Consider the following 144,179-nt stretch of genomic DNA (forward strand, 5'->3'; position numbering starts at 1 on the left):
AAGATAAAGTTAATTATGCTACATTCATGCTTGAGGAAGATGTTGCACGATGGTGGCAATCAGCCCAGCGAGCTTTGTAGAGGACACCCAGGCAAGTGGAGCAAGATCCAAGGCCAAGGCAAGCTTAACTTGTGACTTGGGCAAGATTCAAGGAAGCATTTGACGCAAAATATTTTCCTCGAAGCTGGAGAGAAGAAAAGACTTGGGAGTTTATGAAGTTGAAACAGACTGACGAGATGTCGGTAACTCAATATGACGTCAAGTTTACTCAACTGATAAGGTACGTGCCTATGTATGAAGCCGATGAGTGGCAGAAGGTACATAAGTTTGTGAGTGGATTGAAAGTGGGACTGCAACAAGCTCTTAGCTCGTGGACTTTGGACACCTATAACGAGGCGCTTGGTAGAGCCTTGTCCATTGAGACTAATTTGCTACGTGTGGGTTTTATTCGATCGAACGAAAAGAAGAAAGATCCAAAAGGTGGGGAACATAAATCAGATGGAAGGAACTCTAAAAACAATGAGCCATGTCCCCGATGCAACAAGATACATTCAGGAAAACAATGTTTCCAAGGACATGTCCAATGTTTTACATGCGGTGAAGAAGGACACAAGGAAAAAGCCTGCCCTAAGAATAAAGAGGCACCACCGACTGGGAACCGAATGAGGATCACATGTTTTTCGGGTCAACAACCCAGTCATTATTCAAGCGAATGTCCAAAGAGGAAAAAGGTGGAGCAATTGGGAAATGAAAATGAGGCTCAAAAACCTCGCCCTGGACGAGTTTTTTGGCTGTCAAAGGATGACGAAGATATCAATTCGACAAAAGAGAAAGGTACGCCGAGTTAATTCAATGTTATCAATTTCTGTGCAAACATGGCCAGTGAATTAGTTCAATGTTATCAATTTCTGTGCAATCATGGCATATGCATTAGTATAGGAATGGGTTGGGAGAATTATTAGTCAAATAAAATGGGTTTTGAGGATACGATTATAAGAGATATTAAGCTCTATAAATTATTTTGGGAGTCATGCAACCATCTATTTAGAGCTACAACGGGATATTCTGAAAAACAAGAGACGTGTCTGGTAAGCTCGGACCATATACGGATGTAAGTTAAGAGTGATTGTCAAAATTAGGAATAATATACTTAGGACATTTCAATTGGGAGTCATTAGCGATGGTGGTGATATAATCATCATGAACCAAAATTTCGAGGATAAAATTTATTGAGGGGGGGAGAATGTAATACTCGGGAAATGTATGAGGATATAAATGGTATTTAATGAAGGGTATAGTTGGAATTTGCGGAAAAAAAAATGAGACTCTAGGGTACACTATCGCAGTTTTAGGCGACCAAATTAGACTAAAAGAGTACCCCGGACCCTAGATAGCCAAGGAAAATGGTATAGTATCGACAAGTGATTTAAGTTATGATTTTTAGTGGTGAAAGAAATTGGATTGAGAATAATTTTTGGTACAACTGTGGATTTGGCTGAAAAATCAAATCGTCATAGGGAACTTTTGGAAAGTCAACGAAACCTTGAGGGGGCTCTGGTTTTGAGGAAGAATCAACTCTAAAGAGATTTCGGGATAAAACAAGGGTCCCATGAGGGCCTGGGAGCGAAATCGTCCTTATCGAGTAATCTTGGAATTATTAAATGTGGATTTCTGGTATTTGAATCTGAATGAAATTTGCGTCTAAGAGTGTAATTATAATTGTGAAATGCTCAGAGTAGGATTTGGAATTAATTGAGAGATTTATATATAAATAATTTTAATATATAATATAATAAATTATATCTATATATATATATGTGGGGGGGGGGGGGGAGCAGTGAAGCAATCCGTGGGGTGCACATTGGAAGCTTCCAAGGAAGCAAAGTTTAAATTGAATTTAATGAAGCTGCGTGATGCCCAATTGAAGTGGAAGGCAAGCATTAAGAAAATAATATAATATAGATAAGAATGGTGACTAAGTTACAGACATTTCTTTAATATATTAAGAGATAAACTTTATGATATATATATATATATATTATGTTCAGGTGCGTGATGGCCAATCTTTGGCCAAGTATGATTAAATAATATATGCGTGGAGCCCAAGTACTATGTGTATATATAAGGAGGGCAATTGGAAGAAGAGGGAAAGGCAGAGGCAGGGAGAGTTTGGCCGAGTGAGCAAAATCAAGAGAGAGCAGAGGGAAGAAAATGAGAGAAAAGGAAAAGGAAAAGGAAAAGGAAGGAAAGAAAAAAGAGAAAAATAGTAGAAAGTTTTTAGAAAATTTTTGAAATTTATTTGAAGTTCGAGAAACGTGTTTGGGCTCGGAATTTAGTATTTAAAAGCTTGGCACCAGAGTTGAGGTTGAACGAATTTTGAGGCATTCTGAATTATATTCAAGGTGAGTAGTTTACCCTAAAACTTGGTATTTGTGTTACCTAAATGTGTTGTGGATTTCATGCAAAATGGTTTTGTGCATTGAAATGGTAACTGGTGACGGTTGGTTTTTATGAGGGAGGTTCGTCCCTAAACGTTTTGAACTTATGCATTGCATTTTATAAATGTTGTTTATATGATGCATTGAATTGTGAAATATGACAATGTCAGCCTAAGATGTTGTTTGGATAGTGTAGCCAGAATTCTCCAAAGGCGTGACGGAATAATAAGGGTATTTGATGCTGGTGTGCATGTCAAGATAGCCGCCTTGGTTTCCGTGCTGGGTCGTTTGACCAGGGAAGTTGCACTATGATGACTAGGTGGTCCATACAGTGTTGTTCATGTGGAATGTCAGCCTAGGATGTTGTCTGGACAGTGTAGCCGTAATTCTCCAAGGGTGTGACCGAATAATAGGGGTATCTGATACTGGTGTGCATGTCAGGATAGCTGTCTTGATTTTCGTGTCAGGCCGTTTGGCCAGGGAAGTTGCACTAGGATGACTAGGTGGTCCATGTGAAATTTTGGAGTTGGGATTGTATGGTGGTTCTTGGATGCTTAAGGTGGGAACATAATCTGGTGAGATGCGTTAGCAGCCTCATTTAAGCTAGAATCGCGTCGTGTCGTCGAGTCGGTATGATGGCATAGTTTTTAGAGAGATTGCTCTTTTCCCGTGGTAGGGTTAAGCACATGGGGATTCTCTTGGGCTAGGGCTTACCGGGTGTATTGGTTTATTTCATGTCTTACATTCATTCATGAAAAAATATGATTTTGAACTCTCACTTAAATGATTCAACATCTAATTTGGACTATGTCCCTGGAATATTCAAACGTTCTAGGTGAAGGCAGCGGTGTGAAAGGAAAAGGGATTGCCGAGGAATGACGGCGATTAGTGGATAGTTTACTTTATGTCATTTTCAGTTATGTTGTTTATTTTGAAAACATCATGTAAACGTTGGCTCAGCTTTATATTATAAATAAAGTGGTTTCAGTTATGACCTGTTAAGGTTTCGATCTAGCTTCCGCATTTGTGTTGGTGAACCTGTCTTAGTTATTGATGGTTCATAGTTGATATACTGAGAAGGTGTAACGGGATCTTCGGGGAACGGTTTATGTTAAGTTTTTGTTGTTTGTTGGAAAAAAAAATATATCCCCGGAATCTTACGTTACCTAACGCTCCTGGGAATTGGGGTGTTACAGAGGAGGCCCTCTCGAATTGGCCTTGTTCTTTATTTTTTTTTTTTCTGTTCTTCTTCTTTTTTATTAGTTTACTAGAACTGAAGACTGTAAATCAGCTGGTTATCTTATCTACTGATTTGGAGAGTGAAGCTGCAGAATTGAGTGGGAACTCTATCATTTTGGTATTAAAGCAATCGATCCATGGGGATGACGATCTTTGAAAAAGTGGGTGAGCTGGAGGGGCGTATGGCGGGATTACAGGAGGGTCTAGAATCGGTGAAGGCGGAAGTCATGAGGGTCCAAAATATCGAAAAAAACACGGTAGGGATGATGGACTGATTCAACCTATTAATAAAGCGATGGGATGAGCATGAGAGATAGAGGAAGGGGAAGCGAGATGGGGAAGGAGTATTATTGGAGTTGGGCTATTTAATGGCTGAAGAAGTGGAGGGTAAAATCCCTAACAGCTTGTAGGGGGTACTATCTGACTTCAAGGTAGTCTTTAAAGAGCCGTGTGGGTTGCCTCCTCAACGAAGGCGAGATCATACCATCACACTGCAGGCCGGGGTTTCTCCTATAAATGTGAGGCCTTACTGATACCCCCATCTCTTGAAGATTGAGATTGAAAAGCTTGTTAGGGTGATGTTGGCAGCAAGTATCATCAAGCCAAGTATTAGCCCCTTTATTGAAGAACTCTTAGATGAGTTGAATGGAGCTGCAGTCTTTTCTAAGTTGGATATAAAATCGTGTTACCATCAAATATGTATTGCACCTAATGACATTCCAAAAACTGCTTTTCAAACTCATGAGGGCCATTATGAGTTTATGGTGATGCCGTTCGGATTAACTAATGCACCCGCTACATTTCAGTTTTTGATGAATGAGATTTTTAGGGAACAATTGAGACAGTTTGTTCTTGTATTTTTTAACAACATTTTAGTGTACAGCAGAACGATGCAAGACCATCGGGATCATTTGCGTTGCGTATTGGGAATATTAGCTTAAAACAGGTTGTATGCCAATGCAAAAAAATGTCGGTTTGGACAATTGGAGATTCACTACTCAGGCCATATTATTTCGCAGCAAGGTGTGGCTGTGAACAGATAAAAAATTCTTGCAGTTATAGAGTGGCCTAGCCCTCGTTCGCTGTGAGAACTCCGTGGTTTTTTGGGGCTCACGGGGTATTATCGCCAGTTTGTACGAAATTATGGGAAATTAGCTTGGCTGTTAACGGAACGACTTCGAAAAGATAACTTCTATTGGGATGAGAGTTCGGAGCAAGCTTTTCAATCCCTAATGGCAGCCACGACAGCTTTACCAGTGCTCGCTCTACCAGATTTTTTGAAGGAGTTTATAGTGGAAATGGATGCCTCAGGGCATGGACTCGGGGCTGTATTAATGTAGGAACATAGGTCGCTTGCTTTTTACAGTCATGCTTTAAACCCCAACAGTCGGAATAAGTCAGTTTATGAGAGGGAGTTGATGGCTATTGTATTTGTGGTACAAAAATGGCGACATTATTTATTAGGGAGGAAATTCATCACCCGAACAAATCAAAAGAGTCTAAGGTTCCTGATGGAGCAACGGTTGATGAACCCGGAATGTCAAAAATGGGTTATCAAATTAATGGGCTACAACTTTAAGATACAATACTGGCCCGGTTTGGAGAACCGTGTTGCTGATGCGCTCTCCCGATTTTCCTTTCCGATCACATTCATGGCTCTTACTACTCCTCAAGTGCTGCAGTTAGATTAGCTCAAGGAAGAAGTGGCTGAAAACAACCACTTCCAGCAGATCATCAAGGAACTGCAAGCTGTACCTTCAAGTAGGCCAGGCTATTCCTTGGTGGATGGGCAGTTATTATTCAAGGGCAGGTTGCTGCTCCCCCTTGGCTCAACCTTGATTCCATTATTGATGAAGGAGAGTCACGATGGACAGATTGGAGGCCACTCGGGTTACTTGAGAACTTACAAAAGGCTGGTTGCTAATGTGTATTGGGTAGGAATGAAAAAGGATATCCATCGGTATGTCCGCCAATGTCCCATATGCTAGCAACACAAGTATATGGCTTTGTCATCGGGGGGCCTACTTCAACCGCTCCCTATTCCACATCAAATTTGGGAGGATGTCTTTTTCGGTGACTATTTCGGCCATTGGAGGGTGCCATCGAGGTCTTCTTGAGGAGACCTTCAAGACCCTGCCATCAGATCGATCATCAGAGATCATCGCCGGCGACCCTTGCCGAAGAAGACAGCTTGGGCGTGTGCACGCCCGAACTCCAGCCGCACCCACGTGCCAACGCGTGAGGCCCAGGTTTTTCCCGAAATAAATTTTATAATTTTTATAAAATTATTTTAGGTAGGTTTATGCAAAAATATTTGGAAAAATTTGGTGTTTGGTATTTATTATGATTTTTCGAGAGGGAGAAATGTTTAAAAATGAAGAAAAATAGAAAAAATTGAGAAAAAAATAGAAATATTGATTTTTAAAGTCTTAAATGGTAAATAGGAGACGATTGGGCTGTTAAAAAAAACAATTGCACGATTTTCGAGGTGTGACGTTTTTCGAGGCGAAATTGATCTTTTTTGAATTGAGGTGAGTGGTTTGATTATAGTCTTACTTTGTTTTGAATATATCTTGGTGTGTGTATAGTGGGTTCTGGTGAGCGGTTTTACCCTCCCAAACTTAGGATATTCGTGGTTGAACCAATAAATAATTTTAAAAAAATTATTTAGCGACGACATTTCTCGTCGCTAAATAATTAAAAAAATAAAAAAATAAAATAAAATTTATTTAACCTGTCGCTAAATAATTTAAAAAATAAAAAAATAATAAAATTATTTAGCAACGAGATTACCCATCGCTAAAAATTTTAAAAAATAAAAATAAAATAAAGTTTATTTAGTGATAATTTAAAAAATTAAAAAATAAAATAAAATTTATTTAGCGATGGGCAAACCCGTCATAAATAATTTAAAAAAAATTATTTAGCGATGGGTTCACCCGTCACTAAATAATTTAAAAAATAAAAATAAAATAAAATTTATTTAATGATAATAAAAAAATTAAAAAATAAAATAAAATTATTTAGCAACAGGATTCCCCATCGCTAAAAATTTTAAAAAATAAAAATAAAATAAATTTTATTTAGAAATAATTTAAAAAATTAAAAAATAAAATAAAATTTAGTCAGCGACGGGCAAACCCATCATTAAATAATTTAAAAAAAATTATTTAGCGACAACATTTTTCGTCGCTAAATAATTAAAAAAATAAAAAATAAAATAAAATTTATTTAATGATAATTTAAAAAATTAAAAAATAAAATAAAATTATTTAGCGACGGGATTACTTGTCACTAAATAATTTTTAAAAAAAATTATTTAGCGACGGCATTCCCCGTCGCTAAATAATTAAAAAATAAAAACTAAAATAAAATTTATTTAGCAATGAGTAACTCGTCACTCAATAATTTAAAAAATAAAATAAAATAAATTATTAACGGGATTACCCGTCGCTAAATAATAAACAAAATAAAAATAAAATAAAATTTATTTAGTGATAATAAAAAATTTTAAAAATAAAATAAAATTTATTTAGCGACAAACAAACCCGTCACTAAATAATTAAAAAAACTAAAAATAAAATAAAATATATTTAACGACGGATAAAGCTGTCACTTAATAATTTAAAAAATTAATAAATAAAATAAAATTATTTAGCGACAGGATTACCTGTCACTAAATAATTTTAAAAAAAAAATTATTTAGCGACGGCATTTCCCGTCGCTAAATAATTAAAAAATAAAAACTAAAATAAAATTTATTTAGCAATGAGTAACCCGTCACTCAATAATTTAAAAAATAAAATAAAATTAATTATTGACGGGATTACCCGTCGCTAAATAATAAACAAAATAAAAATAAAATGAAATTTATTGAGTGATAATAAAAAATTTTAAAAATAAAATAAAATTTATTTAGCGACAAATAAACCCGTCACTAAATAATTAAAAAAACTAAAAATAAAATAAAATATATTTAGCGACGGATAAAGCTGTCACTTAATAATTTAAAAAATAAAAATAAAATAAAATTATTTAGCCACAGATTACTTATCACTAAATATTTAAAAAAATAAATAATAAAATAAAATTATTTATCAACGAGAAATCCCATCGCTAAATAATTAAAAAAATAAAATGAAATTATTTACCGACGGGTAATTCCATTGCTAAATAATTAAAAAAATAAAAAATAAAATAAAATTTATTTAGCGACGAGTAAACCTATTGCTAAATTATTTAAAAAAATAAAATTAAAATTAAATTTATTTAGCGACGGGTTAAGCCATCGCTAAATAATTTAAAAAATAAAATTAAAATAATATTTATTTAGTGATGGATTTTTCATCACTAAATAATTAAAAAATAAAAATAAATTTAAATTTATTTAGCGACTTGATATTCTGTCGTTAAATAATTAAAAAAAATTAAATTATTTAAGAAATTTTAAAATTTAAATTATTTAAACAAATATATGTATAATTTCTATAATACATAAAAACATCTCGAGAGTATCGTTTGAATCATCACTCTTTTCTTAAGAATAGACTTAAAGATCAAAACAAATTAATAACAATATTTAACCGAAGAATTGTAGGTGCCCCAAACCAGGGTCCCACAAGAAGATGACATGATTGCCAAAATCCATTAAAATATTACACATCCTCCGTGACAACGGAAGCCACATTCATACATTCTTACTCATAGACAAACACAATAGTGTTCACATGCTCACATAAACAAAAGTAACTCAATATTACACACCACATTAGGGTCCATAACCCACCATATCTCCTAAGGGGTATAACTTAAAACATAAATAAGCATAACTTAATATTACACAATTCAAAACATATGACTTTAGAATAAGGGTATGAGATATTTCTCCCTAAGGCACATATATGTTTAATTTTTAGAATAAAGATAAAATTTTTTACTCTAATATATATATGTAGGCACGCTAGAGGTGTGAGTTGTGTGGCCAATGCTATATATAAGTGAAAAAATAAAATATTTTAAATGAAGGTTCATTGAGTAGTTGTAATTGAATATTTTTATTAGTAAAGTTTAAAAAATGATATGATTTAATATAATGGTAAAGTTAAGTTAATTCTAGGTTGGAGGCCATTAGAATTTTATTTTTTTAAATAAAATATTTATAGAAGGTATTTTAAAAGTTCACTTTATTCACAAGCCTTTATAGTACTAAAATACCCTATAGTAACTAGAGGGAGGGGGTGGCTCCAACTATGCACATGCAAAAATATAAAAAAATTTAAATGAAAGCTCAATGAATAACATTTAACAATTGATTTTTCATTTCAATGCAATAAAAGATTTTTTTTTTTTAAAGAAATTCTTTTTAATTTTTTCATTACAAAAATTACCCAATATGATAATTCTTTTATTTTAACAGAAATTTTGGATTGGAAGAAAAGATAAAGAAAGATATGATGTTGCTTTAAAATAATTATTTTTTAAATAAAAATAAATCAGGAATTTAGATAAATCTTTTCAAAAAGATATCCATATATTAATTTTACTTTCAGAATAAGTCATATCTGAGATAAATATATACACATATATATATATATAATATTATATAAATTTTGGAAATAAAAGTTAAGGAAAGACTACCTGCCAGAAATCAGAAATCTTTGCAAATGGAAGAACTTGAGTACATAGATAAAAATTACATTACAAAATCATTATAAAATTATTACATTATAAAAACATTATTTGAGAGTTCTTCTAATAAAAAGGTAAAACCAAACTAAAATTAATATAAAAATTATTATAAAAATCATAAAATCATTTCAAAGGTCTTACAAAATAAGATCCACAATTGCGCTTGGCATCGTCATTCCCTATTAATTTTACTCTAGCCACCATCTCTTAATCACCTTTCCATCTTTGGCTCTAATCTCTTTCTCTCTGATTATTTTTATTTTTACTTTTTAACCTCTCATTTCTTTATTCCTTGTAGTGAAGCTTGCATTATGGTTGCCTTCTCCATAAACCCCTTCCCTTTTTGCACTCTTTTCCTTTTGTTATGGACCGTCATCATCACATATTCTCGATGACTCTTCAACCCTTTTTGATCCTTTGAATTTCCATCTCTTTCTTTGTATCTATTTCTTTTCCTTTTTTCTTTTTTGTGTTATCGAGGAACCATTACTTTACATGAACATGAGACTTTGTTATTAAGTCTATCTCTCCCTTTCTTTGTCTTGCCGCTACTTAGCCAAGGAGAGAAGGAGAGAACAAAAGAGGTTTGGGAAAGTGCATAATTTTTAAGAAATTTTGTGGAGACCTCATAAAATTTGAGAAATTTCATTAAAACCCTAACAAGAATATCAACTAAATAGATTACCTTTACCAATGATCCAAAGTCTAAGATAAGGGTTTGTTAAGATTTGAATTCAAATTATAATTATGTAATCATCTATTGTAGATAGAATTTGTATATTGTTATTCCAACTCCTTTAGCCTTAATGTTTGTACAATTACTCTATAAATAAGCATATATTGTAGCCATGGAATACATAAAAGTAAACACAGTTATTTTCTTCAATCTTTGACTCAACTAACAAATTGATGCTATTGTGAATAGCCCTTGGGTATCACTACCCAAAGGCATCTTCTATTTTCCCTTAGTTTTGACAGGTCAAATGATAGAATTGAGCATTTTTGTGCTACCTTACTAAACTGTTTAGCATAACTGCAATCTTATACATTGCAAAATATAGAGAGAAAGAAAAAATAAAATAATATTATCCATATAACAGTATTGTCATAAGGTTGAAAGGTTATGAATTTAAGTTATGAAAATAACCTCTTTAACAAAATATGAGCTAGTCCATATATAAAGACAATCTTGTTTTTAACCCTTATAAAACAAGGAGTCTCATGCACTAAAAAAAAGACAACCAAAATTCACTTACTTAAGTATCACAAATGCCATTTGTAGAAGAATCCATACAATTAAAGTTTGACTACGAAATAAACACCATCCTTTGAACGACTATATAAGACATCCACTAATTAGTCTAAATTTACATCATGAGGATGTGGAAGAAACTTTTAATGGAAGATGGTCTCGGATCTCATTCTTATTTTCGGTGGAAATTGAGGAATCAATCCATGGTCCATCCATCAATATGTTCCTCCTAATTTCAATATCTTCAGAGAATGTCGAGGTGTAGCTTTGGCTTTCATGTGAAGGCATCTTGAAGGCTTTAAACCTCAAGTCATCATTCATAGAACTACGCTTGATCAGTGGTGCTTGTATGGGACTCTTTCCTTCAAGCATAGACACTACAGAAGACATGGATGGCCTGAGAGTGGGAGATGGATTGGTACACAAAAGAGCCACGTTCAACATGTCCATTGCCTCCTTTTCCGAGTACTTTGAACCAAGACTCGGATCTACTAGTTCTAAAAGGTTTCCTTGCTCTTGTAGGACATAAGCCTTCAAATCCAAAGAGAAAACAAATGACTTCACTTAGTTACTTCATGTAAAACCAAGCAATTCAAAGCATCAGAACAGAAAAAGCATATAGATGAGGTAAGGTAACAAATTCTTGCTTCTTTCCTCCACAACACCACCCCCCCGCCGCGTGACTAGTATATTCCTTTTCCACATTAGCAGTAAATAACATGCAAGGATCTTAATGGGTGAAATCCTTTCACATTTTTATTCTTCACCAAAAGTAGCTCAATTGTTTATGAGAAACCAAATCAGGTCAACATGTTATCGTTGCAATGAGTTCTTTTGCTAAATTCAAAAAATTTTATTATAGGGTCAATTTCAGTAAACATTTAAAAAAGTGACAAAAATGTATAATTTCCTTGATCAATTTTTTCTTTTTTTCCAGCTTAAAAGTCATAAGAGAGGGGAATAAATGTAAGCATTGTGTGGCTAAAGAACAAGATTGTTGAGCGAGGGTAACTTAAATAAGCATAAATTACCCAATCGAGAAGGTAAACAAACTCCTCCCTTGGCCTGTAATTTGTGTTGCTTTTCCCACTGACAATCTCTATAGCAACAACACCAAAGCTATAAACATCTGCTTTATCTGTCAAGTAGCCCCTCATCGCATACTCAGGAGCCATATATCCTCTGAGAGAAAGGAAAAGAAAACCCAAACATCAAAAATTACTGACTACCATTAAGATTGGAACTTCCAAAAGAAATCAATAAGGGAAATAATATTCATACAGGACTTCTGTACAGAAAATTCCACCTGGCCAGCGATAGTTCTTTAATTGTAATTCACTTTACGAGGTGTTTTCCTTCCAACATGTGGGTATAGATGAACGATAATCAAGTAGAAAAATTCTGAAAAGAGGCTCTCTAATTCCAAAGCAACAAACTAAGGCTCTTTCTCTATATAGAAATATAGAAGACAACCAAACGGAATGATTTCTATTTTCCTTTAACCTACAACAGTGAACTATCATTGCACGTGAAGAAGTCATATGTCATGTAGATATTCAAGCTAGTAAACCACAGTGATTCAATATTTCCAAAATATAGAACCACCAGAGTTGCATTGATCACAGAGAATTTTTATCATAGCATTGCTGGAAATCATGTAACCTGAAAACATGCAACTTAAAACAAGGTTCAGCATAAACGAGCTTCCTGAACCCACTTTTAACAAGTTCCAGACCCTCAAAATTTAGAAAATAGTAAAGGCACAAACAAATATGTATGTGCAGCGTCAATGCTTTTGACATGAAAAAAGCACAACCATTCTCACAGGAAAAGCAAGAAACAAGCCATAACAGCCATTTCTTTGCATTAGCTTGTAAATTCAGAGTAGCAAAAAATCCGCAGTCTGCAATTTTGATGTGGTTTCAACAATTTTCCTTCTTGTGTAAACACATTTTTCAGGGCTTAAAGCAGGTTAAATACTATTGTCGTACCTCTAGATCTTCCATAAAACAAGGATGATAGAGCAGATGGTCAGTAGGCTGTTTATTAGAGGGAATACAGTAAAATAAAATGACTTTAAAGTAAGACATCATATTGAACTGAAATGGTGATTTCAAAGGAAAAAAAAAAATCTCAACGGCAGATTCATTGTGTTGGGATCAGATACGCAAAAAATTCTAGAATGAGATTTTCGAAAGGGAAATTCTATTCACAGCGAGGGTTTTACTCTTCGCAGCTATATTTTAATATACCTAAAATACCCTATTTTGAAAACTCATTTTTACCCTTACATTCACTTTCTTCCTCAATCAATTACCCGCCACCCATTCCTTTCAAAACCGTCTATCTCTTCCAAAATGAAGATAATATAACAAAAAACTATCACATCCAATGTATATAATACAACAAAAAAAATATCAATACAACAAAAAATACACATATATATATATATACATTAACACAACAAACATATATATATATACGCATACAGAAGGAAGCACACAAACATATATATAGATATATATATATAGGAAGCTCGGCGGCCGCCGAGCTTCATCAATCACTCCCCCGAACCTTGGAGTTCGGGGAGCTTCAAGCTCCCCGAACTCTAGGGTTCGGGAAAGCTCGGCGGCCAGCTTCCTTCCTCTCTCTCTATATATATATCTATATGTATGCATGCGTATATATATATATATATATATTTGTGTATATGTGTGTGTTTATATATATATATATATATGGGATTCTGGGCGTGATTGATGAAGCTCCGCAGCCATGGTCGCCGAGCTTCCTTCCTATATATATATCTCTATATGTATGTGTAAGTATATATAAATATATGTTTGTGTGTCTGTGTGCGCGTATATATATATATATGTATGTGCGTCTTTGTATATATATATAGTGTGCGATTATTTATTTTCATCTATTTTTTGTGTATTGTGAAACTTGTATTTGTGATTCAAAATTGTTGAGATTTGAAGATATTAAAGAGATGAATGTTTGTGAATGACTACCTGGCATTGGGGAATGCTAGCCTTCCCCGAATGCTGGAGTTCGGGGAAGTTAGGATTCCTCGAATCCCAGAGTTCGGGGAATTCCAAATTCCCCGAACCCTGGAGTTTGGGAGACATGGTGTTTCCCGAACTTTGGAGTTCGGCAACATGATATTAAATAAAATTTAGGAAGAAATATGTATTTATTTTTAAAAAAATTAAATTATTCAAATCCAATACTTATATAAAAAAAATAAGTATACAAAAATATCTTAATATAAAATATATTATATTAAAAAAATATGTTAATATAATTTTATAAAATATAAAATATAAAAAAATAAAAGATGTGTTCCACGAACCCACATATTCGGGAAATCATAGTTAGATAAAAAAAAATTAAGCAAAAAATTATATATTTGTTTTTTAAAAAAAATAAATTATTCGAATCCAATACTTAAATAAAAAATTAAGTATAAAAAAATATGTTAATATAATGTTAATATAAAATATGTTATATAAAAAATATGTTAATACAATTATATAAAATATAAAATATAAAAAAATAAAAGATATCTTCCCCGAACCCTGGAGTTTGGGGAACTAACTGATTTTCCGAACTCTGGAGTTCGGAAAATCCGTTATTAGATTAAAAAAATTAAATAAAAAATATATATTTGGAGTTCGAAAAATCTGTTATTAGATTAAAAAAATTAAGTAAAAAATATATATTTGTTTGTATTAAAAATTAAATTATTCTACTACAATACTTAAATAAAAAATTAAGTGTAAAAAAATATATAATATAATATATTATATATTTTAGGAGCCTCTGAACTCTAGAATTCGGAGGCTCCCAGTGCCTCCAAACTCTAGAGTTCGGAGGTAGTAATTTTAATAATAATAATATTATTAGTATTATTATTATCATAATATATATATGTATTATATACATATTATAGCATTATATTAACTTAACTGCAAATTAAAATAGTGGAGGGTCCATGCAAATTGAAATCTGTAATATATTTTATTATATAATATATAAAATAGAAATTAAAATATATAATATATTGTATTATATAATATATGAAATAAAAATTGAGAGCCTCCGAACTCCAGATTTCGGAGGCTCCCAGCACCTCCGAACTCCAGAGTTCGGAGGTAGCCAACGTCTCCGAACTCCAGGGTTCAGAGGCATACGCTACCTCCGAACTCTAGAGTTCGGAGGCACGGGCCATTTCTGAAACCCAGGTTTCAGAAGTGGCTCAACCCTCCGAAATTCAGGTTTCGGAGGCATTGGACGCCTCCGAACCCTAGAGTTCGGAGACATAGGCCGTCTCCGAACTCCAGGGTTCGGAGGCATGGGCTGTCTCTGAACTCTAAGGTTCGGAGGCGGCCAGCGCTTCCGAAACCTGGAGTTCAGAGGCGCGGGCTGTTTTTGAAACCTGGGTTTCGGAAGCGGCCCAAGCCTCTGAAATCCAGGTTTCGGAGGCGCAGGTCGCCTCCAAACCCAATTCGAAGGCCATGCTGCCTCCGATTTGATGGCGGTGACCAATCCGGAACCCAGGCGGCCACCACCTTTGCCTATCGAACCTTTCTCCTTCTAGTCTCCAAGTTCAAACATGTAAAAATTACCAGTGTTATCAGCAAGCGCAGAGTAGAGAGACGCGGCTATAGAGAAGGGGACGGCTGCGAGTGGGTGTAGAGAAGGGAACGACACAATGTATGAGATATATGAGGGTAATTTTGGAATATAGGTGGCTGCAACAAGTAATAATAGTAGGTGTGAAGAGTATTTGTTAAATTTATTTTAATTATGGCTGCGAAGAGTAAAAAGCTGGCTGCGAATAGAATTTCCCTTTTCGAAAACATCTTGAGAGGGTTTCCAGTTTTGTCCCTACAAAAACTGTATTGTGAGAAGGTTTATAGTTTTTCCATTCAAAAGCTGCATCTTTGATTGATTGCGTAGATTTGTCCTATTTCTTGGGATCAAGGATGTACGTCCGTTGAGACTAAATCATATTTAATTTTCTCTATCTGCTTTATCTAGATTTATTCATGTGATTGTGTGATCCGATCCTAACAAATGGTATTAGGCCTAGATTTATTATAGACCGTGATAGAAATTGTCACATATATATATATATATAGAGAGAGAGAGAGAGAGAGATGTTTGGAGGCGTAGAATTTGTGTAGCTGTTAGCCAACAACCTATATTGTTGGAAAAGATAAAGAAGAAAGCCTAAGTTGTGGCCGAGAGGATAAGAAAGAGAGAAATTGAAGATAGAAAGGTCCAGCTATTAAAGATAAGTATAAATCAAATGAGAAAATTAGCACTTATTGATTAGTGGTTAATTTTGTAAAAATTATATTATAATTACACCTTTCTTTTGATCTTAAAAATGACTTAAATTAAATATTAATATATATTTTATGATTATATGCAAGTTTAAATTGAAAAATGAATGAAATGAAGTTTTAAAATAAAATTTAAAAATAATAATAATAATAATATATCTATATAATAAGGGAGGATGGTTTTTGAAATTGAGAGACAAATGTGTGGGGGATATTTTTGGATGGTTGAGATCAATGAATAGTTGAGACCAACGGTTGAGATCAATTCTTTTTCCCCCCAAAAGCATCCCATCTTCCCTCACCTCATGCACACACTCTGCCCAACCCGCTAACACACGCACACACGCCCAACCCACTAATGTAAGGGCCCACTCTCGAATATTCCCGCTAGCATAAGATATTCGAAAGGAAGTCATCACAGAGATGATATAGAACAAACCATAATAAAACAAACAACTCAATTCACTACTAGCAGCGGAAACTAAATTAAGATTCACTTACACTTCCAATATCTCAAGAGTTCGGGCTCAATGGTCATACAAAATAGATAAGAGACTCCAATATTAACTAACAAAATAAGAGTCATTTCATCTCAAGTCTCACCAAAATGCTAAACAAGATCTTCAAGTTAGGACGCGTCTCCGTACACCACTATCCCTGGGCCTTAGCCCCACTGAACTCGCCCCCGAAAACGGCTTTCCCTTTACCTGGAATGGCAAGGAAGATCAAGTGAGCCACAAGGCTCAGCAAGTTCGAGAAGCAATGAATAGGGAGCAAGAATCGAGAATATGGTGACACCAAAAAGAGTAATCAAGAATTCGACAGTTTCATACGAGATTCGTAATTTATGACTTTATCAGTTTCAATTTAAATGTGTCCTGTCACCATATATTATTATGCAAGTGTACATATAACATTAAATATCAAAATCAAATCCCGTAGGCTCGCGAGCCATTAAACAACATATGCTAAAATGCATCACGAGAATAAAAATTCACATTCAATATGGAGCCAACCTGCCGGGCTATGGCCACCTCGTCCCGCGCTAGGTGCTCTAGGGTACCCTTTCCCTCCGCGCAAAATATTAAGTGCGCAAGGATAAATAATAATGTAACACATAATATGATCATATTGAATGTGTGTGAAACGTGCCACGCATTCACTTCCACATATATATATGTACATATAAACATCATGAATTTCATCTCGCAAGCTGTTGACATACCTATATATATATATATATATATATCTTATGTCCATCTCACAATACTAGATAGTTTTTCTACTCATCAAATATGCACACGAAATATAATAATTTACTCAAGAATTAGATTAGTCAATTTACTAATGAATTCTTTACAATTTATTTGAATGCATACAAGCATTTATATATGTATATTTCTTTACATATAGTTTGAATTATTCATTTAAGACATCAAAATCAGATAGAATGTATTCTAATGTATATGTATATAATTAAATATAATTAAGGAAAAATCAGAAAAACAAACTTCTGTATAAAAAAAATTTCCCTTTTTCAAAGATGATTATGAGAGGGAATTATTGTATATATATATATATATATATTTTATTTGAGTGGAACTTCAAATTACAGTGGTGCGTGGGTGCTCAACATGTGTTTATATATATATATATAATTTACTTGGGTGCTTTTAACTTACAGTGAGTGTTAAACATATATACACATGGGCTTTGAATATATATATAATTAAATGGGCTTGCAATAGTTTAAATGGGAGTGGGCTTTGGATATATATATATATATAATTAAATGGGCTTGCACTATTTTATATGGGCATGGGCTTTTAATATATATATATATATATATATAATTAAATGGGCTTGCGATAGTTTATATGGGCATGCGTCTGTATATGTATATATATATATATTTATGGTGGTGCCAGAAAGCATATATATACATGCGTGAGGGACTCAATTCTGGTAGGGGATATATATATATATATGTGTGTATATATAAGTAGGCCATTAAAACATCCAAGTATACATTGGTAATCCAATTTAATAGGAGGTTACACCTACATATGTGTGTGTACATACATATATATATAAGTATAAGTGGGTGGTTGACTAGAACAGGGCATTCCAAATAACTTGGCGTACATATATATATATATATATATCTGTGTAAGTGGGTGATTCACTGCTATGTGCATATTCATATATATATGGGTTATTTGCATAGAATGAGAGTCACACAGATAGAGTAAATTTATATATATGCAAAGCTTGAACACAACATGTATATATATATATATATATACAAAGGCCATTTGATCACACAGAGAGAGAAAATCTGATCAAACAGGGGAGGCTTCCTCAAAAATGACAGCAATTAAGAGCCTCCCAGCAATGGCCTCTCTGGTAACAAATACCATATAAATATATATATGTATATGCGTGTGAGTATATAAATGGGTTTGCTCGACTAGAACCAGGGCATGGCTGTGAGTGTGTATTTATATATATATAAGTGGTGATTCACATGAGGCATATATCTATACAGCTATCTACTGAAACAAGGGTAGCCATTCTCAGAAAATAAGAAGTAAATGATGCTATAGCAAGAGGAAGAAGGAGAAGAAGTCACTCAAGAGGCAGGGGTATGGATATATACATATGTGTGTGTATACATTTACAAAGGCAATGAACAATCACCCCAAAAGAGCTGAAATACACTGAAATTAAAGAACGTGAATGAGGAGACAGAAGAAACTTGCCTGAGGTTGGATGAGTCTTCTCCTTACTGGGCTTCAATGGCAGATACCACAAGAAGGAGAAGATGAAGTATAAGAACACGGGAGATGAGGAATGAAAGTGATGGCAAATGGGACAGGAGACAAAATCAAGCACCAAATCATCAAAATAGTACAAAATCAGTGCGCAAAAGAGTAGAGGATCAAAAGGGAGAGGGAGAAAGAGTTGCAGGCGCCTGCTTCTTCAAGTAGACAGCCTGTTACTTTCCATTTTTGTTTTGCTTTGTTTTTTTTTTTTTTTACATAATAAGGTTTAAATCCTATTACCTTTGGGCCTAAGCCCAAACCAGAATTCATCTAGCCCACCTGATAGGCCCAAGGACGCATTAACTAATTTAATTGTGGCCTATTACATTATTTTTAAATTTCTTAAAAATTTAGACCCATAAACTTATTTTCCGATCACATAAACCATAAAAAAAAAAAAATTATATAATCTAAAACTATTTCTATGCCCTCAAAGAAATTTATCATTAAATATTAAAACACTTAGACCCACATTTAAAATGCCATTAAACTAATGTTAAATGTTAAAACATCTAGACCCAATTCAGGGTCGTTACAACTAACACACCCATTCACTGCCTCTCTTTCTCCCTCTCTCTTTCTCTCTCTCATAGTCACCCACCCACGCCATTGTCACCACCCACCGGCAGCTGCTCAATCGTTGTTGCCCCCCACCACTCAGCCCCATCGCCGTCACCCCCCATCGGCCATACTGCCTCTCCCAATTTGAGATCTGGGTTTGCTGTGAAAACAACCGCTAAAAGCAATCGACAGAGGCTTGCAGCGATGGACAACGAAAACGTTTAGTCAGCGACGAAGACGATTTCTCAATCATCGGCCCCCTTACTCTGCTTCCTCTCTGTTTTTCGTTAACTGCAGCTGCCGGTGGCGCTCGATGCTGACCGACGGGTGAGTTGCAGGAGGGCTTGACAGAGAAAAAGAACGGACCTGGAGCGATGGCCGTCGAAAGCAACCGGGCCACAGTGTCGTTGCCCCCTCGCCAACATCGCTCACACCACCTTCGCCCCCCCACCCGGCCACCACTCCTACAGTAAGTTGCCTTTTCTTTTCTTACAGTGTATTTCTTTCAGATGGAGTTGGAGATTCTGAAATCCGCTTTCGTGTCATCTTCAAGTCGATTTTATCATTTATATATATGTGTATATATATATATGTGTGTGTGTGTGTGTGCGGGGCTGTGTGGCTTGACTTTATTGAGATTATTTGGATTCAGATTTGGGTTGACGGAGTTACAGTGAGGGATGTGAAATCAAGGTGGGGACGACAATGGTGCTGACCTGTGTGTGTATGTATATCTCACTATGTGTGTGTATGCCTGAAGCTCATTGTGTGTGTGTATTACTCACTATATATATTTCATTGCGTGATGCTTCGTGTGTGTGTGTATTGCTCACTGTGTGTGTATTACTCACTATGCGCATGCAATATATGATTCAATTTGATTATGTATGAATTATTTCAGGGATTGGTTAAATTAATATATTAAGATTTATAATATATATTGGTATATATTGATAGTTCAAATAATATATATTTCTGTAGTCCCTGATTCAATTTTATTCACAATACATTATAAATTAAAATTAATTAGTATACATTTCTGTAATCCTGAAAATTGTTAATTAAATGTATCACGTAAATTCTTATTCAAATTTGAGAGATCATATTTTTAAAAATTAGAATGAGTATGACATTGATATACATGATGCTCTTAATTCTAAATTTTTTTATATTTAATTTATAATTTTAATGTTGAATTTTATTTTTTATCTTTATTTCATGTAATATAGCTTTAGTTTTAATTAAATTTATATTCTGATACTCTTAATTCTAAATAACTAAAAATAATCTCTTTATAAAATAAAAATAAATAAATACAAAAATAACCCTCATAATTTATGTAGGACAATTTCTTTATTTTTTGATTTTAAATTTAAAATTATGTTTAAAATAAACCTCATAATTTATGTAGGACGATTTCTTTATTTTTTGATTTTAAATTTAAAATTATGTTTAAATTATTATTATTATTATTATACCTTAAAAACATCAAGCCCAAAGCCCACTTAATCTAACATCAATAGTGAATCAAATTGAAAATTTTCAATCTAAATTATAATTTCACATTAATTGTAAATACATGGCATCAGAAAATAATAAATGTTATTTTATTTTTAATTAAACTATTCTTAAAAATATTTAAAAATATCATGTGTTAATTTTTCACATTATGTCATCTTACTTAAATTGTTCTTATCCATGTGTTGTAGTCAATGGTAGTGGCGACAATTGTGAGAGTGAGGGTGATTTGTTGTGGACCTCTCTAAAAAATTGGTTTGAGAGGGAAGTGATTGTTTCTTTGGAAAAATTTTAAAAAAAAGCGAGGGTGATTTGTTAACCTCACACTAAAAAAAAAAAATGTACCATTCAAATGTATGTGTTGTGTGATTCTAAAAAGAAATGAATCGTTTTAACATTTATGTGTAATATTATTATGTTTTTCTTTTTTGCACCTTTTTAAGGGAGTATAATATTCTATGTTGTATTTTAAAAAAATTTGGTGAATGTATATGTGTGTGTATTACTTTACTTGCCTCTATATTTGGACTTTGCAAGTGATAATTATTCATACTAAGTTTTGATTTTAGTTTTAATTTCATTTCTATAAAATTGTGTTCCGATTTTAATTTTATCATTTATTCTAAACATACATCTATTGTAAAGATTGGGTTGGCCTTTTATCATTTTGATTTATATTTTTTTTTTCTCCTCTTGATTGTAACCCATTAAATATTTTCTATCAATGGTAGTTATTTATTTAAATAAAATATTAAATTTTATTATTTGATTTGGTAGTAATTGATTTGGAAATAACATTTCATTACCAATGAAATCCATGTTAACTCTTATTATATAACCAAACATTTTTAGGTTGAAATATAACAGTTATTTACAATATCACTATTTTTGGTTAAGTAAATTTTTTTTTTTCTTCATGTAAATTTAAGTACCTCTCTTAAATTTTTTTTTCTTCTAATAAAATATTTTTTTTTCTCATACTTTATAGGTGGATGGAGACTTATACTAATATCAATTTTGATTACTAATTTTTTTATTTATGTGTATAAAGTTTTATTTATCACTCTAAAATATTTATATGTATAGGTTCAATTTCTTTAAGAAATAAATGTTAATGTTGTTATTTGCGATGAGCGTGATCTTAATAGTATTTGCATTCGTGAGGTAAGCCTGAAAGTCATTTGAACATTGTATATACACTAGCGTATACCCGTGCCTAAAGACACGGTGTAAGTAATATTAACAGTGTGTGTGAGAATATGTATATGTCTGCATGTGTATGTGTGTGTGTTTGCCACCATGAAGGGGGGAAACGGCCATCAACGATGCAGAGGGGAGGCCATCAACGACAGTGGGCAGGGAAAGGGGGGTGGCGGACGCCATGGCCGCTGGGGAGGGGAAGAGAGGGGGTGCCGACTCACAAGGCTCAAGGAACTTGGGATTCGGGGAACCTCGGTTCCTTGAACCCCAAAAGTCAGGGAACCTAGGTTCCCCGAACCCAACGTCCGCCATGGGTGGTCGCCAACGCCCCGTCGGGCGCTGATGGCCGCGTCCAACCCCCCTTCGGCCATCAACCTTCGCGACTGTCATGGACGGCCGCCAACACCCCCCCGGTTGCTGATGGCCACCACCAACCCCCCTTCGCCGGCCGTTAATGGTCGCCTCCCCACCATTAATATTATTTACACCGTGGCACCATGCCTTTTATTTAAATACACGTGCCTCTATTCTAAAGATACATCTATTCCGCGCTTTTACACATTGTATTTTAATTTTAACATTATTTACATCACGTCTTTAGCCATATTTATATTCATTTTTTGATAATTTCGTGTTTCAGAACTATATACATTGTCTTCAAATACGTGATGTAAGTGAGTTTAGGCTTTCAGTTTAGTACATGTTCAAGTTCAGTGCTTGATTATTTTGCGTTCAAATTTAATGTTCAATTTTTTTTTTAGTTGCACCGTGCCTTCAGGCACAGGTTATCCCTAGTATATAAATATAATACATATACATCATTATATGCGTGCGTGTAATATATATATATAATATAATCTAATATACATATATGTGCCATGTGTAATACATATATATATAATATATAATTTATTAATAACATTAAATTATTCTTTTTTGTAGGCATGAAGAATGAAGAATTAAAGCCCATGAAGAATTAAAGCTTATGAAGAATTAAATTCCATGAAGAATTAAGGCCCAACTTGAGCAACCCATGGAAGATATCATTTGTAGAAGGTCGAAGCATTATTTTTAATCCTAATGAAGATTAAAAACTCAATTGTAGAAATTTATTTTTTTTATTTTTAAATATTTATTTTGTGAGTGCTTTATTAGGTGTGTTTTTTTAGCTAAAATCTATTTAACTATTAGGTGTGTATTATAGCTAAAATCCATTTAACTTTATGAGTGCTTTATTATGTATATATTTTAGCTGAAATCCATTTAATATTAGGTATGTATTATACCTAAAATTCATTTAATTTTAAGTGTGTGAGTGCCCATTAGATATAATTATGTCTAGTTGAATAATTGAAATTGTGTAGTTTGTATTGCATCTTGTGGTCTATAAATAGCTCACTTGATTGCATTTGTAAGTGTGATTATTATTCTTGAATCAAAGTTTAGTTGTTTCCTTATAATTCTCTCTTTGAGAATTGTTCTTGTTCTTTCTCATTTTCTTTATTATTTTCTCTTGTGATCTTACTTTATTTCTTTCTTTTTTTAAATTCTTATGTCATTTATTGTTACTTTATCATCCACCGCCTAAATGGCCGGTTAATTTATGCCTTTAAATTTCTGCAATTTTAATTCTTGTCTTTTAACTATCCACCGCCTAAATGGCCGGTTAGTTTCTGCTATTTTAATTCTTGCCATTTAAATTCTATTATTTAAATTATGTCATTTAAATTCCTATCAATCAACTTTTAAATGGAGATGAGTAGCTAAATCTAATCTTGGGTTAAGGCAATGACAGTGTCCAACGCCAATGATTCTCAAAGAAAGCTGCACTTTAAATGAGTAACATTAATTTAAATTTCAGTATAAGTGTGTCTTGATTATTGAGGAATTACTAGGTTTGGATTGGAGCGTAAACCTAACTTAGAGCTTTCATGTCATGCATGAGAGTTACTAAAACTGGAAACGCTATCATACCCAAACCCGAATGATTAATTTAGTTATTTTGTGTATTAATTGCAATTGAATTTATGGTAGTTACTTAAATTAGAATCCCGCATATCATGTATGGGAATTGTTTAAACTAGAACTATCATCATCTCTAATTGCATTTAATAACAAACCCTCATATCTGAAATTAAATTAATGTTGCTAATCATTTATGCTAAAGTTTGGGAATCAACAGGTTGGTGTTGAAATTGTCTTAACTCAAGTGCCTATGTTGCACGGAAACAGAAACGGGAGACGTTTCCGATAGGAAACGGAAACGCGAAAACGGCATTTTTCTAAAAAGGTAGGAAACGGAAACGCGGGGTAAACTGTAAATTTAAAAAATATAGGATTTTTTTTATGAATATAATTTTTAATATAAAAAAATATTCAAAAATAAAGAAGTCAGTGTCATCATATACCTTCAGACATTTTGCTAATAAGACCATAACTTAAAGTGATGGATTCCTCCAATGAATATGAACTTCATGAGTAAGAATGTTAAAGTGCTGGAAGGAATGTGCCATTCTGGTCGCTGCCAGGAAGTGAAAAGCTGTTTGACCAGGAGACAGCCTTGATGCAGATGGCGGCGAGGGAGATGGAAGAAGAAGAAGAAGAATAAAAAGAAGAAGAAAAAGAAGGGAGGGAAGGAGGGCTCCATGTGTTGTAATCGCACGCTATTTGACCAGGAAAGAGCTGAGAGCCTTGATGTAGATGGCGGCGACGGAGATGGAAGAAGAAGAAAAAGAAGATAGGGAAGGAAGGCTTCCTGTCCTGTAATCGCGCGCTGTTTGACCAGAAGAGAGCCTTGATGCAGATGGCGGCGAGGGAGATGGAAGAAGAAGAAGAAAAAGAAGACAGGGAAGGAGGGCTCTTTGTGCTGTATCGCGCGCTGGAAACGCGTTTTCGGCTGGAAACGCGTTTCCGGCGAGGTTGTTAAAATTCTGAAACGGCCCGCAATGTTTTAAAAATTACACAAACGGCCCAAAAAACGTTTTCGGGCCGTTTTTCGCGTTTCCGAAACGGGAAACGGTTCGGAAACGCCGAAACGGCATCTCCGAGCCGTTTCCGTGCTTCACAGTCAAGTGCTGTTCAATTTTATATTCTCACGTTCAGTATTTATTTCAATTTTTGTCTTACTTTATTTCCTAGTTACGTTATCTAAAAAAAAAAAATCATAAAAAAAAACCTTGTTGCCAATTTGTCCAAATGCGTGTGTTTGTGTGTGACATTCTTTTTATTTTGCTATAAATAAATCTCTCAGTGGACGACCTGGACTCATTCAGAAAATATAAATTTAAATTTAAACTACAACTACACTCGTACACTGATGAGTATAAACCTCTCACCAAAATAAAGGGAAAAAAATATAAATTTTTTATTATGTTTTGTTTTGTGTTTTAATTGCCGGGGAGATTGAGGCAAAAACAAAAAGAAAAAAAAATAAGAATAAGCATCTCCGGATAAATTCAGTAACTCTGTTTCTTTTTACTTTATTTGTGTTTGTGCATAGTGTATGATACTTAGGTCAGGTAGAACTATAGAATATCAATCACTCATGTCTCAACACAACGAGAACATGCCACTTGCACATAACATGTCTGCATATGGTAGTGACCATGGTGACCTTGATCCCATTGATCAGGAAATGATCAGACCCCTTAGAGAGTATCTTCATCCTCTTAGAGAGACAACTCCCTCATGCATTATTCTTTTCATCAACCATCACAAGTTTAATTTCAAGCCTAACACCATCCAACTATTGCCAACTTTCCATGGCATGGATTCTGAAAACCCATACACCCATATGAAAGAGTTTAAGGAAGTGTGTAGCACCTGCATGGATCATATAGTGAATGAAGATGTCATAAGATTGAAACTCTTCCCATTTTCACTCAAAGATAAGACTAAGATGTGGTTGAGCACTCTTCCACCTAGGTCCATAGGAACCTGGAGGGAAATGCAAATGACATTTTTGAAAAAATATTTCCCAGCCAATAGGACTGCCACCCTTCAGAGGCAAATCATGAATTTTGTGTACAAACCCAATGAGAACTTTGCTCAAACTTGAGAGAGGTTTAAAGACCTTCTCCATGCTTGCCCACCCTATGCTTTTGAACAATGGAGAGTGGTCAGTTTCTTTCATGACGCTCTCAGTCCTCAATTGAAAATGCTAGTGTCCACCATATGTAATGGTGAGTTTTATGATAAGACTCTAGATGAAGCATTCCAGTTCTTTAATACCCTAGCAGAAAACACTAAAAACTGGGAGGTTGGACCAATATCTTCTAATGACTCAAGAGAAAATCCACAGTCTAGAGGTAGGTACCAATTGAGTGAGAGTGATGATCTGAGTGCTAGGATAGCTGTCTTGACAAGGAAGATTGAAAGTCTGGAAATCAAGAGAACACAGTCTATTAATCAAGTGGAAGCAAAATGTGCAGTTTGTGACACAACAGAGCACAAGACTAAGGAATGTCCTACATTACCTGCTTTCAAAGAGGTATTGTATGGACAAACAAATAATGCACATCCACACAATTTTGAGGGTAGGAACAATCAAAATCAAGGGGAAAACTATTACGGGCAAAACCAAAGTTACAACTCATATCATCCCAACAATAGAACCACCCAAATTTTTCTTAAAGAAATGATTCTGCAAATCATTCTCAACCACCCTTTCCTGCACAACAATCTTTCCAACCAAATCAAGGTTTCTCATCCAACACCTACCAGCTATCTCATAAGAGACCTTTAGAGGACACTCTGCATCAATTCATCCAAAGCCAAACAGGAATCAATAATCAAGTTGCCAAAACTCATGAGCAAACAAACAGAGCCATAGAAGACATTAAGAACCAGTTGACCAAGTTAACACAAACATTGAGTGTGAGAGAACCCGGAAGGTTTCCATCCCAAATTAATCCTAACCTAATTAGGCAAACCAACCAGGTAGAAGCTTCAAATAGTGAAACCAACACTCATGAACAAGTGCAAGCAGTGACTACTCTAAGAAGTGGAAGAATAATTGAAAAACCAACCGATCCTAGGATAAACCAACCTGCTGCTGAAGAGGAAGAACCAAAAGATCATGAACCCACCGTGGAAAAAAATGAAAAAAATGAAAAAAAATGAGAAAAATGAAAAACAAAAGGAAGATGGGAAAGAAATTCAATATAGGCCCAAACCACATTTTCCACAAAGATTGAATCATTTGAAAAAAGAGTAACAAAATGCAGATATATATGAAGTGTTTAAGCAAGTGAGAATCAACATCCCGTTGTTGGATGCAATCAAACAAACACCTTCATATGCAAAATTTTTGAAAGATCTGTGCATTGTCAAAAGAAAAACAAATGTGCATGAAAAGGCATTCCTTACCGAACAAGTTAGCGTCATTCTCCAATTGAAAACTCCTCCCAAATACAAAGACCTAGGCTGTCCAACCATTACATGCATCATAGGAAGTTAAAAAGTTGATCGGGCACTCTTGGATTTAGGAGCTAGTGTCAATTTGTTGCCATACAGTGTGTATCAATAGTTGGGATTAGGTGAGCTCAAACCCACTAGAGTGACCCTTCAGCTGGCTAATTGATTAGTCAAAGTTCCACGAGGAATTGTGGAGGATGTTCTGGTACAAATCGATAAGTTCTACTTTCCAGTAGACTTCATCATTTTGGACACCCAGCCGCATCAGGGGCCTCAACCTTCTGTGCCAGTCATCTTAGGTCGACAATTCCTTGCCACATCAAATGCCATCATCAACTGTAGGAATTGTGTGTTAAAGCTATCTTTTGGGAACATGACTGTAGAAATGAATATCTTCAAGGTAGCCAAACATCAGTACACTGAGAGTGAAGTGGAAGAGGTAGACTTGATCCAAACACTGACCAATGATTATTTTGAAAAGTTCATGAGAAGACCCAAAGAAGGAAATCAAGATCTTGAGGAAATAAGAGAAGTGGAAGTTATAGGCAAAGAAAGTGAGAAGCCTACATGGATGCCTGGTTTAGAGCCATTAAGGAACTTGGACAGTAAGCTCACGACTTCTAATAGCCATCAGTCCACGCCTGAGAGAAAGTCATTGCCCAGTGATTTGAAGTATGTCTTTCTAGGAGAAGGGGAAGCATTCCCAGTGGTGATCTCTTCTAGTTTGACACCTTAGCAAGAGCAACAACTGATAGAAGTTCTAAAAGCACACAGGAAGTCATTAGAATTGACCATTTCAGATTTGCAAGGTATTAGCCTTTTGATCTGTACTCATAAGATATTCTTGGAAGAAGGAGCAAAACCAGTTAGGCAAATATAAAGGAGATTAAATCCCAACATGAAAGAAGTTATCAGAAAAGAAGTGCTTAAGCTATTGGATGCTGGAATAATTTACCCAATCTTTGATTCTAAGTGGGTAAATCCAACACAAGTAGTAACAAAAAAGTCTGGAGTCACTGTTGTAAAAAATGAGAACAATGAACTGATTCCCACGCGCATCCAGACAGGATGGCGTATGTGCATTGATTATAGAAAGCTCAATTTTGTGATAAGGAAATATCATTTTCCTTTACCTTTCTTGGATCAAGTTTTGGAGAGAATAGCAGGCCAAGCCTACTATTGTTTCTTAGATGGGTACTCAAGGTACAATCAGATAGAAATTGCACTAGAAGATCAAGAGAAGACTACTTTCACGTGTCCATTTGGAACATTTGCATACAGGCGCATGCCATTTGGGTTATGCAATGTTTCAGCCACCTTTCAAAGGTGTATGATGAGCATCTTTAGTGTTAAGCAGATTGTTGAAGTATTCATGGATGACTTTTCTGTTTATGAAAGTAACTTTGAGGTATGTTTAGAGAATCTGAAAAAGGTTTTAGCAAGATGTGAGGAAACAAATTTGATACTCAACTGGGAAAAGTGTCACTTCATGGTGAAACAGGGCATAGTCTTGGGGCACATTGTTTCATTTAGGCGGATGGAGGTAGACAGGTCAAAAATTGAAACCATTCAAAAATTCCCCACCCCTAAGAATGTGAAAGACATCAGAAGTTTTTTAGTACATGCAGGGTTTTATAGGAGATTCATTGCTTCCTTTAGCACCATAACAAGGCCCTTGTGCCATTTGTTGTCTCAAGATGTCCTGTTTGAATGGAGTCTTGCCTGTCAAAATGCTTTTGATAAATTGAAAGATGCACTCATTTCAGCACCTATCATTTAGTCTCCTGATTGGTCCCTCCCGTTTGAACTTATGTGCGATGCTAGTGATTACGCGATATGAGCTGTGTTAGGGCAGAAGAAGGATAAGAAATCTCATGTGATATACTATGCTATCAAAACTCTTAATGAGACACAAAAGAATTACACCACTACAGAGAAAGAGTTACTAGCAGTTGTCTTTGCCCTGGACAAGTTTCGATCTTACCTCGTAGGTTCACTAGTGATCATTTTTACTGATTATGCTGCTCTGAAGTATTTGTTCACAAAGCAAGATGCAAAACCTTGTCTTCTCCGATGGATTTTACTCTTGCAAGAGTTCAACATTGAAATCAGAGACAAGAATGGAGTAGAGAATGTGGTGGCTGATCATTTGTCAAGGATTCCAGGTCAAGATCTCATACAATTTGATGAACCAATCCATGACAATTTCCCTGACGAGCAACTGTTTGAAGTGAATGTTATTCCTGTATCAACTGTTGTCCCTTGGTATGCTGACATTGCTAACTACCTGGCAACTAGTCTGATCCCAGACCATTGGAGTAAGCTAGATAGGCATAAATTCTTCAGAAAAGTCAGAACCTTCTTTTGGGATGAGCCCTACCTCTTCAAGTATTGTCCTGACCAAATCATCCATAGATGCATACTCAATCATGAGCAAAAGAGTGTCATTAATTTATGTCACACTCTTGCATGTGGAGGCCATTTCTCTGTCAAGAAAACAGTTACAAAAAATTTTCAGAGTAGATTTTATTGGCCGACACTGTTCAAGGATGTGTACAAGTTCTGTTCAAGTTGCGATCGATGTCAAAGGTTAGGAAGTCTGTCAAGGAGAAACATGATGCCATTATATCCGATCCAAGTGTTAGAAGTTTTTGACTGTTGGGGTATGGATTTTATGGGCCCATTTGTCAATTCATTTGGTCATGAATACATCTTACTTGCTGTCGACTGTGTGTCCAAATGGGTTTAAGCAATCCCGGCTAGAACAAATGACCATAGGACTGTTGTGAAATTTTTAAAAGAAAACATATTCAGTCGATTTGGGATGCCACGAGCAATCATCAGTGATGGGGGTTCCCATTTTTGTAATAAAGTTGTGGTAGGATTAATGAAGAAATATGGTGTACTGCACAAGATTGCAACACCATACCATCCCCAAACCAATGGTCAATCCGAGTTAGCCAATAGGGAGATTAAGCGCATATTGGAAAAGACTGTTGCTGCTAATTGTAAGGATTGGTCCTTAAGACTAGTAGACGCTCTTTGGGCTTACAAAACAATTTTAGGAATGTCTCCCTATAAGCTAGTATACGGTAAATCTTGTCATCTGCAGGTGAAAATTGAGCATAAAGCATATTGGGCAATTCAAAAGATCAACAAAAGTCTAATTGAAGTAGGCCTATCTAGGAAGCTCCAATTGAATGAGCTTGAGGAAATTCGGAACGAGGCATTTGAAAATGCACGATTGGCCAAGGTTCGCATGAAAGAGTTACATGATCGGTACATCATTCAAAAAAGCTTTCAAGTAGGGCAATAGGTACTGTTGTATGATTCTCGATTGCATCTATTCCCAGGAAAATTGAAGTCTCGATGGGTCAGCCCCTTTGTAATCAAGTCCATCTCAAGATATGGGGCATTTGAGATAGAAAATCCGAAGTTAGGATAACTTCTTACAGTCAATGGTCATAGGTTGAAACCATACCAGGGTAGTATTGATGAGAATGAAGGAGTTGTAGATTTGGATGATTCACCATCATCTGATGAATAAGGGAAGTTTCATGTCGTCTGGGAATCTGACGTTAAAAGACCACCTTTCCATTTAGGTTAAATAGATGTTTCTAGATTTGAAAATATATATATATATATAAATTGTTTCTTTTCTGCATTACTTAAATAGTGTTTCTTTGTGTGCAGTCTAAATAAAACTTTTGCATACAAGTTCATGCATTGAAGACCGCCAGGTATGCTTATCTTCTATCATTTTATTACCGATTGAGGACAATGCGTAATTCAAGTTGGGGGGGTAAGGTGTACTTAATAATTGATTTATTGGTGTTTGAAATTGATCCATTGTGCAAATAATTTTATTTGAATCGATAATATTGTTTTGTGTGGTATATATGATTTTATAAGATCCCTAAAAAAAATTAAAAAAAAATAATAATAATAATAAATTGAATTGAGAGAGACAGAATTGACGCTGGTAGTAGCCATTTTTCTCGAGCAGTGCAATCACACTGCCCTATAAAAGAAGAGGTACATTGCCAAATGTTGAAAAATGAGGCACCAAGCGTTGAAAAAGAGACGCCAAGCCTGACCCTATAATTATGGCATGCCTCGAGCCAAGCGTAGAATAGTGATGGTCATTGCTCTATAAGAGACTCCATATCTGTATGAGGCAAGCCACCATTCTTGAGCTCAGTCTTCTCTCCTTTGTGTTATTCTCCGATCAGGTGCTCTCATCCCTTTTGTAAAGTTTATAGTTCTTTACTTTCTTATTATAGTTGTCTTTAAAAAAAAAATGGATCTTTATCTCTCAAAAATTCACAAGCACTATCCATTTCTCCCGCAGAATGATTTGAAAAAAATTTATGCTGCTAGGTGTGAAAGACTTAGGCTGTTGATGCGTAATAACATCCCTGAAGATATTCGTTGGCTGATCGAAACAAAAGTTCGATTAGTTGGCGAAACTTCACCTAGTTTTAAGCACTTTCCAGGCTTAGGGAAGAGTAGTTTTGCAAAGAAAAAAAGAGCGAAAAGAGTGAATGGTTGTTACAAATGTGCTCGATGGACTTGTAACACACGATGCAAATATGTGGGGTTTACGTCCATAAATTGAGAAGATAAAATTAGTTTCATAAAGGATGGACTGAGTAAGAAGTCTTTGGATGATATCCGATTGACTCTTGAGACGCATCCATGTGGAATAGTGTAAAGAGAACTTCTTGCTTTATGGACCCAGTTTAGAAGTGACCATCAACGCTATAGTCTTGGGAATCTGACTAAAAACGACCCTGTTTGCCAATCTATAAGAAAATTGGATGGAAAGCCTATCCCCACTTCATAGAAAGTGTTTAAGCCGTTTATGGACGTAAAACCAGAGGAAGATGTGAGCCACAATCACAACTACTTGTAAATACACATGATTTTGGTTTGTGTTTATTTCTTATTGAATTCCTATATAACTACTTTTGATCACCAAACTTCTTTCCAGGGCATACAAAAGGAACAAACATGGAAGGCCAGTTAGTTCGTCGAATCAACACCATATGTGTACTTTGTGGCTCTCAACTTAGGAGCGATATTTGTTACGCATTTGCAGCGAGCGAACTTGGCCAAAAATTGGGAGAGAAAAAAATTAATTTGGTATATGGAGGGGGAAGTCGTGGATTGAATGGTTATGTTTCACAAGCTGCACATCTTGGAAAATCATTTGTGGTAGGTGTAATGCCAATCCCTTTGGCTGAACCACATATTTCTAGGATTACACGTGGTCAACTTATAGAAATGACTTCTATGTCTGAGCGCATGGCTTGTAAGATTTATCAGTCAGATGCCTCATTGCTTTATCAGGAGGTTTTGGAACACTTGAAGAAATCTTTTATATAATCTCCTGGGCCAAGAGTAATATCCATACCAAACCCATTGGACTTTTAAATATTAACCATTTTTTCGATGGGTTGCTCTCTTTTCTTGACCAGACTGTGGACAAAGAGTTCATTTCTTTCTCAGCAAGAAAGATTCTCATTTACACATCCACCATTGAGGAGTTTCTAGAGAAATTATACGCTTATGTTCCATAGTACGATCCTCATGAGCCTCGAATAGACTGGTCTAAGGTAATTAGTAACAAGCGCCAAAGGGGTCCGATTAATTTAGATTTATCACTGTGAGAAATGCTCTTTGTTAAGATGGCAGAGTAAGGAGTACTTTTTGTACTCTTGAGACGCATCTAGTTATTATATAACTTGTAGGATTTTTCTTAGTTTTTTTTTTTTAAAAAAAAACTATGGAATGTTGTTAAGCAAGTCTATGATAAGATGGTAGAGTAAGGAGTATTTTTTGTACTCTTGAGACGCATTTTGTTTATCTTATGACTTGCATGAAATTTTTTTATTTTGGTGTGAAAATATAAATATATATCTATATGATATGCTCATTTGTTTGTTTGAGTTTTAACAATTCACAGTAAATCTATGGACTTGTGGAGTTACAAGTATTTCTAATAACCCTAATTTATTACTACAATTCAAGTTGGGGGGTGTAAGGTCTAGTTATGAATTATCTAGTTCATATTTAACTGTGAGTTTGCTATTGCTAGTTTGTAGTCTAGTGTGAATTGATTATCTTTATCTGCTCTTATTAAAAAAAAAATTATGTGTTTTAAATAATGCTATTCCTAAAGCTTTGAAGTTATGCACTGATGGCGGTTAAGTTTGCAATACGAAACATGAATGCATTGATTTCTTATTTGAAAACGTATATGCATTAGAACAAGTAATTTGCATTCATTGGGTATTCAAAATTTAAAAATTGGCTATCGGTCATAAAGTCAAAGGTAACAGTAATTAGTTGATTAGTACACTGTATGATCCTTCAGTAGAAGTGGAGACTATTACCCAAGTGAGTGTTTGAGCCTAATAACCGTTAATTCTGAGTGAAATAACACTTACTCTAAATATGCTTTATTGTTTATCTTATCTTTTCAATGGTTTCAAAACATCAATTCGCTTTGAATGTCTAATATGATAGCGGATGAATTTGACTGGTTTCAAACTTCGAATTAGATGATTGAGTATCATCATTTTATAGAAGCATGATAGGGGGATCAATTTCTTTCATTTTGAGCCTATTAAAACTTTTTCTTTCTTTAAATTAACTTCCCTTACTAGCCCATTTGAACCAATTGTAGTACAACTTCTTTCGTTACCCTCGTTTAACCCATAACCATATGAATTTTATCCAACCTGGTGTGATTTTGAGAATTAGTCTGTCTAGCTATTTTCATATTTAAAAAAAAAGAGAAAAAAAAAAGAAGAAAAAAATAAATAAATAAAAAAAGAGGAAATTCTCTTAGTTATTCAGCACAATTGTTTCAAAATAAATGCTAAAAAAAAAAAAAATCTTGACACACTCTTTGCACACTCTACATTTTCTTTGACAACCTGTATTAACCTCATAACCCCATTACAACCCAGTCTGGTCCCTCTTGATGCTATAAATTATGTGATATCAGAATTCGAGTTTGGAGTAGGGAATCATGTTTAAATTCAGAAGTTACTTATTTAGAGCATTATTCCAATCATGAAGCTATGTCAATTTTCCTGTTCTTTCATGAAAATACGTTCCTTGTATTTGGGATGACATCGAGTTTTGAACTTGTTCTGCATTTACTCTTATAACGGTGTCCTCCTTTGTGTATACACCTGAGGAATCTTTTTTATTGGAGGGAAAATCCATAGTAAGGTTTGAAGTCAAAACTTCAAGGGAGTAAGTCTGTGTGTTGGTTATCCTAATTTCCATTCCTGAGATTGTATGACCTTTAACCAAAAATCTGATTTAGAATGCTAAATTACTTATTTGATTTTATGCATTTCGATTTCAAATTTGAAATTTTTACATTCATACAGTTATTGCGAATAAAGTTTGGCAGGTGTATAGTCTGATTGCTAAGGGACTAGCAATGTTTAAGTTGGGGGGTATGATTAGTGGTTAATTTTGTAAAAATTATGTTATAATTACACCTTTCTTTTGATTTTAAAAATGGCTTAAATTAGATATTAATATATATTTTATGGTAATATGCAAGTTTAAATTGAAAAATGAATGAAATGAAGTTCTAAAGTAAAATTTAAAATAATAATAATAATAATAATAATAATAATAATAATATATAAATATAATACATATACATCATTATATGCGTGCGTGTAATATATATATATAATATAATATAATATAATATATATATGTGCTATGTGTAATACATATATATAATATATATAATTTATTAATAACATTAAATTATTCTTTTTTGTAGGCATGAAGAATGAAGAATTAAAACTCATGAAGAATTAAGGCCCAACTTGAGCAACCCATGGAAGATATCATTTGGAGAAGACCCAAGTATTATTTTTAATCCTAATGAAGATTAAAAACTCAATTGTAGAAATTTATTTTTTTTTATTTTTAAATATTTATTTTGTGAGTGCTTTATTAAGTGTGTTTTTTAGCTAAAATCCATTTAACTATTAGGTGTGTATTATAGCTAAAATCCATTTAACTTTATGAGTGCTTTATTAGGTATGTATTTTAGCTAAAATCCATTTAATATTAGGTGTGTATTATACCTAAAATCCATTTAACTTTAAGTGTGTGAGTGCCCATTAGATATAATTATGTCTAGTTGAAATTGTGCGGTTTGTATTGCATCTTGTGGCCTATAAATAGCTCACTTGATTGCATTTGTAAGTGTGATTATTATTTTTGAATCAAAGTTTAGTTGTTTTCTTATAATTCTCTCTTTGAGAATTGTTCTTGTTCTTTCTCATTTTCTTTATTATTTTCTCTTGTGATCTTACTTCCTTTCTTTCTTTTTTTAAATTTTTATGTCATTTATTGTTACTTTATTATCCACCGCCTAAATGGCCGGTTAATTTATGCTTTTAAATTTTTGCATTTTTAATTCTTGTCTTTTAATTATCTACCGCCTAAATGGCCGGTTAGTTTTTGCTATTTTAATTCCTGCCATTTAAATTCTGTTATTTAAATTACGTCATTTAAATTCCTGTCAATCAACTTTTAAATGGAGATGAGTAACTAAATCTAATCTTGGGTTAAGGCAAGGACAGTGTCTAACGCCAATGATTCCCAAAGAAAGCTGCACTTTAAATGAGTAACATTAATTTAAATTTCAGTATGAGTGTATCTTGATTATTGAGGAATTACTAGGTTTGGATTAGAGCGTAAGCCTAACTTAGAGCTTTCATGTCATGCATGAGAGTTACTAAAACTGGAAGCGCTATCAGACCCAAACCCGAATGATTAATTTAGTTATTTTGTGTATTAATTGCAATTGGATTTATGGTAGTTACTTAAATTAGAATCCCACATATCATGTATGGGGATTGCTTAAACTAGAACTATCATCATCTCTAATTGCATTTAATAACAAACCCTCATATCTGAAATTAAATTAATGTTGCTAATCATTTATGCTAAAGTTTGGGAATCAACGGGTTGGTGCTGAAATTGTCTTAACTCAAGTGCTGTTCAATTTTATATTCTCACGTTCAGTATTTATTTTAATTTTTGTCTTACTTTATTTCCTAGTTACATTGTCTAAAAAAAAATCTTAAAAAAAACCTTGTTGCCAATTTGTCCAAATGCGTGTGTTTGTGTGTGACATTCTTTTTATTTTGCCATAAATAAATCTCTTAGTGGACGATCTGGACTCATCCAAAAAATATAAATTTAAATTTGGACTACAACTGCACTCGTACACTGATGAGTATAAACATCTCACTAAAATAAAGGAAAAAAAATATAAAATTTTTATTGTGTTCTGTTTTGTGTTTTAATTGCAGGGTGAGAGTGCAGTCACTTATATATTTATCTTAATCTAAGAATTATTATAATCTATACCTAAATAGTAGGAGTGTAATCTAGTCCTAAAGTTTAGGAGTTTTCTTAGGAGTTGTGATGTATATATTTGAATATTTCAATTTAATGAATTTCTATGGAAGTTATTTCATCTATGAAACTTCCTGCAAATTTTCTTGTCATGGTATCAGAGCTATGGATTCGTAGCAAGGTTTCCACCATTTTTCTTGTCTTTCTCTCTTATTGGTAACATCTATAAGTCCACAATATGGCTGAAAACTCATCAGCAAGTAGAGCTTCCACCAATCTACCAACTGCACCAAGGGATACTTCCGTTCCACAATCTCCACTCACCCTAGATAATCATTCTCCCCAAATCACTCACCATAAGCTAAATGGAACCAACTTCAGAGAGTGGTTGCAGTCCATCTTGCTGGTGATCAGAGGCAAGGGCAAGATTGGCTATTTCGATGGGACTATTTCTAAGCCAAGCATTGATTCAGCCAATTATGGTATCTGGGAGGCTGAAAACTCGATTGTAATGGCATGGTTAGTCAACTCTATGGAGCCAAAAATTGGGAGAACCTATTTGTTCTACAAGACAGCTCAGGAGATATGGGAAGCAATGTAAGAGATATACTCCGACATGGAGAAAACTGCCCATAGCTTCTAGATTCGTTTTACTATCCGGACTACTAAGCAAGGTAACAATTCAGTCAAAGAATATTATACTGCCTTAACCAAATTATGGCAAGAGATGGATTTGTTCCATGAAATTAAATAGAAGTGTGCTGGAGATGGAAAGAAGTATGAAAAGATGAAAGAAAATGAGAGAGTGTTTGATTTCTTGTATGGCTTAAATCCTGATCTTGACGAAGTAAGCGGGAGGCCACTTGGCACCAAGTCTTTCCCATTAATAAGGTAAGTCTTTGCGAAGTAAGCGGGGAAGAAAACAGGAAAAAAGTAATGCTTAATCCTGCAGGGGGAACCAATTCTGATACAATCTTACAGTCATTAGCTTTGGTCTCCTTGAAGACAAAGACATCTCATCCATTTAAAGGGGAGTTACACAAGGACAAACCTTGGTGTGATTTCTACAATAAACCATTTCACACAAAGGAAACTTGTTGGAAGATTCATGGCAAATTAGCAAATTGGAAGCCTAGAAATCAAAGGAAGGGAAACCAAACAGCCTATGGAGAAGGAGTGGAAGTTGAAAAAAACACTAATCTGACCCTATCGACAGATCAGTTGGAGATGTTACATCAGCTATTAAGTCAAACAAAGGTAGCTAAATCAGAAACAAGTGAATCTCCTAATCCGGTAGTGTATTTGGCTAAGCAAGGTATCTCTATACACTCTCTAACCTCCTTTAAATTGCCTATAGACTGCTGGATAATTGATACAGGGGCCTCAGATCACATGACTGGATCTTTGCAAGTACTATCAGCCTATGAACCTTGTGATCAAGGTTTATCAATTTCAATTGCTAATGGTACCATAGCTATGGCACAAGGAAAAGAGTTAATGTGGGAGGCCTAAGACTGCAATCAGTGCTATTTGTGCCTAACTTAAAGTGCAACTTGCTGTTAGTAAGTAAGTTAATCAAAGAAGAGAAGTATTTGGTAACATTTTTTCCCTCTTATTGTGAATTTCAGGACCTTTCTTTCGGGAAGGATGATTGGCAATGCTGAGGAGAAAGGAGGTCTCTATTATATTGCAAAGAATGGTCAGTCCCTTAGATCTAGGTCTCAAAATATAACTTCTTTATCAGTTGTTTCAGATTCTAAGCTTATGTTATGGCACCAATGTTTAGGGCACCCTAGTTTCAACTATCTCAAAGTCTTGTATCCCCATCTTTTTATTAATAAAAGCAGTCATTCTTCCCATTGTGAGCAATGTATTCTTGGTAAGCAAACCAGAATTTCCTATCCATCTCATGCATATAAACCTACAAAACCATTCTATTTGATCTATTGCAATATCTGGGGGCTAGCAAGAACTGTTAATCTAACTAATACTAGGTGTTTATCACATTCATAGATGACCACACTAGGGTTAGTTGGGTGTTGCTAATGAAAGAAAAATCTAAAGCCTATGTTATATTCAAGAGGTTTCATCACATGATCACGAATGTCTTTCAATTCTCAATCCATGTTTTACTTTCGGATAATGGTGGAGAATATTTTTCGAATGAATTCAATCATTATCTTACTAAACATGGGATTATTCATCAAAGTCCATGCCCTTACAATCCCTAACAAAATGGGGTGGCAGAAAGGAAAAATTGCCATCTCCTTGAAACTGCAAAGGCACTTTTATTCACCAAATCAGTCCCCAGTATCTATTGGGGAGAAGCTGTTCTTACCTTCTCTTACCGTATTAACCGGCTTCCCTCTAAAGTTCTTTCATTTAGAACCCATTTGAGTGTTCTTCTTGATTCCTATCCTCATTACAAACGGGTTCTAAATTCCCTATTGCCAAAAATCTTTGGGTGCACTGTGTTTGTCCATAAACAGTAACCCACTCAATCCAAACTTAACCCTAAAGCCCTTAAATGTATATTTATTGGTTATTCTCCTACTCAACAAGGCTATAAGTGCTACCATCCTCCTACAAGACATTTCATGGTGTCTTGTGATGTGTCATTTCTTGAAAACCAATCATTTTTTCTTACTACTTCTCTACCAGAACCAAGGCTTAGTATAGAGGAACAATGGGACTCGACTTTGCCTCTCCTTATGTTCCAAGATCTTGAACCCTCTACTAACAGTGAATCAGCCCCTGAAGCTTTTATTCCTACTCAACCTTTATCAACAGAAATGTTCCAGATCTGGTGCCAATGATTGATTCCTAAATCAATCAATGATTTCTTGATTTATTTCTTATTCTTGTTGTATATCTTTTATTGTCATTCTTTCCATAGTTGTTGTATCTAACAGATTTGTATTCTTTCCTTATTCTAGGATTAGAATCTTGCTAGCATTTAGAAACTTCCTAATTAGTAGAGGAAGTTCTGTATGTATATATTACTCCCACAAGGGAGAATTAATCAAGAAATTCACATTTTATAGGATATGAACCATAAATGGACATAAATAAAACTTCAAATTTTATATACCTAATTCTTTGCTTAATTAAATAGTATTATTACAAATTTTCAAGTAAATAAGATAATATTAAAATTTATATAATTTTTGAATTACACATGCATCATCAAGTGTCTTCGATGAGTAGTATGTGTATACACACATAAACCACATAATGTATGACTTTAGAATAAGGGTATAAAATATTTCTCCCTAAGGCACATATATGTTTAATTTTTAGAATAAAGATAAAAATTTTCTCTCTAATATATATATATATATATATATATGTAGGCATGCTAGAGGTGTGAGTCATGTGGCCCATGTTATATATAAGTGAAAAAATAAAATATTTTAAATGAAGATTCACTGAGTAGTTGTAATTGAATATTTTGATCAATAAAGTTTAAAAAAAGATATGATTTAATATAATCGTAAAGTTAAGTTAATTCTAGGTTGGAGGTCATTAGAATTTTATTTCTTTAAATAAAATATTTATAGAAGGTATTTTAAAAGTTCACTTTATTCACAAGCCTTTATAGTACCAAAATACCTTAGTGACTAGAGGAGGGGTGGCTGCTCAATGAATAACATTTAACAATTGATTTTTCATTTCAATGCAATAAAAGAGTTTTTTTTTTTTAAAGAAATTATTTTTAATTTTTTCATTACAAAAATTACCCAATATGATAATTCTTTTATTTTAACAGAAATTTTGGATTGGAAGAAAAGATAAAGAAATATATGATGTTGCTTTAAAATAATTATTTTTTAAATAAAGATAAATCAGGAATTTAGATAAATCTTTTCAAAAAGATATCCATATATTAATTTTACTTTCAGAATAAGTCATATCTGAGATAAATATATACACATATATATATAATATTATATAAATTTTGGAAATAAAAGTTAAGGAAAGGCTACCTGCCAGAAATCAGAAATCTTTCCAAATGGAAGAACTTCAGTACATAGATAAAGATTACATTACAAAATCATTATAAAATTATTACATTATAAAAAGGTAAAACCAAACTAAAATTAATATAAAAATTATTATAAAAATCATAAAATCATTTCAAAGGTCTTACAAAATAAGATCCACAATTGCGCTTGGCAACATCATTCCCTATTAATTTTACTCTAGCCACCATCTCTTAATCACCTCTCCATCTTTGGCTCTAACCTCTTTCTCTCTAATTTTTTTATTTTTATTTTTTAACCTCACGTTTCTTTATTCCTTGTAGTGAAGCTTGCACTGTCGTTGCCTTCCCTATAAACCCCTTCCCTTTTTGCACTCTTTTCCTTTTGTTATGGACCGTCATCATGACATATTCTCGATAACTCTTCAACCCTTTTTGATCCTTTGAATTTCCATCTCTTTCTTTGTATCTATTTCTTTTCCTTTTTTCTTTTTTGTGTTATCGAGAAACCATTACTTTACATGAACATGAGACTTTGTTATTAAGTCTATCTCTCCCTTTCTTTGTCTTGCCACTACTTAGCCAAGGAGAGAAGGAGAGAACAAAAGAGGTTTGGGAAAGTGCATAATTTTTAAGAAATTTTGTGGAGACCTCATAAAATTTGAGAAATTTCATTAAAACCCTAACAAGAATATCAACTAAATAGATTACCTTTACCAATGATCCAAAGTCTATGATAAGGATTTGTTAAGATTTGGATTCAAATTATAATTATGTAATCATCTATTGTAGATAGAATTTGTATATTGTTATTCCAACTCCTTTAGCCTTAATGTTTGTACAATTACTCTATAAATAAGCATATATTGTAGCCATGGAATACATAAAAGTAAACACAATTATTTTCTTCAATCTTTGACTCAACTAACAAATTGATGCTATTGTGAATAGCCCTTGGGTATCGCTACCCAAAGGCATCTTCTATTTTCCCTTAGTTTTGACAGGTCAAATGATAGAATTGAGCATTTTTGTGCTACCTTACTAAACTGTTTAGCATAACTGCAATCTTATACATTGCAAAATATAGAGAGAAAGAAAAAACAAAATAATATTATCCATATAACAGTATTGTCATAAGGTTGAAAGGTTATGAATTTAAGTTATGAAAATAACCTCTTTAACAAAATATGAGCTAGTTCATATATAAAGACAATCTTGTTTTTAACCCTTATAAAACAAGGAGTCTCATGCACTAAAAAAAAGACAACCAAAATTCACTTACTTAAGTATCACAAATGCCATTTGTAGAAGAATCCATACAATTAAAGTTTGACTACGAAATAAACACCATCCTTTGAACGACTATATAAGACATCCACTAATTAGTCTAAATTTACATCATGAGGATGTGGAAGAAACTTTTAATGGAAGATGGTCTCGGATCTCATTCTTATTTTCGGTGGAAATTGAGGAATCAATCCATGGTCCATCCATCAATATGTTCCTCCTAATTTCAATATCTTCAGAGAATGTCGAGGTGTAGCTTTGGCTTTCATGTGAAGGCATCTTGAAGGCTTTAAACCTCAAGTCATCATTCATAGAACTACGCTTGATCAGTGGTGCTTGTATGGGACTCTTTCCTTCAAGCATAGACACTACAGAAGACATGGATGGCCTGAGAGTGGGAGATGGATTGGTACACAAAAGAGCCACGTTCAACATGTCCATTGCCTCCTTTTCCGAGTACTTTGAACCAAGACTCGGATCTACTAGTTCTAAAAGGTTTCCTTGCTCTTGTAGGACATAAGCCTTCAAATCCAAAGAGAAAACAAATGACTTCACTTAGTTACTTCATGTAAAACCAAGCAATTCAAAGCATCAGAACAGAAAAAGCATATAGATGAGGTAAGGTAACAAATTCTTGCTTCTTTCCTCCACAACACCACCCCCCCGCCGCGTGACTAGTATATTCCTTTTCCACATTAGCAGTAAATAACATGCAAGGATCTTAATGGGTGAAATCCTTTCACATTTTTATTCTTCACCAAAAGTAGCTCAATTGTTTATGAGAAACCAAATCAGGTCAACATGTTATCGTTGCAATGAGTTCTTTTGCTAAATTCAAAAAATTTTATTATAGGGTCAATTTCAGTAAACATTTAAAAAAGTGACAAAAATGTATAATTTCCTTGATCAATTTTTTCTTTTTTTCCAGCTTAAAAGTCATAAGAGAGGGGAATAAATGTAAGCATTGTGTGGCTAAAGAACAAGATTGTTGAGCGAGGGTAACTTAAATAAGCATAAATTACCCAATCGAGAAGGTAAACAAACTCCTCCCTTGGCCTGTAATTTGTGTTGCTTTTCCCACTGACAATCTCTATAGCAACAACACCAAAGCTATAAACATCTGCTTTATCTGTCAAGTAGCCCCTCATCGCATACTCAGGAGCCATATATCCTCTGAGAGAAAGGAAAAGAAAACCCAAACATCAAAAATTACTGACTACCATTAAGATTGGAACTTCCAAAAGAAATCAATAAGGGAAATAATATTCATACAGGACTTCTGTACAGAAAATTCCACCTGGCCAGCGATAGTTCTTTAATTGTAATTCACTTTACGAGGTGTTTTCCTTCCAACACGTGGGTATAGACAGGGGCGGATTTAGGGGGGGGCAGGCACGGGCTGCAGCCCCCCCCAAGATTCAGCCCTCCCCCAGATTTGCAAGGGAGGAGGGCTGAAATGGGTTATGGATCTGGGGGCCAGCCCTCCCCCAGATCCACTCCTAGATCCGCCCCTGGGTATAGATGAACGATAATCAAGTAGAAAAATTCTGAAAAGAGGCTCTCTAATTCCAAAGCAACAAACTAAGGCTCTTTCTCTATATAGAAATATAGAAGACAACCAAACGGAATGATTTCTATTTTCCTTTAACCTACAACAGTGAACTATCATTGCACGTGAAGAAGTCATATGTCATGTAGATATTCAAGCTAGTAAACCACAGTGATTCAATATTTCCAAAATATAGAACCACCAGAGTTGCATTGATCACAGAGAATTTTTATCATAGCATTGCTGGAATCATGTAACCTGAAAACATGCCACTTAAAACAAGGTTCAGCATAAACGAGCTTCCTGAACCCACTTTTAACAAGTTCCAGACCCTCAAAATTTAGAAAATAGTAAAGGCACAAACAAATATGCATGTGCAGCGTCAATGCTTTTGACATGAAAAAAGCACAACCATTCTCACAGGAAAAGCAAGAAACAAGCCATAACAGCCATTTCTTTGCATTAGCTTGTAAATTCAGAGTAGCAAAAAATCCGCAGTCTGCAATTTTGATGTGGTTTCAACAATTTTCCTTCTTGTGTAAACACATTTTTCAGGGCTTAAAGCAGGTTAAATACTATTGTCGTACCTCTAGATCTTCCATAAAACAAGGATCATAGAGCAGATGGCCAGTAGGCTATTTATTAGAGGAGATACAGTAAAATAAAATGGCTTTAAAGTAAGACATCGTATATTGAACTGAAATGGTGATTTCAAAAGGAAAAAAAAAAAATCTCAACGGCTTAAGATTCATTGTATTGGGATCAGATATGCAAAAAATTCTAGAATGAGATTTTCGAAAACATCTTGAGACGGTTTCCAGTTTTGTCCCTACAAAAACTGTATTGTGAGAAGGTTTATAGTTTTTCCATTCAAAAGCTGCATCTTTGATTGAGTGTAGATTTGTCCTATTTCTTGGGATCAGGGATGTAGGTCTGTTGAGACTAAATCATATTAAAATTTCTCTATCTGCTTTATCTAGATTTCTCCGTGTGATTGTGTGATCCGATCCTAGCAAATGGTATTAGGCCTGGATTTATTATAGACCGTGATAGAAATTGTCACAAATATATATATATATATAGAGAGAGAGAGAGAGAGAGAGAGAGATGTTTGGAGGTGTAGAATTCGTGTAGCTGTTAGCCAACAACCTATATTGTTGGAAAAGATAAAGAAGAAAGCCTAAGTTGTGGCCGAGAGGATAAGAAAGAGAGAAATTGAAGATAGAAAGGTCCAGCCGTTAAAGATAAGTATAAATCAGATAAGAAAATTAGCACTTATGTATTTATCTTAATCTAAAAATTGTTGTAATCTATACCTAAATAGTAGGAGTGTAATTTAGTCCTAAAGTTTAGGAGTTCTCTTAGGAGTTGTGATGTATATATTTGCATCTTTCGATTTAATGAATTTCTATGGAAGTTATTTCATCTATGAAACTTCTTACGAATCTTCTCATCATGGTATCAGAGTTATGGATCCATAGCAAGGTTTTCACCCCCTTTTTTTTTTTTCCTCATCTTTCTCTCTGATTGGTAACATCTATAAGTCCACAATATGGTTGAAAACTCATTAGCAAGTGGAGCTTCCACCAATCTATCACTTGCACCAAGGAATACTTCCGTTCCACAATCTCCAATCACTCAGCATAAGCTAAATGGAACCAACTTTAGAGGGTGGTTCCAGTCCGTCTTGCTGGTGATCCGAGGCAAGGGCAAAATTGGCAATTTCGATGGGATGATTTCTAAGCCAAGCACTGATTCAGCCAATTATGGTATCTGGGAGGCTGAAAACTCAATTGTAATGCATGATTAGTCAACTCTATGGAGCCAAAGATTGGGAGAACCTATTTGTTCTATAAGACAGCTCAGGAGATATGAGAAGCAGTGCAAGAGATATACTCCGACATGGAGAATACTACCTAAAGCTTCCAAATTCGTTTTACTATCCAGATTACTAGGCAAGGTAACAATTCAGTCACACAATATTATAATGCCTTAACCGAATTGTAGTAGGAGATGGATTTGTTCCATGAAATTAAATAGGAGTGTGCTGGAGATGGAAAGAAGTATGAAAAGATGATAGAAAATGAGAGAGTGTTTGATTTCTTGCATGGCTTAAATCCTGATCTTGACGCAGTAAGGGGGAGGACACTTGGAACCAAGCCCTTCCCATCAATAAGGGAAGTCTTTGCTGAAGTAAGAAGGGAAGAAAACAAGAAAAGAGTAATGCTTAATCCTGCAGGGGGAACCAATTCTGATATAACTTTACAATCATCAGCTTTGGTCTCCTCAAAGACAAAGACATCTCATCCATTTAAAGGGGAGCTATACAAGGACAAACCTTGGCGTGATTTCTGCAATATACCATTTCACACAAAGGAAACTTGCTGGAAGATTCATGGCAAACTAGCAAACTGGAAGCCTAGAAATCAAAGGAAGGGAAACCAAGCAGCATATGGAGGAGGAGTGGAAGCTAAAAAAACCACTAATCTAACCCTATCAACAGATCAGTCGGAGATGTTATAGCAGCTATTAAGTTAAACAAAGGTGGCTAAATCAGAAACAAGTGAATCTCCTAATCCGGTAGTGTCTTTGGCTAAGCAAGGTATCTCTATACACTTTCTAACCTCCTTTAAATTGCCTATAGACTGTTGGATAATTGATACAGGGGCCTCAGATTACATGACTGGATCTTTGCAAGTACTATCAGCCCATGAACCTTGTGATCAAGATTTATCAATTTCAATGGCTGATGGTACCATAGCTATGGCACAAGGAAAAGGTACAGTTAATGTGGGAGGCCAAAGATTGCAATCAGTGCTATTTGTGCCTAACTTAAAGTGCAACTTGCTATCAGTAAGTAAGTTAACCAAAGAAGAGAAGTGTTTGGCAACATTTTTTTCCCTCTTATTATGAATTTCAGGACCTATCTTCGGGAAGGATGATTGGCAATGTTGAGGAGAAAGGAGGTCTCTACTATATTGCAAAGAATGGTCAATCCCTTAGGTCTAGGTCTCAAAATCTAATTTCTTTATTAGTTGTTTTAGATTCTAAGCTTATGCTATGGCACCAATGTTTAGGGCACCCTAGTTTCAACTATCTCAAAGTCTTATACCCCCATATTTTTATTAATAAAAGCAATCATTCTTCCCATTGTGAGCAATGTATTCTTGCTAAGCAAACCAAAATTTCCCATCCATCTCATGCATATAAACCTACAAAACCATTCCATTTGATCCATTGCGATATCTGGGGGCTAGCAAGAACTGTTAATCTAACTAATACTAGGTGGTTTATCACATTCATAGATGACCACACTAGGGTTAGTTGGGTGTTGCTAATGAAAGAAAAATTTAAAGCCTATGTTATATTCAAGAGGTTTCATCACATGATCAAGAATGTCTTTCAATCCTCAATCCATGTTTTACGTTCGGATAATGGTAGAGAATATTTTTTGAATGAATTCAATCATTATCTAACTAAACATGAGATTATTCATCAAAGTTCATGCCCTTACAATCCCCAACAAAATAGGGTGGCAAAAAGGAAAAATCACCACCTCCTTGAAACTGCAAGGGCATTTTTATTCACTAAATCAGCCCCCAGTATCTATTGGGGAGAAGCTGTTCTTACCTCCTCTTACCTTATTAACCAGCTTCCCTTTAAAGTTCTTTCATTTAGAACCCCTAAGTGTTCTTCTTGATTCCTATCCTTATTACAAACGGGTTCTAAATTCCCTATCACCAAAAATCCTTGGGTGCATTGTGTTTGTCCATAAACAACAACCCACTCAATCCAAACTTGACCCTAAAGCCCTTAAATGTATATTTGTTGGGTATTCTCCTACTCAACACGGCTATAAGTGCTACCATCCTCCTACAAGACGTTTCATTGTGTCTTGTGATGTGTTCTTTCTTGAAAACTAATAATTTTTTCTTACTACTTCTCTGTCAGAACCAAGGCTTAGTACAGAGGAACAATGGGACTCGACTTTGCCTCTCCCTATGTTCCAAGATCTTAAACTCTCTACTAACAGTGAATCAGCCCCTAAAGCTTTTATTCCTACTCAACTTTCAGTGTCTAATTCAGAGGGAGATCTATGTCAAGCCTCGAGGAAGAGGCTTGAATTCAACTATTTAATAACAGAAAGAGAGAGAGAGAACAGAGAGTTTGGGAGGGAAAGTGAAAGAATGAAATAGAGAAAGTGTTAGAGGGAAATAATTCAATTCTCATTCCACAATAAATTCCCATTCTCCCACTTAGTAGCCTTATATAGGCTGCTCCTCGTGGTTACATGCATCCCGAGGGCATTATGGTAAGGGCTATAGAATCGGTTAGCTCCCTCCAATTATACAACTGAAAATTTAAAATGTAATTGAAAATTACAAAGTAATCCTTGGGGTCGTGACATTCTCCCCCCCTTTAATTACATTCTTGTCCCCAAGAATCCTTTATAGTAGGTTGATCACTCGTGGGAACCTTGTTAGCAACTCGGGTAGGTACTCCCATGTAGTATGGTCTGGTTGTAGTTGAGACCATTGAACTAGAACTTGTGTTAGGGGTGTTGCTCCTTGATAGAACACCTTTTTGTCTAGGATGGCCCTTGGCTCTAGGGTTTCTTCTAGCTCATCTTCTACTGTCAGTAGTTGATGGCTGGTGGTAGCCCTTGGTTCTGTGGATTCCTTCAGAAGTGACACTTGAAACACCGGATGCACGTTGATTCCTTTGGGTAACCTTAGCTTGTAAGCTACCTTTCCTATTTTATCTTCAATGACATAGGGTCCGAAGTACTTGGGACTATGCTTTGATGCAGGTGTAGTAGTAAATGGTTGTTGTAATGACCTTCTCACTTTAAGGAATACCTTGTCCCCGATCTCAAAAGTCCTATCACTTCTCCTCTTGTCCGCTGCCTGCTTCATCCTGTTTTGAGCACCCGCTAATTCCTTCTTTAGGATAGAGAGCATATCCTTCCTTTGTCGTAAGTACTACTCCACTGCTGCTAGGCTAGCAGAAGTGCTAGCTATAGTTGGCAGTAGAGGGGGTTTGTACCCAAACACTGCCTCGAAGGGGCTTCTTTTGATGGCACAATGAAAACAAGAGTTGTACCACCACTGGGCCAGTGTCAGCCAACAGTTCCAACTCTTGGGCCTTGTAAAACACATGAACCTTAGGTATGCTTCTAAGCATTAGTTGACCCTCTCTGTTTGGCCATCAGTTTGAGGGTGGTAAGCAGTAGAAAGTTGCAACCCAACTTCCAGTTTCTTGAACAATTCTTGCCAAAAATTGCCAGTGAAGATTTTATCCCGGTCAAATACTATTGTCTTAGGGACCCCATGTAGCTTTACCACTAAGTCCAAGAAAATTCTAGCCACCTCTTGGGTTGAGAAGGGGTGCGTGAGGCTGAGAAAGTGCTCGAATTTGGTCAGTCTGTCCACCGCCACCAAAATCACGTCCTTGCCTTCGGATTTTGGTAACCCCTCCACAAAATCCATAGAGATCCCTTCCCATGCCTATTCTGGAATCTTCAAAGGCTGCAACATGCCTGGGTACGGTACTTGCTCGTGCTTACACCTTTGGCACGTCTCACATGCTAGCACAAATTCTACCACATCTTGCTTTTGTTTTGGCCAAAAGAACAGTTGTCTGACTTTGTGGTAGGTAGCCTTGATCTCGGAATGACCCCCTAAGGGTGAGCAATGTAGGGACTTCAATATCTTTTCTTTCAATCCCTTGTCATCCCCCACCACTAATCTACCTTGAAATTGGATGAGGCTGTTGGATAATGAGTAACCCTTCTCATTTGTAGCTTGAACTACCAATTTGGTTAGGAGTTCCTTCACCCACTCAGTATTCTCGTAACTTTACACCACTTCCTTCATCCATTCTATCACCACTGTCGTGATGGTATGACATTGGCCTTCCTTGTCGCTATCCTCCCTTCTTGATAGGGCATCCACCACTATATTTTCCTTCTCATTACAGTAGAGTATGGTATAATCCAATCCCATGAGCTTGGATATCCTTTTCTTCTGGAGCTATGACTGAAATCTTTGTTGGGATATGAATCTGAGGTCCTTGTGATCTCTTTTAATCACAAAAGAGTTGCTTTCTAGATAATGCCTCCACTTGTCCATGGCTTTAAGTACAACTAGCAACTCTTTCTCATACACACTCCATCAGACTCCGTCCCAAATGTTTAGGCCCTAGAGCTTGACTGATATAGGCAATAGGCCTTCCCTCCTGCAATAATACAACCCTTATTCCTTTATCACAAGCATCTGTATCTACTATGAATTGTTTGGAAAAATCGAGTGGGGCTAATATGGGTGCTTGGGTCATTGCTTTTTTGAGTGTCAAGAAGGTTGCTTCCGCTTGGGGATCCCAATGGAATCCCTCTTTGTTCAATAGATTTGTTAGAGGCTTGATAATTACCTCGTAGTGCTTGATAAATTTCTGATAATAGCTTGTTAAGCCCAAGAACCCCCTCAATTCTCTAACAGATCTCGACCTTCGCCACTCCACCATTGTTGTGACCTTACTGGGGTCTATTTTAACCCCTTCCTCTGATATGATGTGCCCCAAATACCCCACCTCATTCTTGGCAAAAATACACTTAGATAGCTTGACATACAATTGGTTCGATCTAAGGACTTCAAATGCAGTTTGGAGGTGGGTTAGGTGTTGTTCAAGGGTTGGGCTGTAGATGAGTATAGCGTAAAAAAATACTAGCATAAACTTTTGGAGGTAAGGAGCAAAAATCTGGTTCATGAGTGCTTGAAAGGTAGCAGGAGCATTAGTAAGGTCAAAGGGCATGACTACAAATTCATGTAGGCCTTGGTGGGTTTAAAAGGCTGTTTTGGGAGTATCGTTAGGTTTCATCCGGATTTAATGGTATTCGGATCGAAGGTCCAGCTTAGAGAAAATTTTGGCTCCTACTAGCTCATCCAACAACTCATCTATAAGGGGAATAGGAAATTTGTTCTTGATGGTGTGAGAATTGAGTTGACGGTAGTTAACACAAAATCTCCATGAGCCATCCTTTTTAACCAATAATACAGGTGATGTGAAAGAGCTTTGGCTCAGTTGCATAAAGGCAGTGGCTAACATATTGGAAATCTGTTTTCAATCTCAGCCTTTTAGGTAGGTGAATAACGGTAAGGTCGAATGTCTACTGGGGTAGTTTGAGGTTTGGGGGGAATGGCATGGTCCAAAGGTCTTTTGGGGGGTAATGAATTAGGCTCATTGAACAAGTCCTTATATCTTTCCAAAAGTAAGTCCAAGCTATCTATGGTAGATGTCTGGGAATAGGTTGTAACATCCTCCCTTTTCATGCCGTTGAAACTCCATTTCTTCCTCTGTTGCTTCCCTTTCTACCACTTGGATTGAGTAGAGCTATGTGATTTGCCCCCATTTTTTTTCAAATAACTTCTGTAGTTTACTTCCCTTAATCATCTTACACTCCACTTGTTCCAGGCTACCAGTTAACTTTAATTTCTTCCTCTCCATTTCTATCGTTACCTCTAACTTGTTGAATCAAAGGTAAGTGGAGTAATTGTCCTCATCCAATCCACTCCTAGGACAATATTGCATCCTCCCAATTCCAGTATTCTCAAATTAGCCTTGAACTCATAGCCATGCATCACCCAAAGTCAACACACTTACAATGGTTGTACATCTTATGTCCATTGGCTACGGTCACTGATAGTGGGGTGGTGTGGGTCATTTTGCATTTCAGCTCGTGGGCAGTGGCTTCATTCAAGAAGCTGTGGGTACTGTCACTATTGATCAACATCATCAGCCTCTTACTCCCTACGTGTCCCACCACCTTGATGATCTTTCCCATAAGCCCACCCTTAAGAGCATGAAAGGAGATTTCTCTCCCTTCTTGTCCTTGATCTTCTTCATAACCATCCTCTGCCTCTATCTTTTTCTTCCTGTTCTTCTCCTCCTCCTTGGATTTCCTCTTCCTTCCCTTCCGCCCCTTCCATGTTAAGCAGGTGTCTCCTGCACTAATGGTTGGGTCCATACTTATCACCACATTTGAAACATAATCCAAGCATTCTCCTTTGTTCCATTGTTAGGGCTCTATGAACCGGAGTAATAGGACCTCTTTTTGTTCCTCCCATGAACACTGCATGCATCAATGCCTTAGTGTTGCCCCTTGTTAGGTATCCAGCCACCTGCATTGCCCTTGGTGGTGCTTTGTTCCTCTTATATATGGCCTTTAGAGTTAATTCTTGCAACCTTGCCTTATCCGCTGCTTCCCTCACAGTGGTTGGTAAGAACATTTTTACCATGGATCTTAGCTCGTCTTTTAAGGCCACTAATAAAACTAGAAACAAAGTATTGGTCGGTGAGAGTAGGTTGGGCACTCCACATTAACGCCCCTAACTCCTCAAATTTTTCCTGATGCTCCGTAACAGTCCCTTCTTGCTTGAGTTTATTAAATTCCTCAATGACATCGGTCATATTCCTTTCCCCAAATCTCACACAACTCTTCTACGAAGTTAATCCATCTCACCCCCATTCCCATGGATCTAGACCATCCTTGGTACCAGCTATCGGCCACATCATTAAGATATGTCGTAGCTATGGTGATCCTTTGATACGTTGTAGAATTGGAACACCTCTCACACCTTCGGATCCACCAATGTGGTTTGGATCCTTCAAAAAGAGGTATCTCTAGCCTCGGTAAATGACCTTGGCTAGATCTAGAAGAATTCAGTTCTTTTACCTGATCATGCATCTCCTCGAAGTGTAGTTCTACCATCTCCAAAACTCCCTATGGTCTCGTTAATATGCCAGGTCCTGATGATCCTATCTCCGACTTTGCTCGAGGAGGAAACTCTGGTGGCAACCGAAATTGAGGTAACATGGACAACATATTAATCACGATATTAATCCGTTGATCCGTGAACTCCCGCTGCCTTGCCAATTCCCTTAGAACTCCTTCGTTGGATGCCGCTATATCCTCTCGCAGCTCCTTCCTAATGGTTCGCATCTCTTCTTTGCTCTGCGTAACCACCTCTTGCGTCTGGGTGAGCCCGACCTCTATCGCCTCCATTCGATTCTCCAACTGCTTTGTTCTAGTACCTTCTTCCATATCTCACGACTCCTCTCAATTCGTTAGCTCACTAATTTTGTCTTCCTTCACCGGATCACAGCCGAGGATAACTGGCTCTGATACCAATTGTCAAGCCTCGAGGAAGAGGCTTGAATTCAACTATTTAACAAGAGAGAGAGAGAGAGAGAGAGAATGGAAAGAGTTTGGGAGGGAAAGTGAAAGAATGAAATAGAGAGAGTGTCAGAGGGAAATAATTCAATTCTCATTCCACAATAAATTCCCATCCTTCCGCTGAGCAACCTTATATAGGTTGCTTCTCGTGGTTACATGCATCCCGAGGGCATTACAGTAAGGGCTAACAGAATCGGTTAGCTCCCTCCAATTATACAACTGAAAATTTAAAATGCAATTGAAAATTACAAAGTAATCTTTGGGGTCATGACAATCTAGAAGACCAGATTCAAGAAGACACAGCCTTGGATAAACCATTCTTAGTATATTCTAGAAGGCCTCGTGACCCTCAACCAAACCTAACATCTGATCCAGAGATTGGTCCAAAAACTGAGGCTACTGAGACTGGCAGTAACAGCATGACAGAGGCTACTTCAAACAGGTTTGATGATCTTGATATTCCCATAGCTCTAAGGAAAGGGATGAAATTGTGTACAAAGCATCCTATTGCAAATTATGTTGGATATTCCAAGTTGTCTTCACAATTCAAGGCCTTTACAACTAGCATTGATGAGATGGAAATTCCTAAGGATATACATCATGCTTTGAAAAACGAAAAGTGGAAGGAAGCAGTGATGAATGAGATGCAAGCCTTAGAAGCTAATGGCACTTGGGATATTGTCAAGTTACTAGCTGGAAAGAAAGTGGTTGGCAGCAAGTGGGTGTTCACAGTCAAATACCAATCTAATGGAAGCATTAACAGGTATAAGGCAAGATTAGTAGCCTAAGGGTTTACCCAAACCCAAGGGCTTGATTATGAGGAGACTTTTGCTCCAATCGCCAAACTTAATTCTATTCGAGTGTTGCTTTCAGTGGCGAATAACCTTGATTGGAAGTTACATCAGTTGGACATCAAGAATGCATTCTTGAGTGGGGAGCTAGAAGAGGAAATTTACATGAGGATTCCTCCAGGATTTGATACAGAAAATACAAAGGGAAAGGTATGCAAGTTAAACAAATCTCTATATGGCCTGAAGCAATCTTTGAGGGCCTAGTTTAAACAGTTTAGTGACACTATTCTTCAGTTGGGATACAAACAAGGGAAGGCAAACCATACTTTTTTCAAAAAAATTGAAGTGGATGGCAAGAAAACAGTTCTTATTGTTTATGTGGATGACATCATCATCGTAGGTGACAATACAATGGAAATTGAACGTTTAAAAGGAAAACTAAGGGTTACACTTGAAGTAAAAGATTTGGGAGAATTAAAATATTTCTTGGAAATGGAAGTAGCAAGAATATCTCAAATAAAGTATACTATTGATCTGCTAAAAGAAACTAGTAAGCTCGATTGCAAACCTGTTAATACTCCCTTAGAACCTAATTGGAAGAATAAAGAAGATAGCAAACAGGAGTATCAAGTTGACAAGGGAAGGTACTAGCATTTGGTAGGAAAATTGATCTATTTATCTCTTACAAGACCCGACATCACATATGTTGTAGACATAGTAAGTCAGTTCACGCATTCTCTTAAGAAAAGGCATTTAGAAGTAGCTTTACATATCCTCAAGTACCTAAAAGGTACACCTGGGAAAGGACTCTTATTCAAGAAGAATCAAGAAAGAGGAATTAGTGGCTTTGTGGATGCTGATTGGGCTAGTTCTATCGAAGACAATAGGTCAACTTTGGGGTTTTGTATGAAACTATGGGGAAATTTAGCGACTTGGAGAAGGAAGAAGCAATCAGTTGTGGTAAGAAACAGTGCAGAAGCGGAGTTTAGAGCCATTGCATAAGGAATTTGTGAGATCATTTGGGTAGAGAAAATGATGGAAGACTTACAACTTTTAGTGTCCTCATCAAAAGTTCTTTATTGTGACAACAAATCGACAATTAGCATTGTGAATAATTTGGTACAACATGACCGAATGAAACACGTGAGAATTGACCGACACTTTGCAAAAAAGAGATAGAGAGAGGAGGTATAAGTCTAACCTATATCCCTACCGAACTTCAAGAGGCAGATATCTTTTCTAAAGCTATGAATAAGCAAGGTTTTGAGGCTATTTGTGGCAAGCTGGGAATGAAAAATATCTATTCACGAGCTTGAGGGGGATTGTTGGAAAAGATAAAGAAGAAAGCCTAAGTTGTGGCTAAGAGGATAAGAAAGAGAGAAATTGAAGATAGAAAGGTTCAACTGTTAAAGATAAATATAAATCAGATAAGAAAATTAGCACTTATATATTTATCTTAATCTAAGAATTGTTATAATCTATACCTAAGTAGTAGGAGTGTAATCTAGTCCTAAAGTTTAGCCTAAAGTTTAGGAGTTGTGATGTATATATTTGCATCTTCCGGTTTAATGAATTTCTATGGAAGTAATTTCATCTATGAAACTTCCTGCAAATCTGCTCATCATATATATATATATATTTTGTAATATTCACCAAAGGGCCAAAGGGAATTCAGTTCACTAACATCTATTTTTGATCACAAGTATGGGGGTGAGCTGGTTTTAGGCAGTATACTTGAACTTTGTACAAAATCAGTTTATACAGCTTATCTACCACTCTCAAGTAAATAGTAAAGAACTACATTTCTGCTAATACTGAAACATATGTATATATATCAATTTTGTAAAGAAAACCATCCATCCTTCCAACAAAAGAGAGAACAAACATAAACTGTTACAGCCCATAATTTCATACTACCAACACAACGATATGTAGAGAAAACTTCAAGATGCAAGGTTGAAAATATTTGTAAAAAAAGTGGATGGTGATGGTTAACTGAGTTGTAAGTTTGTTAGTTCAACTCATGTAAGTAAACTTTCAATCCGACACATATCCTGTTCAAATGAACAGCTATTTTTGTGACCAATTATTGATATACGTCGACTAGTGAAAAACCATAAAGTTGCTTATAGAAGGCACGAAAGGGTGGGAAAACTCACATGGTTCCGGCAATCCGTGTGCTGATATGGGTGTTCTCCTCTTCGTTAAGCTTGGCTAAACCAAAGTCAGAAATCTTAGCATTCAGATCCTTATCGAGCAACACATTTGTGGCCTTGATGTCTCTGTGTACAATTTTCAGCCTCGATTCCTCGTGAAGATAAGCTAAGCCCGTTGCTATCCCTAAGCATATCTTTTTTCTTGTTCGCCAGTCAAGTTCTATACTACGTTTCTCACCTGTGTGAGTGTGTGTGTGTGTGTGAGAGAGAGAGAGAGAGAGCGAGAGAGAGAGAGGAGTTTACTTTATAGCTGCTTTCTCAAGATATACTGAAGTAACTGAACAATGTAGAAAGTGATAATGAAGCAATTACCGAAGAGTGCACGGGCAAGACAATTATTTTCCATGTATTCATATATTAGCAACAACTGGTTTCCTTCAATACAACAGCCATAGAGTCTGACAAGATTTGGGTGTTGCAATGCAGATATCATGCCTATCTCATTGACAAATTCACGATTTCCTTGCTTTGATTTGGATGACAGCTGTTTAACAGCAATTACAGTGCCATCTGACAGCATACCCTGACATCAAGCAGAGTGAAAACACATTTTCAATTTTTCAAAGTAATAGAAGATAGAAAATGAGGTAGGAACATAGAATATACTTGTCTTTATTTTCAGTTCTGCAATTAGATTTATAATTTAAAAGTCATGTGTCCCCAAATGCTGCATGATTGTTAGGTTGGGAACTTAAGGGTAAAAAACTAGTAACTTAGATGAAGATTACCTTGTAAACAGGCCCAAATCCACCCTCACCAATTTTGTTTACAGGGTCAAAATTACCAGTTGCAGCCTTTATCTGTCTTAATGTGAAATAACCTGTTGGCAGATCAAGTGCTTGAAGTTCTGTGACAATGGTAGGAATAGAAATCCCCAGAATGGAAGATATTAGAAAGCAAAAGAAAATATAAAATACAACAAAAATAGGATTCTCGACCAGTCTTTAGTTTGCAATGCTAGACAGACCATAACAGAACTAGTTTTGTGACCACTAAGATAAAAAATACCATCTTCATCATCGAGCACCTTACCTTGTTAGTTGAACTCTAGAGATAGTTTGTTTATCACAGCCAACAAAGATATGTCCTAATGACATACTAGATTTTGAGTTTCATGCTCACAATATTCCTATGGAAGACGGTAGCAGTGTCATTGTTAATCATTAAAGAAATTATCTATATACACAAAACTGTTATTCGTTTAGGGGCTATAAGCTAAACTTTGTACCACTCATAGACAGAGTTACCAAATTTTTAGATGTGCTCCTCTTGTGATGTTCATCCCTAGATATTTTACTAATATAAAACCCATAACAAACCTTGAGGATATCCAGTAAATCCAACATACTTACAGTAATCAGATAGCAACAGAGAAGAACTTTCAGAATTTTTTAAGTGTCAGATGACTCAGATCTAACCTTCATCTTTAGGGTTTTTTCCCCCAAGGTAACCTTTCATTCGTAAGGTAACAAGTATAAATGCAAGGAGCACACACAAAGCAGCCACAATGCTAGCAATAATTCCAACAGATAGTCCTGCAGTGTGAACATCAAAATCTACAAGAAACAAAAAGGATCAGTATCTGACTAGGTAGGAGTAAGAGAAGATAATCTGAAATAGAAGAAGTATTTACTCGGCGTCACTGTGATAGCCGATATAAGAGGTCCATAAACACCTCTGTCAGGAATTGCAGTGGTCCCTTTCCCTGACCAGTACAGGTGGATCTCCAAAGTGCTACCATTAACAAAGACATCGCTAAAGTCCTTGGTTATGCCTTTGCCAACAACTTTAGCTTCCTCCATAATGTTAAAATCCTTCAGAACTACATTGCCCTGAGGAAGCAGTGAATAACAATTAAGCTTGTGCCTGTAATTGAGGCTTCAAAATCAATAATACAAGAACAAATATTCCATAAAGCGACTGATATTCATGCAGAACCTCTAAATAGTCAAAAAGATATTCATGAAGTCTACAAGCACAGTGCCCTCACTTGGATTGACACGTCAAAGATGCGTTTCCCAAGGCTGCTGAATGTATGATCACCAGTGTACATTATTTCAGAAAAATGAAGGCGCACTCTATAACTTCCTGAATGCAAGCAAAGTCCATAGTACTTCAGTGAGTTAGGGGCTAGGCGGGCTGTTTTGTAGAAGTCTGGGTCAGTCAAGTTCAAAGATAATTCATTGTCTGCTTTGTAACTTGCATCGCTCTTCCCCATGAAAACTCCTGTGCTGCTATAAGCCCATTTTTGTGAAGACGGGAAAAAGTATGATGGACCCTCTGTGGCTAAGTCCTCTTCATATTCATTCCCCTCAAAAGTTATTTTGCCACCTCCACAATTAATGAATAAAGAATGGTCTGCACATACCACAGAAACCAGGGTACAAGATATTTAAGAAAGATCTTCAGATAAGAATAAATTTTCCTAGCACTATAATTGTGGTGTTTTTGGAAGGCTTTATGCTTACACTCGGGTTTTCTGGAGCAAGGGAGGTCCTTCCTCAAGCACCACTCAATTCTAAAAGAATGAGTACAATTTTGGTCATATGGCTTTTATCTACAGGTGTCTAAATAATTAAATTAGAATATGCCCAACTGAAGTAACTTACAAGTTGCTCTCTGCAGATGAATGGCTCAAAACTAAATTCCTGGTAACCAAACATAAAGGAGTCACTTCAAGATGAAATGAAAATTGGAACTGAAATAAAACAATAATGAAATTTGCTTCCATGCCTGGTAGATGAACAATCAAAGCTATAAACTTGCTAAGGCAACTGATGGAAAGGTCTAAAACTAAATGGAAAAAATGATCCACTTATAGTCTTTATTTGTAGATATGTTAAAAAAAAAAAAAGAAGAGCTTATGACAATCTCTGGAGAAGTCTTCACAAGGGTTTTGGAGATGGAACGGAGTCAACATATATCATGGAGTAGAAACATATGCTAGAACTTATGGAGCAAATACTGACACTTCTTGAATTAGAGTTGGATTACATCAAGAACCTACATTAAGATCAGCCCAGTCGCTAGCCAAAATTTTTTATAAACGTCATGCATGACGTAGCTCTTCATTATTGTTAGAAATATGTTCTGTAGAGTTTGTCAGCATGCATATGACTTTGTATGTGTATTATTAAAGTGTATGTCAGTACTTTGTATGTGTATTATTAAAGTGTATGTCAGTATGCATATGACTTTGTATTATTAAAGTGTCAGTCAGTATGAATGTGACCCTCAGTAAAGTGTCTTTGCATTATTGTTGAGGATGTGATGCTTGTGGTCAGTTCTAAGGCACTTCTCCTCCCCTATATAAGGAGAACTTTGGCCCCTTTGTAGACCATCGAATCCCAGAAATAAAATCTCTGAAGTTTCCTTGTTCATGGCATTCTAAACATTCTTCCTAGCCCTTTGCTTAGCATCTCTTCAGTAATGATAAACGTGAGCAAAGTAGTGAAGCAAATATGCTCTACAATTGCCTCTCTTGAGGATCCTCTCCATCAAAATGCCACCATTACCAACCCATGATCCTGAAAGTCCAGGGGTGGAAAAGCATGTAAAAGGCTAGGACTAGAAAGGCTTGCTTTTGTGATTTAGGGTTTAGCCTTGTGTCTAGGCATACCTCATGCTTCTCCTTGTCTCTAGTTTCTTGTCAGAATCCTATCTCACACACAACAAACACAGCTTACAAAAGACAAAAATTTAAAAGATATTGAGAGAGCAAAATTCAACACACTTTTCTCCCAATTTTTCATTAACAAAGGCTGCTATATATAGCAGTTGATTGATTGACAAGATCTACTTAACACAACAATTAAAGCATTTCTTTACTTAGACAACATTCCTAGATTTAAGGACATACACACATTCACTAGATTTCTTCACCATAATTTTTGGAATTGGACTGCAAAAGATCACATCAGAAAAATCTCACACATTCTAACACTCCTCCTTGAGATTTTTCTTGGAGATTCCAATCTTTGCTATCAACTCTTCAAACATGGACCTTCACAATCTGATTTGCAATGAACCAGCTTCACAAAATAATTCTTCTTAGCTTCTTTGATTGGACTGTTCTTCACATAAATTTGCTTTGCTCTTCCCTACTGAACATGATGATTAGTAACTAAAATAGCAGAATTTTCACCATTGAAAGGTTTTGAAACTCCAGCTTGATTCAATCTCACATTTGATGAACTCCTCTTGGACCAAATTACTTGATTAGCTCTTGAAGGAACAATCAGCTTTTCAACCTTAACTTTTGACACATTTTCATCACAAACTAATGGCATGGAACTTGATTTACTCATCTTTAACTCCTCCTTAATTGATTTACTACAAACATCTGATTTTGGACTCTTAATGTCTGAAATAAGATCGCAAATGGCTGCATTACAACGCTCAATTTTCTTTCCAGCATCTGCAGAATCAGTTTTCTCCAACCTTTTCTTTTCCTCTGCAATTCTGTCTTGATTAGCTACCATATCACTTCTGGTACAAAATACATTAGATTTCAAATTCAAGACAAAGCTATTGTTTTCCATTCTTGCTTCTGCAATCTTGCAACCATGTGAATCAAATATAATGCAGAGATTTCTTTGAAATACCACAGAATTTCCCTTATTTATCAATTGTGCAACACTAAGAAGATTTTGCTCAAGCTTTGGTATAAACAAGACGTCTGAAATAAGTTTCATACCTTTCCCTGTCTGGAGTGCAATTAAAGCTTTTCCTTCAGCTTGTACAACCTCTCCATTTCCCATTATGACTTTGGTTTTGATTGATCTATCCAAGAACTTAAAGAAGCTAGCATCTTTGGCCATATGGTTGTTGCAACCAAATGTATTTTTCTGGTGACTCACAAACTTGAGATGCAAAAAATAGATATTCTTCAGCTTGTGATTGTTCATCAATGAAATTGACTTGCTGAATAGGTTGCTGTTGAGTTTGATTTTGCTTTGCTCTGCAAAAATCTTTCTATATGACCTTGCTTCTTACAAAATTGCATCGAACCTTTTTCCAGCATCTATCTTCAGCATGATTTGTCTTTCCACAAGTTCCACAAGGCAGAAATTTTCTTTTCCCATAACCATCTCTATTTTCGTCTTGCCCTTCCTTTATTCTTAGTGGAGCTTTTCTCTTATGCTTTGCTTGGAGAGCTTGGAAGGCTCCTTCGGTAACATCTTCAGACCTCATTGAGACTCTTTGCTCTTGTGCTTGCAGCTGAGAGATAAGTTCAACAACAGTAAGAGTCCTCAAAGTCACACGATTCTTCTGTAGCTGAAATCTTGGACTCAAACTTATCAGGGAGGGTTATCATGATCTTTTCCACCACCTCTTGATCTGAAATAGACTCACCATAGAGTCTAATCTGATTAACTATTTCCATAAGTTTAGCAGCATAATCTTTAACACCTTCAGATTCATTCATCCTCAAGAGTTCAAACTCTCTCTTAAGAGTCAAAAGCCTGACTGCCTTAACCCTGTCACTTCCCTCAAATTCTTCTTTCAATTTGTCCTAGGCCTCCTTTGCTATTTCACAGGCCATTATCCTTGCAAAAATAACTTCTGATACTGCGAATGAAGGCATGTAAGTGCCTTGGGACTCTTAGTAACCTGCTCCTCATGCTTCTTGATTTCATTCAAGGTAGCATTTTCTCTCAAAGATGGAACACATGCTGCTCCTTGCTCTACTACACCCCACAGGTTGAGAGCTTTCAAGTAGGTCTTCATTTTCATAGCCCACATTTGATAATTCTCACCAGAAAAAAACTAGAGAACCAACTGCAGAGAAGCTTCCTGATGCCATAACAATCAACTTTCAAATTTTTGGTTTAGTGAAAGGATGGCTGACTTGTTTTCTCTCAAACATACAATGTTTAATCCCCATGAACAAAGAAAAAAAGAGGAGATTATACCCACAACCCTTAAGAAAACAACTCTGATACCATGTTAGAATCCTATCTCACACACAGCAAACACAACTTACAAAAGACAGAAATTTAAAAGATATCGAGAGAACGAAATTCAGTACACTTTTCTCCCAATTTTTCATTAACAAAGGCTGCTACATATAGCAGTTGATTGATTGGCAAGATCTACTTAACACAACAATTAAAGCATTTCTTTACTTAGACAACATTCCTAGATTTAAGGACATTTAGACAACATTCCTAGATTTAAGGACATACACACATTCACTAGATTTCTTCACCATAATTTATAGAATTGGACTGCAAAAGATGACATCAGAAAAATCTCACACATTCTAACATTTCTCCTGGTATCAAAGCCATTAAGGGATTAATCTACTATATCACTGTGAGTGGAAAACAATATCATGGTGTTATTTGAATACTTACATTTTGTTTCTTTATGCTAACCCTTGCGAATTGCTTGTATCTTTAAATTCATCTAATTTCTTTAAATTGCATAAACTGGGGGCATAGGAGTTCATATTTGGTGTTACATGATATGACCATCTTGATTCTACATCTATGTTGCATGGCATTGGATGCTAACATGACATAACTATTGCATATACAGCCTCCACTTCTTATGTATAAGAAAACTAAAGTATAGAACTTATCATGCATTCGTTGCATTGGGAGTAGGTAGATAGAGCACTGTATGCTAACTATAATATAGTCAGTCAATGGTGCACCATATAGTACTAATAGGCAAGAGTATGTTCTGCTGTTATGTTTAATTGTTAAAGTACATGAATAATTGGATGCTAGTTCTACTTGCTTGCTCCCATCACTATACATATTCTATTCATTATGTTTATTACTATTATTATAACATGTTTAGTTATCTCTTTCTACTATTTAAAATGTCATGGCATGCTTAGTAGTAGGTCTTGCAACACTAATTCTTATTTCCCACATCATAATGCTTTTCACCCCTCACTATATCCATTGGCCCTTAACTCACCCTACTACAGTTTCTAGTTGTAAGTCTAGGCACCAATGTTATTTCAAGGATCACGGTATGAAGTTCTAACTACATTCGTACCTTAGTAATGTTCCAGGGATACAACACACCATAGGCAGTGAGATAGGGTTTGGAGTAATTTTTCTTTTATTGAATTGTCCTATAAATTTCAGTTGTATTGAGATATTGTTCTTTATTAAAAATGATGATATTTGACAATGAAGGCACATGTTTATGATATGGAAATTTGACGCTAAGTTCCATTATTTGAGATGAAACATGAATCATGAACCATGAGGCTTTCTACTCTCAGCAAGACCCACAACCCGTTTGGGGATAGTGCCAGTCATTCCCCTAAAAATGGGTTGTGACAGCAGATGTAATGAAAAAAAAAATTATAGTGAAAGATATAAATAAGAACAAAGAAAAGAAAAGAAGAAAACTTGGCGGGAAACTCATTAGGCATAACACGGATTATAATGACCTTAAAAAATATATGGTCGTGGATAAAGATGATTGGCTATAATACATGCACGTGACCCCAAATAGTCAGATAGTCTTGGTATGTTGGTATTCTTGTTGCTGCTGTTGTTGTTTTCGTATAGAACAGTAATAAAAGAACTTACACACTTGATGGTTGGCAACCATATGGAGATGACTTTGTGAAGTTGTTGTAAGATATATCACTGCAACAGAAATTGGAATGACATATGATAAATTTCTCAGTGATCAGGATCAATCTCAACATGGTTCATGACATATGGAAAATGCATCTGTAAACATCTTTTGTGGCCAGAAAAATAATCAAAAGGTTGGAAAGAGTACTAACATATAGTTTTTGCTGTTTATAATCCAATTGGGTACTTCTCCACTGAGTGAGTTGTGATTCAGAAACCTACAACATTAGGATGTCTCACATTTTTAGCAGCCATCAAACATGATACACCAACTAGCTTCACAAATAAGTAAAAAGAAGAGGTTGAGTTCAGCATGCAACTGTTTGAAAATTATTACTTACATGTAATCTAGATCTGAACCCTGAAGTGTCCCTGGAATTTGACCAGTCAACATGTTAAAGCTCAGGTCTCTGTAAGTAAAAAGTATGGATTATTATCTGTTGAAGGAGATAAGAAGAAAAACTTAAATTCAAGTTGCTGTTTTTGAATGGAAACTGGGAGATGATGCGGTTAAACAAGGAGTGATAAGGAGTATTTCAAACTAAAGAGAAGAGAGGATAAAGAGATGCAGTGATTCCATAAAAATAGGAAAGAACTGCCACTCAAATTTTAAATTCATCCCTATTTATCTGTAACATGTTTGAACTTGTTTTCTTGTATTTTAGACCTGTATTTTAGGAGCAATCATAGCCAAGCTCATGTATATATATCCATCGGAAGCTCAATACAAAGTAAGAAAACCAATTGAATTGTTAGTCTCCAAAATACCTAAGTTATTCCTACTTAGGTTATTTGTTTTGTTCATGGTATCAGAGCCACCGATCTTGTGGCTGAATACCTTATCCTATCCCCCCAACAAGCTATAGAGCCCATAATGGTTGGGAGCCAATCAACTAGTGAAACCTCCACCACCATCCCTGTACCAATGAGGACCACACAGGTACCTGCTATTCCCATCTCTCTTGATAGCCATACCCTTCAAATTACTCAACACAAACTGAATGGAACAAACTTTCGAGAGTGGTCTCAATCAATTTTGTTGGTGATTAAGGGAAAAGGAAAAGTGGGATACCTTATCGGTGCCACCCCTATGCCTAATAGCAACCTGTGGAGTATGGGATGCTGAGAATTCCATTGTTGTAATTAATTCTATGGAGCCAAAGATTGGAAGGACCTATCTTTTCTACAAAACAGCTAAGGAAATTTGGGAGGCAATGCAAAAACTCTACTCTGATATGGAGAACATTGCTCAATGTTTTGAAATCCAGTCAGCAATTCGGACAACTAGACAAGGTAACCACTTAGGAACTGAATACTATAATATTTTAACTGAGTTGTGGCAGGAGATGGACTTGTTTTATGAAATCAGTTGGGAGTGCTCCGAAGATGGAGTGAAGTACAACAAGATGTTGGAGAAAGAATGAGTGTTTAACTTCCTCTATGGACTCAACACTAACCTAGATGAGGTTCGCGTTAGGTTGCTAGGAACTTAGCCTTTTCCATCCATACGGGAGGCGTTTGCAAAAGTAAGATGAGAAGAAAGTCGAAAGAAGGTAATGTTGAGTTCATTTTCTACCAATTAGAATAGCACTCAAAATTCAGCCTTAGCTACTTGAAAAATGAAAACTACAACATCACCACGTGGTGAATCTCAACGAGACAAATAGTGATGTGATCACTGTGATAGACCTTTGCTGGAAAATCCATGGCAAACTAGCAAATTGGAAGCTAAAAACTTATAAGAAAGTCACTCAATCAGCCTATGCAGTAGATTCTGAAGTGGGAAGGACAACTAACCTGACTTTGATTATGGATCAATTGGAACTTCTATAGCAGGGACTAAATCAAACAAGAGTGTCAAAATCCTCTGATTCAACAAAACTTCCTAAACCAACAGCATCCCTTGGAAAACAAGGTACATCACACCAATTTCTCCTCTATAGAAAACTTACTACAGATATTTGGATTGTAGATACAGGTGCCTCAAATCATATAATAGGTTCAATTAATGCACTGTCAACCTATAAGAAATGTGGTAGGAATGTAACAGTCTCAATGGCTAATGGGTCAGTCTTTGTTGTTGAAGGGGAAGGATTCGTCCATTTAGTAGGCCTACACATAAAATCCGTCTTATGTGTGCCTAACTTGAAATGCAACTTATTATCTATGAGTAAGCTAACCAAAGAGTTGTATGGTGACATTCTTTCCATCTCATTGTGAATTTTAGGTCCTATTTTCGGGAAAGATGATTAGCAGTGCTGAGGAAAGGGAAGGTCTTTTCTATGTTTCAAGAGCCTATACATCTAGGTTACATAACAAATTCTATTTTTTTGTTGTCTCAAATTTTGACATAATGCTATGGCACAAACGATTAGGACATCCTAGTTTTAGCTATTCGAAAATATTGTATCCCATTTGTTTATCAATAAAGGAAGTGATTCTTTCCAATGTGATGTGAGCAATGTATACTTGCTAAACAAACTAGAGTATCTCATCCTATTCATTCTTATAAACCCTCCAAACCATTTTACTTGGTTCATAGTGACATATGGGGACCAGCAAAAATTCCTAACATAACCAATACACGTTAGTTTATCACCTTCATAGATGATCATTTGTTGGGTTTTCTTAATGAAAAATAAATCTGAAGCCAGTGCAATCTTCAAAAAATTCCATCAAATGGTATGTAACGTTTTTCAATCCTTAATCTATGTCCTTCGATCGGATAATGGTAGGGAGTACTTCTCAAATGAGTTTAACCATTATTTAGTTGAACATGGGATTATTCATCAAAGTTAGCCCTATAATCCTTAATAGAATGGAGTGGTTGAAAGGAAGAATCGACACCTCCTTAAGACTGCTCGCTCCATGATGTTTACCTGCTCAGTCCCTATTTCCAATTGAGGGGAGGCAATTCTTACAGCTGCTTATTGTTTAAAAGAAGAATAAAACATCCAATCTTATTCGTTCTGAGGGAAAGCTTTAGCATATATACACGCCTATCACTGGTACAGGCAGTTTCCTAAATCTAATTAGGAAGATTCCTAATTAGATAGTTTCCTAAACTAGCTTAGGAAATATGTACAGAAAAGGAAACAACTTACAACTATAAAATACAATAAAACACAATCAAATCAAAAAAGACAATCAACATAATGCACGATATACACAATATTCGGAAGGAATCTACTTGTTTTCTAACACTCCCCCTCAAGATAGTGATTGTATATCATGCATTCCCATCTTGCTCAATATCTTGTGATATAAATGACTCGATAAGCCTTTAGTCAAAACATTCGCTAGCTGCTCTCTTGTGGGAACAAAGGGGGTACAGATCAGTCCACTTTTAAGTTTCTCCTTGATGATGTGCCTATCTACCTCAACATGCTTTGTCCTATCATGTTGAATTGGGTTATGGGCTATGCTTATAGCTGATTTGTTGTCACAATAGAGCCTATAGGAGTTGACCACCGGATTTTCAAGTCTATTAGAACAATTTTTAGCCATAGTAGTTCACAAATACCTAAGCCCATAGATTTGAATTCGGCTTCAGCACTAGACCAAGCCAACACATTCTATTTTTTACTTCTCCAAGTGACAAGATTTCCACCTAAGAACATGTAATAGCTTGAAGTGGACCTCCTATCCACAAGGGACCCTGCATAATCAATATCTGCGTATGCTTCCAATGATAATTTTCCTCTCTTTTTAAACAGAATAGCCTTACATGGGGTGCCCTTTAGATAGAGACCATCTTTTACCCTGGCACGCCTAATCATCTTCCTCAAGTCCTTTTCCTGAAATTCACAAAAGGAAGGATAGAAGATGGCACGGAAGTTAGATCATGGGTTAATTTTTGAATGGAAACTAGATTAGTGAAAAGCTTAGGGACATGTAGGACATCTCTTAGGGTTAGATGGCTGTTAATGAGTATATCCCCTTGTCCAGCTATAGCTGTTAAGGATCCATCAGCCAACATAATTTTTCTTGTACTAGGGCATGGTTTGTAGGACAAAAATTTGGTAAAGGAAGAGGTCATATGGTCTGTAGCCCCAAAGTTAAGGATCCAAGTATTTTCTAGGGCTATGTCTGAAGTATGTAAATTAAATGAAGTGGAAGTAATACCTGTGAAGGCTAAGTTAGAAATACCTACCCCTGACCCCTTTTCAAGAGTTCCCAATAAACTCCTTAATTTCTCTATTTCCTCCCTATTTAGCTTCATTGAATTAGCCTGATCTAGAGCTTTACCTTCTACACTCTGTTGGTTGTTGGCTACATAGGCATGTCCTTCTGGTTGTCCTCCTTTAGTTGGCTTACTATGAAGCTTCCAGCATTTGTTAACAGTGTGTCTGGGCTTTTTATAGTAGGTGCACCACAGATTATCCTTGTTTGTGGTTTTAGCTGAGTCCAAATCCTTCCTCTCTTCTCTTGCTATTCTCTCCTAACCAAGGCCTTTCAAAGTTAATAGGGTTGAACCCTCCATAGGATTTGTCTCCAACATTACCCCCCTCCTGCCTCCTCTGCACACACTATTGATATTACCTCATTTAAAGAAGGCAAATCAGACTTGCCAAGGATTTGGACCCTAACTGCATCATACTCCACATTCAGTCTTGCTAGAAAGTCGTAGGTTCTCTCCTCCACAAACCTCTTTTGGATGGCAGTATCTTCACTGCACTTCATTTGGACACACTGATAGTGATCCAATTTTTGCCACAAGGTTTGCAGTAAGTTTGCATACTTGGTTATAAACCGAGTCCCTTGTTTAGTGGCTACTACCTTAGTCATAATTTCATAGATTTGAGCAGCATCATTTACCTTAGAATAGGTGATCTTTACAGCTTCCTAGATCTCTTTAGCCGTGGTAAGAAATATCACCGTGTCATTGATTTCTGGAATCATTGAGTTCCAAAGCCAGGACATCACCAGTGAGTCCTCCTCATCCCAAGAGGCGTACGCAGGATTACTCTCCTTAGGCCTGGTTTCAAGCAAGTGGCTTAACTTTCCCTTATCTTTCAGGAACGTCCTAATTAGTTGGGACCACTTGAAGTAATTTTTTCCATTCAACTCGTAGGCTACTTGGATAATTTGTAACTCACCACCAGTGATCACACCACTACTAGAACTGCTTGAGAAAGGGACTTCATTGGTGCTATCGGATTCTATGGTTTCGGTCGTGACTCAAGTCTATGAAAGAAGATTGGATCAAAGAAGGTTTTAGGCTACAAATGACTGAGGAAAACCTTATCTTGAGGATAGAACCTAAGGCTCTGATACCATGTTGAAAAGAAGAATAAAACATCCAATCTTATTCATTCTGAGGGAAAGCTTCAGCATATATACATGCCTATCACTGTTTAGGCAGTTTCCTAAATCTAATTAGGAAGATTCCTAATTAGATAGTTTCCTAAATTAGCTTAGGAAATATGTACAGAAAAGGAAACAACTTACAACTGTAAAATACAATAAAATACAATCAAATCAGAAAAGACAATTAGCATAATGCATGAAACAAACATTATTAGGAAGGAATCTACTCATTTTCTAACACTTATCTCATTAACAGACTCCCTTCCAGGGCTCTCAATTTTAAGACTCCCTTGATTACTTTTCTTGAATTCTATCCTCACCACACTAGGATGCTTAATTCTCTATCACCAAAAATATTTGGGTGTACTGTGTTTGTGCATGATCTTTCTCCCTCTCATTCCAAATTGGATCCTAAAGCTTTAAAATGTGTGTTTGTTGGCTATTCTCCAACACAACAAGGATACACGTGTTATTGTCCTAACACTTGCAAATTCCTTGTCTCTTGTAATGTCTCATTTCTCAAGAATCAATATTTTTATCCCTAGGAGGGGATATCTAGTGTAGAGAATATTGGTATACCTCCTTTTCTCTTCCTTTTCCAACTAACATCTTTGAGGTAGTCGCTACTCCTACTCCTACCCAAATTTATGTAACTGAGCAAGGGGGAGAATAGGCACAGGTTCCTAAGAAATCAACCTTGGTTTATTCTAGAAGACCCCATGGTCCTTAGCAAGGTCAATTGTCACTACCAGAGACAAGTTCAGTGATTGTAGATGGGAAAAAGGTAGTAACTAAAGAGTTTGATGATTTGGGCATACCAATAACCCTTCAGAAAGGAGTAAGGTCATGTGCCAAGTATCTTGTATCTAACCACTTAGGCCCCGTTTGATAGCATTTAGTTGGAAAAGAAAACATTTTCCAACTTGCATGGAAAACAAACCCCCCCCTCCTAAATGGAATTTTCCATGGAAAATAGGCCAAAACATGCTTTAATGGTTATACATGAATTCCATGGAAAATGTAGTGTGTCAAACAACAAAAATGGAATTCAATTCCTCAGATGTGACATTTTCCATGGAATTTCCATGCTATCAAACGGGGCCCTAATATATTCCAAATTATCTCCACAATTCAAGGCATTCACTACTAGTGTTGATGAGATCAAGATTCTTAAGGATGTATATAGTGCCCTAAAGGACTCACAATGGAGAATCGTTTTGATGGATGAAATGTAAGCTTTAGAAAGAATGGTACATGGGATATTGTGACTTTACTTGACAACAATAAGGTGGTTGGCAACAAGTAGGTGTTTACTATCAAATACAAGTCAGATGGTAGTCTTGACAGGTACAAGGAGAAATTAGTAGCCCAAGGATTTACACAAAGGCTTAGACTATGAGGAGACATTTGCTCTGGTTGCTAAATTGAATTCTATACGTATCTTGCTCTTACTTACAGCTAATATAGACTGGGAATTACACCAACTTGATATTAAGAATGCATTTTTGAATGGTGAACTGGAAGAGGAAATCTACATGAGAATTCCTCTCCGTTTTGAGATAGAGGATAGGAAGGGAAAGATTTTCAAACTAAAGAAATCCCTATATGGGCTAAAATAGTCCCCTAGAGCTTGATTTAAAAGGTTTTATGTTACTTTGAACCAGCTGGAGTACAAGCAAAAGCAAGCCGATCATACGTTGTTCACAAAGCATGAAACAGATGGTAGAAAAACCATTCTAATTGTTTATGTGGATGATATTATTATCATCGGAATTAATAATCAATAAATAGAGCAACTCAAAAGGCAATTAAGACATGTTTTGAAGTAAAAGACCTAGGACAGCTGAGTTATTTCCTAGGGATGGAGGTGGCTAGAAGCAAAGGGGGTATTTTTATCTCTCAAAGGAAATACACTCTTGATTTATTAAGGAAAACAAATAAACTCGCCTGTAAACCTACTAGTACACCTTTAGAGCTAAACTGGAAATATAAATGATTGGAGAAGAATGTCAAGTAGACAGAGGGAGATATCAACATTTAGTGGGCAAACTAATCTATCTATCCCTTACACACCCTGACATTGCATATACTGTGAGTGTAATGAGCCAATTCGTGCATTCCCCCACCAACAAACACCTTAATGTTGTCATATTCTCAGGTATCTTAAGGGCATACCCAGAAAAGGGCTACTATTCGAAGAGAAAGAGGACAGAGGAATTATGGGATATGTAGATGCGAATTGAGCTTGCTCTATTGAGGATATCAAGTCTACATCTAGTTATTGCATCAACGTATGGGGAAATCTAGTTACATGGAGAAGCAAGAAACAGAATGTGGTTGCTCGTAGTAGTACAGAAGCAGAGTACCGAGCCATTGCTCAAGGTGTGTGTGAGGTTATTTGGATTGAGAAACTAATGAAGGACCTGGGCATGTCTATATCTACTCCCATAAGGCTATACAATGACAGCAAATCAACAATAAGCATTGTAAATAATCTGGTGCAACATGACAAAATAAAACACGTGAGGATTGATCGACACTTTGTTAAACAAGATTTTGGAGATGGAGGTATTAATCTCTCCTATATTCCCACTAAATCTCAGGAAGCTGATATCCATACAAAGGCTATGTCAAGACAAGGGTTTGAATCAATTAAGGGAAAGCAGAGAATGATAAATATGTATTCACCATCTTGAGAGGGAGTGCTGAAGGAGATAAGATGAAAAACGTAAATTCAAGTTGTTTTTGAATGGAAACTGGGAGATGATAGAGTTAAACAAGGAGTGATAAGGAGTATTTCAAACTAAAGAGATGAGAGGATAAAGAAATGTAGTGATTCCATAAAAATAGGAAAGAATTGCCGCTCAAATTTTAAATTCAGCCCCATTTATCTGTAACATGTTTGACCTTGTTTTCTTGTATTTTATCCCTATTGTACCACTCAAAATGAGGGGAATTCAAAAGTTTTTCTTTTCTTTCTTTCCAGAGTAAGGTTTTCTCGGGAGGGAGGTTATATAGGGAGAAAGGCGCTTTCCGGTGAACAGACTCTTTAATCAACCGTAATCCTTTCTGGAGAGAGCTTCTCTCTGGACTACATAGAATCCTTTCTGGACTGCATAGAATCCTATTTGGAAAGAGCTTCTCTCCAGACTGAATAGAATCCTTTCCGGAGACAGTTTGTCTCCGGACTAGTAACTCCGATCCCGCATGATGTAAGTCGCGTGCCTCTCGGGATCCGAGATATGTGCCCCATAAATACCCAACTACAAAACTCAGCAAGGGATCATTTTTTTGACATCCGATAAATTGGAGCGACTGAGAGTATTCTTACTGTTTTCTTTCGGGTAATTAATTGCTTGCTTCAGGTACTGACTTAAGCGGCGAGGGTCTTTGCGGGTGAGCATCCCCCGTGAGCCTTCTAATCCCTTTTGTTGGTGTTAACAGTGATACGAAGAGAGCCAATCAAAATACTATTCCTTCTCGAGAGGATAGAATCCTTTCTGGAAGCCAAATCAATCCTTTCGAAGAGACCCACCAATTCTTTCCAGAAGTCGTCGGCACACCTTCCCGGAAGAGCTTCATCCTTCCCAGAAGAATACTATCTCTTCCCAGAAGCCTCACATCTTAGACACACCCATTCCCGAGAGACATTCTTTCCGGAGACTCATTTCTTTTGGACGAATCATTTCTTTCGAGAGACTCATCTCTTTCAGGAGAATCATTTCTTTCGGGAGACTCTTTTCTTTTGGGAGATTAATTTCTTTCTGGAGACCGTTTCTCTAGGGAGAGTCATCCCACATTCTTAACAAGCGTTGTCAATCTAGAGATTGCTCCCACGTTACAAATCTTGATTGTTGTATTTCGACAATAATAATTTAGCGTCGTCTGTGGGAAAATGAACAAAAAGCCAAATTGTGAATTGCTACTAATGGCAAACACTAGAAATAATCGTCGAACTCACTCTCAAGGTGGAGAGTCTCGCCCACCCCCATGAGACAGCCAGCATTCAACAGGAGCACGCTTGCCTCCATAAGGCTTTCATCAACAAAGGAGTACACAGCCAGCTCCCCTAGATCCTCAACAACAGGTAGAGAACCAACTATCACCCCAAGGCTTCCAACATTTGTTTGAAATTAATCAGCATAGGCATCCCGAACAACTGGACACTTCACAACAGGCTCTTTCCACAGTTCCTTGGGAAGCTTATGAAGCTCTACAACAATAGCATACGGAGGGAATGCAAGCGTTACGAGACATGGTAAGGATCCTCCAAAGCACGGTTCCCCATGTAATGTTACCTGCAACACTAACTAGATTTGTGCCAAAAACCACCCCACCAAGGACGACCCAGCTAAGAGGTAAAGAACTCAGTTCCTACAGGAAAGCTACACCCGACACTCAGTCTTGATCCTCTCCACGCCAGGGAAACCAATCAAAGCCTCTGCCACCAGGACAAGCACGAGAACATAATTATTAAAGAGGCAGATAAAGCCCCACCAAGGGTTCCACCCCAAGGAATATAGAAGCTGACAATCATATTGTGGCAAATATGTGAGACGCTATGAAAAGGGTATTGGAAGAAGTGTTGGAGCAAAAGCAGTTGGTCCCAGTCACGGAGGAATAGCCAAGAAGGAAGTCCCCCTTAACTGAAAACATATTGGGAAAATCACTACCAAGGAAATTCAAAATGCCTCAGGTTCCCTCTACGCGGGTAAGGATGATCTTGATGATCATATCCAGAACTACGAATCTCTAATGATGCTCCATGGCGAGGATGACGAGATTATGTGTTGGGCATTTTCATTGACCTTGTCAGGACACGCCTGGACTTGGTTTAACAGTCTATCAAAAGCATCCATCTCCTTATTTGAGCAATTGCGAACGGAGTTCATCAAAGCCTTTGTAATTAACAGTCGGCAGAACAAGAATGCGACGCATCTCCTCAGTATCCGACATGGGGGGCAAAGAGACCCTTTGCCAATTTGTGGTTAGATTCTACAACGCTACACTGGAAATTCGTGACTTGCCCGTGGAAATAGTGGTATCAACAATGTTACATGGAACACGTTTAACTTCCCTACAGAAGTCACCATCTCTATACCTGCCAAACTCTTTGATAGATTTGTTCGTCAAGGCAAATAAATATATACTCCATACAGAGGTCATGCAAACTGTGAGGATAAAGAGTGAAAGAGAAAAGAGCAAGACATTAAAGAAAACCCTAAACAGCTACAGGACAAGGTCAGAACACCAAATGTAACAGCACCCCAATTCAATCACTACGCCCGACTCCTCCAGCCAAGGTTAGCCATACTAACGACCATAAAAGGGTCGAGGCTCGTCAAGCTCCCAGAGAGAGTTGATCGGCTAATGGGAAGGAAACGGAATGAATACTGCCAATATAATCGAGCTCACGATCATGCCACCGATCTATGCCACGAGTTAAAAGATAAAATTGAGATACTCATTCAAGAAGGGCACTTGCAGAAGTATGTGCGAGAAGATGAGGAAAATGATAAGCAAAGAAGGGGAGAGAGGCTCGAAGGACAAGAAAGACGCAGCCATGGGCAGCAAGAGAGAAAGAGAGACCACGTGCAGAATCCCCTAGATAATGAACCGACGCAACAGGCCATACACATCATCTCAAGTGGCGAAACTTTAGCTAGAGATAGCTCTTCTTCTCAGAAGGCCTATGCTCGCCTAGCCTACTAAGTCAACTATGTGGGGGAGATTAAGGAAAATGAAGACCCCATTACCTTCACACCTGTTGACTGGGGGGATGTAATTCTCTCACATGATGATCCAATGGTAATTTCAGCTATCATCGCCAAGCATCCCATCGGGAGAATCCTAGTAGAGAGTGGCAGTTCGGTCAGCCTAATCCATTGGAATTGCTTCGAGCAAATGAGTATTGCCCATAACCAACTCAAACGAGTTTCCTCACCCTTATACAATTTCACTGGAGAGACAATCCTAGTGGTGGGATCAATTCAATTGCCAATCACAATGGGCTCCGAACCTTAGAACATAATGCTGCAGGCCAACTTCATGGCAGTTAAGACCACCTCGTCTGCATACAATGCAATCCTTGGTTGCCCCCTACTCAATGATGTTAGGGCTATAGTCTCCTCCTGTTATCTATTGATGGAGTTTCCTACTCCTTCAGGCATAAGGCAAGTTCGAGGAGACTAACGACAGGCACGTTCTTGCTACATGTCGTTCACAAAGGGAAAGAAGAGCAAAGAAAGTACAGGATTGATTGGCAGGCTTTAACAATTGTAATTTTTTTTCATTCTGAGTGGCATGCTTTAAATTTACTAAGTAATGTAAGCCTCCGGCAAGACTATGGACATAAGCATGTTTGGTCGACTCATATCAAAAAGAAGATGCTTGTACTCACTAATACAATACATCACCATTATTTGTGCATCCTCTATTGTATTTCCCAGGGCCCGAGAACAATCACTTCATCAAAACGATTGGCCCATTGTCTTGTCTAACGACCTAGTAACGCGGTTCGCACAATCCCTTCGTCAAAATGATTAGCCCATTATCCTGCCTAACAGCCTGATAACGCGATTCGCACAATCCCTTCGTCAAAATGATTAGTCCATTATCCCACCTAACGGCCCAGCAACGCGGTTCGCGCAATCCCTTCGTTAAAACCATTGGCCCGTTGTCCTACCTAACAGCCCAGCAATGCGGTTCGCGCAATCCCTTCATCAAAACGATTGGCCCATTGTCCTACCTAATGGCCTGACAACGTAGTTCGCACAATCTCTTCGTCAAAACGATTAGTCCTTTGTCCTGCTTAACGACCTGACAACGCGGTTCGCACAATCCTTTCGTCAAAATGATTGGCTCGTTGTCTAACCTAACGGCTCGACAACGCAATTCGCACAATCCTTTCGTCAAAATGATTGGCTCGTTGTCCAGCCTAACGGCCCGACAACACGATTTGCACAATCCCTTCGTTAAAATTATTAGCTTATTGTCCCGCCTAACGACCCAGCAACGCGGTTCGCACAATCATTTCATCATAACGATTAATGGCCTAGCAACGCGATTCGTCCAATCGCTTCCTCAATACGATTGGCCCGTTGCCCCACCTAACGGCCCGGCAATGCGGTTCACACAATCGCTTTGACAACGCTATAGACTCGTTGACTAGCATATAGCTCGGCCAAGTGGTAAAGTGCCAAAGAGCTGACAACAAGGTAATAGTAAGTCGATCGTTCTACAAAGAAAGGAAAGAAAAAAGCACCAAGAAACTACTCTTCCATTTCACTCGAGGGTAAAACAGAAGAGTGAGGGGCAGTTGTTGTACCACTCAAAATGAGGGGAATTCAAAAGTTTTTCTTTTCTTTCTTCTCAGAGTAAGTTTCTCTCGTTAGGAAGGTTATTTCGAGAGAAAGGCAATTTTTGGTGAATGGACTCTTTAATTGACCGTAATCCTTTCCGGAGAGAGGTTCTCTCTGGAATATAAAATCCTTTCCAGAGAAAGGTTCTCTTCGGACTATGTAGAATTCTCTCCGGACTGCATAGAATCCTATCCGAAGAGAGCTTCTCTCTGGACTGAATACAATCCTTTCTGGAGAGAGTTTGTCTTTGGACTAGTAACTCCGATCCCACATGATGTAAGCCGCGTGCCTCTCGGGATCCAGGATATGTGCCCTATAAATACCCAACCACAAAACTCAGTAAGGGATCATTTTTTCAACATCCAGTAAATTGGGGAGACTGAGAGTATTCTTACTGTTTTCTTTCGAGTAATTAATTGTTTGCTTTAGGTACTGACTTAAGCATCGGAAGGTCTTCGCGGGTTAGCATCCCCCACAAACCTTTTAATCCCTTTTGTTGGTGTTAACAATGATACGAAGAGAGCCCATCAAAATACTATTCCTTCCCGAGAGACTCACCAATTCTCTCCGGAAGCCGCTCGCACACCTTCCCAAAAGAGCTTCATCCTTCCTAGAGGCCATCCTCATCCTTCTCGAAAGAATACTATCTCTTCCCAGAAGCCTCACATCTCAGACACACCCATTCTTGAGAGACATTCCTTCCTTAGACTTATTTCTTTCGGGAGACCGTTTCTCTCTGGAGACTCATCCCGCATTCTTAATGAGCGTTGTCAATCCAGAGATCGTTCCCATGTTACAAATCTTGATTGTTGTATTTCGGCAACAACAATCCTTGTATTTTATGAGCAATCGTAGCCAAGCTCATGTATATATATATCCATCTCAAGCTCAATATGAAGTGAGAAAACCAATTGAATTGTTAGTCTCCAAAATAGTTATTCCTAAATAGGTTATTTGTTTTGTTCATTACCTAAACTGCAACACTATTGTGATTGGTAAAATTCGCACCTAGCCTTGACAACAACTCTTAAAGAAAGTAATGACTAGAAAAGTTTCTAACACTTTTCGAATGATTGGCTCTTTAAAAGAAAAGATACATCACTTAATGATGTGTCATGAGCAAAAGTCCATTGAAAAACCAAAGAAACCCAAAAACCTAAGGATAATTTTTGAACTTTTGAAAGGCCAAGCCTAGAAAATAGAATACCGGAAGACCTTTATGGTCTCTCGAAAAACTGAATTAAAGGTCACCTGGACACCGTGAGCCGAGGTGTCACACCCTAGGGTTGGGCTAGGGTATGGAAAGGGAATTGAGAAGATTAAGAGATCAAGAGAACAGAATTTGGAGGGAGAGTTCAGATGGAAGAAAGGGAAACAATAAGAAAGGGAGAGGATGTTCAAGAGAAAGGGAGAAAAAGATAACAGAAAGTGAGAGAGAATAACATAAAGATTCAATTCATTCCTTAACATGCCCTCCCATCCCTTAGTTGTGGCTTATTTATAGCCTCATAGACCATGCACCCATGTCAAAATATTGGGAAAATTCCTCCAAATGTTCTATGAAAAGGATAAACATCATTTGTAAAGAATTCTAATCCTAATAAGACCTTAGAATATTGGGATAAACATTATCTATAAGAATCTTAATTAAAGGAGTTTGGACTATAGAACTCCTTGATCTATTATTTGGATTGGACACACACACACATATTACAAATGGTAACTACCCTTATGGAGACAGTTAAACAAAAAAAATATCTAACTTAGGAAATAAATAACTGTATAATGAATTTGTGAAGTTACCCCTATATTTTTGCCTAACTGCCCTTATATTTTTGTACACAGTTTTCTACGCGTCCCTTCAAGGTAGGTTGTAAATATTAAGTAAGCCCAACTTGGATCTCATATCTTCAAACTTAGTCTTCGGTAGATCCTTAGTCAAGATGTCTGCAGTTTGTAGAGTAGTAGGTGTGTAGGAAATCCACCTTCAATTTTTCCTTTTATGAAATGCTTGTCTATTTCGGTCACTTTGAACATGTCGAGTCTCGAATGCAACTATACCAATCATTTGTCTCAAATTCAAATCCTTTCTAATCTATTTTTTCTATCGCTTAAGGGATATTATTCGGGGAAATTGATGTTTGTTGAGCCTAGGTAATCAACCTTTGAATAATTTCTAGTTGCCCCTTGCTGAATTGGCTAGTTTGTGCTGCAGCAAAACCTTTCTTAGTCGTAGTATAATTTCTATGGCTCTCTCTCTTTCTCATGGATATCCCAACAATTGTCTCAGGTGTGACCTGTCTTTTTGTAGTGATCACACCATGGTCTCCTTCTCTAGGTTCATTTGTCATCAGTTTCTCTAGAAACCATAGTAGATGCTTTAGAGGTTGGTGGTTGAATTCTGCTGGAAATATGCTCAAATTAAGGGAGATTTGACTTTGATCCTAGAATATTCTAGGATTTATGTTTTATGTAAATATAGTAAGTAAAAGATGTAAATTAGGATGCTATCTATATTTAGTTTATTTCTTTCCTTCTTTGTTCATAATCCTCTCTTTAAAAGAGGATGTTGTTCTTGCTTATTTGAATCAATCAAGCTATATTATCCTTGATTAGTTATAAGATGGTACCAGAGCCTCAGATTAAATCTCAGCTATCCATTACCTAGGCCTTTTACCCTTTGTCGTAACTTACGACCGTCGAAGCCTCTCTATTGGCCGCTAAAGCTCGGAGCTGGCCACTTTCAGTCAATCGGTTGCGGCCACCCAGATCGCCCAGCCATCACTGCTCTCGGGTCTACTGGTCGCTGCTACCCAAGGTCGTCTTCTCTCCATTGTCAACTGCCAAGATCGTTTCTACCTCCTGCGGGTACAAGTTCTCTCTGGGCGAGATCGTTTCAACCGCCAAATCGTTTCAGGAAGGAGACATCCACTTCGATTGGGTCTATTGGGTTTGCTTCAGCCATCGATTGCTTGCAGCCTCTCTGCCTTGACCGCCTACTGCTTGCTTCAGCCACCGATTGCTTGCAGTCTCTCTGCCTTGGCCACCTACTGCCTTGGCCATCTTCCAGATCTTGGTAACCCTATTGTTTCTTCTTGTCTTTTTTTTTCCACTCCCAAGTGATAAGCTATGTCGGAAGTTACTTTTGAAACAACCCAAAACCCTACTACTACCATCCAAACAAAAATTCCAGTAACCCAGCCAAACCATTCTAGCACCCATTCTGTCCAAATCACCACCATTCGTTTAAATGGTGATAATTTTCTTCGCTGGTCTCAATCTGTCCGGATGTATATCCGCAGGCAATGAAAAATTGGCTACATCACTGGAGACAAGAAGGAACCTGCCAGCACATTCCATTTGGGATGCTGAAAATTCTATGGTCATGACTTGGCTAGTCAATTCTATGGATGAAGATATTAGTTCCAATTATATGTGTTATCCTACTGCTAAGGAATTGTGAGATAATGTAAATCAGATGTACTCTGACCTGGGTAACCAATCTCAGGTTTTTGAGTTAACTCTAAAGTTGAGAGAGATTCGGCAAGGAGATGATTCTGTTACTAAGTACTTCCATTCTTTAAAGAGATTGTGGCAAGATCTTGACCTCTTCAACACTTATGAGTGGAAATCTACTGAAGATTGCAATCACCACAAGAAAATGGTTGAAGATAGTCGTATTTACAGGTTTCTTGCTAGTCTTAATATCGAGTTTGATGAGGTGCGAGGGAGGATTATTGGCCGATCTCCCCTTCCTCCTATTGGTGAAGTATTTGCTAAGGTTAGAAGGGAAGAAAGTCGAAGGAGTGTCATGCTTGGCAAAAAAACTATTGGTGAGTCGATTGGAAATTCTGCGTTGTTTACTGATTCTACTATATTCAAGGCAGCAAATTACCAATGTAGGAGCAATGAAGGGCCTCGGGTCTGGTGTGACCATTGCAACAAGCCACGCCATACTCGTGAGACCTGCTGGAAAATTCATGACAAACCTGCAAATTGGAAGAGCAACAAGCAAAGAGACAAGGGCAGTAACCGTGGGGTCCCTACTGCGAATGAGGTTGACACAAGTCCCTTCAACAAAGAGTAGATTGATCAACTCTTGAAGCTGTTACAATCCAATTCCTCATCTGGTATTCCTAGTGTTTCCTTAGCACACACAGGTAGAAAACCTAAAGCTCTTTCTTGTCTACATTCCTCTCCATGGGTTATTGACTCTGGAGCCTCCGATCATATGACTAGTTCTCCTTATTTATTTAATATCTATCATCCTTGCTCTGGCAATGAAAAAATCAGAATTGCCGATGGAAGTTTTTCATCTATTGCAGGAAAAGGAATTATTAAACTAACTGAGAAAATTAATCTCAATTCTATCCTTCATGTTCCGAACTTGGCCTGCAATCTTTTGTTTGTTAGTAAACTTTGCAAAGATTCTAACTGTCGTGTTACCTTTTTTGAATCCCATTGTGAATTTCAAGACCAGAACTTAGGGACGATGATTGGGCGTGCTAGGATGATTGAAGGTCTTTACTACTTTGATGAAATTTCATCTGGTAATAAAAAAGCTCAGGGCTTTAGTAGTACTAGTTCAATTCCTATTCACGATACAATTATGCTATAGCATCTTAGACTAGGACATCCTAGTTTTGCCTATTTGAAATGTTTATTTCCTGAATTACTTAAAGGAATGAATGGTTCTTCTTTTCAATGTGAAAGTTGCATCTTAGCAAAAATCATCGTTCTACATATTTACCAAAACCCTACCAAGCATCCAAACCTTTTTATATAATTCATAGTGATGTTTGGGGTCCATCTAAAATTTCTACTTTATCTGGAAAAAAATGGTATGTTTCCTTTATAGACGATCATACCCGTTTGTGTTGGATTTATTTGATGCACAAAAAATCTGAAGTGGAATATTTATTCAAAACTTTTACATTATGATTGAAAACCAATTTCAAACCAAAATTGGCATTTTACACTCTGACAATAGCACCGAGTATTTTAATGAGCACTTGGGGGATTTTTTGAAAACCAAAGGTATTCACCACCAATCTACTTATCGACATACTCCTCAACAAAATGGCATTGCTGAACGTAAAAATAAACATTTACTCGAAGTAGCACGTGCCATCATGTTTTCTATGCATATTCCAAAATACTTATGGGGTGAAGCTATTTTAACGACATCCTATTTGATAAACAGGATGCCTACTAAAGTATTAAAGTACCAAACACCCCTTGAGTGTCTAAAAGACTTTTTTCCCAACACTAGATTACATTCAGACCTCCCTGTCAAAGTTTTTGATGTACTGTGTATGTTCCTATCCCTGCTCAATTTCGCTCAAAACTTGATCCTCGGGCTGTCAAATGTGTTTTTTTGGGCTATACCTCTCAAAAAAAGGGCTATAAGTGTTATGATCCTCTCACAAAAAAGATCTACGTGAGTATGGATGTCTCCTTTGTTGAAAACAAACCCTACTTTTCCAAAAATTTCCTTCAGGGGGAGAAACATGAAGATGAAGACAATTTTTGGGATGTTTCTATCCCTCTTCCAAATGCAATCTATCCTACTCAGGAATCGTTGTTTCTGATAATGGTCACATAGGAGATTCTGGTTCCTTGATGCCAAGTAAAGGGGTTTCTCGGGCAGGGGGAGAATTACTACAAACTAATCATCATGATCTAAATTCTGAGCTTCAGGTTTATACCAGGAAGAGATTTCATCAAATGAACAAAGACTTGAATGTCAATTCTGCACAAAATCAGTCTGAAAACCCGAGAAATGACACTATAAGTTCAAGAAATCCCACTTCAACATTTAGTCCACCTCCTTCCACTTTACCTAATAGTTCTCAAGTTGATTCTTTAACTATTTCCAATCATTTACCTACTATTTCTGATCTTGATGTTCCTATAGCAATTAGAAAAGGTGTCAGAAGTTGCACTAAATATCCTATTGCTAAATATCTCTCCTACCACAGACTATCAAAGAATCATAAGGCTTTCACATCTAGGATTTCACACTTGTTTGTGCTAAGGAATATACAGGAAGCTTTGGATGATCCAAACTAGAAATTAGCAGTTATAGAGGAGATGAATGCTCTAAGGAGAAGTGGTACTTGGGAGATAGTTAAGCTGTCCAAAGACAAAAAAGTAGTAGGGTGTAAATGGGTGTTTACAATAAAATATAAGGCAGACGGGAGTGTTGATAGGTACAAAACCAAACTGGTGGCTAAAGGCTTCACCTAGACTTATGGGATTGATTATCAGGAGACCTTTGCCCCTGTTGCAAAAATAAACTCTATTAGAATCCTGTTGTCTCTTGCAGTAAATTCAGATTGGCCTCTACACCAACTTGATGTCAAAAATGCGTTTCTTAATGATGATCTTGAAGAGGAGGTCTTCATGAGCTTGCCACCGGGATTCGAAAATAAACTTGGGAGTGACAAAGTATGTAGACTGAAGAAATCCCTGTATGGTCTCAAACAGTGCCCAAGAGCATGATGAAACAAGCAGATCACACTTGAGGATTGAAGAGTTCCTAGATTGGATGATGGAAGTGGAGCAGTTTGTGGAGATCATGGAGGTTCCAAAGGAGAAAGTCATTAAGATGGTGGCTTTTTGTTGAATATTGATTCGAAGTTGCTGATTTAGTAGGTTGATTGGGTCAAAATTCTATTTACTGATTTAGTGGGTTGATTGGGTCAAAATTCTGTTTACTGATTTAGTGGATTGAGATAATTTCGTTATTTTTAAATTTAAATCCAGCAGTAAATCCTATTTTCTTGTTATTCAGTTGACATGTATTGCCTATTTAAAGGCATGATGATATGAATAAAAATAATGAAGTTACAGCCTTTCACATTCATGTTTTTTTTCAGCTTTTATTTGTTAACTTCATAGCTATCAATGTCTCTAAAATTCCAACAGTGGTATCAGAGCATTCAATGATCTTAAGGGGCCTGTGAGAGAGAACCCATCAACGCCTTCTTTATTTCTATGGCTTCCACCAACACATCATCTCTTTCACCACCAGTTTTTGATGGAGAAAATTATCAAGTATGGGTTGTCAAAATGAAAGCTCATTTGAGAGGTCTCAGTTTATGGCAATGGGTCGAAAGTGAAAGGGAGATACCTCGGCTTGGCAACAATCCTACGACAATTGAAGAGGAAACGATCTTCTAGTTGGTGAGAAGTGCACCAAGAAGAATTTTTTGGAGAGAAGTGCTCCATGAAACTGAATTGAGTTTTTTTTTTAACATTTGAAGGAAATATTGATTGTGATGAGAAGTGCATCAAGAAGTGAAGAGAAGTGCTTCACAATTGGGAAGAAATTTGGAGAGAAGTGCTCCATAAAAAGTTGAAGTTTTGCAACTTTGAATCAAGGAGGAATGTTGAATATTGATTCAAAGTTGCTGATTTAGTAGGTTGATTGAGTTAAAATTCTGTTTACTGATTTAGTGGGTTGATTGGGTCAAAATTCTGTTTACTGATTTAGTGATTGAGATAATTTCGTTATTTTTAAATTTAAATCCAACAATAAATCCTATTTTCTTGTTATTCAGTTGACATGTATTGCCTATTTAAAGGCATGATGATATGAGTCAAAATAATGAAGTTACAGCCTTTCACATTCATGTTTTTTTTCAGCTTTTGTTCGCTAACTTCATAGCTATCAATGTCTCTAAAATTCCAACACTTTTCGTTTGAAATCAACAACTGCAGTATGGTGGGATCAATTGCAAAAAACTCGCCAAAGACAAGGAAATAGTAGAGTTCGAACTTGGAGGAAGATGAAACAGCTTTTGATGGATCAGTTTTTACTTGCTGACTATGAGCAGATTTTGTATTGCATGTATTTGGGATGCACGCAGGGCAATTGGTTAGTGTTGGACTACACCAATAAATTCATGAGGCTGGCCAAGCGTAACAATCTAACTAAATCTGAAAATCAGAAAGTAGTCAGGTATATTAATGGACTAAAAATCGCTTTACAAGATAAAATTGGATTGTAGAATATTTGGACTTTATAGGAAGCCATTAACATAGCACTAAAGGCTGAGATGATTGGAGCTGACAGGCCAACCCCCAACTATCGAAGGGTTGTTCCCCCTATAGAACAGTCACCAACCAGCATTGTTGATAAAGGAAAAGTCATTAGTTCATCCAATTCCCAAAATAAGGCTGGTAAAGAAAGAGGCAGCAGCAGGATTCCTAATAGAGGGCAAGGCCGAGCTCTACTTCAAAGGGATAATCTGTATGCCAAACCTACAGTAGATATCTGCTACAGGTGCCAAAAACCTGGGCACCGCTCCAACAACTGCCCAAAACGAAGACAAGCTAATTTGGTAGAACGTGAGGAACTTATAGAGGTGGAAGAAGAGGTGGCGGATGAAGGTGAATATGAGAGAACTGAGTTTGCTATTGAGGAAGGACTAGAGAGGCTGAATTTGGTGTTGTAGCGAGTCCTCTTATCACCAAAAGAAGAGGGACAAAGACATAACATATTCCGGTCGCTTTGTTCTATTAGGAATAAAGTGTGCGAGATAATTGTGGATAATAGAAGCTGTGAGAATTTTGTATCCAAGAAGTTGGTAAGTTTGTTGCAACTACCAACTAAGAACCATCCTAGTTCGTATTCCCTTGGTTGGGTGAAGAGGGGGCCTTCTGTTCAAGTTATTGAGACTTGTAAGGTACCACTCTCCATTGGTAGACGTTATAGGGATGAAGTGGTATGTGATATCATTAATATGGATGCTTTCCATATTCTTTTGGGTTGTCTTGGCCGTTTGATGTTGACTCTACTTTTAGGAGACATGATAATGTGGTGATATTTACCTGGGGTAGTCATAAGATCGCCATGGCTCCTCTCAAATAGACCGGTAATGCAAACAAACAACGGTCAAAAAATTTCCTTACTCTTACGAGTAGCGAACGAGATATAGTGGATTCTACAAGTCACACTCACTGCATTTGTCCAGTGATGGTTAAAGGGCTTATGGTCACCATTAATGAAGGAGAGATGATTCCAGTTGAAGCACATAAAATACTAAATGATTTTCAGATTTTGATTTTAGACAAGCTACCGAACGAATTGCCTCCCATGTGAGATATTCAACACCAGATTGATCTAATACCAGGGGCAAGCCTTCCAAATTTGCCTCACTACAGAATGAGTCCGAAGGAGAATGAAATTTTGCAAGAACAGATTGAAGACTTGTTGAGGAAGGGGTTCATTAGAGAGAGCATGAGTCCGTGTGTTGTTCCTGTTCTATTGGTACCTAAGAGAGAAGGGACCTGGCGCATGCATGTGGACAGCCGCACTATCAATAAGATAACTGTGAAGTACAGGTTCCCTATTCCCCAACTGAAAGACATGTTGGATGTACTTGAGGGGTCCCGTATGTTTTCAAAGATAGATCTTCACAGCAGCTACCACCAGATTCGAATCAAGCCTAGAGACGAGTGGAAAACTACATTCAAGAGCAAAGATGGAGTTCCCAAATCAATTACTTCTAATCGAGACACAAAATTTCTAGGACACCTTTGGATTACATTGTGGAAGTTGTTTGGGAAAAAGTTAAACAAAAGCAGCACTGCTCATCCGCAAATAGATGGTCAGACTGAGGTCACTAATCGCACTCTGGGGAATATGCTTCGAAGCGTATGTGGAGATAAGCCAAAAAAAATGGGATTATGAGTTGCCTCAGGTCGAGCTTGCATACAACAGTGCAGTTCACATAGCCATAGGCAGGGCATCATTTGCTATCGTGTACACTGAAGTTCCCAACCATGTCATCGATCTAGTGAAGCTACCCCAAGGCCACAACAAAAGTACAGCTGCTAAACACTTGCCTGAAGATGTGATTGCTATCCATGAGGAGGTCAAACAAAAATTGGAAAAGATGAATGCAAAGTATAAGGTAGAGGCAGATGCTCACCATCGGAATAAACAATTTCAGGAAGGAGGTTTAGTAATGGTGTTTCTAAGGAAATAGAGGTTTCTTGTCGGTACCTACAACAAGTTGAAGCCCAGGAAATACGACCCTTTCAAAGTACTGAAACAGATTAACAACAATGCCTACATTATCCATTTTCCAGCCTCCATTGGAATTTCCAATACCTTCAACATGGCATACTTGTATGAGTTCCATAAGGATGATGAGCCCCTTTATCCAGACTATAACTCGGGGTCGAGTTGTTTTGAAGTGGAAGGGAATGATGCGAAGCAGATCAAAAACTTCATTTAAGGGTTCCATTTTAATATTTATATTTTGTTTATTTATTTTAATATTTTTATTATGTTTATTTGTTTTAATATTTCCTTGTTTTAGGTTGATTAGGGTTTTATTTCTGTTGGATTATGAGGATATCCAAGATTAAGGCAATGGAGATTTGGTTAGGATTAATTCCTAATCTAGAATTAGGATCTTATATATATCTTTCCTTTATTCCTTTCTTGTATCTTTCCTTTTGTTGTTGTATTTTCTCTCTATAAGAGAGTTGTTTGTGTTCATAGTTTTACATGAAGTATATTAAGTTTCTCCTAGAGTTTTTACATGGTATCAGAGCCTAATAGGCTGATACACTAAAACCCTAGTGCCTTCATTGTATTAGCCGCCACCCCTTCATTGGGTTCCTCTTCACCATCGGTCTTAACCTGTTAAGAGTGCCTTCAGCACACTGTCTGTCCACCAACTTCATCATTGCCATTGAGGTCGCCTCTATCAGATCGGCCGACCACCGGAGACCCACCGCCGTTGGATCCTTCACGTGCCGTCACGCGCCACTGCCCAGTTCGTCTCCAACCCCGCGCGCCAGCGCGTGCGCCACCCTCTTGCCTCTAGCTTCTCCAGATCAGCCCTCCGACATTTTTCTCTTTCATCCCTGGTGTTCAACTTACCTTCATCGCATCCGACCACGTCCTCTCCATCTGGAACAGCCATGTCCGAACCGTCAAGCGTGACTCTAGATCTGAAAACTGGAGAATCAACCCTAATGGTTCAATCAATGGAAGTCGAACTGGATCAAGGACTAGAGAGCTGCTCGGAATCCACCAATCCTACCGATTAGATGGTAGGAACTATTTACAATGGGCCCAACTGGTACAAACATTCCTCAAGGGTAAAGGAAAAAACAGCCATTTGATTTCGGCTCCTCCAAAACCAACAGATCCTGCACTTCCAGCATGGGAGGTAAGTAAAAACTACATGTTCTTGGGTTCGGCTAGAGAGATTTGGGAAACTATACGGCAAACTTATTCCAAAATTCATGATGCATCAGTTATATTTGAGGTTAAAACTAAACTTAGTAGCACTAAACAAGGGGGCATGAGTATTACTGAATATTATAATAGGATGCATGGCTTATGGCCTAGAGTTAGACTATTATCAGAATATTAAAATGGTATGCAGTGCTAATGCTGCAACTCTTAGTCAAATGTTTAAAAGAGATAGAGTGGTTGAGTTCCTAGCAGGCCTCAATTCAGAGTTTGATCAAGTTCGGGTGCAAATCTTAGGGAGAGAAAAGCTTCCAGCTCTCCATGAGGTTTTCGCTATGGTTAGAAGTGAGGAGAATCGAAGGACAACAATGCTTCATGAAGCTGGAACAGAAAGATCAGCCATGATCTCCAATCGAAGGGCTGCTGTGGTGACTGAAACTGGTTTAGAAAAATCAGCCATGGTGTCCAACAAAGGAGGTGGATCGAGGATGAAAGCAGGAAGGGGAGAATTTCAGTCTTGGGCTGCAAATAAGGAGGCACTATGGTGCACCTTTTGCAATAAACCAAGACATACTAGAGAGACTTGTTTCAAGCTCCATGGAAAGGAAGTGGTTTTAAATCGTTTGGGAAGTTTTAAAAATCTGGCAGCCAAGAATCAGGCATATGTATGCAGCAAAGGCCAAGAAGAAGAGGCATTAACTACCCAAAGTGAGCCTGCTCCAGGTGCTGATTTTTTAAACACTGAAGAGATCTCTAAGCTGAAGCTGTTCCTCAAGTCCTTACAAGATGGTGCATGCTCTCTTGCACACAAAGACACCTCAGGTAACTGCCTTCATTCAGCATTTTTTCCAGCCTTTAAGACTGATAAATAGGATGTATGGATCTTAGATACTGGGGCCACTGATCACATGACACCCCATTCCCATGTTTTTGATGCCTACCACTCTCTTTCCACCTCTAAACAAATCGCAATAGCCAATGGAACATCTGTTCCAATTTTAGGCCAGGGTACAGTAACTCTAAACTCTCATTTTTCCCTCAAACATGTTCTTCATGTACCTAGTTTATCAGCCAATCTTATCTCTATTCACCAACTAACCAAAGATTTGACTTGTCAGGCTACTTTTTCCCCTCATTTGTGTGAATTTCAGGCCATGACAACAGGGAAGAGATTGGTGCTGCTAGAGAATGCAATGGGCTGTACTACCTGATGAGGGAAGACTCTTATCCTACAGAGAAACAACTTCCAACTGCAGCCTACTCATCTCAGTCAACCTCCAATTATAGGGGATGTATGGCTGCAACACTACCGATTGGGTCATCCTCCTTTCACTCTATTAAAATCCATGTTTCCTACATTGTTTGCATCTTTAAATCCTAGTCTTTTTCATTGTGATGTTTGTGTTCTGTCTAAGCATCATCGTGTGTCCTATCCTCCTAGCAATAAAATCTCATCTACACCATTGACTTTGATTCACTCAGATGTGTGGGGACCATCTAAAATCTCTAATTGTTCTGGGGCTCGTTGGTTTATCTCTTTCATTGATGATTGTACCCGTATGACTTGGGTTTTTCTCTTAAAAGATAAGGCCACCATTAGTTCAGTTCTTCCCACTTTTTGTAAAATGATTGCAACTCAGTTTGGTTCACCTATCAAACGATTAAGAACTGATAATGCGAGGGATTATTTTAATCATCACTTGCATCAATATTTCCAACAAGAAGGAATAATCCATGAATCTTCTTGTGTTGATACCCCCTAACAAAATGGGGTAGCTGAAAGGAAGATGAGACACCTCCTTAATGTGGCTCGATCTCTTCTTCATCATCACAATGTTCCTAAATCCTTCTGGGGGGAAGCAGTCTTTACAGCGGCCTATCTCATTAACCAAGTCCCTACCAAGTTGCTACAAAATCAAAGCCCTTTACACTGTCTATCCTCTTTCTTTCCTGATCAGTTCTTACATTCCCCTCTTCCCCTTCGGGTGTTTGGTTGTGTATCCTTTGTTCACATTCCCAAACAACACCGTGATAAACTTGATCCTCGAACACTCAAATGTGTTTTCCTCGGATACCCACCCACTCAAAAGGGGTACAAGTGTTACCATCCTCTCACTCAAAAATTTTATGTCTCCAAGGATGTCACGTTTGTGGAATCTATACCCTTTTTTGGCTCATCCCAGGCTAGTCCCCAGGGGGAGACTTTGGTTCAAGGTGACCACCCTTCTAGTGACAATGACAACCCTTTATGTGATAGTGACATCTTCTTTCCTTCTGTTCAACCTATTCTTACATCTCCTCAGCCCCCTAACCATCCTATTGTCTCTCCTCAATCTCCAAATAGCAGTCATGAATCAGCCCTCAATCAAGATATGACTGAGAAGGAGCAAGGGCAATCAGATACTCAAGAGTTGTCATCCTTTGTCAGGTATAAGGGATCTCCTTATGTATTCAAACGTAGACAGCCCCAGCATGCACCATCATCATCTCCTAGTCAAGGTATGAATCCCATTCAATCTTCACCCTTAGTTCAACCTGATGACCTAGACCTACCTATAGCCATTCGAAAAGGGAAAAGAAGTTGCACTCAACACCCATTAACCAACTTCTTGTCCTATCATCGTCTTTCCCAGAATCACAGGGCCTTCTTAGTATCCTTGGACTCTATTGAAATCCCCAAGTCAGTTGAGGAGGCTCTAAAAGATCTGAACTGGAGGCAAGCCATGTTGGAGGAGATGAAAGCTTTGAAGAAGAACCATACATGGGACTTAGTGCCTCAACCACAGGGTGTTACTCCAGTTGGCTGTAGGTGGATTTTCAATATCAAATACAATGTTGATGGGTCCCTAGAGAGATACAAAGCTAGATTGGTCGCCAAGGGCTACACTCAATCATATGGCATAGACTATCTCGAGACATTTGCCCCTGTGGCAAAAATGGCAACTGTGAGAATTCTTTTATCATTAGCAGCTTATTTTGGATTGAGCCTACAACAGTTGGATGTAAAAAATGCGTTTCTACATGGAGATTTGGACGAAGAAGTTTTTATGGAATTGCCCCCTAGATTTCAGGAAGGGGAAGCAGGGCAAGTGTGCAGACTAAGGAAGGCACTCTATGGGCTCAAACAGTCCCCAAGAGCATGGTTTGGTAGGTTCTCCAGGGCCATGACAGATATGGGATATAACCAAAGCAGGGGTGATCATACACTCTTCTTCAAGCGTTTAGACAAAGAGAAGGTTACTGCTCTATTGGTATATGTAGATGACATAATAGTCACAGGGAATGATGCAAAGGAACAGAAGATTCTCAAGGACAAGTTAGCCAAGGAATTCGAGATTAAAGACCTTGGTTCTCTCAAGTATTTCTTAGGGATTGAAGTTGCTTATTCGAAGGCTAGAATATTTCTCTTCCAAAGGAAATATGTGCTGGACTTGTTAGCTAAGACAGGGCTATCAGGAGGGAGAGGATCTAATATGCCGGTAGAGCTTAACAGCAAGTTGGGAGGGGAGTTGATCCTAATAGTCAACCAGTTGATAAGGGTAGATACAAAAGGCTGGTAAGCCGTCTGATATACCTGTCTCACAGTAGACCTGATATTGCCTTTGGAGTTAGCCTTGTGAGACAATTAATGCACAACCCAACAGAAGAACATATGCAGGTAGTAAGGAAGATCTTAAACTATTTGAAGGCTACCCCAGGTAATGGGATCTTGTTTAAATCAAGAGAAGAGCTGGATATTAAGGGATTTACAGATGCTGACTATGCAGGATCTCTTATTGACAGGAGATCAACTAGTGGATATTGTGTATTTCTCGGTGGAAACCTTGTGTTATGGAGGAGCAAGAAGCAAAGTGTTGTGTCAAGATCAAGTGCGGAAGCTGAATTTAGAGCGATGGCTCTTGGTCTATGTGAGGTGCTGTGGCTACGAATCATCCTAGAAGATTTGAAGATCAGGGTTCAAAGCTTAATCAAGGTGTTCTGTGATAATCAATCAGCCATCAGTATTGCCCATAATCCTGTTCAACATGACAGGACAAAACATGTTGAAATAGACTGGCACTTCATTAAAGAGAAGTTGGATGTAGGCTTGATCAAAATACCCTATGTTTCATCTAAAGACCAAGTGGCGGATGTGTTAACTAAAGGGCTTGCAGCTAAGAGGTTCGAGGATTTAGTATGCAAGCTGGGAATGATTGACATACACTCTCCAGCTTGAGGGAGAGTGTTGGATTATGAGGATATCCAAGACTAAGGCAATGGAGATTTGGTTAGGATTAATTCCTAATCTAGAATTAGGATCTTATATATATCTTTCCTTTATTCCTTATTGCTGATTTTCTGTCCTTTCCTTTCTTGTATCTTTCCTTTTGCTGTTGTATTTTCTCTCTATAAGAGAGTTGTTTGTGTTCATAGTTTTACATGAAATATATTAAGTTTCTCCTAGAGTTTTTACAATTTCTATTAGGATTCTAGTTGAATTTTATTTACATGTACTAGTTAGATTTGGATTAGCCAAATTATATAAATATACCTAAAAGTTAGTGTTTGTAATCAACTTATCCATTCAATAAAATTTCATATTTTTTTTCCTTGGTGGATTCCAAGCAGTTTTCTCGTCCATTTGAACGATAATTGAGCAACGCCCGTTCATGCGTTACGAACAAGACTTTTCTTTTCCTTGTTTTCACTTCCATCTTGCATCAAGAAATTATAGGAGATAATCTATTATCTCTATCTTAGGTCAAATTCTGTATATCTGTAACACATTCAAATTTAGATTGGATTCTATCTCTTGTAAATTAGGGTCAGCAACATAGCATCATAACTGTATAAATATAGGTTCTTCAATCAATACAATTAATGAGTTATGATTTCTTATTCATGGTATCAGAGCCTTGGCTAAACCCATTCGGAATATTCAGAGATCATGGCTGCCTCAAATCAGGAGAATGCAGCTCACACAACTGCAGAATCCTCTCTTAGTCCTAGGCCTTAAACTGCAGTGATGCCAGCTGTTCCTCTATCATCTGATAGCCACACCTTACAGATTACACAACATCAATTGAATAGAAGAAACTTTTGGGAATGGTTTCAATCGGTTATATTGGTAATTAAAGGCAAGGGTAAGTATGGCTACTTATCAAGAGCTATCTCAACTCCACCAAAGGATACTACTGAGTATCAAAGATGGGAGACAGAAAACTCAATAATCATGGCCTGGCTCATCAATCAATGAAGTCAAAGATTGGTCGAACATATCTTTTATACAAAACTGCTAAGGTGTGGGATGTTATCCAGGATATATATTCTAATCTCGAAAACACAGCCCTGTGTTTTGAGATTAGATTAGAAATTCGAACTACTAAACAAGATAATCTTGGTGTAATCGAATACTATAATACCTTGTTGGAATTATGGCAGGAGATGGATCTTTTCTATGATCCAAAGTGGGAGTGTTCTACTGATAGCCAAAAATACAACAAGATGATGGAGAAAGAAAGGATTTTTGACTTTTTCTAGGGACTCAATTCAAACCTAGATGAGGTCCGTGGCCGCCTACTTGGCACAAAACCTCTTCCCTCACTTCGGGAAGTATTTGCAGAGGTGAGAAAAGAAGAAAGACGAAAATGAGTGATGGGTACAACAGTAGAACCAAGTGCAAGCTCTGCCCTTGCAGTAACAAAAAGGAAAGACTATCCTAGGGACAAACAGTGGTGTGAGCATTGCAATAAGCCCTACCACACAAAAGATACTTGTTGGAAATTACATGGGAAGCTAGCAAATTGGAAGCCAAGGAATAAAAGAGAGAAAGAAAGGCTAGCTTACACAACAGCAGTTGCAGCTGCCCCTACACTTGAAAGAGGAATGAATATGACTAACTAATGAACAAATGCTGTGAGGATCTGAAATCTTCGTCTCATTTTTTTTTTTCATATAAAAACTCAAATGAAACCAATCACAAAAGCCCAAAATAATTGATTACATCAACATTCATTTAACATTGCTCTTTAGGGCTTAACCACCCATACCTCCAATACAGAGGGCCACTAAAATCTAAATACAAAATTAAACTATTACATTCTTCTGCCCTCAAACACCCCCACAGATCTTTTGGTCGGGATGTGCTCTGTACACGTGACTATCTCACGAAAATCAAACTCTATTAGACTTGCCCTCATCTATGGCTTTCCCCTTACCTAAAATGATACGAATTAAATATGAGCCACAAGGTCTAGCAAGTATATATATGAAATAAATATGGCACCTTAAACTACCAAAGCAACATGGAGTACCAAAAACAGGATCAACAAGAGATGTAGATATGACAGAACTTAACATTTACATTGAGCACCCCCATACAATGTCTCATAATATCACACAACAAAGAGAGAAACAATAAAAAAAAAAAAAACAAGAAGGATTTACCCATTTTTATTAAACACAACATGAGGAGATTTACTCATTTTTATTTGACACATCCCTAAGGTATTATTCCCTATCATGCACCCATACCATGTTATATCACATCATGCACCCATGCCATGCCTCATAACACCATGCATATCATGCACATGCTCAGTTACTCAATATATGGTCCTTGGGCTCATACATGACACATCGGCACCCAAGGCCTCAAAGTACATATATATGTATTTCTGCCAATAAACTTTTCCTTATGGACCGAGTCCCACTTACCGAGCTCCTAGCCGTAGCTTGCCTGCGTTAAGTGCTCATCTTTCAAATTAACCATCAAACTATGGATCGAATCCCACTTACCGAGCTCATAGCCATAGCTCGCTCGCGTCAAACGCTCGTCCACCAAACTTTGGATATTCTTTTCCCCTTGTGGCCTTGTCATGGCGCAAAATAATAGGTGCACAAATATTTATCATGCAACACTATGCTCACACATGATTGAATTAATAACTTTCCTCATCAAATCTAGATAGACAATTTTAATGCATTTCTATAACATCATGCAACATCGCAAGTCTTGCCCAACCAACATTTAATTAACAAATGAACTAAACTCTAATTATTAATGACAATTGATCAATATGAAAGCTAAACAAGAAGAATTAGTTGACAACCGAGGAGGAACAGTCGACAGATACATCTCAACAATCGACGACTAGTGCTTGATTTCTTGAACGATAGATAGTCAGCACCCATACATCCAATGGTCGACAGTCGTGACATGAACGGTCAACTGGCAAAACCCAGCAACACAAACAACAACCACGAGAAACCAACAATACAAGCAAGATAACACCTACATCTTGCATAAACTGAATCAATGCATCATTCCTTCAGAATATAGGGTGAATCAAAACCCTATTGAAGCCTTCAAAAAGATTCAACAAGAATTCAAGCAATCACAAGATTTAACAAAGCAACAGAGATAAAACCCATTATTCCAAAATAAGGGTTTTCAAGAACAAAATCATAGATGCAAGAAACAACAATCTGAACTGGAATTAGCATAGGAAAGAACCATAATAATAATCATAGGGAGAATCGCCAAACAAAAAGAAGTTTAATAAAAAAAGATATTTTCCACTAAAACCATTTCTCAAGTAAGAATAAAATACATAACAATAATTTTCCGACATCTGGATCAGAAAGTCTGACTCTTGGCAATGGAAAGTCGACTCTTGGAAATGAAAAGTCGATGTCTACATAGCCTTAGCCAACCCCAACAAAGAGCTTGATATGCAAAGTCGAGCTGGCCCAGAGCTAATCCTTGGATAGTCAACTCCTACTTGGAGAAGTCGACTCCTAGCCCTAGAAGTCAACTCCCAACATAATAAAGTAGACTCCCAAACTAGGAAAGTCGATTTTTCGAGCCCTGAAATACGAGGAACGAAACCGAAACAAATGCACACCAAATCAACAAATCTGGCATTGCTCTAAACTCTATCCAAGAAAACGTCATTCCTTTAAAAAATATAGGGTGACCCAAAACCCTATCGAAGATTTTAACAAATCTTAACAAGAATCAAGGAAAACCCATAAGATTTACAAAATAAAGGGGAGAGACCCATTAAATCCGAAAATGGGCTTCAAAGATGAAATCAACAAGAAAAAGGAAGAACTAATAACATTCAACTGAAGAAGGAGACTGGGATTGCATTTGAATAAAAATAAATGAAGAACAACTCACATTAGAACAAATGATGGAGAAACTTGCACAAACAAAGAAGGAGAAGAATAAGGAACTTGCCTTAGTTTCTTTATTAGATGGCTGGACCAAGGATGCAACCCGCCGGAATCAATCTGAAAATCCCCACCTTTCTTGAAGCTCCAAAGCAAGAAGAAAAAAAAAGGATGGAGAAAACAGGAGAAAAGAAAGAAGGAGAGGGAGAAGAAAAGAAGATGAAGAAATGAAGAAGAAGAGGGAGGGGAAGTGGCTTGCACACCACCTTAGCCAACTGCTCCCCATTTTCAAATTTTCTTTTCTTTTCCTTTTTATTTCAATCCACTTTATAAATCCACACACATATACACATAATACCCCTTTATACATATCCATAAAACATAAAAATATATCTATATATATATATATATGCACACATCCACATGATAGCCCTCTTTTCCAATTACCCCTAATTAATTTTGACTTTTCAACTTACACATAATCCCCATTTCTCAACTTTTCAACACATTTATAATCCCCATTTTATTTGACTTTTCAACCTCCCATGGCTTTGACTTTTCCACACTAATATATCATCTCTTATGCTTTGACTCTTCACACAATAATTTATAATCCTCTTTTTCTTTGACCTTTCAACTCAATTTATAACCCTCCTTTACTTTAACCTTTCAACCCCCACTCCCTTGATTTGACTGTTCCACATCCTAATACTTCATTTATTTTTACCTTCTAACATACATCAAATTTCATTTACTTTGACTTCTCAAGCATAACACATTTATTTCCTCATTGCTTTATATAGTGAGCGGCTTAGAAAATCGATCCCAATAGAAAACGTGATAGGACCTTACTCAATTGATTGGCTTTTAGCTCTTACAGTAGGAACTACCCAATTACAGTAGCAATGGATAATAGGAATAGCAAGAAAAGAAAACAAAAGAAATCAGGCCTATTCGAGAGGGCCTCACTCTCCAATAATTTCTTCAACAATTTTCCAGATCCCTTCTCTCTCCTCCACCCTCCCCTTTTATACCTCTCTCCCATTCTGTTTCAGCCACGTGAATGAATATTCTCTTCTAACCAACTTCTGACTCTTTTACCCCTGACTCAATTCCCTTAGCTATCCCTATTGTTCCTTTCCTTTTACGCCTTTGATAGATGAGACTGATGGGAGTCCTAACAATTCTCCCACCCACAAGTTTCACCTTGTCCTCAAGGTGAAATTCTGAAAATTGATGCAGGATCTGCTGATAGGGTTCCCAAGTAGCCTCTAGGGGTGGCAACCCCTTCCATTGTATCAGGACCTCAAGGCTTCATAGGTTCTTTCCTCGGCCCGGCCTTACACCCAACAAAGATTATGGATGTACCTTCAATTCCAACTCAGCAGTTAACTGGTCGAGAAATTCGATTGTTTCCCGCATCGCTCCCTCCGCCTTGCAAAGCTGGGAGACATGGAATACCGGATGGATCGCACAAGAAGGTGGTAGGGACAACTTGTAGGCCACCTTCCCGATCCTTTTCTCTACTGCAAAGGGATCGTAGAACTTAGGTGACAGCTTCTCATTCATCCAAGTAGCCAAAGTCTTCTACCTGTAGGGCTGAATTTTAACATAAACCAGGTCACACACCTCGAATTCCACATCCCTCCTCCTTTTATCTGTTGTCTCCTTCATCCTCGCTTGTGCTCACAACAATTTGGACTGCAACTCTTCCAAAACAGAATCCCACTTCAACAACTGTTGTTCAATTATCGAAACAGCCGTCGTGCCCTTCTCGAACCTCAACAGTAGGGGAGGTTCACACCCATAAACTATCTGGAATGGAGTCAATTTAGAGGAGACATGAAAAGAAGTGTTATACCAATATTTAGCCCATGGCAGCCAGCTGCACCATGCCTTAGGCTTGGAGGAGGAAAAGCAGCGAAGGTATGTCTCTAAGGTGCGATTTAGGACCTCCGTTTGGCCATCGAACTGTGGCTGGTAGGATGTGCTTCTTCTCAAGTGAGTGCCTTGCAGAATAACTCTTCCCAAAAATGGCTAACAAAAATTTTATCTCTATCGGAAACTATAGAACTTGGAACTCCATGGAACCGGACTATCTCTTTCACAAAAATCCCCGCAATGCTAGTCGCTATAAAAGGGTGCTTTAAGGCGATAAAATATCCATATTTACTTAGTCGATCCACAACCACCAAGATAGTATTTATCCCAGCTGACTTAGGTAGCCCCTCAATAAAGTCCATGGACACATCTTCCCAAACTCAACTAGGAATCGAAAGTGGCTGCAGCAATCCATCGGGTGATAGAGTCTCATATTTATTTTGCTGGCACACCTGACATTGCTGAACATATTGTTGTATGTCTTGCTTCATTCCCACCCAATACACACTGGCAGCTATCCTCTTATAGGTCTTGAGGAAGCTGGAATGACCCCCAACTAGTCCATCATGCCCTTCCTTCAACAATAACGGAATTAACCTCGACCCTTTAGGAAGATACAGTCTGCTCTTGAATAGCAAATGGCCATCCACCAATGCATAATTGGGTCTGCTGGAAGGATTCACCTAGACCTCTCTAACAATCTGTTGGAGTGTAGCATCTCCTTTCACCTCCTCTTGAGTTAGTCTAGCTGCACTATTTGGGGAACGGAAAGAGCCATCAATGTGGTGGAAGAAGGGAGACGTGAGAGAGCATTGGCTGCTCGATTCTCCAATTCGGGATGATATTGAATCTCAAAATTGTACCCCATCAACTTCATGACCCATTTTTAACACTCCGAGCTAACCATCCGCTGCTCCATAAGAAATTTCAGGTTGCATTGATCTGTTCTAATAACAAATTTACGCCCAAGTAGGTAATGTCGCCATTTCCTCACTGCAAATACTATTGCCATCAACTCTTGCTCATACACAGATCTAACTCGACCAGTGCGACTTAGGGAATGGTTGAAAAAGGCAATTGGTCGCTGCTACTGCATCAACACTACCCCTAAACCCTGCCCTGATGCATCAGTTTCAACAATGAATTCCCTCGAAAAATCCGGCAAAGCCAACACGAGCAGATTGGTCATTGCCTGTTTGAGGGATTGAAAAGCCTACTCCGCCACTTCATCCCAAAAGAAATTACCCTTCCGGAGGCAGTCTGTCAATGGTCGTGCCACCTTTTCATAATCCTTCACAAATCTCCGATAATACCCCGTAAGACTCAAGAATCCTCGAAGTTCACATAAGGATTTGGAGCTGGGCCATCCCATAACCGCCATAACCTTAGAGCTATCCACAGCCACCCCGTCTTGAGAGATGATATGCCCCAAATACTCAATCTCCCGCTGCCCAAACTGACACTTCTTCACATTGGCATACAGCTGGTGGGCTGTTAGGAGCCCCAACACACACCTCAAATGTTTCTTATGTTCAGCCATATCCTTACTGTAAATCAGAATGTCATCAAAAAAACACTAAAATGAAGCTCCTCAAATGCTCCTTAAATACCTCATTCATCAAAGATTGGAATGTAGCAGGGGTGTTTGTTAGCCAAAGCGGCATAACCAAAAATTCAAAATGCCCCTCATGTGTGCGGAAAGCAGTCTTAGGAACGTCATTAGGTGCTATTCGGATCTGATGATATCCTAATTTCAAATCCAACTTGGAAAAAATAGTAACCCCATTCAATACATCCAATAGTTCTTTAATAACTTGAATTGGAAATCTATCAAGACCTGTTACCTTGTTTAAAACTTTGTAGTCGACACAAAATCTCCAGCCACCATCCTTCTTCTTAACCAGCAACACTGGGCTGGAAAATGGACTCACACTTGGCCTGATAAGTCCAGCTGCCAACATTTCTCAAACCAACCTCTCAATTTCATTTTTCTGAAGGTGGGGCTATTGGTAGGGGCGCACATTCACAGGGGACACTCCTGGTTGCAATGTAATCACGTGGTCCCTCTTCCGGTGTGGGGGAAGCCCACACGGCTCCTCAAAAACCTATCTAAACTCCTCTAGCAGCTCCTGCAAGCTGCTAGGGACTACCCAGCCAGGATATTTTTCTTGGGTAGTTAAACTCCCCAACTCTAACAACACCCCTTCTCTATTCTCTCTAAATGCCCTCATCATTGACTTCAACATTACCAAAGTTTTGCTGAGGCTAGGATCCCCATACAGTGTGATGGTAGTCCCCCCTGCTCTAAACTTCATGACTAATGAGCCCCAATCCACTCGTGTTTCCCCGAGAATGGACAACCACTTCATTGTAAGGATTACGTCCGGGCTCCCCAGCTCCAATGGCAGGAAATCTTCCACTACTTCCATATTTTGCAGTGTTAAGGTTACCCCTTTACACACTCCAACCCCCTGAATAGCCATACCCGACCCCATGATCACGCCATAGCCTCTCATTTGCGACCTGACCAATCCTAGTTTCTGCACCAATTCTGATGCTATAAAGTTATGGGAAGCTCCACTGTCAATGAGAACCACCACCTCCTAGCCTTCTATTTCTCCCCTGATCTTCATGGTTTGTGGAGGGGTTAAACCAACCACCGAGTTTATAGACAGCTCTATTACTTCCCCCGTTTTGATCATTTCGCCTTCCTTCCCTGAATTCTCCCTTGTTTTAGCTTCTCCTATATCTTCCTCTTCCTCTTCCTCTTCCTCTTCCCTTTCCCCCTCGTGAATTACCATTACCTGCAGCTCCTTGTTCTTACATTTGTGCCCAATCGTATATTTCTTGTCACAAAGGAAACACAACTCCTTAGCTCGTTTATCTTGCAGTTCACTCTCACTTAGCTGTTTAAACAGGGAATTGTTCCACTTACCGACATTAGGAGGCCGGTGAGAGGAGCCGGGAATGGTGGTAGTCGATCGGGGCGACGCCACCAGGGGAGGCAAGACTAGCACTCGCTGGTGGTTAGCGGCTGGAGTTGCAGGGGTCTGTGACCTAGTTGCGCCTGGACTAGAATGGCCCCCTCGCACCACCAGATTCCTTTCCTCAATTCGTTGGGCTAGGTCCATCATCTCCTCCAACCCAATTGGTCTCAGTACCCTCATCTCCACCCTTATGTCGGCCTTCAATCTATTTATAAATTGGCCTTCCGGCAGTACCTCTGGCATGTCCTCAAGAGGAGCAGCCAGAGTCTCGAAGCAGAGGCGGTAGTCCTTAACGGACCCCCACTGCCGGAGTGCCAAGAACCGTTCTTCCACCATGCCTTCCTGCATGGGCTGAATCTATTCATCATCATCGCCTTAAGCTCCTCCCAACTTCTCACCCGTCGCCTTTGCTGCTCCCACTGGAACCAAGCAAGAGCTACTCCTTCAAAGTAAAGGGCAGCAGAATCTAATTTCTCCGCATCCGATAGCTGATTCACGAAGAAGTACTCTTCGGCCCGAAACACCCAACCATCTGGGTCGTCACCTTCAAACGTTGGCATCTCCAGGAGTCGGACCCTTCCATTCGACCTCCCATACAAATCGAACTCACCGCTAGCTTCCCCATGCCGATTTCCTAGTTCCGACGTGGCCTCCCCAATGAGGGTCAAACTCACCGGTATGTGCTCACCCGACTGTTTCCCCTTCCTCCCTTTCCCCTGATCCTCCCATCTCTCCATCAGCAACCCAAATTGTTCCATCATCGTCGCCATGTTTTTCTCAATGCTCTGCACCCTCTGGAACTCTTTTTTCATTGATTCTAAATCCATCTGTAATCCCTCCATCTTCCCTTCAATCTACTGTTGATAAGTCTCCATTCTTCCCTCCAGATCCCCTACTCTCTCAGAGACAATCACCCCCATGGATCGTCGCTCTGATACCAGATTGATAGGACCTTACTCAATTGATTGGATTTTAGCTCTTATAGTAGGAACTACCCAATTACAGTAGCTTACAGCAATGGATAATAGGAATAGCAAGAAAAGAAAACAAAAGAAATCAGGCCTATTCGAGAGGGCCTCACTATCCAACGGTTTCTTCAACAATTTTCCAGATCCCTTCTCTCTCCTCCACCCTCCCCTTTTATTCCTCTCTCCCATTCTGTTTCAGCCACGTGAATGAATATTCTCTTCTAACCAACTTCTAACTCTTTTACCCCTGACTCAATTCCCTTGGTTGCCCCTATTGTTCCTCTCCTTTTACGCCTTTAATAGGTGAGACTAATGGGAGTCCTAACAAAACGGTCGATAGACCGAAAGAAAACGGGCGACCGATCGACAGCTATTTGCCATCTATCGAAAGCTGATGTGCCTTCTCACTGCTGCCTTCCCCTCTTTTTTTCTCTTTTATAATTACTTATATGTATATGCGCAAGGAACGACGCCCCACCTTTCAAATTTCTAATCCCCCATTTCTTTAATTGACTTCCAACTCAATTATTACCCTTATTTCCTTTTGAACTTTCAACCATTAATTGTAAACTATTTTACTTGACATTTCTTTCTACATAATTTCATCTTCACAAAAATTTTAGCTCTCCAACACCCCATGATATATTTCCAACCCATTGGTCAAATAACGACAACATACAACACCCATAAAAATAACGACCAAAGGACCTAAACCCACTAACGGGTCATTATAGTTGCAGTTCCTACAGAGGCTATTAAATGATACTCACCTTGCAAAAGATTCAGATACCTTAGTAACTAATTCCTCGGCATCTATGGTCTAAAAAGGTAATCTAAAATACTCTCTAGTATCTAGAAAAATAAATGGAACTTGCTGGATTGTAGACACCGGTGCAACTAACCATATGACTGGATCTACAACCATATTTGAGCAATTACAGCCTAGAGATAAGGAATTAACAGTGTTAATGGCAGATGGTAATATGTCTATGATTATGGGGCAAGGGAATGTGTGTGTATCTGGTTTGCAACTTAAATCTGTCCTATATGTGCCAAATTTGAAGTGTAAGTTGTTGTTAGTTAGCAATATAACAAAGGATATGGATTACATTGTAATCTTTCTTTCTTCTCATTGTATTTTTCAGGACCGATCATCGGGGAAGACGATTGGCAGTGCTAAAAATGATGGGCTCTATTGGATTTCAGACAATAAGGCTCCTCCTAATCAGTTATCACATAAGCTTTCTCTCACTGTTAATTCTAATTTTGATATTTTGTTATGGCATAAATGACTTGACCATCCTAGCTTTTCATATTTGAAACTTTTGCATCTAGATTTATTCATCAATAAAGAGAGAGTAGCGCTTCAATGTGAAAATTGCATCCTTGCCAAACAAACACACAACACTTATTAATCTCATCCTTACACTCCTTCTAAACCTCTTCACTTGATATTAGTGATATTTGGGGACTAGCAAGAGTTACAAGCTTGGTCGGTGCCCGATTGTTTGTCACCTTTATTGATGACCATACAAGTGAGAGATCTTGTATGTGAAGAAATTATATATCTGAGAGATAGGCAATCAAGGCAAATAGGTGCAGTCAAGGCAATCAGGTGTGGCAATCAGGTTTGGTCGTTAAAACTCTTAAAAACTATTTTATCTATTAAGTTATAACAACAACATATCCAGCCTTTATCCCACTATATGGGGTCGGTTACATGAATTCTAGACTTCCATGTATTTTTGTCTTTTGTCATATCCTCATTTAGATCCATATATTTCATATCAAATTTTAATGTCTCTCCCAAAGTCTTATTGGGTCTACCTCTACCTCTTTTTGTGACTAATTGTTCCATTTCATCAACTCTCCTCACAGGAGCGTCTCTTAGTCTCCTTCTCACATTACCAAATCATCTTAGTCTAGTCTCTCTCATCTTCTCTTCAATTGGCACTACTCCTATCTTATTACGAATAACTTCATTTCTAATTTTATCCTTTCTTGTATGTCCGCACATCCATCTTAACATCCTCATCTCCGCTACACTCGTCTTTTACTCATGCTGGTATTTGACTGCCCAACATTCTGAGCCATACAGCAAGACTGGTCTTATAGCTGTCCTATAAAATTTTCCTTTCAATTTTAATGGGATTTTACCATCACATAATACCCCCGATGCATTTCTCCATTTTAGCCAACCTGCCTTAATTCTATGTGCGACATCCTCATGGATTTCTCCATCTTTTTGAATCACTGATCCCAAATATCGAAAATGGTCTTTTCTTTGTAAGATTTGGTCTTCTAATTTTATTATAACATCATCCACTCTTGCATTTTTACTAAATTTGCATTCCATATATTCTGTTTTCTTTCTACTTAATTTAAATCCCTTTGATTCTAAATTGTTTCTCCACAACTCAAGCTTAGTGTTCACTCCTTCTTTTGTTTCATCCACCAACACTATGTCGTCTACAAATAGCATACACCATGGCACATCTGTCTGAATATCTTTAGTGAGTTCATCCATTACTAGGGCAAATAAGTATGGATTTAGTGCAGAACCTTGATGTAATCCTATTGTAGTTGTAAATGGTTCAGTATCCCCTCCGCATGTTCTGACCCTTGTCTCTACACCATGATACATGTCCTTAAGGGCTTGTATATAGGCTATTTTGACTCCTTTCTTCTCTAAAACCCTCCATAATACTTCTCTAGAGACCCTATCATAGGCTTTTTCTAGATCTATAAACACCATATGTAGGTCCTTCTGATGATCTCGATACCTTTCCATTAGACGCCTCAGTAAATATATAGATTCCATTGTTGACCTACCAGGCATGAAACCAAACTGATTTTCTGACACCTTTGTTTCCTTTCTGAGCCTCTGCTCTATTACTCTCTCCCAGAGTTTCATGGTATGACTCATTAACTTAATTCCTCTATAATTTTCACAGTTTTGAACATCTCCTTTGTTCTTGTATATAGGAACCAAAGTACTCTTCCTCCACTCATCTGACATCTTTTTTGATTTAAGGATGGCGTTAAATAGTTGCGTTAGCCAGGAGATGCCCTCTTCTCCCATGCATTTCCATGCTTCTATTGGTATATTATCTGGTCCCACTGCCTTATGATTTTTCATCTTTTTTAATGCTTGCCTTATTTCATTTGAACTTATGCGTCGATAGAATGTGTAGCTCACATTCCCTTCGGAGTTACTAAGATGTCCCAACCTAACTCTTGTGCCACCACCATCATTGAATAATTTTGTGAAATACTCCTTTCATCTCTCCTTAATCACTCCCTCATTTACTAAAACATTTTTATTGTCATCTTTTATGCATTTCACTTGATTTAAATCCCGTGTTTTTCTTTCTCTTGCTTTAGCTAATTTATATATATCTCTTTCTCTATCTTTTGTATCAAGTCGTTTATATAGATTCTCATATGCTTTTGACCTTGCTTCACTAACAGCTCTTTTTGCTGCCTTTTTTGCTTCTTTATAATTTTTTTGATTTTCTTCATTATTGCATTGATATACCGCCTTATAGCAAGTTTTCTTATTTTTAATTTTCAATTGTACCTCTTCATTCCACCACCAAGACTCCTTAAGGTTAGGGGCTCTACCATTTGTCTCTCCAAGGACTACCTTTGCCGTGCTTCTCAGAGCATTAGCCATTTCTTTCCACATTTGGTTTGTCTGTCTTTCTCCATTCCATTCCCTTCTACCCCTTAATTTTTCTTTGAAGATTAGTTGTTTCTCCCCTTTTAAATTCCACCACCTGATTCTTGGATTTTGTTTTATGTGATTTTTTCTCTTCCAATTTCTTACTTGGACGTCAAGTACTAGAAGTCTATGTTGAGTAATCAAACACTCTCCCGGTATCACCTTACAATCCCTACAACATAACCGATCCTCTTGTCTCATGAGGAAGTAATCTATTTGGGTGCTTGAGGTGATATTTTTATATGTGATTAGGTGTTCGTCCCGTTTTTTGAACCTAGTATTGGTTATAATGAGCCCATATGCCATAGCAAAATCTATGATAGATTTACTCTCATTATTAATTTTCCCGAATCCATACCCTCCATGTACCTCTCTATATCCGTTTCCGTCTCTACTCACGTGCCCATTTAAGTCACCTCCTATAATCACTTTCTCTCCTCTTGGTATCATTTGTATGAGTCTCTCTAAGTCCTCCCAGAATTTTGCTTTTATCTCATCACCTAACCCCGCTTGTGGTGCATATGTACTAAAGATATTCATAGTCATTCTTCCTAGACTAATCTTCACCATAATAATCCTATCCCCTATTCTCTTTACATCCACTACCTCATCTATTAAGCTTTTATCCATAATAATCCCCACTCCATTTTTCGCTCGATCAGTTCCTGTGTACCATATTTTATATCCCGCTTCTGATAAAGTTTTTGCTTTTTTCCCTACCCATCTCGTCTCTTGAAGGCACATAATATTAATTTTCCTCCTAATCATCACATCCACCACTTCCATAGCTTTGCCTGTTAATGTTCCTATGTTCCATGACCGAATCCTTAATCTATGATTTTGTTTTTGGCCTTGACTTTGGATTTGATTTTGTTTTTGGCCTTGACTTTGAATTTGATTTTGTTTTTTATTTTGATTTTGGTTTTGGTTTTGATTTTGATTTTGGTTATGATTTTGATTTTGATTTTGGTTTTGATTTTGATTTTGGACTAGCTTCTTTACCCACATCCGTCCAAGCAAATGCAGGAACCCTTGCTCATTTATCACTACATCCGGGCGCCGATGCAGCGGCCCTAGCTCACTTGTCACGACACGGGGGCAGTGTAGCGCGTCGCTATGAAGGGTTACGCCCACGCCTAAAAGATTTTTCATAATTTGTCTAGAGTTCATGTTTTGGATCCGACTAAGTTTTACGTTGGCTGTCGGCTACCTAACACAACCCTCCTCCTTTATCCGGGCTTGGGACCGGTAGTGGATAACATCCCCAGGCGGAGTTTTTATCTATTAAGTTATATCCAAAACATTTTTATTTATGCTATTAATATTTTTGAAAGAGGGAGTTCATAGTATAAAATTAAGGGGGAGTTCAAAAATATTTTATCAAATTAATCATCTCAAAAATCATGTTTTTGTCATCTTCAAAAAGGGGGAGAATGTTGAGCCAATTTGTTCATATTAATTAAGTTTTGATGATTAACAAAAAGGGTATCTTCAATATACAAATTAGTGTTTTTGGTGATTAACAAAAAGAGTATTTTTCTCAAATATACTAATTGTAGTACCGGATTATTTTTGACTAATTTATAAAATATTTTTTAATAGTATATGTATTGCCAAAAATTTTGTTTTCCATAAAAATAATTTTTTAAGTAATTTTATAATGCATAAAATAATTTTTTAACCATTGCTACAGTGATTTACTATTTATTATAATGCGAAAGCCAACCCTTTGATTTTAGAAGGTCGACCTTTCGCTACAATGTGAAAGCTGGCCCTTTTATTTTCAAAGGTCGACCCTTCACTACAGTGCGAAAGTCGACCTTTTGATCTTCAAAGGTCGACCCTTCGCTATAGTGAGCTACAGTGATACAATGCCCTACAGGAAAGTCGACCCTCGGGCTTCCAAAAGTCGACTTTTCAGGCAAAGGTCGACCCTCCATGTAGCAAAGGTCGACCCTTGACCCAACAGTCGAATTTTTTACCGTTGCAAATTCAAGCAAAAGTCGACCCTTCCCCTTTGAAAGGTCAACCCTCGGCCTAACGGTAAAAAAAATGACCGTTTGAAATAGTGCCCCAAATGCCTATAAATACCCCCAAATTCATTTCTTTTTTTTATCATTCTTTGCACACATTGCATATCTAAAGCATCCAAAAGATCTCAAATGCTCTCAAGCTAAAATCCAAGCAATCCAAGGCTCTCAAAGCGTTATTGCACAACAACCAAAGAGCCATAAGACAAGAGAAGAAAAAGATTTTCAAGTCTACTCCAAATTTCTCCATCAAATCTGAGATCACCAATTTATTTATTTGTTTAAATATTATTGCCCTGTATAATTTGTTCTTAATTGCGTGCTTATTTATTTCTATCCAAGTGTGGACAATTATTTGTTAGCATTTAAAATATTGTTGTGGATTGTATAGGCTTTCTAGAATCGTTAAAATCTAGAATCTAGTTTCCAAGGTAAGTTAAGGTAGAAACCTTGATGTAGTGGTTGCCTAGAACCCATTGTAATCTAGGTATGTATCTAGTTTCCAAGGTGAGCTAGTATGGAAACCTTGGTGAAATTGATTTAGTGGAACCCCAAGGGTGGTTAAACCTTGGTAGAGTTGGAAAATGGGCGAGCTGGGCCAGCCCGGCCTGCCTCCCGCTTGGCCCACCCATTTCGTGGGCTGAGCCAAATTTAGCCCGCAAGGGAGGCGAGCCTGGCTAGGCAATGGGAAATGGGGGCTCAGCATGGCCCTATGGCCCTTAATAAACGGGGTAAGGCGGGCCAGGCCGGGCCATTTTGGTGGGTCGGGCCGGGCCACGGGCCACAAAGCATTGGCTCAATACGGCCCATTTGCTACAGTACCGAGCCGGGCTGGGCTAGCCGGGAGGGCCCATGGGCCCCTGGCCCATTTGTCAACTCTAAACCTTGGGAGAGTGCACTAGGTGTGTATAGAGACAAAGAACCACTTAAAATTGCCTACTATCTCATTTAATTTATTTTTGTTATATCTTACAGCTTGCATTTATTATTAATCTCAAATATCATTTATTATATTTATCAAATATATATTCTTAAATAAAATCATTAATCAAGAATATTTATTAAAATTGCAAAAAAATTTAATCATTCAATTCACCCCTCCTCTTGAGTGGTCATACTCTAAGGGATCAACAACAAGAGTGTGTTGGGTATATCTCATCAAAGAAAAATCTGAAGTATGTGCTATTTTTCAAAGCTTTCATAAATTGATTCTTAATGTGTTCCTCTATTTGTATCCTTAGGAGTGATAATGGCTGAGTATTTCTCCTATCCTTTTACCCAATACCTCACTACCCATGGGATTTTTCATCAAAGCACTTGCCCTTATACTCCTCAGCAAAATGGGGTAACTAAGAGGAAAATTTGTCATTTACTTGAAGTGGCTAGATCCCTAATGTTCACTAGTTCCACTCCTAATAGGTATTGGGGAGAAGTTGCTCTAACAACCTCTTACTTAATCAATCGGCTGCCTTCCAAAGTCCTCGTGACCATTTTCCCTCATGACCATTTTCCCTCATGTTCAAATCCTAAGCTCTCTCTCCCCTAAAGTTTTTGGCTGCATCATGTATGTCTATCAAACCAGCCCTAACCGTCACAAACTTGAACCGAAAGCCCTCAAATGTATTTTTATTAGCTATTCCCCTACCCAAAAAGGGTACAAATGTTACTTCCCTCTATCACAAAAGTTCTTTGTTTCTTGTGATGTAACATTTGTTGAGGATGAATTCTATTATTCAGGTACTTCTTTACAAAGGGAAGAAGGCCATTGGGATCCCACAGTATCAATGCCTATTTCTCTTACTATTTCCTCATCCCCTTCATATATTAATCTGATCCAAATAGATGCAGTCAATCATTCTTAAATAGCAACCTTTGAATCAACCAACATTGGCTCATCAACCTCTCCAAACCCTCTACCAGTTCACCAACCAGCGAAGACAATGATGATTGATCCAAGGAGAGGATTATGTTCATAAAAACCCACAAAAGTTTATTCAAGAGGACCCAAGTGTCCTCATTCTCAACTCAACCAATTGTTAGAACTAGATGGTGGTCCAACAAGTGAAGAGCATATTGCAGCCAACAGTGATCTAAACATTCTCATTGCTATTCGTAAAGGGATAAGGTCTTGTGTTAAGCATCCTATCTCCAATTACTTAACATATTCTAGATTATCTTTAGAATTCAGGGCCTCTACCACAACAATTGATGGAGTAGCTGTCCCCCAAAATATTCAGGAAGCTTTGAATGATCCTAAGTGGAAGGAAGCAGTGATGGAGGAAATGAAAGCTCTTATTGGCAACCACACATGGGATATTGTAGAATCTCCCAAGGATAAGGAAATTATAGGCTGCAAGTGGGTTTTTACTGTCAAATACAGATCAGATGGAAGCATAGACAGGTACAAAGTAAGGTTGGTGGCCCAAGGATACTCTCAAACCTATGGGATAGACTATGAGGAGACATTTGCTCCTATAGCAAAATTAAATTCCATAAGGGTGTTGCTATCTATCATTGTAAATTTGGATTGGGAATTATTCCAGTTTGATATCAAAAACGCCTTCCTAAATTGGGAATTGGAAGAAGAGGTGTACATGAAGATTCCACCTAGATTTGAGGATGAAGAGAAAGCTAGCAAGGTATGCAAACTGTATAGATCTCTCTACAAGCTAAAACAATCTCAAGAGTATGGTTTAAGAAATTAAGCCCCATGCTTACAAAATTTGGGTACAAACAAGGTGAAGCAAATCACACTCTTTACTAAGTGTGCAGCAAATGGAAAGAGGTGAATTTTGATTGTATACGTGGATGATATAATCATCACCGGTGATGATATTCAGGAAATTGCAGCACTGGAATAGAGATTAAAGGAGGAATTTGAGGTTAAAGACTTGGGAACAAAGAAGTATTTTTTGGGAATGGAAGTGACTAGGAGCAAACAAGGTATCCTAATTTCTCAAAGAAAATATACCCTTGATCTCCTAAAGGATACATGAATGTTGGGTTGTAAGCCAAGGTATACACCTCTAGAAAGGAATTGGAAATACTTGATAAAGGATAGTAATCCTCTTGTTAACAAATGAAGGTATCAAAGGTTAGTTGGGAGGCTGATTTATCTTTCTCTCACTCACCTGGATATTGCCTATGCTGAGGATTGTGAGCCAATTCATGCACTCAGCAACATTTAGATGCATTTTATCAAATTTTAAGATACCTAAAGGGAACACCAAGGAAGGGATTATTATTCCAAAAGAGTGATGGAAAAGGGGCAGAAGGCTTTGCTGATGTTGACTGGGCAAGATCTATGATGGACAGCAAGTTTCTGTACCAAACTATAGGGGAACCTAGTCACTTGGAGGAGTAAAAAACAATCAGTAGTGGCACGAAGCAGTGCAAAAGCGGAGTTTAGAGCAATTGCCTAAGGTATTTGTGAGTTGATTTGGTTAAGTAGGGTAATGGAAGACATACAAATGCCCCTAACCTTACCAACAAAGCTTTATAGTGAAAATAAGTCAGCTATAAGCATTGTTAATAATCCCATACAACATGACATGATGAAGCATGTCAGGATCGATAGAAGTTTTATACAAAGGGAAATTGAAGGAGGAGGAATAAAATTAACCTATATTCCTATAGCAAGTCAAGAGGCAAATGTGTTTACAAAAGCCATGTCAAGACTGGGGTTTGAAACATTCATTAGTAAGCTGAGAATGAGAGATATCTATTCACCAGCTTGAGGGAGGTGTTGGAAAGTCCGAATGTTAAGCTAGGTAAACTAGCTTACAATAAAGATGTGGCAACAAGAAGAGTGTGCTGATTAAATAAAAGCTGAAGATAAGCAATGCTTAAAGATTGAAAGGATAAGGAAGAAGAGGCTCCGAGATTATAGGAGAAATTATAGGAGATAATCTATTATCTCTATCTTAGTTCAAATTATGTATATCTGTAACATATTCAAATTTAGATTGGATTCTATCTCCTGTAAATTAGGGTCAGCAACATAGCATCATATCTGTATAAATCTAGGTTCTTCAATCAATACAATTAATGAGTTTGATTTCTTCTTCAAACTCGTTTCATACCTAAGGGTTTCTATTTAGGTTATCATATTTTGTTCACTAAGAAATGAAGAAAAATTCTTATAACAAAGCCAAGTAAAAGAACTTACAGAGTTTTTATTTTAGGCAATTCACCAATGTAATTCGGAATTGGACCAGTGATAAAGCAATTTCTTAGTACCCTATGCAACCCAAAAAAGAAAAAAACAGAACAAATAATAAGTTCATCATATCAAACTTAAGAGCATGACATTGTATTCTTCCCATGATTTCATCCATATTCAACTTACAGAATTTCTAACTCTTTCATCTCCTGCAGATTAGGAAATTTCATTATTGATCCGTTCAGGTCAGATATCCTCCTGGAAATCAACATGCATCACATCAGATTGCTTTCCTTCCTATATTCTCAAATCTGCATGCTCAAAATACCCTGAACTTCTTTTATGTTTAAGAGAAAAATGACTAGAAAGGATAAAGTAGTTTGGAATGTAAATAAGTCCTCACAATGAAGTTATGTTTTTTAGGAGGGAAATGGACGAAGGAATTGGGCCATCCATGGATGTGCCTTGCATGTCCCTGAAACAGATTTAAATTAAAAGTTCGTTTGAGATGTTCCTAGGTAACAACCAGATAAGACAAATCTTTCTGGAATTGCTCAGGTGAGAAAAGATTGCAGACGATTTACATGACAAGAGATACTCACAGCCTGTCAACTTTTGTCCAGTTACCAATCAGATCCGGGATCTTCCCAGATAGTTTGTTCCCATCTATCCTACTGCAATCAGTGAATGGAGTTTTAGTTAAAACTGTGTCAGCATTTTAATTTTACTAGTAATCATGACTTACAAGTCCGTCAAGTTCTTTAGGTTGCTGAAAGTCTCTGGAATTGTTCCTACAAAATTGTTTGAAGAAAGAACGCTGCAGAAACCATCCATTATGAATTCCATTAAGACAACATCAGAGAAATAAGGCATGGTAGCAATGAATAATGCTTTGTCATATCATGTGCTTGTACTTCACATAAGAAGGAAACCTATTCTACTACTTGATGCATATAAGAGGCTTTCACTCTGCAGGCCTATAAAGAAGATAGTTGAATTGTCAGGACGGTAATATGGGCCCTGTTTTTTACACAGAAAGAAAGTTTAAATTCAGCACGCTAATAAAACTTCTCAAATCAAAGAAACAAAAAGGAACTTAGAATTCTAAGGACCTATACAAGCTAGAGATCATAACAGCAAGTATGATGAATTATTGTTGGGACAAAATTATGAATAAATCCAATTCAGGGGCATAAAATCTCATCATGTTACTTAACATGGAAAATAAATTAAATTCTTCTGTCCCCAATTCTTTTCCTTCCACTTCCTGCTTTCGGATTAACAGTCAGCAGAATCCAACTATAACGTACTAGCAACTTAAATGCTTGCTCTCCTTTTGTGTCCTTTACAATCAAAGTCAAACATATAAACATATCAATGTTCTCCTTTGCTGTTTCTTCTAGTTAAATTCAAGCATATAACTATACTAGTGAAAACTACATAGCATATCACAGAAATTACTAATGAAATTAAAATTCCCTAGTCAACATTTTTTTTTTGTTGAACTTCCTGCTTCTTTCTCATGTAATCTATAGATGAATCTCACTGAGAACAACAGCCATGCATCTTATGAATTCAATGCCTGATCTCCTTTGGTTTGTTTCACATTAGAGCTGAACATATATACATTCTCGTGAAAACTATGCTGGCATATTACATAATCTTAGAAATTGCTTGTGGGTCCAATATGAGGAAGTTAGAATGCAAGAAATTAATTTCAGATTCCATCTAAAGGCATATTTCCAATCCAGAGTGAATTCCTCAGTAATATTTAATCTATGTTGAATTTCTTTATTAAAAAAAATCTGAGGTGCTTCTCCTTTGATGCTTGAAGCCCACATGTAAACAATATCATGCATATCCCTCCCGATCATCTATAGCTGTTTTTTAACACATTAATAACAGTCTATCTCCAACAACAAAGTAATGTTAGATGCAATATCACCATATTACATGCAATCTATTCAAGTGTGCACTCTTAAAGAAGATTAAGCGAGTCCAGAATAAATTGGAACAAAGAATACGAGTCTTACAGTCTTCTCAAATGGGTCAAACTTCCAAGATTTGGATGAAGGTGTCCTCCAAGCTCATTGTCTTCCAACACCCTGGTAATATTGTTTAGTGTTAAAACTATCAAGCTTCATCTGTTAGTCCAATATAGAAAGACTCTCCGTAACTTACAGCTCCTCCAGGGTAGCAATGTCTCCAATTTCCTTTGGAAGTGAACCACTAATGCGGTTTCCCAGAAGGGACCTGTGGTGAACAAATGGTTAAAGTTCAGCGAACAAGTCTCGACTGATAAACAAAGAGCTGTCAGGAAAACAAACTTGAGATTCAAGCCTGTAACAGAAACTTACAAAATGGATAGAGGGAGTTTAGAAAATGTTGCTGGAATGGATCCGGTGACATAGTTGAGAGAGAAATCTCTGCGTTGATAAAGAAGCCAGCCTTAATTTCCAACAATTTCAAGATGGATTTACATTAAAAGCTTCCAGTTTTCCATGGATGGTTTTCTACTGGACATAAAGGGGACCATCTCAAGTTGGCGGTATGAAATATCATTTCAATCGCCATAATACTCCCTACACATGTTTTATATGAAGTTGCTAAAGAAACCAAATAGATGTGCATGTGTAGCAGTTAGAACATAGCAAACTCTGTTTCAATCGTACATGAAAAGCTCCGTAAGATTTAGTCTTGATGATCCAACAAATTATTGTCAAACGAACAAAAGAATAGGCATAAAGAGCAATGAAGCTAATTCATCATTCTGCTTTTGACTTAGATTTAATGCACTACTTACATTTCTTGCAGATGTCTAAGATTACTGATTTCTTCTGGTAGACTTCCTGTTAAATTAAGACGCTTCATCTGGCTGTAATCAGAAAGAGGAAATCAGAAGAAATAATATAAACCTAATAAGCAGAGGAAGCTATGCTGTGGTAGCGTAATTCAAACATGTCAAAGGCAACTGTTTGATCAATTTCATAAGTTACTTTCTGAAGCTCGCATAAAAAGTAAACACTGAGGTCACAAAATTGAAGCATTATAGGCCTTCAAGGACACGGGCATTTGCTCTAGGCTTTATCGTGACTAATTGCATTTTTTAACAAGCTTGAAGTCTTCTAATGAGGATTACTTTGCCAGTGCAATTCCTTGACAACAGAAACTAAAAAACTACTATAAACAAAACAAGATCTTTCTTCATCTTCAATCAATCTGCCAGCAAGATAAGCAAAACTAAAAATTAATGACAATGTCGAGAATGCGTGACTACAGTGAAATGTAGTTTTGGTCAGAGAAGGGATGCTTCTGGTGAAAGATAAATTGGCAGCAACATGTCGCAACTGAATCAGTAGTAACAGGTATCTATCAAATGGGAAATTTGCAGAATAATTTGAGATATTAAGTGTAGGTAATAAAATTTCCCCTGCCAACTATCTTTTGACACTACAATTTCTACACAATAGAAGAGAATTCATCCACTTAGTTGATAAACAATAACAACCAGCATGTTGTTAATTGCCATGCACACACCATAACAGCATGTTGTCCTATGGAAACTATTCATTGTCTAAGCATCAAGTAAATAAGGTTGACCTACAGAAAATCAGCGGCATCTAAGAAGTTAAAATCCTGAATGCCATATATCAAAATTGCTATCCAGTCAGGTCTACAATCTTAATGACGAGTTCTTCCCTTAAAATATACAAAATATGAAAATCAGAGATGACCATAATTTATTGACAACAGATCTGATTAGATTAGTAACTTGACACTATTATAAAGAGTCAATTGCCATTCAAATTGACTGCTCTGTTTAAAGTTAGGATGATAAGATAATTGACACAAAGACCAGTGTTCCACACCAGTCTGGCCAGCAACCTTTCTTTGCTTACCACTAAAATATCAGTGATTCACAGACTCCATAAAACAGATCACTAAATACAGGGATCCAAATTTTTCCTAGTCAAATTCAACAATGTTACCAGAAGTCATATCACATGCAGATTCTAGCTGTGCCGCCTCCACATAGTTTTCATTACAATCTTCCGTGCATCACAATTGTCTACAAGCCCATAGAATTTTTTGTTTAGCATCACAAAGCTATTTTTCAGAAACATGTGGTTTGTTTCCTATTTACAGTCTTTATGTAGCGTATGTCAATGATAGAAAAACTTGGGAATAACATAACTAGGTCATACATGTTGGTAACATGGCAGACAGTGTCATTGCAATTGCAAGAGACGTTGCTGAAGATCCAGTCAGGAACAGTGACATTCAGAACTCGACCACTGCCGCAAAAACTTCTGCTTAGATTCCAATGTTTGATCTGCAGTTTAGTTGCTATTGTCTCAAGAGCTTCCACTGTTTATACACAAGGAGTTAGGAGTTAACATCAGTACTGAAGCAAGTAGCACTTGTAATATAGTAAATACCAAAATAATCACCCGATCAATTTCAACATCATACCAAATACTCAAACATAAAACCTTTGAGAAATTGGGGCCTTGATATGCTGTTATACGACAAAACCTTTCTTAAACAAGCACAGGGACATCTAAAAGTAGGTTCTTTTTTATTCTTCATCCACATACTCACAACTGGTTTAATATCTAATAGCTGGAGTCAAATCCAGTCAATGACTCCACGATGTGAAATGGTCAATGTAAGAGCTTTTGTATCCTCATACCAACAAGATTAAATGTTTCGCATTGTTCCTTACTTGAAAAATGTGAGAAGCATATTTCTCAGCCATATCTGGTACCCTTTCAGTTATATGCTAACCTTAGAATTGTGAAATATACTTGGTATGAATTATTGAATGATATGAGTCAAAGTCATAGGGCCCGTTTGGTAAAATTTTTGTCTTCAGTTTTCAGTTTTTATTTTCATTATTTTGAAAAAAAAAAAAATAATGTTTGGTTACTCATTTTCATTTTCAAAAATTTAATCGTTTTTGTTTTCTTTTTTTCTCCTTTCCACACTCTCACCATTGGTCACATACTCCTCAGTGCCTGTCACCTATTTTGGCATCTTCTTAACTTTATTTATAAATGTTGATAATAGACAGACGTCAACCAACTTACGGTGACTGGGTCCACCATAGTTTGATTAAAGTCATATGTTTTCATACTACAAATGCTGAGTAAGACTTTCTAAAATGAGCATCAATTATTATGCTCCACACGTTACGTGCTCGGAGACCAATATTTAGCACGCTCTGTTTGTGAGAACAATATTCTTTTCAGCCAATATTCTTTTCGTTGTTTGGCCGAAGGTCTCAAATGATCAAAATATCCATGGATTGAAACGGAGGAGTGAATGTGACCATCGATGGTACGAAATAAAGGCAAGTCAAATCGTGTACGAGCAATGCCTGAAAATAATTAGCCAAGGAGGCCCACAGCGTTCGAATTGGGACAAGAAAATTATAGTGGCAAATACATCCCCTCCGTTCACAAAAGCCAAAATCACTTCAGTAAGAATTACAAAATGATTAGACGTGATATCACAATGAATGAAATTGTTTAACAATCAAGAGAACTGATATATCAGAATATATCAGAATTAATAATATATTTAAATAACAATTTATAGTAATATTTAAAAAAATATAAAATTATTTTCATATATGTACATGAGGCACAGAAAATGAGGGATTTAATTGGAGGAGATTTTAAATATATTACTCTCTAAACGGTAATATAAATAATTAGATGTAATAGAAGTAATCAAATTATTCAAATTGAATAGATTGAATTTGTTGTTGACAAAATACAATAATCTATTTTTAATTATGGGCGAATACAATTTGTGCGTGGTTGATCGCAATAGTCTCGCTCAAGCGTCGTGAACGTTTTGAGAGTTTTGTCACCAAAACAAGCTAAGAGTCTCGTCACCAATGCGTTGGGAGTCTCGTCACCAATGCGTTGGGAGTCTGATGAACGAGTGGGTCTGATGATCAGGTGGGTCTGGTGATCAGGTGCTCCAAGATAACCGAGTGGCCCTTGATGAACGGGTGACCCTTGATAACCGAGTGTCCCAAGATAATCGAGTGGCCCTACAAGACGAAAGCATCGTTATGGCCTGGGTGGGGGTCCCCATGCAAACCCTCCGATGCCTATGTCAGTTCTCGAGAGCAAAAGTGCGAAATTGTGTTGAGGGGCCTAAGTGTGCGTACCTCATGTCGGAGGCGTGGCCTACTATTTATAGATGAGGGAGAAATGAGACGTGCGGCGAGAATCTCGCAGCCCGTTCCGATCACGACCCATTCGAGAGGGAAAAGATGAGAGATTGCCCTAAGCCCACTCGGTCACCGAGTGGGTCTTCTTCCCCTTGGCTTTGATGCCTTCTTTTATCCTTTTTCTTGGTTCGGTCTTGAGTGGTTCCCATACCTAAACTTTATGCCCAATTTACACCTTGATGCAACTCGTATCTCTCAAAACATAAACCATTAAAATTGTAGATAGTTCTCTCAGCTTTCCATAGGATTTTGAATCACCTCAATCGGAACTCAGACGAGAGAGTTACGCCTGAAAAACCAAAGTAATGTTGCACCCACTTGGTCATGACCGAGTGGGTCATGAAAAGAGAGGGGGGATTGGTCCCCCACCCACTCGGTCATGACCGAGTGGGTCTTCATTCACTTGGATTTGAGGGCTTCTTTTGTCTTTTGTCTTGGTTCGGATCCATCTTTGCTCTAATACTTGACTCTAAGCCTTAATAGTGCGAGTGCATCAACTTAGAGCCTAATTTCAGCCTTGATGCGACTGAAATTTCTTAAAACTCAAAACACGAAAGTTGTAGATAATTCTGTTGGGTTTCTATAGGATTTTGAATCACCTCAATCGAAGTCTGGACGAGAGAGTTATGCCAAAAAAAATCAAAATAGTATCACACTCACTCAGTCATGACTGAGTGGGTCCTTCCTGATTGATCTCGGCTCGACCTCTTGCTCCTTTGCCTTGTTTCCTTGATCTCTTGCAATTCGTAGGACCTTTGGACTTCATGTCCATGTCTCGTGACTTTTTTAGGTCCCGTGACACTCTAAGTTTGCAGGACATATCAATCTTTTTTTTAAAATTAAATCAACTTGGTCGAATAGATGCTCAAATTAAATAAATTAAAAAAATCAAACCATTTATGTTGCCCAACATTGATGTAGTCCGGACAATAACATACTTAACACTTCCCTCTAATTAAACCATCTATTCTGCTTTTTTGAGTAATTTAATCGATTCAATTACATTTCTAGACATAATTAAAAAAAATATAAAATGAGTATAAATTCTATTACAATTAAAAATAAGTAAATAAATTATTAATTATAATTATTAAAATAATTATAATTGAAACTATAATTCTAATTGAAGAGACAGGATCTAATAATGTATTTAAATAATAATTTATAGTAATATTTAAAAAAATATAAAATTATTTTTATATATTGTATATATGTGGGGATAATTGGGGTGGGGCGGGGCCTGTACTGGGGGAGGGGGGAGTGGGGGTTGGCCTGTACTGGGGGGGAGTGGGTGTTTGGGAAGGGAGGGGGGCCGCGTCGGGCAACCTTATCAGTTCTCTCAATAATTATTCAAAAAAGAAAAGCAGAGCGAAACAAAAACTGCGATTGGATGTCAACAATGAATCAGAAATGCATCACGCGTCACGGGAAAACGGGAAGGAAAGAAAAACGCAACAATGATAACAATTACCCCAGCAAACCGACTCAAGCACAAAACCACGGAGTTCGAGACACTGAAAGAAAGAGGCCTGCATTCCGGACAAAATCGGAGGGAAAACGGACAATTACAGACAGTTTTGCTGCTTTGCAGTTTGAATTTAGACTGTACCTTCTTCTTGGGGCAGAAGTTTGGCGACGGATCTGAAGTCCGTGAAACAAGTGGAAAGCAGCGATGCGAAGAGAAGAAGCGACGACGCCTTCTGCAAGGCTGTTGCTACTGTGCTCGAACACTCCATCAAGTTGGAGTCCACCGACAGAATGCTTGCACGAGATGAGAGTTACAGAGAGGAGAAGGCAATGAAAGAGGCAAGACTCGTCAAGGAGGTTTCGTAGTTTGGCAGCATTATTAGAAACGACACATGAAGAAGAAGAAGAAGAAGAAGAAGAAGAAGAAGAAGAAGAAAGCGGGCGGATTTGCAGGATTCTGAGGACAATATATGCGAAAATGGCTGGGAATGGGATGAGAAGCCTTTAATGCATTCAGCGTTGTTACTTGTTAAGAGTATTGTCTAATGCACGTTGACATTTCAGGGACGTTGTTATAATTGATGAACAGGGTATGGGTATTTTAAGGGTCCGCCAAGTGTCAAGTGGTCCATTAAAAAAAAAAATTATCTGATAATTTAATTTTTTTCTATAAATAAAAGAGTAAATTACTATTTCTCCCTCACTTTAGGTGAAATTGTGATCTCATACCTCTACTTGTAAAAATTTCTCTAGTACCTCCTTATGTTTCAATTTTGTTTGTGTCCTTTAACAAAAATTAAAAAAAATATTATATTGTACTTCTTTATTAATAAAGTATATATGTTTCAAACAAATTTGTACGAATTGTATGATAATTATGTATTTGTAAGATGGTTAAATTTATTGCATCATTCTTTAGCTTGATATTTTATATCTTTTTATCAAAATAAATTACTTATACACTATATATAAGAATCAGAGTATATATAAACTTATCAAAATTACTTATAATTAATATTATTTAACCATTTCTCATCAATTTTCTTTATGTGTTTTGTCTATCTTTTTCTCATTAAGGAAAAAAAATATTTATTCCATTTTGTCCATTTTATTTCACAAAATTAAATATTTATGTGTTTATCAATAGAAACTTTTCTTTAAATTTATTTTTTCAATTTATGCGTGCACACACACACTTATATATATATTAGAGTAGTAACTCACATGTAAATAAATAAAAAATTATAAATATTTTTTTATGATTATAGTTTATTTTTTATTTGTTTAGGCAAAATTTTAAATAAAATAAGTTGAGTTTAAATAAAATTAAATTTTAAATATATTAGAGGAGTTTAAAATAAGTTGTGTATTTAAATCTTGTCAATATATTTTTTTTTGTTTAATTTCTTACAACTTTTTTTTTCATTAAAAAGAAGGCCATTTGTGAGATTATTAGTAAGTTATTTTGGAGCTCATTTGACAAGTCAGCAATTTATTATTATGTTTTTAATGTGATTTTGATGATGAAAAACTTTATGATATTTGAATTTGAAAATGAAATATTTTATATCTCCTTGAAAGTTCAAAATAAAAAGTTCACGACCTAAGGATCTTAATTCTTTTTCCAAACATTTTGTCGAGTTGTATAAAATCATTATTGGCAAATATTTTATCTTGAAAAATATTATTTTTCCATTTAAGAAATATGTTATTAAACTCAAAAGAATATGTGTCTGAAATATATCAAATTTGCTTTCAAGAATCATACGGATCATTTAAGAGATCAAGGCAAATGGTCGACTTTTTTGTGTTACATGTTGATCGTTTTATGCCTTTGATCTATGAACTATCTTAAAGATCAAAGATTTGTTGACTTGGTGCTTGAAAATGTCGATTATTTTAAGTTTGAGCAAAAACTGTAATACCCAAGAGATTCTTGTAAAGTTAATGTACATAGAAAAAAATAACATTTTTAAAGAAATATGGAAGTTCTGGGTTTAAAGAAAAATTTTGAAGTTGGGTAAAGGTGTAATTTCTAAAAGTTTCAGGGAATAAGTGCAATTACTTGAAACTTAGGGAATTGGTGCAAGAAACCTCTTCATTAGGGGCATGTGAAGGATTTCAAGGTAAGCTAATGACTCAAATGAAAAGGGGTTGAAGTGCAAATAAGCCAAACTTTAGGCATAAGTATAATTTTTAAAAACCCATAACTAGATCGTTGGATTAACGAACTAGGTGAACGGCCAGTTAGGAGTCATGATGAGGCACACATAACAAAGCGCACAAGTGGCATGGTTATGATTGGGCCCAAATTTCAAGACAATATATGGCGAAAGCTAATTTGCTGAGAAAGTTTATAAGTAAAACCTTTGGGGTGTTGTAATGCATTCTTAAGCCACTAGAGAAAGTGAGATATGAGGATTAAGATATTCTAGAAAAAAAAAAAAGGGAGGGATGGGGGAGGAGGAGTTTTGGTGAAAACGAAGAAGAAATAGCTTCGTTGGAAAGTTTGGAGCTACACCAAAATTCGTGCCAAAACAGTAGAAAAACAGTTATGTAAGTCCTGTTTAATCCTATATTCTTGTAGAAGGGGAAAAGAGGAAGTTATAGGTTCAAACGGGGATCGAATTAAAGCTAAAACTAGAAAAATATGATCGAAAAACCGAAGACCTATCGCGTCGTAGCCGGAGAAGACGGTGACGTATGCTAAACATGCTCCAAGGAAGGTTACGCATGCAAATGCGTGTGCCCTATTCCCGAGGTGCATGAGGGCGCGTGGCTACTCATTTTCCCTTATAATTTTTCAAAAAAATAAGTTTAATAAAATAAAACAATCTTATGTAAAAATATTTGATGTTTGGTTTACAAGAACTCGTGTTTCTATAGAAAACCCAACCCCGCTACTATGAATAGTGTTCTCGCAAGGTAAACAGTCAAGGTGAGTGATTCATGCATCTTTCTTGTTTCATATTGGCATTTGTTGATTCATTTGTGTATGGTTGGTGGCTTTTATCTCATTTCTTTCCTTGTATAAAGCATGTCTTTCACTTTTACACGCATTATGATACTTGTGATTGTGGCAAGCTAGTGGGCCGTCATGTGTGATCGATGAGTGATCACGTGCCCGTTGCGATGGGGTTAAGGTGCTAGACATGATGGCACGGGGATGACTGCAACATCCTCGCATGGCTTTCACAAGGGGGAGATACCATACTTGCATTTCTGTATTTGCACTCACAAATTCCTTTCTGTATCACTTCACTTATGTAACGCCCTATTTTCCCTGGGCATTAAATGACTTAGGATTTTGAGAATATATTTTTTTCCAACATAATACATTCAATCCAACATACACAAATCAATTCCCGACAATCCTGTTGTACCTTCTCAGCAAATCAAACTTAGAATCAGTAAGTTAAGAGAGATAACATCATCATAAATGTGAAAGTTAGATCGAAACCTCAAATGACACATAACCAAAACTATTTTATTCATAACATGAAAGCCGTACCATCGTTTAACATGACATCATCAAAATAAAATACATCATAATCCAAAATGACATGCTACGAGCCACCTACAAATAACCATCACTCCTCAACAATTCCTTTCCCTTTAGCATTGCTGCTTTCACCTGTAACATTTGAATATTTCATGGACAAAGTCCAAATAAGATGCAGAATCATCTAAGTGAGAGATCAAAATATTTTCATGAATGTATGCAAGACATGAAACAAAACTGACATATCTCCTCACATATCCCAGTCCAAGAGAATCCCACACAGTACTTAACCTTAATCGGGAAAAATACAATCTCTCTAAAGGCGACACAACCACATTGACACATTGGTATAACATAGTCCTAGCTTAAGAAGGCAAACATCAATGCCTTTCCCTGATATAACAGAAAACCATCGTTACCACTTCCGACACGGAATGGTCAACATTAATTCAGGGACTTGAGAAATCACCCCATAATCACGTCAGGGATTACGTTTCCACTCAAAAGTATATTGGATCACATCAACACAACCTTGGCCACAAGATGATCAACACTATCCCCAAGAATCCATGTCTACCTTAAAAATAATGCTACCGCTCAAAGGAATCTGGGGTGGTGTCCACTCATAGCCCTGCCACTTAAGCCAATCCGGGATGGTGTCCACTCTTGGCCCCACCATTTGTCGACTACCAAGGTGGTGTCCACTCTCACCCTCATCACAAGTGGGCATTAATCCTTGGCATGCTTCCCTAGTGCTATCACTCAAGTGCCACGTCACAAGTTGACATCTCATATCCCACATGAACAACACAAAAACATGTTAATGCCACATACCATGAATCGATACATCATATAAAATAGCATTTCATGTACATAATTTATCACACAAAATTCAATGCACATGCATAAACATTTTGGGATGAACCTCCCATATGAAAACAACCATCACAGGTTAAACAGTTCACATGCAACAAAACTCTTTGCATGCAACCAAATCAAGTTTAGGTAGAATCAAAACCAAGTATTTAGGGTAGAACCACTCACAATAAATCAAGTTTTTAAGTAAGAACACTCATCCTAAACGAAACCCAGAACACCTTGATTCTCGTGACCAATCTCGATTTTCGTGCAAATCCTCAAGTCTTTTGACCAAAACACCTCCTCACATGCCCTTACACGCTGCCTAAGTGCTCTATACGTGTGATGCCTCGCGTGTGCTTTACATGCTTCTTCTTCTCTAAGAACAAAAGCCTTCTATCCACTAAGCTCGAATCACTCTCGTCCAGCACAAATTTATCACAACTTTGAATGAGAAAACCCTTGGCCATAAACACACTATTTATAGTGCTAGGATTTTATAGTAATCATATCAAATCTTACAAAATTTTATTCAAATCAAATCTTATCCATTCAAATCTTATCCAAATTTTATCTTTAAAGTCATCACGAGACTTCATCCCTATCTCTAAAGTCATCATGTAGCTTTATCCTTATCTCTAAAGTCATTATGAGGTTTCATCATTAACTCTAAAGTCATCATATAACTTTATCTTTATCTTTAAAGTTATCATGAGGTTTTATCTTTTCCTCTAAAATCATCATGAACTTTATCCTTATCTCTGAAGTCATCATGAAGCTTTTCTTGAATTTCTCACATGCCCATAGGAAAAAGGTTTCAAGAATTACACATTGGCCGAAACTTTTTGGATAATTACACTTAGACCCCTTAGGACTTGGTCCTCAGTTATTTTTTTTAATTGCACTTATACCCCTGGAGAAAAGATTTATTATGCAAATATCTCAAGACTTTAGGTAAATTACACTTTTACCCGAACTTCAATATTTATGATTTTGCCCCTTGCTCAGAAACTGAACTTCTCCCTCAAGACCTTTATAACCCTTTGAAATGTCATATTTCCTCAAATATTTACGTCCTAGGGTACTTCCTTCCATTAATTTGGAAATTAATTAGCTAAATCCTTTAAACCGATTCTCAGTTTCTTGAACTTACTTAACACTACGCAATACGGGGTATTACAACTGTTCCTTCCTGACCAAAAGAGGATGATCAGAGACAGAGCACGAGCTTCGGCAATGGGTCCGTCTGAGGGGAGGCTGGCACCTGCAAACACTCTGACAGTCAAGTGAGTATGAGAGTTAAATGAGTCAATGTCTCAGTAGGATAGAGATAAGAACATATCTTAGCTTTGAAGAGAGATGGCTGATATAAGAGGAGGAGATGTCCTCCTACATGCATGAGACGTGCGTTTGCAGGTGATGGGGCTGGCTATCCGACGCCTGTGGAGTTTCCCAGGTGGTAGAATGGGGGCGACGGGACCCTCATTAATGTGGATGGGATCCGCCATTAATGAGGATGGGATCTGAGACGGTTACGCGGATATCTAGTGGGTTTGCAATGATGCTGTGGCAGGCTGGCGCTGAACCAAAGCTGGGTCCAGAAGGGAGATCAGGTTGGGCTGAGATTCGGCCTAAGGAGAGGGTCGAGATTGGGCCTAAAGAGAGGGCCGAGATTGGGCCTCACGAGAGTGTCGAGATTGGGCCTGGGGGAAGGGCGGATATTGGGCCTGGACGGTCCACAGCCCCCTAAGTTGGATGCTTGAGCAGCTAGCGTTTGAGCTAAAAGAAGGGAACTTGAGCAATTTGTGTGCGGTCGTTTTGGAGAGTCAGATTGGGCAGGGCCAAGGAGGCCAGTTGAGCCGATTTTGTTTTTGCTGGGGTGATGACCCTGGCTTTTACTTCGATTCTTGCCGAGTGAGGATGATTGAGATGGCAGGATGCTCCCCTGAGGCGTATACTGCGCAGGATTTTTGGGATATGGGGCGTCGTACCAAAAAGACGCACTGTCGTAGGTGTGTACGATGGCTTTTGATTTTCTTGGCAAACTTGAATGCGTGATGGGCATGTGACAGGTGGCGTGCCCCTAATGATCTGTTAGATGTCTAATGACGTTTTTCTTTCTTTTGGATGTGACGTGTGGAACGGTTTTAAAAGGTACGCCTCCTCGCTTCTACGTTCCTCATTGTCTCTTTCTCAAATACGTGTTATTCTCCCGATCTCTCTTAGGTGGAGGCGATTCTTTGTTTTTAATCAGGAAGATGCTGAAGGTTGGCCCTATTGGCCATCAAATGGACGTTAGTGGAGACTTCGAAAGAGGCGTCAATCTTGTTGGTCTGACATCCTCCGTTGCTGGGCCTACTCTTCCAACTACTCATGATGAAGAGCGACCTCCGACCAGGAAGCGTTAGAAGGGGCCCTGGGGGGGCCGAGTCATCCGCCAGGGTGCCATCTACGAGCGCGTCCTTTACTTCTAGGGACCGTCAAGTTACGTATCGTTGAATGGAGGATCGGGTTCTGGGGGTCTTAATGGAGTACCAAGTGGTGGAGTTAAGATTCCGTTCAGAGGTTGTTGTCCTCAAGCTATTGCACCGAGAGGAGATTGAGCGTATCCAAGAGGCATCGGAGAGCGAGGTGAGGAAGATGGTGGCCAAGGAGATGGCTGACTTGCGTCAACGGCTGGAAGAGTCGGAGGTGTCGCGGACTCGCTGTCGTGAGGTCATGGGCCGTCTTGTCCGCCATCATGAGGATGCCAGGGCCGAGCTTCGTGATTCAAGGGTGGAGGTCGCCCATCTACGAGCAATGCTCAAGGCTACTCAATTGATGGTGGAGGCTTGCAGGACTCTAGTGTTGGATGCCGCGGAAGAGAATTTGAAGGGTTACGAGGAAGCTCTCCTACACGTGCAAACCTTGTTCCCCAGCCTAGACTTGCAACCCTACAGGCCGTACATGAGGGTTGAGGGCGGCCGTCTTGTGGACCCGATCGAAAGGGCACGATTCGAGGCTTCAAGGGAGATTCCCGAGGTGGTTGAACTAGAAAAGGTACTGCCGACGATGCTAAGCCCCTAGTTGAGCTGGGCTAATTTATTGCTTTCTTTGATTGCTCTCAACATTTTCTTGATTTTGTCTGGTCTCGTGGTATCGTGACTTTTTGCTGTCTTTGGACTTATCCTATTTCCTTCATCGCAAAGCACCTTTCCTTTTGGCATGGAGCATATGGAGCATCCTCATTCCTCTCTCTTTTTGTTTTTAGGTTGCTTGATTGTGGACGTGGTGGCTTTTGATTGGGTTAGTGTCCAATCCTAGAACTTGAGGTGCTAGTTTTGGGTCTGGTAGAGGGGTTGGGGGATTAAGGCTGCGTACGTGGCGTAGGCTTCGAGGGTATAAATGATGTGAGTTTTTGGCGCCGAATGTATTATAAGGAGGAAACGCTTTGTTTTCTGGGCGTTTTGTTAACATGTGGGAGAAATTCATTGGCTAGGGTAGGATTTGGTGTTTCATTTTCCGAGGTAGGATTATGACTGCATTGATGGCACAATTTTTCGAAGCCTGACCATATTTGATGTTTAAGGGACAGTGCTGTGGACCATCAGGCGATTATGTTTATAAAATGGGAAATGGTTTTGCTCCATGCTTTTCCTCGCTTGCTTGCATCTTTGTTCTGGGAGGCTAAAGAGACGTGGTCGATGTTTTACAGCTGGAATTTGTTGTTTGAATAGGGCATTTTTGCTGGTGGCCTTGGGGATGGTGATTTTCTAATTGGTATGGCAGAGGTCGAGAGGTCTGCGATTGAGTGTATTGAGGCGAGGGCAATACTAGGATGGTTGAGACATGGAGTGTCTAAAATGGGTGATGTGGCTTTCTCGAAGTTTACTTCTGGCAGAAATGCCATGTGTTGTCGTCCGAGGGCTTAGGCCACTAACGTTGATATTACCTGGTTGTGGTTGGGGATCGTCTGCCTACTCCAAGGTTGAAGCTTGGAAGTGTTGGGGCTACCTAAGCGGTGGGTCACTCTGAATTTTCATCAAGAGCGGTGGTTATGCCGGCAGAATCTGACCCTTTGGACGACAGGATGTCAAGAAGTACAAAAAATGAGGTCCAGCCATTTTTAAGCTATTTGGGAGTAAGGCACTTGCTGATAATCTAGAGGGGTGCAACCGCTACTTGATCGTGCTTTACCAATTTGTTTGTCATTTGTTAGATTCTTGAGCACTTGTTTTGTGTGACAGTTTTAGTGTGATAAGCAAGTGTAAAGTATAACTGTTATAAGTGTGAGGCTTCTAATTAAATGTAAATTATTCATAGTGAAAATGTAAGTTTTTCTGGGTGCCTTGTTTTGTGTTGTGTCCTGATGTGAGGCTTTCTAGGATTGAACTCAGGATCTGACGTGCCTGTCTGTCCGAGTCCCAAGGTTCGCGCGGGGTATGTGCGCCTGTCTAATACAAGGTGTGGCTCGATAGGGTCGAGGCTGGCTCGAGGTGCCTAGAGCAATGACGAGGCTGTGTTTGAGGTTTGTTTGAGGCGGACTAACCATGTCGATCTGGATCCTGAGCACGGCTTAAAGGAGGACTGAGTCTGGCTCAAGGTCATGTGCACCTATCTAATACAAGACGTGGCTCGATAAGGCTAAGGTGGGCTCAAGACGCCTAGAGCAATGACGGGGCTATGCCCGAGGTCTGCTCAGGGCGGACTGACCATATCGGTCTGGATCCAGAGCACGGTTTAAAGGAGGACCAAGTTTAGCTCAAGGTCCTGTGCGCCTGTCTAATACAAGGCATGGCTCAATAGGGCCGAGGCTAGCTCGAGGCACCTAGAGCAATGACAGGGCTATGCCTGAGGTCCGCTTGGGGCAGACTGACCATGTTAGTTTGGATGCCGAGCACGGCTTAAAAGAAGACAGAGTCCGGTTTAAGATCTTGTGCGCTTGTTTGACACAAGGCATGGCTTGATAGGGTCGAGGTTGGTTCGAGGCACCTAGAACAATGACGGGATTGTGCCTAAGGTCCGCTTGGGGCAGATTGACTATGTCGATTTGGATCCCGAACACAGCTTAAAAGAGGACCGAGTCTGGCTCCAAGTCTTGTGCGTTTGTCTAATACAAGGCGTGGCTTGATAGAGCCGAGACTGGCTTGAGGCTCCTAGAGCATTGGTGGGGTTGTGCCCGAGGTCTGCTCGGGGTAGACTGACCATGTCAGTTTGGATCCTGAGCACGACTTAAAGGAGGACCAAGTCTGGCTCGAGGTCTTGTGCGCCTGTCTGATACAAGGCGTGGCTTGATAGGGCCGAGGCGGGCTCGAGGCACCTAGAGCAATGATGAGGCTGTGCTCGAGGTCTACTGGAGGAGGACTGACCATGTCGGTCTGGATCTCGAGCACGGCTTAAAGGAGGACTGAGTCTGGCTTGAGGTCCTGTGTGCCTGTCTTATACAAGGCATGGCTCGTAGGGCCGACGTGGGCTCTAGGCTCCTAAAGCAATGATAGGGATGTGCCCGAGGTCTTGTACCTGTTTTTGAATTTACTTCATAAAATGCGGAGTTTTTTGGCATACCTTATTTTTTCAACCTACTTCGGTAATGGCTTTGCTCGAGCATGTCTTTGTTTGGGATATGTAATACGTGGATCGAGGTTGTAGGTGACTTGTTCTTGCGTTCGATTGATCAAGCAGGGCCTGTTTGAGGCGGCTTTTGGAGTGACGAAAAAAATGAGACTATACTGTGGCTCGTTGGGGAATGCCGCAAGGGGAGTCTGTGTTTTCGTTTTTTGTAGAGCTATGACAGGTAGTAAGTGGAAACAACCGTCTTTATTTGACTAGGAATATTGTAATAATGAGCTACTAAGGGTATGGCTTCTTGGCTGAGATATGCTCTTGCTTCCCTATATCGCGGGTTTTAGCTAGGTGGCGGCCTCTACTACCACCATTGGTCGTGGTGCGCCGCTTGCACCATAGGTGGTTTATTCTGGCAGGAGTCCGTCTCTTCGAGGTGGGGTTCCGCGTGTTGGTTGTTTACTGATTGTTCTTGTAGTTTTGCCATATGCATAGAGAGGTGAAGGTCTTGGCCGTCTGTTCTTGCCCCCTGGTCATTGTTCCTGAGAGTGCCACTTCCCTGACTATCCTTATTGGGTCCGGGGGTTCAAACCCTGAGACTATCATGGTAGCATTGCCGAGCCTTTTTCTGGTCGGCGTGAATGGTTCCAATCTCGGTGTCTGTTATTGGAAATTTCATGGCTAGGTGGGGTGTGGACACTACCGCGCCTAACTTGTTGAAGGAAAGGCGGCCAAGTAGCGCGTTGTATGGTGTTTGACAATCAACTACCAGGTATCGGATGCAGATTGTCTTGACGATGGGAGTTATCCCGAACGAAGTTAGCCAGTCGATGTAGCACTTGACTCCTACCTGTTCTCCCGAAAAATCAATTAGATTACCATCCGTTGACACACATTTTTGTAACACCCCGCATCGAGCGATAGGAAGGTCCGGGACAACTTACCCTGATGGGCCTATGCAAACTTCCTAGGGGGGTCACCCATCCTTGGATTACCCTAGGTCAAGCACGCTTAACTTGGGAGTTCTTTGCCTACATTCAGCCCAAAATATATCCAGCTGGTGTTGTTTCATTCCTTACTTATTCTCGATATATACTACCCTCCTTTGGGTTCTTGGGGTATTACACACATCATATCATCATCGTGGGGCCCACAGCTGCGGGTTTAGCTCTCAGCTATTGCAATTCGACGACCAGGAGGCCCACCACACTTATGAGCCCCTCAGTGGTTGCCCTCTGGGCAACTGATGTGGGACATACCCGATGCATCCACACCATCCCCCTCGGGCAGGTGTGGTGGGGTTCTATCGGCCCCTCCCTTATCCAGGGTTGTAGGGACCATTATGGGGTTTCCCGCAGACGGCACCAAATGTTGACACAAATTTTTGTAACACCCTGCATCGAGCGATAGGAAGGTCCGGGACAACTTACCCTGATGGGTCTACGCGAACTTCCCAGGGGGTCACCCATCCCTTGATTACCCCAAGTCAAACACGCTTAACTTGGGAGTTTTCTACCTATATTCAGTCCAAAAGGTATCTAGTTGGTATTGTTTCCTTCCTTAGTTATTCTCGATATATACTACCCTCCTCTGGGTTCTTGGGGTATTACACGTATCGTGTCATCATCGTGGGGCCCATAGTTGCGGGTTAGCTCTCAACTATCGCCATTCGACGACCAGGAGGCCCACCACACTTATGAGCCTCTTAGTCACCCTCTGGGCAGTCGCCCTTTGGGCGACTGATAGGGCTTAATTGTATACATATTTTTATTTATTTTTTATCTTAACCTTGTGCTATTTTTTCTACATAAATGTGTGTTTATATGAATTTTATATTATTTTAATCTTGTTTTGTAGGAATCCAGCAAAGGAAATAAATTCGAAGATTTGGGCATAAAAAGAAATATATATATATATATTATAAGTTAATTTTAAAATTAATATTATAAATAAATATTATAATATAAAATAAAAAATAAATATTTTAAATAATTAATATTATAATATTGTCGACGTTCGATTTCAACCGACCGTGATTCGTTTGGAGCCATGGTGAGTAAATCCAAAATACCAAGAAGAAGAAAATAACCCAAATTCCAAACGTGAGTCAACACCGGAATTTTTACGTGATTCTGCCAGAACGATGCCTACTCCACGACCGTACTCTGATTATTCTCTCAGAATGACGGTTTCTAATTATTCTCTCTGTCCCTCATGATATCTACGATTCTTATTTATACTGAGGGACTTTTACAATCTAGATAACATATAGAAATACAATGATCGTATAATGGGAGACAAACAGCCCTTATCGTCTACACAAAACCAGGAGTGAGATCCTCATTACGAGGGGCATGGGCTGTTGCAGGTAAAGTGGATAGTCCCTACCTCTGACTTCTCAGCAGCTTTACCACTTATGTAAGCTGACGGTTTTAGGCTAGCGACCTGGGCGGTACAGTGAATTAAGGGTTTTATAGCGAGCCTGCCAGTCGATCGTCGGGAGCTCGCTAGGGGTTTTATCAGAAGCTCGCAAGGTGTTTGCTTTACAGGCTTCGAGATTCGGTGATGTGTGGATTCCGTTTGACGAGGTTGCCGGGGTTTTCCGAGCTCTGGGTGATTGGGCCGACCTATCGGACTAAGCTCGACCCATAAAGGGGTGATGCAGGAATAGCGTATAACAAATATAATTAAAGTTATTATATTTAATAGTATTATTAAATATTATATATATTATTTTATATATTATATTATATTATATATTGAATTATAATGTATATATTTATCATTATAGTGGCAGAGGCGTTAATGTGTGAGTGTGGTTTGTGTGTGTGTGTTTATATAATAATATATTAATAAAATAAAGGGGTCCAATTGGATGGCAATTGGAACTACATGTGCCCTAAGTATATATATATATATATATATATTAAAATATGAGAAGAAGTGAAGGAAGGGGGATGAGCTTCTGGGAAGAGCGGCGCATAGAGAGAAAAGGAAATTGAAGGCTCCTTCGCCGCGCACAGTGAAGAAGGAATTGGAGAGATTTTGAAGTTACGCACAGGGAAAATTGGAAAGGACGCTTCACGCTCGCAGCGACGATTTCGACCCAGTACAACTGTGACTCAGATCTGATTTTAGATCTGGGCAGGAAGCATCTTTCTCTCTTTTTAATTTCTATTGTTATTTTTACTTTAATAATGTCTAGCTAATTTATTTTAGTTAGGGTTTGGATGAATTTTAATTTTGAGATTATGTGATTATTTGTTTAATTTGATTCAAAACCCGATTATTATTTGCGTGAGAATTTTATATTGTTGTGCTTAATGCTTTAAAAGATTGGTCATCTTTTAATGATTTAATGATTTATGCATAACTGATTAAATAATTGTCATAAATTAGATCCATAGGCAATATAAATCACATGCTTGACTATGAGATCGAAAGATAATTAACTCATGTGTGGGAATCGAGGAAGCTTAGTGAGTCAAATTTCCTTCTGAGATTAGACGTTTCCAAAGAGTTCAATGCTTATTTATTTCGTTGATATCTGTTCAGAAATCTGATAGTGAAATTGAATTAATAAATAATTAATATGACTTGAGAAAGCTTATTAATTAATTCAGGGAAATCCACCATCACATGCAAATAATTATAAAATACTGTAAATGTATTTGTGGTTTTGAATCGGATTGAATAGATAATTCCATAACCTAGATTAAATGAAATCTAAACCCTAGTGCATTTATTAATTAATTTTTCTCATAAAGAATCCCATTTTTCATTTATTTTTCTTTTTATTGATTCGATTAATTAATTAGTTCAACTTAGGCTAATTTAGAATCATGTTGGTATTGTGATCTAGTTCTCGTGGGATCGACACTCTTTTCATCACTATATGCATATTTGACTAGGGTACATTTGCCCGAATTAATTGTGCATAAATCACACATTAGCGACCGAAGTAGGACTAACCCGGTGCTAACGCACCATCGCCAAAGCCTCTCCCCCTAAGTGCAGTGGCGCTTGTGGGCGCGGACCGTCTCAGGGGTGACAGAGGATAGTTCGGCCAAGGGGGTTCCCACAGACGGCGCCAAATGTTGACACACATTTTTCTAACACCCTGCATCGAGCGAAAGGAAGGTCCGGGACAACTTACCCTGATGGGCCTATGCAAACTTTCTAGGGGGGTCACCCATCCTTGGATTACCCCAGATCAAGCACGCTTAACTTGGGAGTTCTTTGCCTACATTCAGCCCAAAAGGTATCCAGCTGGTGTTGTTTCCTTCCTTACTTATTCTTGATATATACTACCATCCTTTGGGTTCTTGGGGTATTACACACATCGTGGGGCCCATAGCTGCGGGTTTAGCTCTTAGCTATCACCATTTGACGACCAGGAGGCCAATCGCACTTATAAGCCCCTCAGTGGTTGTCCTTTGGGCAACCGATATGGGACATACCCGGTGCATCCACACCATCCAAAATGTCGACGTTCAGAATTAGTCGATAGAGATTTGTTAACCCGTACTCATATGGTAGACCCGAGAGATGAGCAATGAGGTGTCCGGCCTGGTTGGCTGAGCCAGCAGCCCCTCCCTGCAAAGTATTTCGAAACTCAAGTTAGCGAGTGAGCAAGTGCGTATCTTGGGCGTATTTTTTGGGTTGGTCATAAAGAGTACATACCTCCGCCCTTAAGAGGGCTGGTTGATATATATAGCAGTCAAAAGCTTCTTTGCCTGCTCCGTACATGTACAGGTGATGGGATGGAGTAGCTGGCGGGATGTCCCTGTCGCGACGAGGTGTCGATGAGACCCTCATTAATGTGGACGGGATCTGTCATTAATGCGGATGGAATCTGAGGAGGATGTTCGAAAGTCCAGGTGCGGCTACAATGATGTTGTTATCAGAAGGCAAATATGGGACTAGCATGTGCCGGAGAAATGGGCCCAAGGGGTCCAGTCGGGGCAGCCCTTGGCTTATTGGTATACCGCAACATGCACCCCTTCTATGATGCGAGCTGACAGGCTAAGCCGACGAGCTATGAAGGTCGCAGGGAACTTGCCCAGGGCATAGCTGGGGGCCGGTTTGAATATGCCAACAAGTTAGAGGTGCTACAGGGAGCTCGCTTGGTCCCGACATTTGATCCTGAGCTTCGGCATTTTCTGAGCTCGCTTTGGCGACCTCGGTCCGATTTACTAGGCTTTGAGCTTTTGGGCCGAATCATCATGCTAAGTCCAACCCACACAGGGTGGAGCAGGAAATACCTGTAACACCATCAAATGGTCTTAGTTATCGTTCGGGGATTCCCATCCTCTTTGGGGTCGACAGGCACATCAGGTCGATCAAGCTGCCCTGATCCACGAGGACTTTCTTTACCAAGAAGTTGGTGGCGACGACCAAGATCACCACGGGATTGTCAAGATTTTTATCGATGCCTTCAAAGTTCTTTTCGGGAAAGGACATTACGGGGTGGCGAGAGATTTTCCTTGGTCTTTTTTTGGCGTTACCAATTGACATTACTGGTTGGGCTGTCGAACACTGATAGATTAGATGAATAATGATTCGGATTTGCAATAAGGGTGCAACCCAAAGTCATCTCCCAACGAACCTCAAACGGATCTGTCAAAACAAGACTAAATGGGGGGGGGTTGATGAAAAACAGAAAACAAAATAAACAAGAACACAGTAAACCGAGATGGAACCAGTTGCAACCTTTCCTCCCTACCCGGGTATCATCATCCACCATATAAAGAACCTATTTATCTTTAATCTCCAGATCTAAAGAAAATGCTTGACAATCGCCGAAGACTAAATTGAAACAAATATAAAAATCACAGAAGATCTTCTTAATCAATATACAAGTTTCAATTTTTTTTAGCACACAGATCTGAAACCGACATAAACAATCGCCCACTAAGTTTATGTTGTTTCTTGCAAACCAATACCCCAATCGAGCCTATTAGTCAAATCAGCCCAAGCAACATGCATGCATTCATACGATCGCATAAAATACATACACACTTGAGAAGAAGCAAAGAAACAAAACCATAAGATTAAAGATGAAAACAGATATACAAAAACGTCCAGAGATTCAAACCGGATAAGGAGTATGGCATGCAACCGGTTACAAAATCCTTAGCCTTCCATCTTGAAAAGAACAATGGAGAAAAGGAAAATTGGCTACTTTTCACGTGAGAAAAGCATTGTCCTTAATGGCCTCTTAATGTGCTTAAATAGAGCTTAGGGAGGAAACCCTAGGTTACCGAAACTTCACACCTGATTTTGAATAGGATAACGCGCGTTATGGGCTTCGTCCCCTTCATAAAGATTGTAGATCAGGAAGAGTAGATGAATTTGGGCTTTTTAATCACTTGATTTGGATATCGGATACCCAAGTTATGTCCTTTTAAAGATTCAGCGTCTGTGCAGCTTTCCTAATTCAACCCAGCTATCTGGTCCCGACTTTGAAGCAATATTTGGAGGCCCAAACGAACTCGGATTTGGACAAAAAATACCATTCCAGAAATCCTAAGAAGTCCTATAAAATATCTCTGAAGACATCATTCACGTTCTGGGATTATAACTTGGCCAAACATTTGAAAGAATCACAGAAGGTCAAATCTGTCAGCACACTTTTTGCTTCTTTGTCTCCAATCTCCTTGTTTTCCTTCTTGCCATCAAAATTCCTTATGAACCAGGAAGTCCTAATTTGTCCAAAATAAAATAAAATAGTGTGAAGCCCAATTCCTATAAAATAAAATAAAACAAAATCAAGATGAATAAAATGACACAACTGACGTGCAAAAAGACTAAATATGAGGGCTAAATAATATGAAAATATGCGCTCTATCAATTACCGCTCAGAAATGTCGCTTTCTTGTTGAGCTGGACTCTCCTCCGCCTGCGAAGCCCCCGGAAATGGTGTCGATAACCCCGGCTACTTGATTTCCCAAAGGTGGTCCGGCATTTTGTCTGTCGCCTGCTTGGTGCTGCCTCTGAGGGTTGAGGCTCCTTTGCCTTCTTGGGTTGCCTTGGGGGAATTACCTCTGGTCAGGCCGGCAGACGTATTAGCGGAGGTAACTTTCCCTAACCAATCGCTTTATCTGGTCTTTCAAGGCGACACACTCTTCGGTCGTGTGTCCGAACATGCGGTGGTAATTACACCGCTTGCTGGTGTTGGTGTTGCCATGAGGGGGTCGTTGTTCGTTGATATCCGGGAGAGGGATGACTCCGGTGTTTGATTAGTGGTTAATTTTGTAAAAATTTTGTTATAATTATAACCCCTATTTTGATTTTAAATTGGTTTAACTGAATAGTTATGTGTAACATATATATATATAATATAATATATTATAATAAACATGTAAATATAATATATATATTATAACATAATATATATACTCAATGGAGTGCATGCGTGGAGCATCTATATAATATTTAAGTATATAATATACCATATAATATATCATATAAATATATACATAATATATAATTTAATAACACTCAATTGCTTGCTTGTAGGCATGAAGAATGTGGGCTTGGAGATTCAAATTGAATTGAAGAATAAAGAATTCAAACCCAACCCATGAAGAATTAAAACCCAACACATGCCCATTAAATTGAAGACCTAAAGCTCAACACATGTTTAAGACCCAACTTGAGCAAGCTCATGGAAAACATCATTTGGAGAAAACCTAAGCATTTTTTTAATCTTAATGAAGACCAAAAACCCAATTGTAGAAATTTATTTTTTTATTTTTAAATATTTATTTTATGAGTGCTTTATTATGTGTTTTTTTTAGCTAAAATCTATTTAACTTTATGAGTACTTTATTAGGTGTGTATTTTAGCTAAAATTCATTTAACTTTAGGTGTGTATTATAGCTAAAATCCATTTAACTTAAGTGTGTGAGTGCCCATTAGATATAATTATGTCTAGTTGAATAATTGAAATTGTGTGGTTTGTATTGCATCTTGTGGGCTATAAATAGCTCACTTAATTGCATTTGTAAGGGGGATTATTATTCTTGAATAAAAGTTTAGTTGTTTTCTTAGAATTCTGTCTTTGAGAATTGCTTTTGTTCTTTCTTATTTTCTTTATTGTTTTCTCTTGTGATCTTATTTTCTTTCTTTCTTCTCTTAAATTTTTATGTCATTTATTGTTACTTTATTATCTACTGTCTAAATGGCCGATTAATTTATGCCTTTAAATTTCTGTAATTTTAATTCCTGTCTTTTTATTATCCACCGCCTAAATGGCCGGTAAGTTTCTACTATTTTAATTCCTGTCATTTAAATTTCTGTCAATTAACTTTCAAATAAAGATGAGTAGCTAAATCCAATATTGGGTTAAGGCAAGGACAATGTCCAACGCTAATGATTCTCAAAGAAAGTTGCGCTTTAAATGAGTAACATTAATTTAAATTTCAGTATGAGTGTGTATTAGTTATTGAGAAATCACTAGGTTTGGATTGGAGCGTAAGCCTAACTTAGAGCTTTCATGCCATATATGGGAGTTACTAGAACTGGAAACGCTATCATACCCAAACTCGGATGATTAATTTAGTTGTTTCGTGTATTAATTACAATCAGATTTATGGTAGTTTCTTAAACTAAAATCCCGCATATCATGTATGGGGATTACTTAAATTAGAACTATCATAATCTCTAATTGCATTTAATAACAAACCCTCATATATGAAATTAAATTAATGTTGCTAATCTTTTCTGCTAAAATTTGGGAATCAACTGGTTGGTGCTGAAATTGTCTTAACTCAAGTGCTATCTAATTTCATATTCTCACGTTCAGTATTTATTTTAACTTCTGCCTTGCTTTATTTCCTAGTAATTGTTATATAAAAAAATCATAAAAAAATCTTGTTGCCAATTCGTCCAAATGCGTGTGCGTGTGTGTGACATTCTTTTGCTTTTACCATAAATAAATCTCTCAGTGGACAAACTGGACTCATGCAGAAAATATAAATTTAAATTTGGACTACAACTGTACTCGTACACTGGCGAGTATAAACCTCTCACCAAAATAAAGAAAAAAAATATAAAAATTTTATTGTGATTTTTTTTATTGTGTTTTAATTGCAGGGTGAGAGTACAGCTAGTGTTGTAAACCTCTCGAAAAATTCAGTCCCTCTTTGTTGTGAGGGGTGTATATGCATCGTAGTGCAAACGGGGTGGTTCGAGAGCCCGAGGTGGCTCTCTTCACCCTTTGTTGTGATCCTGACCTTCTTGGCCTCGGTGGGGGTCCCTCATATGGCCATGTTGATGCCGAGGAGATGGTCCCGATTGGGGGGCCGGTTGCGATTGTACCTTCAATTCGGCCTCCTCACGTCGGGCGACTGAGGCTTCTTCCATGTTGATGTATCCTACCAATTGTGTCCTAAGGTTGGCCAGGGTGGCAGGGGGCTTTCAGGCCAACGAATTAGAAAAGGGACCAGCTCTCAATCCAACCGTAATGGCGTGCAGGGATACCACGGGGTTGAGGTCATTGATCTGGAGGGCCTCTTGAAAGAACCTATTCATGAACGCCCGTAGCGGCTCATGCTCACCCTGTTTTAGGTTGATAAGACTGGTTGAGGTCATGTGATGGGCTCGACTAGTGGAAAAGTGCGTGAGGAAGTGGGTGGCTAGCTCGGAGAAGTCGTGGATGGAATTCAGCTCTAGGGATGAGAACCATAACATGGCCGATTTCCTCAGTGTGCTGGGAAAGATTCGGCACATGATCGGGTCCGAGCTTCTGCTTATTAACATGGCAGCGCTAAAGGTGGTGAGGTGGTCCTGGGGGTCAACAGTGCCGTCATAGGGTTCTAAAGCGTAAGGAGGGCGAAAACTGTCGGCTAAGGGAATGGTCATGATGAACTCGGAGAAGGGATGTTTATGAGAGTATAGGGATGCGGAAGGTGAGGGAGTTGGGGTGTGCGTAACCTGATGATGCTGATGGCGACTACCATCAGCATCGTAGTCAGCCCGTTCGTTGGGTTGGTCATGCTGCTGGTTTTGTGTTAATTCATCAACTCAATTGTGGAGTCGCTTGACTTTTTGGAGAATGACCTCTATGACAGCCGAATTTTGCAGAGGGTGACCGGGGTCATTTGGCTCGTGGGCGGGGGTGCTTTTAGTTCGTACCATGATGTGGTTGTAGGGAGATTGGTTCGAAAGGCTTTTTGTGTTGTAGGGTAGGTGAGTTTTATCGGGCCCCACGGTGGGCGCCAGATATTCCTTCCTGACCAAAGGAGGATGATCGGAGGCTGGGCGGGGGCTTCGGGGAGGAGTCCATCTGGGGGGCAGCTGGCACCTGCAAGCACTTCGACGGTCGAGTGAGTAGGAGAGTAAAATGAGGTATTGTATCAGTAGGTCATAGATGAGAACATACTTTGGCTCTGAAGAGAGCTGGCTGATATAGGAGGAGAAGATGTCTTCCTACATGCATGAGACGTGCTCTTGCAGGTGATGGGACTGGCTATTCAGCTTCGGTAGAGGTTCCCAGCTGGTAGCATGGTGGCGACGGGCCCCTCATTAATATGAATGGGATCCACCATTAATGAGGATGGGATCTGAGATGGCTGCGCGAATATCTAGTGGGTTTACAATGATGCTGTGGCAGGTTAGCGTTGGGCCAAAGTTAGGTCCAAAAAGAAGATCAGGTTGAGCCAAGATTGGGCCTAAAAAGAGGGCCGGGATTGGGTTTAAGGAGAAGGCCGAGATTGGGCCTAGGGGAAGGGCCGAGATTGGGCCTGAGGGAAGGGCCGAGATTGGGCCTGAACGGTCCAACAACTTCGATGTATCATATCTTGTTATTAGCATATTCAAACATGCTAGGTTTAGCAGAAATAAGCAAAAAGGTAGGCAAGGAGATGGTTGACACTTAATTGTTTTCCCTATCTTGTATTCCAAAGTCATGTATTTATATCTTAAGTGATGTACTTGTATCTATGTCTTAAGCAATGTACTACTGAACTCTATATAACATAGTAACATAGTGGTGCATGGTCTTACTCTATTTTTTTTGGCATGTTGGAAGTCGTATTGTGTGTTCTTTATACTTAAATAAAAGGAACCTAGTAGGAAACCCTAAATTTTTAAGTTTCAAGTTTGATCCTTGGCTTCTGTTGGTAGGGTTTCCATAACACCCGTACGATGAAATTGGTATGTATATGGCATCTTAGTGTAACCAAGATATGGGGTGTTACAAAAATAGTCAACAACCTTTAAGATCTATCAACGGGTGATTTTCAAGCTCTTGGTCAGTTGTTTCTAAGTTAAAAAATAGTTAACAATGACTGTAAAATGTCAACCATTTTTCAAAACTGGCGACACTATGTTAAAAAACTGTCAACCACTTGTTTAAACAAGTCGACTGCTCTTTTAAAATGTCAAAAGTTCTTCAAAAGTCAAATTGAAATTTCAAATGTTTCGAAAAAATTAGTCGACCAATTTTAACATCTATCAACAGTTTCTTTTTTTTTTTTTACTAATATGGTGTGCTATAGAAAGTGAAAAATAAATAATAATAATAATAATAAAAAATGGGTCAGCTCAAACCAAGTAGTTTGCCTTAGCAGCAGAAGGACCACAAGGGCTCACACCCCAACAAGAGAGCCAATGGGGACAATTATTTATAAATGAATTCTAATTCTAAAAGGACAAGATAACTATCATCTATAAGAACCTTGATGTTAAATTTAGATGACATTTAGCGGACTTATTTATAATGTATTAATTATATTTTTGTATTTAATTGTCCACTAATTTAACAAAATTCTATTGTAGGATCCTTTTAATAACATTATAAGTTCTTGTCCTGTCCCGTTAAATCATTTCTTTATACAATTGAGACACCACCAAGTCACTTTAACTAGTAGATCTTCTAATTTCATGAATAAAATTTTTATTTACACCATATATATATTATTAGAAAAGGAACAAAATTTGTTTGGATGGGCGATTTAATTAATCTAATTATTTGGATTTTAAATTTTGAAAATTCTAAATACATTGTTGAGATACATTATTGTTGGGCACATTTAAATTGGTGTCTAAATGACTTTAAAAATAGAAAAAAGTTGACATAACACATAAATAGAGGTAATTTGAAAGCACAAAATCTGAAATGCAAATTAATTACAATACTCAAATCAAATGATATAATCTAAAATTGTAGGACTTAGATAAAAAATATAATATTAATCTATCAGGGTAGCTCAAGAATGGGTGACCCTTGGGAAGTTCGAGTATACTTATCAGGGTAAATTGATTCGGTCATTCCTATCACTCAATGCGGGATGTTATAGGTGATATCATAGGTGACCCTTGGAGAAGGCGGTTCAATGAGGGTGGGGAGTGGCACTAGGACATGAGGGCCTAAACAAGGAGCAACTCCTAGCAGGTTTTTAGGATGGTAGCCCCCAAATGGGAGAATATCTAGGATCAATTGTAAAGTCATGTGACAAAGACGTCATGTGTTTAGGGGAGGAGAATGTAATACCTCGAGAGCCCAAGGTCAGGTATAAGAAGGGACTCTAGACAAGTTAGTATATATATCGAGGATAGTAAGGAAGGAAACAATACCAGTTGAATATCTTTTTGGGCAAAATGTGAATAAAAAACTCCCGAGTTAAGCGTGTTTGAGCTAGGCTTAATAATGGGCAACCCCTAAGAAGCTCGCATAGGCCCATCAAGGTAAGTTGATTCAGTTATTCCTATCACTTGATGCGGACACACCCCCACGACCCATACTGCAACGATGCATCTTGTTTGCCTAAGAAACTATGAGGACTCATGAAGGTCCGCAAGGGTCACCCTAAGGGTGGCACCCTCTGTGACCCTACTATGAGGGTTGCGAGGCCACCCAAAGGGTGGCACCCGTTGGGGCCTCCAAAAAGAGGCTACCGTCCCACAACCACAACCCCAAAGCGAGCTCCGCGGGGGGTTTACTTAGCACTATACCAAAATATTTCCTCAAATACAAAGGGATCCCACATAATGCGCAAACTAGTTTACTTCGACATTTAAAAATCTCTCTGAAGATCATATGAAAATGATAGACAATTATCTATAAAAGAATTCTAATTTTAAAAAGACAAGATAAATATTATCTATAAGAACCTTTATGCTAGATTTGGATGATATTTAGCAGACTTATTTGTAATGCATTAATTATATTTTCATATTTAATTGTCCATTAATTTAACAAAATTCTAGGATAGGATCTTTTTAATAACATTATAAGTTCTTGTCTTGTTCCTATTAAATGGGTTGTTTATATAATTGAGACACCATCAAGTCACTTTAACTAGTAGATCTTTTAATTTCATGAATAAAATTTTTATTTACACCATCTATATTATTAGAAAAGGAACAAAATTTGTTTGGACGGGCCGATTTAATTAATCTTATTATTTGGATTTTGAATTTTGGAAATTCTAAATACATTGTTGAGATACATTATTGTTGGGCACATTTAAATTGGTGTCTAAATGACTAAAAATAGAAAAAAGTTGAGATAACACATAAATAAAGATAATTTGAAAGCACAAAATCTGAAATGAAAATTAATTACAATTTTCAAATCAAATGATATAATCTAAAACTGTAGGACTTGGATAGAAAATATAATATTAATCTAATGTAAAGATTTTAAAATAGTAATTAAAAATTGGTGTCTAGATGATTCATGACACCCGTTCGTTATCATTAGGATCGACTCAAAGGTTCGAGGTTCTAGGCCATTATTAATTTAAGACTCCCTTTTTTTAAATAAAAAATAAAAAATAAAAAATTTATTAATTTTATTTTAATAATAAAATTAAAATAATTATTTTATTTCAATAACTTTTATTATTTTAGACCTCCTTATTTTAGGGACAGGCACATCACTCACCAACGTATCTTTGAGCCGGCCCTCATGAGTACCTACAATTGCACTTGAGAATCAAGCAATATTGCAATATATATTATTAAAAATTGTCAATGACATGCAGGCAGCAACATGAGAGGAGGAGAACAGGTACAGCCGCAAACCTTAGAATTACCAAAATTTTCCAACTTACAGACGAAACCGTGGCAGCTCAGTCTCTTGGAAGGAGCCAATGCTTACGCCAATGCCAATAATGGTCAAAATTAAAAACGCGTGGTGGTGGTACTGGTGCCCATTTGCCATTCCATTGACTTCATTCACCTCGATTTTCGTTAATTTCATTTCCAGTCTTCTCCCAGCACCCATCATCACCCCTTCACTTCAATTTCTTCATCTTTACATTTTATTTAAAAAATAATTATTGATTATATATATATATATGTCCTCTTACAAAAAAATTTCAATAACCCTAATTAATTAAGGTTATTGAACCTTTACCCCCTATTCTCTAGCCTCTTAACTTTAGCAGAGCAAGTGGTCTCAAAGTTTAATCTTATAATTTCATCATCATAATCATGCAATTTTATAAATTTAACCTTATAATTCCCCATTGATCTACTCAACAATTTATTCTTCGCCCTCCTACAAATTGTTCTTCCCATAAACACTTTCAACTCTTTCTTACATAATTCTTGAATCTCCACAATCTTTATTCATGGCTAGGATATTATCTTTTCTTTATATTGCCTGGCTATAAACTTTGAATTACACCTTTTATTTTTATTTGTCCTATAGCATTTGTAAACTGGATTGTAAGTTTTGATTATGAAGTTATTGGTCTTGGTCAACTAGCAAATAGCAACCAAAGACAACTTTCTTTGGACTTGACTCTAACCCTTTTAGATTCATTTAGTCTTAAAACAACATCAACCCCCCTTTGCAATAGCATACTTTAAATAATCTTTCTAAATTCTTGCACATTTTTAAATACCATTTCAAGTTCCTAGTATGGCACAACAGCATCTGGATATCAAAGTGGATCTTCGTCTCCTTATTTCTTTGTTTCTTTTCTATTAACTCATCTTCTGATTGACAATCATTGGTGTTAGAAATCATCTGAATTTGAACTTTCTGGTTATGGCTCACCACCACCTGTTTTGCTTTCATGAGATCTGTTACATATATCCTCACCATTAAACCCAGCATCAATCACAACCTCCTATATTTCTACAGCTCTTGAGTCTGTGTTTTTTTGTTGGTCTATCTCTTCTGATTCTATAATTTTTGATATTCTGTCTTGCTGCCACAAGATCCTCATTCAC

General features: G+C 37.7%; 1 protein-coding gene across 8 annotated transcripts; it reads right to left on the minus strand.

Moving 5' to 3' along the window:
- Positions 1 to 10,592: 10,592 nt before the first annotated feature.
- LOC127811526 (probable LRR receptor-like serine/threonine-protein kinase At1g53430) lies at positions 10,593 to 119,627 on the minus strand. Of its 8 annotated transcripts, XM_052351471.1 has the most exons (25): positions 115,824 to 116,071; positions 115,578 to 115,740; positions 115,362 to 115,441; positions 114,176 to 114,247; positions 113,730 to 113,798; positions 113,554 to 113,625; positions 113,406 to 113,477; positions 112,118 to 112,189; positions 111,975 to 112,046; positions 111,776 to 111,847; positions 111,559 to 111,630; positions 111,379 to 111,450; positions 63,913 to 63,981; positions 63,724 to 63,789; positions 63,521 to 63,580; positions 58,571 to 58,609; positions 58,430 to 58,479; positions 57,952 to 58,319; positions 57,595 to 57,793; positions 57,380 to 57,517; positions 56,690 to 56,808; positions 56,274 to 56,484; positions 55,905 to 56,139; positions 43,196 to 43,346; positions 42,140 to 42,695 (listed from the first exon to the last, which is right to left on the minus strand). In XM_052351471.1, exons 4-25 carry the CDS (start codon positions 114,241 to 114,243, stop codon positions 42,285 to 42,287), a joined length of 2,757 nt encoding a protein of 918 aa, XP_052207431.1. In that variant the 5' UTR covers positions 114,244 to 114,247; positions 115,362 to 115,441; positions 115,578 to 115,740; positions 115,824 to 116,071; the 3' UTR covers positions 42,140 to 42,284. The 8 variants fall into 8 exon arrangements, with proteins under 8 accessions (XP_052207425.1, XP_052207424.1, XP_052207431.1 ...); XM_052351465.1 differs by lacking the exons at positions 42,140 to 42,695; positions 115,362 to 115,441; positions 115,824 to 116,071 and adding exons at positions 10,593 to 11,148; positions 119,229 to 119,627; XM_052351464.1 differs by lacking the exons at positions 42,140 to 42,695; positions 43,196 to 43,346; positions 115,362 to 115,441; positions 115,824 to 116,071 and adding exons at positions 10,593 to 11,148; positions 11,649 to 11,799; positions 119,229 to 119,624.
- Between the last annotated feature and the right edge of the window lie 24,552 nt (positions 119,628 to 144,179).

This window comes from Diospyros lotus, chromosome 10 (assembly GCF_014633365.1).
Source record: "Diospyros lotus cultivar Yz01 chromosome 10, ASM1463336v1, whole genome shotgun sequence".
Taxonomy (NCBI): Eukaryota; Viridiplantae; Streptophyta; class Magnoliopsida; order Ericales; family Ebenaceae; genus Diospyros; species Diospyros lotus.

Coding starts and splice junctions, on each gene's coding strand:
- LOC127811526 (XM_052351465.1), bottom strand. CDS start 119,355: ATGGAGTGTTCGAGCACAGTAGCAACAGCCTTGCAGAAGGCGTCGTCG. Junction 58,610..63,520: donor GGTTGCCAACCATCAAGTGT/GTAAGTTCTTTT, acceptor TTTGGTTACCAG/GAATTTAGTTTTGAGCCATT. Junction 11,149..43,195: donor TTGTTTACCTTCTCGATTGG/GTAATTTATGCT, acceptor TTGGATTTGAAG/GCTTATGTCCTACAAGAGCA.